The sequence below is a fragment of the Carassius carassius genome, chromosome 43, assembly GCF_963082965.1.
Source record: "Carassius carassius chromosome 43, fCarCar2.1, whole genome shotgun sequence".
Taxonomy (NCBI): Eukaryota; Metazoa; Chordata; class Actinopteri; order Cypriniformes; family Cyprinidae; genus Carassius; species Carassius carassius.
In genome coordinates, this window is record NC_081797.1 from 2,692,367 (window position 1) to 2,829,866 (window position 137,500).

A 137,500-nucleotide genomic window follows, 5' to 3' on the forward strand; every position below is an offset into this window, starting at 1 on the left:
TGTACTGTATTTTATATGCTGGATATTTATCAAACGTATCGATTACACTATGTATTAATCTAAAATTTAAATAAAGTGCTATAATTGTTTTAATTGATAAATCGTGTGCATTTTTAATCAAACTTTGAATTATACTGGTGTCTTGTACCGCAGAATGAGAAAACTAAAAGGGTTCATCAGAAGATGTTAGGAAACATTTCAGATGGCAGTGATTGATTTTCCACACGGTTTCCTCAGCAAGGCCTTCAGGAGATCCCAGCTGCGCTTGGCAAAAATCAGTGTTTTCACCATACATTATGCAAGTCTCATTATTTCAGCATCTTGCAGTCTCATGGATGTTTGTTTTTCTACTTTAAACAAAGTCTCTGCCACGACTACTCTCTGATGTTTCATCAAACACACTTTTCCAAGTTCTTTCTTTTGCAAGATCCCTATATGACTGTAAATGTTTTTGGGACATGCTGTGCATCTAAATTCGTCCCGTTTTCCACTGCTAAAACACTTGCATGTTATTCTTCACTTAATATTGGGATTATGGTTTGGGTTTTTAATAAAGGTCAAAAATGAAAGGTATAGTTCAACGAAACATTAAAATTTGATGAAGATGTCCTCAGCCTCAGGCCATACAAGATGTAGATGAGTTTGATTCTTCACCAGATTTGGGGAAATATAGCATTGTATTACATGCTCTCCAATGGATGTGAATGGGTGCCGTCAGAATGAGAGCCCAAACAGCTGATTAAAGCATCACAATAATCCACAAGTAATCTAAAGCACTTCTGTGCATCAATAAATGTCTTGAAAAGAGAAAATCTACATCTTTGAAAAGAACCAAATTCTTAATTAAGACGTCTTTGAGTTCATAATCTACAGTATAATTATGCTTCCTCCAGTAAAGAAAGTCCATCTCCTTTTGTCGTCTCACATCGAAAACCACCCACATATTTTCCACATGTTTAGAGCTGTTTTTGTTTAGTGCATCTTCTCTCCTTTACTGGAGAAAGCTCGTATTTTACCCAGATGATCTGAAACCCATCTACATCGTGGACGCCCTGTGAGTGAGCACTTTGTTTTTTTTTTTTAGTTTCTACTCCAAAAATTATTGTAGTGTACATTTCTTGACATGTTATTGCTGTGTGAGAAGTGATTCATAGGATGATAAGAATGTTTTATACAGTATGTTTGTATAAATATCCAAATACTTGTACTGCTGTACATAGAGAGTTAATAAGCAAGCCCGTGCTTCAGATATCGGGAGGTGTCCAGTTCTCCAGAGTCCCTGATCAGCCGTCCTGTTCCTGCCCAGCTCTCAGCACTACGTGATGGGCTCCAGTCCCTCGGCTGGCAGGGCTGGCTGAAGCTTGTCCAGAGGAGAGGACCTCACCTTCACTGTCGAAATCTGCCCCATCTCCACCCTCCCACTTACCCCCTGGGCAAAATCAGAGCAAGTCCACAACTTATGTCTGGAAGATTTCACAACATAAGTCCTGTGTCTTTCCTCAGAGTGTTTTTGCAATGGAAAGAGTTTTAATTTGGATGAGAGACACTGCAGTCTGCCAACCTGCCGGCTTGCCTCATCTTAAGATTCATTTTATTAGAAAAAGAGTAAAAATGAAAATAAATGATATCATAAAAACTAGTTTTTTTCCTTCGAGGTAAATGGAGGATACACTTCTTGTACCTGTACAGAGTTTCCAAAAGTCTGAGAAAATGTTTTCATGATATAATTAATAGAGAACATAAAAACAAGAAACTTATGTCAGCCAGGTTATGATTAAACTTGTGGGTGAATCACACAAATAAATACTAATAAAAAAAAGGTTGTATACATATATACACAAAATCTTTTTTCTTAAAAAAGACATTTGTTTCTTATGTGTGTGTGTGTGTGTGTGTGTGTGTGTGTGTGTGGATTTTTTTGTATCGTTTTATTTCATCATGCAATTGTTTTTTTTTTCATTCACGCAACTCACGTGCACACAATGAAGTATTGGGTGAAATGCATGCATTACTGTCATTTAATTACTTTTCCCTTGAAAAAGTAAGGGATTACTCTTATTGTTTCTTTAATTTAATTAGTTACTTCTGCTTTAATTACATTGAATACATAAAACAACAGTGAATTTAACATCAAAATTTAAAATGTTAAAATGTGTTTTCAATGTGTGTGTGTGTGTGTGTGTGTGTGTGTGTGTGTGTGTGTGACCCTGGAGCACAAAAGCAGTCAGAAGTAGCACAGGTTAGAAACAATAGCCAAAAATACATTGAATGGGTCAATTTTTGATATATTTACGGTAGGAAATTTACAAAATATCTTCATGGAACATGATCTTTACTTAATATGATTTTTGGCATAAATGAAAAATCTATATTTTTGACCTTTATATATATGAATATACTCTGTATATACTCTGGATAACCAATAGTTGTGATTTCATCAGAGATTTACCATTTTTTTTGTCGAAATTTTATTGTTTTTACATTTCCTTTTTCTATGTATTAAATATTTGCATTGCATTATAATCATCACTGTTTTGTCTCTGTTCTATAACTGAATTGCATTCTCTTCAGTTCAGCACTGCATCGCATCGCACACTAACTGTCATAGTTTAAGCAGGATGTTGGCGAGATGATGAAGAGTGTACAGTATGTGCACTGCATGCACTCAGTTATTACTGTGTAATGCAGGCCAACCATTCTGACGATCCGTCTTCTTCACGTACTGTCCTGCGCTCTGATTGGCCGAGCGCTGAGGTGTGTCAGGGGGGTGTGTTCGTGCGTCCGCATGATCATCTGTGCGTCGTGACGCCGTTTCCGGTCGTCGCGCGAGAGCTGCGGCTGCAGTTTGACAGCGGCGGAGGTGTGCGACGAGTCTCGGCGGAGGTTATGTGTTTGTAGAAAAGATATAAATGCTCTTTCGCTGCAGAGATCGCGCTGACAGCACCGCCATCGGCTCAGTGACGCCTCGACGCGCGATGTTTGGCGAGCGCTGGCTGCTGCGCTTGAAGGTGACTCGGTGTTTGTGTTTGTCACTGTCAGTGCTGATGTGTGAACTGAAGATCACATGCTGCACTCCCTCATACTGCTCTATTCTATTCTATTCTATTCTATTCTATTCTATTCTATTCTATTCTATTCTATTCTGTACTATTCTATTCTGTACTGTTCTGTTCTTTCTTTTATATTATATCATATTATATTATATTATATTATATTATATTATATTATATTATATTCAGTTCTATTCTATTCTGTACTCTACTGTTCTTCTGTTATATTATATTCTGTTCTGTTCTTTCTATTCTATGATATTATATTCAGTTCTATTCTGTTTTGTTCTTCAGTTCTATTCTATTCTGTTCTATTCTGTTCTATTCTTTCTGTTATATTATATTATATTCATGTTCTGTTCTTGTATTCTATTCTATTCTACTCCACTTTATTCTATTCTCTACCGTTCTGTTCTATTCTATTCTGTTCTGTACTTTTCTTCAGTTCTATTCTATTCAGTTCTTTCTGTTATGTTATGTTATATTATATTATATTAATGTTCTGTTCTGTTCTATTATATTCTACTCCACTCTATACTATTCTCTACTGTTCTGTTATATTCTATTCTGTTCTATTCTATTCTATTAAGTTGTTTTACGTTCCTTTCTGCTTTATGTCCTATTCTAGATTGCTCTTACTCTGTATTTGTGTTGTAATCTATAAAATCTATGCATTTTCTTGCATTTATTCAATTCAATTCCATTTATTGTGGTGTTTTATAATGTTGTTATAATTATAATTGTTTTATTAATATTACACAATAATAATGATAATAATGTGTTTTACTATTTCTTTAGTTATTTTAATAGAATATGTACTATTTTGTAACATTATATGTTTTGTTTTAATATATGCTATATTATGTTTTATGAATAGGCTAGTGTATGTACTGTATACTAATTTAGCTATCTCTTTAGATCTTGATGTAGAACATTTTCTTAATCTAATAGATGCTATTAGATTTTTAGATTTCTTTATTTATTTATTGTTATACATTTTATTAAAAATATTGCTTACATTTATTTGTATATAATTTTTATATTCTAATGCTATATTGCATTTTATTAATATTACATACTATATTTATATGTTTCTTATATTTACTAATTATTGTCATGGAATATTATGTCTTTAGTCTATTAGATGATTTTCGATTTCTATTTATTTTATTTGTATACTATATTCATTCATATTTATTTAATAATGTTTCCGATTTCTGTAGTTCTTTTCATGCAATATTATATTTATGAGCAGGTGTACAGAGAATTAGTGTCTTAACAACATGCAGGATTGAATTAGTGCTAGTGTCTTTCATCTCGCCTGATGGTGTTCTGCCTGTGATATGTAGTTTTAGATCGTGTAGTTATAGATTTACAGAGCTTCACGTGCTGAGCTTGATTTCTCTGTCTGAGTTTTCAAGCACTAACCAGGCTTTTCTGAGCACACCAGATGGTTTTGTTTAAACTATGCCTTCTGGGTTTGAGAGGAGAAGAGATTTTTGCTCCTGTGGTGAAAGAGAGTTACATAATATCACAGGTGTAGTTACTGTGTGTTCATTAGACTGCTGGAGCAGCTCAGTATGACATTGTTTGAGTCTTAATCAGTTTCTGGAAGTACTATTGAGGGCTATAAACTGTGATATGACATTAATGGTAATAGTATTAATAATATAATATATTAATCTGTTAATCTGTGTTTAATTGTAGGTTGATGACAAAAAAGTCACATAATATCACTTAAAAAAAATCTGTAATAATAATACTTTTACATAAAGACTATAAAGACTATTTTGAGTACAATTAAAATTTTATTATTTGTATTTTATTTATATTATTATTTTTATTTTGTAAAAAAAAATTATGTAATAATTTTTGTTCAAAGTTGTAAAAAAACAAACAAACAAAAAAAAAAACACAAAGATTATTGGATTACAGTTTTTTGCTAAAACTAAAACCAGAAACAAAAAAAAATAATAATTTGTTAATTGCTTGAAATAAATTACACTTTAGAATAAAATATATGAAAACCTATTTAAAAAACGATTTTTTTCTCATTTTCATTTAGTTTACCTTAAAGTACTTAAATAAGTAAAACCAAAACTGAATAAATAAATAATAAAATATGAAAAAAAGAAAGAAAAAAGCAATTAACACAACAAGATTACTACACATTTAAGTAGAAATAAAATCATATCAGATTTCCTTTGTAATTTATTGTAAAATGTATTAGCAGTCTCTGAGTGAAAATCATTTCTACTAATTTGTTTTTCACTGTAGTCTTTTTTCCTCGGTTGCTGTTGTTTTCTTTGACTATATAATGTAAATCCCATGATATATGAATCTGGTAATAAGATTCATATTCCCGTGTAATTACCATCACATACCATGATTGTACCATGTTACCACCGCAGCACTTTTTTCTAAAGGTCCCGTTATATCATATCAGACACCATGTGATAATTTAGTATTTAATATTCTCATTTAATCCTGTTTTGCTACAAGTGTCCACTTTTTGGGATAGTTGCTATGATATATCTGAGTCTTTGGTCTCTTGTTCAATGTAAGTGGGATATTTTTGATCCTAACCTAAATTAAGTGATGATTGCTCTACTAATAGTAAGTACTGACCCAAATCAGAGCGTCTTCATTTAGTCGTTCACCTGTTTTTATTGCTTCAAGCTCTACTGTGGCAAGCAAAGTCAGGAATAGATCTGCTGTTCTGTAATAAACTCGAATCCTTAGGCTGTTTTGACAGTGAGACTAGTACTATCAGAGGATAGGGGCACGTCTCTGGACACGAGATCCCTCACACACACGCTGTGCATTACCACGACTCTCTGTAATATGACCCAGATCTTTTATAAATGTTGATGGGGTTTTTCCGTCTCAGTTTGTAATGACTCCGATCATAGAAATCTGGGATGGGTTGCACCAGCAGTTCTTTAGGGTTGAATTAAATTAGGACTCAACAATAGTAGTCTTTTAAACATATGCACTGTATTCTCCTCAGTTTTTGATTGAGAAAACATTATTTGTAGATGCGTGTAATTTTGTCAGCTGAGGTGCATAAGCTCAGATCAACGAGGGCTGTGATGCAAAACCTGTGCGCATAGCAAGAAAGTTCATAAAAAAGCTTAAATCTTGTATTTGGTAATAATACAGCATTCTAAGGATTTTTCTTTTCTTTTTTTTTTGTGGTGAGTACCCAAAAAAAGTAATATTGTTTGGTATATTTAGCAATATAATTTTTTTTTTCAGGTAATCATTACAGGAGCACAACATTAGGATTACATTTTAATAAAAAAGAAAAACACTTGTTTTTTTCCTGCAAATATGGCTTAAATTAGTTTTTTTTCATCATCATTTACTATTTTATACATCATGTACTATTTTTTTTTTTTTTTTGCTGTTTATCAAGATTTTCATCTTATACTTTATTTAAGACAGTTTTCATTTTGCATACCTTATTAGTTCACATGGGATTTACTCGTACTCAGATAGTTTGATTGCTCCGTTTATTCCTTAGGCAAGACCTAGTGAATAAAAAAAGTGTTAAGTTCTTTAAAAACTAAAACTTAGTTGCTTAATACAATGCTTTTTGATTGTTTTTACTTTATGTCACAATGTTCTAATTGAGTTTTACAAAGACGTGAGCAAATCGGAAACTTATAATTGCGCTATTTCCAACATGCTGCATTATTTGTCATTTCTGCTACATCTAGGTTAAGCTGTAACTTGCAATGCATTGCTAATCCAACATGCCCCTGGACACAAACCAGACTGTCCTATTTTAGCTGCGAGACTCATGCTTAAATTACTCACAGCACCAACCCCCCATAAAGTTGCCTAACCGGGTGTTCTGCGAGGGTCTTGAGTTCACCTTGTGTTTTCATAGTTGTGTTGACCTACATGTTGCTGTAGGTCTTCGGCTGTATCTGTCATGAGACGTTTTTTTAGTCTTTATAAACAGTATTTACAGAAAATACTCTGAAAATTCCTTGCAATTTTTAAGCTCTTGCATATGACGTAACTTAACGCAAAGTTTGAATGTGTAAAGACCATCAATAAACCATTGATGTTTTAATGTACATACAAATAACAACGCTGACCCAGGGTTTACCAATGTGCAGTGTGAAACTCCAAACCGACCAACAAGGATTAATTAGTAACTCTGGTTGATAATATATAGAGTCAAGACGGTCTTAAACACTAAATAAACACAAAACCGAAGGGTTATTACCCTGAAGGAGTTTATATTGCGCAAAATGACCAACTGAATGTCAATGATAATGCTTATTGTACATTTGCTTACAAAATAAGTCAGAACATGGATGTGAACTCTTGATTTGAGTTTAGGTTTATTATCAAAATAGAAAGAAAAATCTAAGTTATGTGAAATACACAGTAGGAAATCACTTGTCTAGGTTAGTTTAGCAGTGAATACGCAAAAATATTTGACTCCACAATGTTTGAATCGCGTATTTCAGAAAAGCCATATAATAAGAAACAAGGAAAGCCAAACTGGCCTCCATTAGTACCATTACATATTAGGTTGATTGTCTTTTGAGTATTTATCACATTCTCATGTCAGAACATGTTGTGCTGCTTCTGTCTGCCCCCGTCAATGTTTTCTCACTTTCAAAAGTGTTTCAGGCAGAACATGTACACTACTGTTCAGAGGTTTGGTTCAGTTAGGATGCTTTAAATGGATTAAAAGTGACAGAAAGGACATTTTTTTATGTTACAAATGATTGCTATTTCAAATAAATGCTTGTTATTTTCAACTTTCTATTCATCAAAGAATCCTGAAAAAAGTATCATGGTTTCTACAAAAATATGAAGCAGCGCAACTGTTTCCAACATTGATAATAATCAGAAATGATTCTTGAGCAGCAAATCAGTATATTTGAATGATTTCTGAAGATTATGTGACACTGAAGACTGGAGGAATGATGCTGAAAATACAGCTTTGATCACAGGAATAAATTACATTTTACTTTATATTGAAATATGAAATAAAATAACATTTCACAAATTTACTGTTTTTACTGTATTTGTGATCAAATAAATAAATGCATCCTTGATGAGCAGAAGAGACTTCCTTCAAAAACATCACAAAAATCTTACAGACCCCAAACTTTGTTTCTACATAGAAAGTCATAATATTATCATCGGGATTTCTGAGTTTTCAAAAACCAAAAGATGTTAGATAGAACATACAAGCTTTGGTTTTCCGTACAAAAAAAAAAGTACAGTGATCTGATTAACACGATTTGAAAGGAAGATTTTCCACAAAATTCATATAGTGAGTCACTTTATTTATATTTTGTGGGGGGTGGGGCTGGATTTGTATTGTACAAATCAGTATCCACTTTAATTGTATGGAAAACAGACGCTTGGCCATTCTACCAAACATCATCTTTTTTGTTTTACAGAAGAAAGTCATATGGAACAACATGAGGGTGAGATAATGATAAAATGTAAATTTTTGTCCCTGAAACTGTATAATTCTCATTGTACTGTACCAATGCATTTTTAGCACTTATGAATGCATGAACACATTTTTACATAATGTTTACCGTGAAAAAGTACACAGACTGCTTCTTCCTCGCTAAGAATTGTACTGATTTTATCACTCTGTATAAACATAGCCGTGCATGTATATTTTTTGCATTTACTGCAGCATCAGCACATTGTGTTTGAAGAGACCTGTTGAAAATATAGAAAACCACATTCTGGTTTACTTAGGCATGGCTGGTATCTGTAAACCCATTGACAGACGGAAAGACAGGTTTTCTTAATTGGTCCCTGAGGGGAATTTTACTTTAAGCCAACACAGGCAATTTTAAACGAGTCACTTCTTGCGCTTTTACCTGATCTGCTGTTGTCTCGCTGCAGTTTTCTGTCCTGACAGACAATACTGAAGTTGTATTCACCGCTTAAGTCAATCTCTAAATGTCCATCACACTAAATGACTATGTCAGAGACAGACATCCCATAAGCAGCTCAGGAGAGATTGTGAGTTAATAAGTCTCTGCTGAGGCCTGCAGACGTGTTTCTTCACCCAGCAGAGCATGCTACAACAGCATTGTTGTGTTCACAGAACTTCAACAACTTTCAGTTTTACTCAGTAAATGTGGTTTTGAGTATTGCACAACAATGTTGTCTTGTTTTCTTTATTGACAATGAGGGGGCCACGGTGTTGCTATGCAGTTGCTGGGGTTTTATGTGTGGTTGCTGACCAGTGGCTGGATGGATGCTGGGTGGTTGCTGGGTTGTTGCTGGGTGGTTGTTGGGTTGTTATGAGGGTTTGCTGACCAGTGGCTTGGTGGATGCTGGGTGGTTGTTGGAATGTTATGAGTGGTTGCTGACCAGTGGCTGGATGGATGCTGGGTGGTTGCTGGGGTGTTGCTGGGTGGTTGTTGGGTTGTTATGAGGGTTTGCTGACCAGTGGCTGGATGGATGCTGGGTGGTTGCTGGGTTGTTGCTGGGGGGTTGTTGGGTTGTTATGAGTGGTTGCTGACCAGTGGCTTGGTGGATGCTGGGTGGTTGTTTGGGTTGTTGCTGGGTGGTTGTTGGGTTGTTATGAGGGTTTGCTGACCAGTGGCTTGGTGGATGCTTGGAGTTTGCTGGGTTGTTGCTGGATGGTTGTTGGGGTGTTATAAGTGGTTGCTGATCGGTGGCTGGATGGATGCTTGGAGTTTGCTGGGTGGTTTCTGGGGTGTTATGTGTGGTTGCTGACCAGTGGCTGGATGGATACTTGGAGTTTGCAGGGTTGTTGCTGGGTGGTTGCTGGGGTGTTATGAGTGGTCAGTTATTTTTAAACATAATATTAATCTGCTTTCATAATGCTTTATACATTTTTAATGTGATGTGTTTTTTCAGCACTTTTAAACTGTCTAAGAATGACCGATGTCCTTAATATTACCGTGATAATGTTACCGTGAGAAGTGTGTCATCCTGATGTCACTGGCTTTTGGTGTCTGGTTTTGTTGACAGTGTTGGCCCCTCGTCCACCCCCAACCTGTGTTGGAGGTCACACCGTGTGTTGAATTGCAACTTGTAACAAGACACGGCACGCTTGTGAAGCATTCGCTATTCAACACTTCTGGACGATAAGTACTTTCCATGTTTAAAGACACACAAACTTTAAACCATATCATGTGTATAACTCATAAGAAAGAGGTGTGGCTTTGTTGTTGTTTTGTACATGCTGTTCCGGCTTCAATCCTACTAGGAATGAAGCTCATTTGTTTTGTATTTTTTATTGTTTTGCTGATATATTCACCTAGTGACGTCAAAAGCTCTTTGATTGAAGTTGTGGTATCTTTCATGCATTGATGACTTCTAGGATTCTCATTATTCACACAGATTATAGTATGTTGTTACTGTATGTCCTGGCCTGTAACTCGGGTTTTAATCCGCTCTGTTAATAATGCTGTAGGCAAGAGCTGTCATTGATTCACTAAGCTCGTCCTTGGCCATCCAAGACTCTGTCCTGAAGCTAACAGCTAATCCTTTACTCCTCATATTTGTTGGTCATAGTGCCAGATTCATCATGAACTTTTGTTGTTAAATATTGCATTTAGAGGGATTGTGTCTCTTTTTCCTTGATCTTGTGCAGGGATTACACTAGAGCCCTATGAAATCCGTTAAATTTTTCCCCAAATTCTGTTTTCATTTTTCTTTGTTTTTATTTTTCTCAACTCCTTTTTAATGGTTAAATTAAATTGTATTAATCAAAATGCATGTCTAATTACAATTTATTAAAAAGTTTAACAAATATGACATGTTTAGGGCCCTATAAAATGTTTTTTTTTCTTCAGCATATGTTTTATTGTTACCTATTTCTGTGTTTTAGCATGTCTAATTATTTAAATGCATATAAACAACTTAATTTATTTTCTTAAAATAGCCTTATGAAATGTTTTTTCCCCTCGGAAATTCTGTTGTGTATTAGATTTTCTGGTTATCAAATGAAGGCATAAAACATTCATTTAATTTATCTTTTAGTTATTGAAAATTAATTAAACCGGACTTTTATTTTGACGTGTTACCATGAATACCTTTACAGTTCTGTGTATGTGATGTGATGCTAGTTTTACTCAAATCAAACGGTCAAATACTCATGAAGTGAGTCTCAGTGCAGTTCTGGAGATGTTCTTCATGTGTTCACATCCTCATTCAGAGAGATGACAGACGCTGAAATCACCGCGAACGTAATGCGTGCTTCCATGTGTGTCATAAACGAAGCTGCGCTTCTGCATCATTCATTAACACAGACACGCAAAACATGCAGGATTCATATTTAAATAGACTTTTCCAGCTGAATATTTACAGATATTAGTCCATATCGCGATTTCATGTAAGTGCAATGACCTACTTTTGATTAATTCATTTAAAATTTGACGAATTCCGTGACATTCCGCCTTAAACTGTAAATTCAGTTTTTATGACTGGATTATTATTATTATTATGTTTAATTGTTATTTTAGTACTATTATCATAATCTATGGCTGAGTTTTCTACCATACCTTTATGATTACATATGTATATTATAATTATAATTATTTTATTTTAAATATAATATTATTTATTAATCATTTTTCATTTATTATTATTATTATTATTATTCTCACAGTAGCTGAGGCTGATACTGAAAAGTAGATTTAATTAACACAATTGAATAATATTTTATTATTAACTGTTTTAAACATATTATATAATAATCTATAATTTATTATTTATTTATTTTTATTGACACAAGCAGAAGCTTACACTTCTGTTAATTATCCAAACAGAAACGGTTATCATTGATAGTCTCATAATCGATAAGTGGACATTAGGAAAATATAAACTTAAATGCTAGATGAAAATAAGTGACACAGAAATGTTTTTAGAGCATCCACTGATCAAAAATAGCCCCTGGAGAACTGTACATGCCATATCGTTGCACTGTCCAGCTCGTTGAATACCGTACACATGTACTTCCCACGGCTGCCAGGGCGCATTGGAAATGCCTTGGCGTATCGCCCGCGGTCTGTGACCACTGGCCGACCTCTCTCCGTCTCCTGTCTCAGGGCGAGACTGGTGTGCAGGGAACAGCATGTCCTGGCTAGGGGTGATGCAGCGTGTTCAGTGGCTGGTCATCACAGGACGAGTAGGTGCTAAACATGGAGCGGAACGCATTCAACAAGCTCGCATTACATACAGGACCTTTGTTTATTTGCACAAGGCTTACATAATCATGCAGCGGCCAAGTGTTTATTCTGCTGCAGCTGATTGGTTGGCTGATAAATGCTTTTTTGTTGTTGTTGTAGTTTTTAATGCTTGGAGGCAACTGGTATTCAAGTGCTCTGTGGTATTTGAGTATTAATAGAACAGAACTATAAAATATTTCTTTTTTTAACTTAAGTTCTGCACAATGTTGTTGCACAGCTTTAATAGAAAGCACAGTTTGCATGGTACCATTTTGAAACATTTAGCATTGCATATTGCATGCTTAATTTAAAAAAGTAGTATACTGTATATTTACATTAAATTGTAGTTGTAAAAAAGTAAGTCTAATTAATTGACATCATTAAACTGATACGATTAAATAATTTATGAAAAGTTTTTTAAAAAGTTGTTTTTCAGGGCCCAAATAAATTAATTTTATTTTTTCAAATTCTATCCATTTTCCAAATTTCTTAATTCCATACATTGAATGGTTTATTTAAAAAGCATGTCTAATTAATTGAAATCGTTAAACTAATAAAACATTAAAATTTTAAAGTTTCAAAAATAAAATTTTTTATGGCCCTGAATATCGTTTTATTTTTTCCCAAATTCTATTTTATTTTTGCTAAATTCTGTGTTTTTACCTTTTTTATGGATTCAGTTTTAATAGATTAATTACATTTGATTAATCAAAAACTGTCAAAATGTCCAAACAATTGAATTCATTAAACTTAAAATGCCCCTATTATGGGTATTGAAAGGTTCATATTTTGGTTTTGGTAGTCCCCAACAATAAGCTGACATGCATGCAAGGTCAAAAAACACTTTAATTGTCTTCGAATATGCATTTATTTTTTAAATTTTTGCTCAACGACTCCCACACGATTCGTTTAACGATTTGTTTTTTCCAAACCTCCATATAGATCGAGACCTACAAGCTGTGCAGAGCGAACACAACGCACACAACTAAATGCGTATTTTACATACTACAGTAGGCTACAGAGAACATGATGACAACAGTTTTTAAAATAGTTACTCCACTTTCACTTTGTAAACACTGGGTCGGTGCTTCTGCGGCGATGCTGCATGATTTCGAAGTTGGAGGAGAAAATTAGTTGGGGAGTTTTTCGGTATACCCTAACTGTACCCTAATGGATTTCCCCTCACAGTGCAGAGCACAGTGTTCAAGTTTTCGTGGGCGGGCATAAATATGCAAATGTTTCATTTTGACGTCACCTTGAAACAGCTAAAGATTAATTTTCACTTGTAGTCAACTCTTTCTTTTAAAAGGCACTAGGGCCTTTTGCAGCGCTTTAGTTCCAGATCTAAATGTACAGTACTAAAGTGCTGGGACAATTTTGCGTGAACTATTTCCCAGTACCATTTATAGGGTTGCATTCGCAACAATGGACATTGAATGTCAATGTATTTGTTAAGTGATTGAAAGAACGGAAAGTAGGATTAAGAATCTCCAACGACAACTAGAAGTGCTACATTTGCAACAAGTGTATGCACTTCAGCATACGTATATTTATCGCTGTTCATCATACTTGTAAAATATGTTGACATAATGTTTAAAGTATGTTACACTGCATTTTAAAGCATGGCAGGTGTTTTCGAACGCGTCTTGCCAATCGGTGTCTACTTTTGTCATGGATAGTACCAGTTGTGCTGGTTAGACCCTGCTCCAGAGTAGGAGCTAATTTGGTTCTCGAAAAAGGCCGTGCAAAAATGCCCAAAGGTGGGTAGTTCCACAATTAGTTCTGGTACTTTGAAAAGTTCCTGCAGTGCAAAAGGCCCTCAAATTTTATACACAGTGCACTTTTAGATTTAAAACTTTGTGGGATGTTTTCATGCACTTAGATCTGTGTTACACACTGCATTAAAGGTAATTTAAAAAAAATCCATAGTAGGGGCACCTTAAACAATGTAAAAATGTAAAAGAAAACTTAAAAAAAACTTTTTTTTTACAAAATGAACAGTTTTTGCTGTCTGTTTATAGTTTGTGAATTTATGATTTAATACAAATGTATTATCTAAGATGATGATACTTTTGAGTAATTGATGCAAAAAAGATTTTCTGCATTATACAGTAAAATACATTTCGATTACTAGGCGCAATGATTCTGTCCATATTTTCCCATTAACTTCTTCTGAGTTGGTATGACTATGGTATTTTTGTAACATTTCGGTCCATGTCTGACCTCATTGTAGATCGCTGACCTTGAATGTCTCGGACTGAGATTGCCGTGTCCCACTTTGACCCCTGACAGACACAAAGATCTGCTCTATTTGTCCTCCTCCTCCTCTGGCTCATTGTTTCCCATCTTCAGAGTGTTTCTCCCTCTTTCTTTGTCATCATCACATATGATTGTGTCTGTCAAACATGATTGTTGCTTCCAGATCCTTCAGTCTCAGATTTTTCTGTCTAAATCTCTATATTTAGATTCCAAAATTACCATGGAAATACCATTTATTCTTGGACCTGTACAATAGTAGAAGACCATTGACTTTCAGTATCAACTTCATCTCAGATGTTTCCTAAAATTCCTCAGGAAAGATAAAAACAGACCCAAATGAGTCACTAGTTGTCATGTGGTAAGAGTCTAGAGCTGTAAAATGAATATCTAAAGCAGCTCAGATTTTTTGATTAGAACTGTGTGGGTTCATATTGAGATTTCTGACATGATTCTGTCACAGTGTCTGGGTTGTGTTCCCTGGGGTTCCACTAGGTGTCCTCAGTTCCCACGGTGTTTATCATATTATCACTTCCTGTCTCCTTATTTGGTCACCTACCTCCTTGTTTAGTTAATTGATTGTTCCCCACCTGTCTCCTGTTTCCCCATTATCCTTTTGTGTATATAACCCGGTCTGTCTTAGTATGTGTGACGGAGTCGTTGTTTAATTCATGTCCGTCATCTTGTCGTGCTCTTGCCTTGTGTCCTTGTTTGGTTTGGTTTGGTTTGGTTTGGTTTGGTTTTGTTTGGTATCGACCTCTGCCTGGACTGTTTACCCTTTTGGATTGCCCTTAATAAAAGACTTATTTGCAATTGGTTCTATCTCCGTGCCTCATTGGATCCCTGCCGTGACAGAACGACTCCGTCCTTCTAGGAACCAGCGGTATGTCGTCTTTCCGTTCCCCAGCCAAGATGGCGGAGCGGCGAGCCAAGTATCTTCGGTTGATCGCCCTCCGCCAAGAGGGAAATGAAGTGGGTGCCCTGGCTCAGGTGTTCTGGTCCCTGGCCGAGGGCATGGGCTACAATGATGCAGCCCTCAAGGACTATTTCAATGGCGGGCTGAATGATCCAGTGTCTCAGGAGGAGATGGCGCAGTTAGAGACACTGGAATTCTGGGAATTCGTGCGCTACCTGCAGCATCGGCTTCGGTGGGATGCCCCAGCCACTTCTGTCTCTTCCGGCGGGGTGGTCGTCAGCCCAGCACCACTGCCCAGGATGGCAACCAGCCAAGCGCCACAACCCAAGATGACCGCCAGTCCAGCACCACTGCCCAGGATGGCTACCAGCCAAGCGCCACAGCACAAGATGGCCGCTAACCCAGCGCCAATGCCCAAATTGGCCACCGTTCCAGCGCCACAACCCAAGATGGCCGCCAGTCCAGCACCACTGCCCAGGATGGCTACCAGCCAAGCGCCACCATCCAAGATGGCCGCCAGTCCAGCATCACTGCCCAGGATGGCTACCAGCCAAGCACCACAGCACAAGATGGCCGCTAACCCAGCGCCAATGCCCAGATTGGCCACCGTTCCAGCGCCACAGCCCAAGATGGCCGCCAACCCAGCGCCAATGCCCAAATTGGCCACCAGTCCAGCGCCACAGTACAAGATGGCCACCAGCCCAGCGCCAATGCCCACTTTGGCCAACGGTTCAGTGCCACAGCCCAAGATGGCCGTCAGCCGAGCGCCACAGCACAAGATGGCCGCTAGCCCAGCGCCAATGCCCAAATTGGCCACCGGTCCAGCGCCACAGTACAAGATGGCCGCCAGTCCAGCACCACAACCCCAGATGGCCGCCAGCCCAGCACCACAGTACTAGATGGCCGCCTGTCCAGAGTCATGGCCCAAGATGGCTGCTTGCCCAGCGCCGCTGCACAGGATGAGAGTCTCAGCTGACCCTCCAGAGTCGAGTCAGTTGCCCGTGGACCCTCCAGAGTCGAGTCAGGTGCCCGTGGACCCTCCAGAGTCGAGTCAGGTGCCCGTGGACCCTCCGGAGTCAAGTCAGGTGCCCGTGGACCCTCCGGAGTCGAGTCAGGTGCCCGTGGACCCTCCGGAGTCGAGTCAGGTGCCCGTGGACCCTCCGGAGTCGAGTCAGGTGCCCGTGGACCCTCCGGAGTCGAGTCAGGTGCCCGTGGACCCTCCGGAGTCGAGTCAGGTGCCCGTGGACCCTCCGGAGTCGAGTCAGGTGCCCGTGGACCCTCCGGAGTCGAGTCAGGTGCCAGTCACCGCTGATCCTCCAGAGTCGAGTCGGGTTCCAGATGACCCTCCAGAGTCAAGGCTAGTCACTGTTAACCCTCCAGAGTCAGGGCTAGTCACCGCTGATGCTCCAGAGTCAGGGCTAGTCACCGCTGATGCTCCAGAGTCAGGGCTAGTCACCGTTGACCTTTCAGAGCTGAGTCAAGTCACCGGTGATCTTCAAGGACTGAGTCAAGTCACCGGTGATCTTCAAGGACTGAGTCAAGTCACCGGTGATCTTCAAGGACTGAGTCAAGTCACCTCTGATCTTCATGAACAAAGGCAAGTCACCATTGATCTTCATGAGCAAATGCAAGTCACCAATGATCTTCATGAGCAGTGTCAGGCCAGCACCGATCTTCTGGAGTCCAGTAGAGACACCATGGAATTACCAGAGTCTCGTCCTCCCGTTGATCCGGCCGCACGGAAGTGGTGGGCTTCTGATCCGCCCTGGGGGCTTTGTGCATCGACCACAGGGATGTGGTGGTCTTCTGCTCCGCCCTGGAGGGCTTCCGCTTTGACCACAGGGGGGTGGTGGTCTTCTGCTCCGTCCTGGGGGCCTTCCGCCCTGACCACATGGTGGTGGTGGTCTTCTGCTCCGCCCTGGGGAACTCTGGCCTCGACCACAAGGTTGTGGTGGTCTTCTGCTCCGCCCTGGGGGGCTTCCGCTCTGACCACACGGACATGGTGGTCTTCTGCTCCGCCCTGGGGGGCTTCCGCTCTGACCACACGGACATGGTGGTCTTCCGCTCCGCCCTGGGGGGCGCTTGCCCTGACTACACGGTTGTGGTGGTCTTCCGCTCCGCCCTGGAGGGCTCTGGCCTTGACCACAAGGGTGTGGTGGTCTTCTGCTCCGCCCTGGGGGGCTTCATGTTGTTTTTTCCTTTGGTTTTTGTGTTAATGTCTGTCCCTGTTCCTTTCTGTTAGTCTGGCCCTCCGTCCCTCCCCCTGAACCTCCTCCTGTCCTCCTCCCTCCTGGTCTTTCTGTGTTGTGTTTACATTCTGGTGCCTGTTCCCCATGTTTTTCTTTTCTGGCCCTCCGTCCCTCCCCCTGAGCCTCCACCTGTCCACCTCCCTCCTGGTCTCTGTTTTGTGTCTGTCTTGGAGCGTCTGGGAGCCGCTCCGTAGAAGGGGGGTACTGTCACAGTGTCTGGGTTGTGTTCCCTGGGGTTCCACTAGGTGTCCTCAGTTCCCACGGTGTTTATCATATTATCACTTCCTGTCTCCTTATTTGGTCACCTACCTCCTTGTTTAGTTAATTGATTGTTCCCCACCTGTCTCCTGTTTCCCCATTATCCTTTTGTGTATATAACCCGGTCTGTCTTAGTATGTGTGACGGAGTCGTTGTTTAATTCATGTCCGTCATCTTGTCGTGCTCTTGCCTTGTGTCCTTGTTTGTTTATGTTTGGTTTGGTTTTGTTTGGTATCGACCTCTGCCTGGACTGTTTACCCTTTTGGATTGCCCTTAATAAAAGACTTACTCGCAATTATTTATAAGGACAAGTACTAAAGCTTTTTATTGAGATATACTTATTTTCTATTAAGTATTCTAAGTATAATTGATTTATACTGACAAGTATAAAGAAAAGTCTTAGCATATTTGGCTTGTACTTGTACTTAAACTTTTGATCAAGATTCACTAATATTATTAGTTATTCTAAGTATACTTGGTTAATACTGAGAAGTATAAAGACAAGTATACTTAATAATAATTTTCTTATGTATTGTCAGTATACATGGTTTGTATTGACAATTATACAGAAAAGTCAAAGTATATTTGACCTGTACTTGTACTTAATCTTTTGATCAAGATACACTAGTATTATTAGTTATTCTAAGTATACTTGGTTAATACTGAAAAGTATAAAGAAAAGTATGCTTAAGAAAATTAGTATTAAGTATTCTAAGTATACATGGTTTGTATTGACAATTATACAGAAAGGTCCAAGTATATTTGACCTGTACTTGTACTTAATCTTTTGATCAAGATACACTAGTATTATTAGTTATTCTAAGTATACTTGGTTAATACCGACAAGTATAAAGACATGAATACTTACGAAAAGTATTATTAAGTATTGTAAGTATACATGGTTTGTATTGACAATTATACAGAAAAGTCCAAGTATATTTGACCTGTACTTGTACTTAATATTTTGATCAAGATACACTAGTATTATTAGTTATTCTAAGTATACTTGGTTAATACTGAGAAGTATAAAGACAAGTATACTTAATAATAATTTTCTTAAGTATTGTCAGTATACATGGTTTGTATTAACAATTATACAGAAAAGTCCTAGTATATTTGACCTGTACTTGTACTTAATCTTTTGATCAAGATACACTAGTATTATTAGTTATTCTAAGTATACTTGGTTAATACTGACAAGTATAAAGACATGAATACTTACGAAAAGTATTATTAAGTATTGTAAGTATACATGGTTTGTATTGACAATTATACAGAAAAGTCCAAGTATATTTGACCTGTACTTGTACTTAATCTTTTGATCAAGATACACTAGTATTATTAGTTATTCTAAGTATACTTGGTTAATACTGAGAAGTATACTTATGAAAAATATTATTATGTATTGTAAGTATACATGGTTTGTATTGACAATTATACAGAAAAGTCCATGTATATTTGACCTGTACTTGTACTTAAACTTTTAATCAAGATACACTAGTATCATTAGGTATTCTAAGTATACTTGGTTAATACTGACATGTATAAAGAAAAGTATACTTAAGAAAATTATTATTAAGTATTGTAAGTATACATTGTTTGTATTGACAATTATACAGAAAAGTCCAAGTATATTTGACCTGTACTTGTACTTAATCTTTTGATCAAGATACACTAGTATTATTAGTTATTCTAAGTATACTTGGTTAATACTGACAAGTATAAAGACATGAATACTTACGAAAAGTATTATTAAATATTGTAAGTATTGTACTGACAACTATAAAGAAAGGTCCAAGTATATTTGACTTGTACTTGTACTTAAACTTTTGCTCAAGAAACTCCAATATTATTAGTTATTCTAAGTATACTTGGTTAATACTGACAAGTATACTTACGAAAAATATTATTATGTATTGTAAGTATACATGGTTTGTATTGACAATTATACAGAAAAGTCCATGTGTATTTGACCTGTACTTGTACTTAAACTTTTAATCAAGATACACTAGTATCATTAGGTATTGTAAGTATACTTGGTTAATACTGACATGTATAAAGAAAAGTATACTTAAGAAAATTATTATTAAGTATTGTAAGTATACATTGTTTGTATTGACAATTATACAGAAAAGTCCAAGTATATTTGACCTGTACTTGTACTTAATCTTTTGATCAAGATACACTAGTATTATTAGTTATTCTAAGTATACTTGGTTAATACTGACAAGTATAAAGACATGAATACTTACGAAAAGTATTATTAAATATTGTAAGTATTGTACTGACAACTATAAAGAAAGGTCCAAGTATATTTGACTTGTACTTGTACTTAAACTTTTGCTCAAGAAACTCCAATATTATTAGTTATTCTAAGTATACTTGGTTAATACTGACAAGTATACTTACGAAAAATATTATTATGTATTGTAAGTATACATGGTTTGTATTGACAATTATACAGAAAAGTCCATGTGTATTTGACCTGTACTTGTACTTAAACTTTTAATCAAGATACACTAGTATCATTAGGTATTGTAAGTATACTTGGTTAATACTGACATGTATAAAGAAAAGTATACTTAAGAAAATTATTATTAAGTATTGTAAGTATACATTGTTTGTATTGACAATTATACAGAAAAGTCCAAGTATATTTGACCTGTACTTGTACTTAATCTTTTGATCAAGATACACTAGTATTATTAGTTATTCTAAGTATACTTGGTTAATACTGACAAGTATAAAGACATGAATACTTACGAAAAGTATTATTAAATATTGTAAGTATTGTACTGACAACTATAAAGAAAGGTCCAAGTATATTTGACTTGTACTTGTACTTAAACTTTTGCTCAAGAAACTCCAATATTATTAGTTATTCTAAGTATACTTGGTTAATACTGACAAGTATACTTACGAAAAATATTATTATGTATTGTAAGTATACATGGTTTGTATTGACAATTATACAGAAAAGTCCATGTGTATTTGACCTGTACTTGTACTTAAACTTTTAATCAAGATACACTAGTATCATTAGGTATTGTAAGTATACTTGGTTAATACTGACAAGTATTAAGAACATTTTAGTAAATTTGGCCTATAATATAAAACTATTAAGTATTTTAAGAATGCCTGGTCTGTATACCGACAACAAGTATAACATGTATAGGCCTATTTGGTCTACATGTACTCTTTTGATTGAGATGCACTTAATGCACTTAATGTAATGTAATTGTGTTTACTCTTTTAATATAGATGCCTATGAAATATTTTAGCCAAATATTGTCTTCTTTGAGGTAGTACTCACTCCAGCATATGTTTTACATTCATTTTTATGAAATTACATCTTAAGTAACAAGTTTGCTTTAGTCAGTTCACTTGTATTATAGAAACCATCATTGTAAATGTTTGTGTTTCATTTATGAACTCACTCCGAAGTCATGTGGTCTAGTAACCTTCAGATGAACTCTTTAACACTTGCATTGTGTCATAATTCAGGTAACTCACATGACTTCAAAATACACCTATAGTGGCTTATGAGTAAAAGCTTAACTACGCCTCGTAGGTATTGACTTAGTGTCTGCATAATCTCTCTCTTTAGCTCGCAGATCCTGCAGCCTTGTTTTGCTCACTGATTTTCTCTCAATGTCACACAGACGCAACACAGACGTTAAGATAAGGCTATTTTGAATGACCTCACCCATATTTCCTGCTAATAAAATAATATTGCTATGGTTGGCAGACAACACAAACTTTTAACAGTGCTAGTATCTGACAAGCTGTTATTTATTGTGCCTCAATTAAATTAGACAATACTGTGATTTATTTTGAGTGGTTTTGAAGATCATTGTCATTGTTAACTAACATAATTTTATTAACTGAAGCTGAAATAATTGTAAATATTATATTAAAAACTTGGCAACCAAATGAAATGAAATTTAAGCTAAGATACTACAATTACTCAAACTACATGTAAAATATGTAATAAAAAGTGTGATAGCAAAATAGAAATTAGGTTTATTAATTTGACAAGAATGTATTAAAAAAAGTAAAATACTTAATAAACAAAATACTAAAAGTTTAAGTAAATTAAAAAATGAAATTATAAAAATAAACTCTAATTTAAAATATTAACAAATACTATATAGAATATAAATAATAATAAAATAACAGTAATTATATAAGATTTTGTCTTTAAAATAAGTTTGTTGAGATACTAAAATTACTCAAACTAGAACTGAAATAAAAAATAAAGCAAAAGAGAAATTCGGTTTATTAATTTTACAAAAATATTTCAAAAAGCACATAACCAAAATACTAAGACTAAAACTAAATTGAAAAATAAAATAAAATGAGATAAAAAAAAAGCCAATTTAAAATATTAACAAATAATTTCTAGTATATAAATAATACAAAAAAATGACACTGGTGTGTGACTGCAACTAGTGTATAAAAATAATCAATATTAAAGAGTCATGAAACTCCAGACAGATTTTTACCGTGGTGTTTGTGTTGCACATTATAAAAGGCAATGTTAGCATCTGTTAATTTTAATTGTTGGGATTAAAATCTACATTGTGTTGACGTCACAATTTGTGAAATGGCAAAAGACTATAACACATCGATGACGCTTCAATGTCTATTTAAATTATTAATGTAACTGTTTTTACAGCTCCTGACACAAGCCTTAAAAGGGCTTATATAAACGCTGCAGAGTAAGCCCTAAATGTTATCAGTTCATAGATAAGAGTGCATTAAGAGTGCAAATGACTACTTTTATTTGTGTTTTCAACTCGATGGGTGCGAAATGAGCGCACAATGCCCACGTTTGCAGCTTTTTAAAAAAAAGTGTGACCCGGAGCACAAAAGCAGTCAGAAGTAGCATGATTATATTTGTAGCAATAGCCAAAAATACAAATATGGGTCATAATTATCTATTTTTCTTTTATGCCAAAAATCATTAGGATATCAAGTAAAAATTATGTTCAATGAAGATAGTGGGTAAATTTCCTACCATAAATATATCAAAACTTAATTTTTGATTAACTTCTAAGAATTCATTTGGACAACTTTAAAGATGATTTTCTCAATATTTTGAAATTTTTTTTTTTTTTTTTTTGCACCCTCAGATTCCAGATTTTCAAATAGTTGTATCTCAATCAAATATTGTCTTATCATAACAAACCATACATCAATGGAAATATTATTTATTACCCTTTAATGGCCAATGTGCCAGTGACCAAATGCAACATTTACAGTACGTATATAGAATAAAGATTGTTAATATCTGCATGTGGTTGCTCTCCTCTTCACAGGCCGATGTGTGATTGGCGCTCTGCTACTGTCCGCCAGCATGGTAGACATGGAGAAGCACTACAGCCCCCCGTCGCCGCTGGACGACTCCGTGATGGACAGTCCTCTGTGTCGGGACTTCATCGGGGGAATGCAAGACCTTCAGGACATCTCTCAGTCCATCGAAGAGGACGCTCTCAGCAGCTTCGAGGCGACCGAGAACCAGTCTTCAGGTCTGGGCTCTGGATCCGAGAGCTCCACTGCGTTAGGTACACAAACACTGCCACTCAAATACATGCAGACCTTTAAAGAAAATCCACCTTTCCTCTGTGCATCATTAGAATTAAGAACCTGAGACACCGGCTCCACAACATGCAAACCATACATTACATAGTTTGCATTTTTCAGTATAAAGCCAAAAACATGCTCTACAGATGTGAGCAAATGCAGCTGTGGATGCTTTGCTGACTTGTTGTGATTTTGTTAGATTTATGCTTATGAAAAAAATAAATAAACAACTTGCCAATGTCTCAAAATGTATCGATTCATCTTTTATGAATGTTGATATATGATTAAAAATTATTTAGAACTTTTTTTGCATTCATGTTATTGAATACATTTTTTTATGGACAATTACATTTTATGCTGCATAGTAATTTCATATTTGTCTTCTGTCAGGCAGGAAATGTAAGTTTTTCTTCATTCACAAGATTGATCAGATTTTATGTACGTGAATATGGTCGAGTGTCATTAGACACCTTTCTGTGTTTTTTGGTCATCGGTGGCTTGTGGTTCTGCAATGTCTGACCTAAATACTTTATATCCCTAAACGTGATTATTTCGGAATCTCAACCTGCTGTTTCACCTAATAACAGTCACATAACACACATAACAGTGCTGCTGAACAATAACAAGACATCAGGCAGGCGAAGACAGAAAGGGATTGCTGAGGTTAAAACACTTGAGAAATGAGGAAGTGACATCATGGAAGGTTTCTGAGGCAGTGCGTTGGAATTGAAGTAAACAGGTTTCTAAAGAAGCTTAGGCTTAATAACTTCGCAGAAATGTGAAGACTTTGAAGTATTTTAGTAATTATTAGAAGACTTCAAAGGAACATTTTACACTTGTTATATTTTGAAATGTATACACGTATGCACTATGCATATGTTTATGTATGTGTAGATAGATATAAAGATAGACAGACAGACAGACAGACAGACAGACAGACAGATAGATAGATAGATAGATAGATAGATAGATAGATAGATAGATAGATAGATAGATAGATAGAGACGGACAGATAGATAGATAGATAGATAGATAGATAGAGACGGACAGATAGATAGATAGAGACGGACAGATAGATAGATAGAGACGGACAGATAGATAGATAGATAGATAGATAGAGACGGACAGATAGATAGATAGAGACGGACAGATAGATAGATAGAGACGGACAGATAGATAGATAGATAGATAGATAGATAGATAGATAGATAGAGACGGACAGATAGATAGATAGATAGATAGATAGATAGATAGATAGATAGATAGATAGATAGATAGATAGATAGATAGAGACGGACAGATAGATAGATAGAGACGGACAGATAGATAGATAGATAGATAGATAGATAGATAGATAGAGACGGACAGATAGATAGATAGATAGATAGATAGATAGATAGATAGATAGATAGATAGATAGATAGATAGATAGATAGATAGATAGATAGATAGATAGATAGATAGAGACGGACAGATAGATAGATAGATAGATAGATAGATAGATAGATAGATAGATAGATAGATAGATAGATAGATAGATAGATAGATAGATAGATAGATAGATAGATAGAGACGGACAGATAGATAGATAGATAGATAGATAGATAGAGACGGACAGATAGATAGATAGATAGATAGATAGATAGATAGATAGATAGATAGATAGATAGATAGATAGATAGAGACGGACAGATAGATAGATAGATAGATAGATAGATAGATAGATAGATAGAGACGGACAGATAGATAGATAGATAGATAGATAGATAGATTATGATAGGTTTTCATATATATTAGATTGTTTATGACAGAATTTATTATGCATGATATACAGTACAATCTAACATGCATAACGTCTCTGTTACGTATGTAACCCTCGTTCCCTGATGGAGGGAATGGAGACGTTATGTCGAACGACATATGGGGTCTCACTTGGGAGGCCAATCATGAAATCGGCTCCTGAAGAGCAGTCTCCCACATCTCCGAGTTGCCCGTGTCAGGGCCGCTTAGTCTTCTTCCTAGAGGACTTCGCAGCCGGAAGTGACACGGGAGCGTCGAGAAAGTGCACTTTGTCAACGTCTCTCATACAGACCAGGCTAAACCAGAAACGGCACTACTGGACCGCCAGAGAGGAAATCGCCTTTCCGAGGGACTGCGTCGTGACTTCCATCACCCGGAAGGGTGAGGTCAGTTGCCGTGCGCAGCTCCTGCATCAACCTCGGGTTGGTTCTACCCAGCTTGGCTCTCAGCACTATAAGCCTTGGCAGCGAGAGCGGCCGACAGCTTACAGGCTTTGGGTGAGAGGCGTGGACTATTCCTCCCAGTGGCAGCGTTTTGCGGACACAAGTGCACCGCAATCGCACTTTCCTGCTGGGGAATGTCGACGCACTCTTAGCTGCCCTGCCATCGAGGGTAGTGAGGACGGAGGAACGAAATGAGCTGCTTCCGGCTGTATAAAGGGGCCATCCACGACTACATCACTTCCCCATGCACATCCGGGAAGAAAGGAACCAGAGCAAAACGCGGTTGTGAGCCACGCTCTAAACCGAAAACCAATCGAACAGCCATGAGCACTCAGGGCTGGGCGGTGCATTCACCTCCATCCTGATGCTCACAGCTGCCCGGGCAAGCACAGCTGTCAACTCTGGGTACAATTTGGCAGTGGCGACAACACCGGAGGGGGGCAGCCCCGCCGAATCTTCATCCACAGAGGTCAACAGCCCATCCCAGATGCTGTAATCAACATCTGATCCCCGGCGGCAAACTGAATGACCCGTTGGGACTGCCATAAGGACAAACACTGTAGAAGGGGTAAGAGGTCCGTGGGGCGTGGCCCGGCTGAGAAGCTCTCACTGTCACCTTCAAATCTCCCAGAGCACTAGCCGGCGGTCCTCTGCTCGTGGCAGAGAAAACGGAACGGGTAGTGACAGAGGGGTCTGCTCCTTTCCCTTTAAGAAAGGAGAGACGCGATCACAGCATTTAAAAAGACGCGAATCGTCCGTGATTTGCTCTTTTAAAAAAATCTGCTCTCTTAGTTGAAGCGCCCAGGGGAATCGCTGAAAGGGACACCACTGTTTGCGCCGTACCGCCAACCAGAACAGCTTCCCGACACAGCAGATGAATGGCTTTGTGGAGTATAACAGCTTTCATACAACCACTCGGCTCCGAAGCAAAAATCTAATGAGTGGATGCACCTGTGGCCCTATTTATACCCGTTGGCACGGGGAGGGGCTCAGGTATGTTAAATCCACTAGCCAATTTTCATTGGCGTTTTCTCTTAAGCTCAGAGATGATTGGCCTCCCAAGTGAGACCCCATATGTCGTTCGACATAACTCGTAGTGACCGACAGATAGGGAACTAATATTTTAATATTGTTTTATTATAATGAATCATAAGACAATTTAAATGTAATAAGTACATTATTATTATTATTATAACAGTAATAAAAAAATATATATATATATTCATTTTGTTTTTTATTCAAATTATGTACTAAATATTTTTAATAATCGTTAGACTTTATCAGTTAATCGTGATATTCATTTATTTATTTAAAATCGATGAGAGCACAGTGTTTCCATATACTGTAATATCAGAGTATTTATGATGCAATTTATGATCAATATTTCTGGAGCACAAAAGCAGTCTTACGTCTCTGAGGTATATTTGTAGCAATAACATTGCATGGGTCAAAATTATAAATTTTTCTTTTATGCCAAAAATCATTAGGATATTAAGTAAAGATCATGTTCCATGAAGATATTTTGTAAATTTCCTACTGTAAATATATCAAAACATAATTTTTTATTAGTAAATGCATTGCTAAAAATTAATTTGAACAACTTTAAAGATGATTTTCTCAATATTTAGAAAAATTTTTCTCCCTCAGATTCCAGATTTTCAAATTGTTGCATCTCATCCAAATATTGTCCTCCTAACAAACCACACATCAATGGAAAGATGATTTATTCAGCTTTCAGATGATGCATAAATCTAAATTTATCAACCCTTATGTCTGGTTTCAAGGTCCAGGATCACATCTATGATATAAATATATGATAACTAAGATGCAGAACTAATGTTTTAATGTTGTTTTATGTTAAATAAACATTAGACTACATAAATGAATAATTAATATGTCCAATGTATTGTTGTTATTTTAACAATAACAAATAACACGTTATTTATTTAATTTTATTATAGTGATTTTCGAATTGTGTTCTAGATCATTAACCGTGCCGAGTCTATCATTCTTAATCAACGCTTTCTCACGACCAATTCGTACGTATTTTACGAGGTGGCTTATTCATACGAATTTGTACGACCTCACTCGTACGATTTTATACGATTTGTCTAAACCCCAGTGACGGTTAGGTTTAGGGTCGGGGTTAGGTGTAGGTCATTCGTACTAGGGCTGAAACGATTCCTCGAGTAACTCGATTACAAAAAATGATCGAGGCAAATTCCTCTGCCTCGAAGCCTCTTTTAATTTATTTTAAATCTCATGTCAGGTTCTTTCGCAATGATTTTTTTTAATGTGACACAATGTGTTTACGTCACCCACAAAGCGGAAGGAGACACAAGCGCTGCGTCCGAAGTCACATACTGCAAGGAGTCAGCAGTGTTTTGATTTGAGGCGCGGGCAAACATAAAGAGAACGTCGTGGCGTGTGTCCATTGCAAGATAGAGCTTGCATACCACAACTAGGGCCCTATGATTTCCGCGATGCAGAAAACACGGAGGGAATCGCGGAATCCAGTCATAAAAATTGATTTTACAGTTTAAAACGGAATGGCACGGAATTTGCAAATTTTTTGGAAGAATTAATCAAAAATAGGTCAGTGCACTTACATCAAATCACGATATGGACTAATATCTGTAAATATTATGCCAGAACAGTCTTATTTAAATATGAATCCTGCATGTTCTGTGTGTCTCTGTTAATGAATGGAGCAGAAGCGCGTCTTCCTTTATTACACACACTGAAGCGCACGTGACGCTCCGGTGATTTCAGCATCTGCTGTCTCACTAAATAAGGACGTGAACATGAACATCTCCAGAACTGCTCTGACAGTCACTTCACGAGCATTTGACCATTTGATTTGAGTAAAACTAGCGTCATATCACAAACACAGAACTGTAAAGGTACGTCAACCCATCAAAATAAAAGTCAAACATTATTTTTTTTAAGGTTTAATCACACAAAATTTCTTCCATGTTTTATTTTTAATAGTAAATTCCCTTTGTTTACCAAAAAGTTAAGTTTGCTTAATTTTCAATAATTTAAAGATAAATGTTTTTTGTGTTTACTGTTTAATGTGCATCTCAGAAAACGCTTTATTTAAAACCCCAACTGAAATGGCACTTAAATGCACTTAATTCATCTGTCAACTTTATTGTCATTAAGTACAGACAGAGAAACAATGGGTAATAATAACATTTTTATTTTTGATATATGCATTGCATTCTATGCATTTAAAAAGTAAAAATATATTTTTTTCTAAAAAAGGAAACTTAGTTGTTAATTTTAAGAGACCCAGGAGTCTTATTTTTTTTTCTTGCATAATTAATATTGCACTTTAATTAAGAAAAAACACATTTTATCCGATTACTCGATTAATCTATGGAATTTTTGGTAGAATACTCGATTACTAAAATATGCAATAGCTACAGCCCTAATTCGTACAAATTCATTCGAATTGTGCAACTCGTAAAATACGTACAATTTGGCAAAAATCGTATGAATTTGTACGAGTGTGGTCATACGAATTCGTGCAAATAAGCCACCTCGTGAAAAATGTACGAATTGCCGTGAGATCGGGTTGTCTTAATTGTATTTGTTCTTCTTGAAGGTCATTTGCACTCTATATGTTTGGTGTTGTTTACTCTCTTGGTCAGATGCACTGAGTCCCGCCTCCAGCCCGGCGTCAGGTGTGTACGGTGGCCTGGCGGGACAGGACGAGTTCACCTGCACCTCTCTGAACCTGGAGTGCCGCGTGTGTTTGGACCGCGCCTCAGGATACCACTACGGGGTTCACGCCTGCGAGGGCTGCAAGGTGACCGCTGCAGAGAAACACCCTATTAGAGACACTTCACCCTCACTTTAGCCTACGCTTACAGTAGAGGTTTACAGACAGAACTATAGAGAAAGTAGACTGAAGGGTTTCTGTATATTATCTCTCACACACACTGCTGGCCTGTTAAATCCCCAGCACACACACACACACACATTCCTCATTGAAGTCACTGAGGACGTTTACCCTCACATCTGCGTCTAGAGGAACATCCTGTGACTGCACATTAGTCATAATATTGTTATTAGATGAGCAACAAAAACACTGGCTGCGTTCTTACTGTGTTTGCTTTCGCTTTACTGTCTGTGTGCTTTATGAACTTGAAGACCAGACAGATTTTTATATTGTCTGAGAATTCATGCATTTTAAGTATTTTCTGAAGTTGGTACTTGGTAGTTTTATTTTATGATGGATGCCAAAGCCCATTATTTTAATAACCAATGTGCAGAGCTAATTTTTTAGTAATTTAGTTTTAGATTAATAAATTACAATTAGACTACATCAGTTAAACAATTATATAATAAATGTAATTATAATTATATAATAATTACATTTATAATAATTGTTAGACTAAATCAATCCAACTATATATGCACAGTAATAATGAAAGTAATAGTTGTTGTTTTTATTATTATTATTATTATTAAAAATCAGTTATAGCATAGTGGGATGTTTTAATACATCGTCAGAATATTTAGCTGATGCAGAACTGATGTTTTCATGACGTTTTTATTTATATATTTTGTGTATATTTTTACATCAATCAAAAATGTTATATGTAATATAAAGAAAACAGAAAAGTGCTTAGAATTAAATAAGTAATTAAACAAAAATGGTGTAAAATAAATATTTAAATGTTTTGAAACTATATTTGAAAATGACTTAATTACAAATTAATAATAATTACTGTAATTGTTTTTGCTGAAATGTTCTTGTAATTAAACTAACATATAATTTAATATTTGGCCTATATTTTGAAATTTACCTTAAACAATTACAGTAATTATTATACATTTGTAATTATTTAATAAAGTACATATAATTAAATAAGTAGTCGAAACTTCAGATCCTTAAAACGCTCTAAACATTTTTTGCTTGTAATATGTTTCTTTTTTTTCTTTATTATTTACTTTTTTCTTGTAGCCTGTGTTTAGTAGCTGTATTTAGACAATTTTAATGATCAGAACAATTACAGTAATTATTATTCATTTATAATTATTTTTTTTAAAACCTATAATAAAAAAAGTAATTAAAATGGTAACATAAAATGGTTTAAAATAAAATATTTTATTAAATATTTAATTATTTAGCCTATGTTTTGAAGCTATTTAGAACACCCTTTGCTAATTTAAAACAATTACTGGACTCATTATTAATCAGATTTTTTTTAAGTGCTTATAATTGACCACGTAATTAAATAAAGTAGTTTAAATCAAGAATGGTTTGGGAATCGGATCGTGACTCCAGAATCAGGTGCCTAAATATTCACCTCCGTAATATTAATGTAGTATTCAATTGATGTGCTTTACATCAAAAATAGCTTTTGGACTCAGAGTTTTGTCCATTTCCTAACACCGGACTGGTGTGTTTCTCCATCTGCTCAGTCATGTTTTGGCGTGTCTGTCCTCGACTCGACCTCTCCTCCTCTTCCTCCCGTCCCTGGAGCCTCTCCATCTCCCTCTGTATCTCTCCATCTATTCTCTCTTTCGAAACCAGAGTTTCTAGGGACAAAATGGCTCAATATGAGTGAAGCAAGAGCGATTCCCTTCTTGCCAGCCTGCACTTAAACCTCATCTCTGCTGGCGGACCGCTTGTCGTCTTCAGCACTTCGGCAGATTGTGCAAGACCATCAGTTTAATGCTTTGGATGTATTTATGACCTCAGGAACTGTTTATTCTTTCCAGGGAATAACGCTGTGATATTAAACTGGAGTTTATGGCTTCAAATGGCTTTCAGCAGCGCTTCATCGTCACTTAAGTTTGAATTTAAATGTTGTTGTTGTTTTTGGAACGGTTGGTAAGATAGTTTTTGTTCATAAAGGGTGCATTCAATTGATTAAAAATGCTATAACTTTGAAAAAAAAACAGTGATGTTATGAAATATTCCCCCGGTTTCACAGACAAGGCTTAAGCCTAGTCCCAGATTTAAGTGTAATTCTGAGCTGTTTCAATTTAAAGAAACTTGCCTTTGTTTGGTCTGAAGATGCATACCATTAATGTTTTTTTCTAAGGCATGTTAATAAAAATTACTTAAACGTCCTTCTTGAACTATATGACCTAATCCTTGCTTAGTCTGAGCCCTGTCTGTGAAACCAGGCCATGATTCGAATTAAAATGAACTGTCATCTATTTCAATATGTTGGAATATAAATTCATATAATTTATTCCTTTGATGCGCAGCTGTATTTTCAGCATCATTACTTCAGTGTCACATGATCTTCAGAAATCATTCTAATATGCTGATTTGCTGCTCAAGAAACATTTTTAATTATTATCAATGTTGAAAACAGTTGTGCTACATTTTATTTTTCAGGATTCTTTGATGAATAGAAATTTCAAAAGAATAGCATTTATTTGAGATCTTGTAAAACTTTAAACTTCTTGTATAATATAGTATAATATAATATAATATAATATAATATAATATAATATAATATAGTATAGTATAGTATAATATAATATAATATAATATAATATAATATAATATAATATAATATAATATAGTATAATATAATATAATATAATATAATATAATATAATATAATATAAATGTTGTTTAATTTAAAAGCATATTTTTTATTGATATATTTACATGTAAGAGCATCAGAAAGCACAAAAATACAGAGCAAGGCTTGTCCAAAATGAATAAAGAAAAATTTAATTTAATTTAATTTAATTTAATTTAATTTGCATTCATTTTAATTTAATTTAATTTAATAATTTGGATTCATTTAACTTTAAATTCATTTAAATAAACATTTAATGATTGCATAAGCAATAATGTTTTTAGTACTTTCCATTTGCAGAATATTGTGTAAAAATAGGTTATTTAATATATATATATATATATATATATATATTTCTCCAGCAAAAATGACTGTATATCCATGCATATAACTTCCTTTATATAAGATTTGGATCACTCCTAATGTTAAGGATGGCTCAGATCGTCTGCCTTGTTCCTATTTTCAATTGCTGTGTTTCTAATTGAGGAAACCCTGACAGATCCAAGTACAGATGAGGACAAGCACGGCCTGCGAATGTGCTGCCAAGCTATTTCCAGAAGCGCCTGCTTTAGATAGTGAACATGAATTTCTGGCCCGTTTAATAACGAGATATGAACTTGAACTAGAACGAGCTGTCTTTATGGGGTACAGTACAGAACGAAACCGATATTTAAAGCATACATTGATCTGGTTGGTCTAAAAAAGCTTGTAGGAATGTGTGCTATTCTGGTTTCTCTGAATGAACTCAAACAGAGCTCTGTTTCTCCGTCGTGTAGGGTTTCTTCCGCCGGACCATTCGCCTCAAGCTGGAGTACGATAAATGTGAACGACGCTGTAAGATCCAAAAGAAGAACCGAAACAAGTGCCAATACTGTCGCTTTCAGAAGTGCCTGTCTGTGGGCATGTCCCACAACGGTGAGTGTGACCAGCAGGAGCCCACTTCTGATGCTCATTTCATTCATTTTCATTTCATTTATTTATTTTGGCAAACACTAGGGTCATTTGGTAATTTAATAACTGTCCGAATCCACTTCTCTCAGTTTATGTGAACGGATCTATATCTATATATCTAAAGTTGTTACAGTGTGCAATAACAGTTGCACTACATGGTAATGTGCACATATTTTAAACATGCACACTGTAATTAGTGAAATGCTGGAAACTGTTTACAAGAATAATATAACGATATTAATTAGCAAGTCGTTATGAAGAATTAAAGAGAACAAAATCATCTGAAGTGGGATATTATTATAGTATTAACAAATATTGGATTTTTTTTTTGCATAAAAAATATTGCATTGCATATTTTTTTGCAATTATTTATTTATGGTATTAATAATATTTTTCTATTTATATTTTATATTAAGGTTAGCCCAACTAATCAGTGTTATTGCAGTCACAGTGATATTTTAGTATCACTGAGATACTATTATAATTTTATTGGTATTTATAATTAAATTTTATTTTTATATGTTCAGTCTTCACATTTATTTGAGTCATTTTGTTTTGTGCTTTTGTTGTGTCTATTATTTTTTTTTGTCTAGATTTGTATTAATTTATTTAAGTTTTAGTAATGTATGCATGCAAACGTGTTTTTTCTTGAAACATGCATTTGTGTGTCATGCGGTGGAGGTTTGCAGGCTGGGACTGTAATCTTATTAGCGGTTAGAGATTATGGCGTCTGCATTAAGATTGTAATCAGGTTTTAAAGATGTCTGCATTTGCATGCACCATATACTACTTACAGTAGAGACCTAAGAAACTATTCAAAACACTAACGACCACATAAAATCATTAGGAGCAACCCTTCAGCATCATAAATCAGTTAGTTTTGCATTGGCTCCACTGGCTAAATGTAGTTTCTGATATGTTGTGTATTTATTCTGGTGCAGCTTCACACAACAAAAACAGAAACACTTGTTAAGTGGAAAAAAAATCGAACTATTCAGAGAAACAAGAACAACATTTCTTTGTATTGGCGAAATATTATTTTTATTTAATTCTTAGAATAGTTTGATGTCTCCACTTCACAAGTGTTGCTGGTTTTGTTTTAAATAAATCTAGTTTCTGAAATGCTGAAACAATATTTGATACCATAATACCACTGCTCTGCCTGTCCAATGACACCATGAACACTGCATTTGAACACAGTCCAGATTGAAACTCATGTTACTCAAGTCCTCTGGGCAAGTTCCTAAGGCACTAGACATCCTGATCTGACAAAATCTGTAAATAGTGGCCTTGGATTTCAGCAAATATTAATCATCCATGGTCAGCAGCGCGTGTGCAAGAGAATCCGCAGGGAAGGTTTACATACACAACTTACAGTCCAAATTTATGTTATCCACACTTGCATCAAACTAACAATAGGGGTATTGAACAAAAGCACGTTGAGCGTCATGCCAAGTAAGTCACACAGCAGGTTGTCAGTAATCAGGCAGATTATGTGCAACATTTATGTGATTTGAAATCTTGGAAGGCTGTCGAGAACTAACCACAAATGATCATGTTAAATTTTGTGACATACAGCCAAGTAAGGTGACTCATACTCAGTATTCGTGCTCTGCATTTAACCCATACAAAGTGTACACACACAGCAGTAAACACACACACACACACACACGTGTGTGTGTGTGTGTGTGTGTGTGTGCTCTTGTTTTTGTGACATATCAGGACACAACTCTGTATAATGACATGGGTATGACACAGGTATTACAAGGAGAGGGTGACTTATGAGGACATAACCCATGTCCCCATTTTTCAAAACGCTTATAAATCATACAGAATGAGTTTTTTTGAGAAAGTAAAAATACACAAAGTTTCCTGTGAGGGTTAGGGTTAGGTGTAGGGTTGGTGTAGGGCCAGAGAATATACAGTTTGTACAGTATAAAAACCATTACGCCTATGGGATGAACCCACTTTACACACACACACACACAGCCTCGGTCGTGGTATTGCCAGCCCGAGATTCGAACCCACAACCTTAGTGTTAGGAGTCAAACTCTCTAACCATTAGGCCACGACTTCCACTATCTGGTTGTATTCTCTAAGTCGAGGTTCTTGTTTGTATCCTGCGAACAGCCATTCGCTTTGGGCGAATGCCACAGTCGGAGAAGCTGAGGTTGAAGGCGGAGATCCTAACAGGAGAACGAGAGGTCGCGGACCCTCAGGTGGCCGATCAGAAAACCCTGGCCAAGCAGATCTACGAGGCCTACCTGAAGAACTTCAACATGAACAAATCCAAAGCACGGACCATCCTGACGGGCAAGACAAGCATGCCGGTAAGAGCATCCAGCCATGTGCTTCATGTATTAGAGCTGATGTGTCTTTTTCTGCATCGATTTTGTCTTTAATTGTAGCAACATACTTGCAACAATTTAGCAACATCCTAGCTACAACAAAGAACACCTTAGTAAAGAATTAGCAACCACTCAGGACACCTTAGCAGCATTTAGATTTTTTTAAACACGTAAAGCCAAGATCAGTTTGTTTTGATGAATTTTATTTCAGTTTGAGGACACAGGTTTGAATCCAACCCGACTCAGTGCTTGGTAGATTACTTACAAATTGTAGTCTTTCACTGATTTTAGATTCCATGACATAAATTGTAGTTAGTAACATAATCCATTACATTACACTAAAAAGACTACTTTTGGATTACTTTTAGATTACTTTTGACCTAACTTGTTCATCACATGGAGTTAAATAGGATAAACTTATACCAAGAGAAAGAAAACATATTCAATTCCTTGTAATTAACCGCATGACGTGTATTAAACATTATATTAAATCAAGGTTTGTAAATTAACTAGTGCTGTCAAGCGATTAATCGCGATTAATCACATTCAAAATAAATAAAAAATTATTATTATGTTTACATAATATATGTGTGTGTACTGTGTATATATATTATATATAAAAACACACACATAGAGTATATATTTTGTTCTATTTATATGTGTATATTTATATTCATATAATTTATATATAAATATATTTAATATATAAACATTTTATTTAAATATTAACATGCATGTGTGTGTATTTATATGCACATAATAAATATACACAGTACACACACATTTATTATGTAAGCAAAAACTTTTATTTTGGATGCGATTAATCGCCATTAATAGTTTTACAGCACTAAAATGAACTGCAGGGGGTTTGTGAGTTAAATGAAAAGCTAATAATTAATGCAATCATAAACATTTAAAATTTAAACAAATAATCTTTCAAATAAAAGCAATCAAATCAAAACACTTACTAAAAAAGATTAAATATTTTATTTATCTGTATGTCATGTGACCGACATCAGAGAACCGTGGACATGCAAATGTGTGCAACATGCAAAGTGTAAAGAAATAATATAATTAGTATATAATAGTATGTAATATAATAGTAATTTGTGCTTTTTAATGTGTTTGAAAGAAAAAATCCTTCCGGAGACATAAGAATACATGGTTAAATTAAGTGATAATTGAAATAAAACTAAGTTATAAACATTACAGAGAATCAATACATTTTGAATAATTTATTGCTATTGCGTAAATATGGAATACATAAAAAGTAACTGTATTTTGAAATGTTATCTAATTACAAGTACTTCATTTTTGGAATCTGATTACGTAATCCAGATTACATGTAATCTGTTACTAGTTGCATCATCAGATTACGCTTTTCCGTGTTCTCCATCATGTTCATGACGCTCTACACCTTCTTAGGAAGCACAAAGCCCATCGATAAAGCAGAACTCTTTATTAAAGAAGCTTGATATGACACAGGGCTCATGGGACGGGGCTCTGGAGTTTGGGTGTGGATGAGTGAGTGTCAGTACGGATGGCTTCCATCTCAGACGTGTTTCCCCACACACATCTGTATACACTAGCTCGATTGTTGGCTGTGCTCTTGGGCCTGAGCTCCGCGGGACACGGCCCAGCTGTTGGGAGAGAGAGCAGCTGATTTAAGACGAGGCTTTCATCTCTCACAGTACGCTTGTTCTCTCACGGCCCACAAACCAGCCTCTCGGGGTGTCGTGTTGACCTCTCATACAGGGCGGGGGAGCGTTTTAAAACAAATGCAGTCATCTGAATGGTTCAGGTTGAGGTTTTTGTATCGTATCATCCTTTTGAACCATTTAATTGTCTTGACAAGTTCAAGAAAGCATTGAAACTGGAAGCTGGGGCTGTTACATATACATACTTTCTATTATTTTATATATATATATATATATATATATGTGTGTGTGTGTGTGTGTGTGTGTGTGTGTGTGTGTATATATATATGTATGTATGTGGGTCAAAGACGTTAAGATGTCCGCATCAAAAGAAATGTACAAAAGTGATTTTGTGTCCATAGAAAGCACATTAAATGTAAGTAAAATGTCTACTTTTAAAGTTTCAAATAAGTTTTTGGAGAAAAAAATGTCAAAATTTGGTTGAAATAATGTTACATTGTCATTCAGTGTAACACAATATTTATGCAAAAATTCAAACAACATGCTTATTCTGAAGTGTACATATTAAAATATCTAAAAGAATAATGGAGCATACTAAATTTAATTGTGTTTTAAATTAGTAAAAAATTCTTACTGACAAATGGGCAAAACCTAGGATAGTGGCAAATGTTAAAAATGTCAAATTAAAACTCATTAGTATTTGGGTTGAAAGTAATTAGTCTTTTAATATGTCATAAATTGATTTTTAAATATTGTAAAAATGCCTGACAAGCTTGTTACACTGAATGACATTTTACTGGGTGTCTTCTGTAAATCAGGGGAAAATATCTGATATTTATTTTTTGCTCAGAAAAACAAGGGGAGGGAAACTACGACAGTTTAAAGCAGTATTACACGTTTTATTTTATGCTTAAACACTTTTTCGTCTTTGACCCATGTATTTATTTATGTATATTAGGTCTGTCAGTTTAACACGTTAATAATAAAAAAAAAACAATTTAAATATTTTAACGCAGCTAATTCTTGAAAATAGTCTTGACCTTGTTCTCTTATTATTTTTTTCAGATTATTGAAATGGAATTAATTTAATTTAATTTAATGTAATTTAATGTAATTTAATGTAATTTAATGTAATTTAATGTAATTTAATTTAATTTAATTTAATTTAATTTAATTTAATTTAATTTAATTTAATTTAATTTAATTTAATTTAAAATTGCCATTGAAAAACCTATCGACCCCTACACAGCGGTTTATTCTAAATGTGATCTTCACGCTTCGCTCTCATTGTGTTGTAGCCTTTTGTCATCCACGACATGGAGACGCTGCAGCTGGCAGAACAGACTCTTGTGGCCAAGATGGTGGGCTCTTCTGGGGCTCTGCTGAATAAAGATGCAGAAGTTCGAATATTCCACTGCTGTCAGTGCACTTCGGTCGAGACGGTGACCGAACTGACTGAGTTCGCCAAGTCTGTGCCAGGCTTCTCAAACCTGGATTTAAATGACCAGGTTAGTGCCAAAAACTTCAGATATGCACATATTGCATAAACACCTTCACCGAATGCAGCCTGTTTTCTTCTGACAGGTGACATTATTAAAGTACGGCGTCCATGAGGCGCTCTTCGCCATGTTGGCATCATGCATGAATAAAGACGGTCTGCTGGTGGCGCACGGCAGCGGCTTCATCACCAGAGAGTTCCTGAAGAGCTTACGACAGCCGTTCAGTCAAATGATGGAGCCCAAGTTTCAGTTTGCAATGAAGTTTAACTCCCTCGAGCTGGACGATAGTGACCTCGCACTGTTTGTTGCTGCCATCATCTGCTGTGGAGGTATATTGGTTTAATATTTAATTAAAATAAAATGTTTATATATTGTATTACATTATATTATTAAATAAGAATAAGAATATTATTCTAAATAGTATTATTATATTGTTATTAATAAAATGCTAATATATTTTTATGAAATGTTTTTTTTATTCAATTATATATATCTATATATATAATTCAGTCAATCATTATTTATGTAATATTTATAGATAGATACTTTTACTAATATATATATCTTCATTATATTATTATTTTTAGGTGCTTATTCTATTGTATGATTTTGAAGGTTTCATATACATATATATATATATATATATATATATATATATATATATATATATATATATATATATGATTATTTTATATGATGATTATTATTATTTATATATTTTAAAATAAAAATATAAAACACGTTTTTTGTTTTTATATATTATATAATTAATTATTCTATATTTCTATATATAAAAACGTTTTTCAGCTGTGATATATATATATTTAATTCATCAATTTACACATTTAATATGTATATATATATATATATATATATATATATTTATATTTATTTCTAGTTATTATATAAAAGATTTATGATTGATGTATGAAAAATTTGTATGATTAAATTTGTATAATTTCATATTGGCTTAAAGCGCAACCGCTACATGAAATCTGTGCTGTTTCTTTTTTTTTTTATTCTAATAGACATGTTTTAAAAATACAGGTTGTAGGACCTGCCACTAGAGTGCGCAGTACCAAAACAATAACCATCGCGTGGTTTGATGATGCTAAGAAGGAGCGTGGAATGATGGGATTTGTTGTCTTCTACCCAACCGCTGACGGCCATCAGTCAGACGGAAAGATAAATCACCGATTTAACGCGAGCTCAACGATTTGCGCGAGTAGATTACATACAAAAGTCAATGCAAAGACGCGGTCAGATGATGGGTCAGACACGTCCTCGCGCGGGTCTAGAGATGCGATGCCCTGCGTTTGGCGTGTATGCCCCATAATACTAATCTTGTTGATCGTTATAATAGCATTCGTTTTCTGTAAAGATACGAATCAAAACAACTCACATGTCGAGTAATACACCAGCAAGATCGGCATCTCTTTCTAGTTGAAGTTTGTCGGGAAGCTACTTCCGCATTTGTCCACACACTGTTGTCATCATGTGGTTTCTACGTCAGTAAAGGCGGTAACAAAGGATAAATAACGTCATTGACAGGTGACTGCACTGCCCTGTGTCACTGTTTAGAATGGGAATTTTCTCATGACTTACATGTACAGGTAGTTGAAAAAATTAGAGATATTGTTAGTGATCAGCTGGACAAAATATATAACACTACCCTAGTTGTTTTTGGATATTTTTCTGCAAATATCTTACAAATTGTACCTTTAACAAGAGCAGATCAGCTTTTGCATGCCAGTGTTGTTTATTTTAGACTCATGCTCTTCCCTCTCTCGTCTTCCAGATCGTCCAGGCCTGGTGAACGTCCCACACATCGAGCGAATGCAGGAGAGTATCGTAAACGTGCTTCATCTGCACCTCAAGAGCAACCATCCCGACAACGGGTTCCTCTTCCCCAAACTCCTGCAGAAACTAGTGGACCTTCGGCAGCTGGTGACGGAGCACGCTCAGCTCGTGCAGGAGATCAAGAAGACAGAAGACACTTCGCTGCATCCCTTACTGCAGGAGATTTACAGAGACATGTACTGAGTCGCCTTTGGCTCATTCTTCTGCTTGATTTCTAGAAGTCGACATGCTCGGAGAGGGCCGTTTCTCTCAGGGGCCCTCAAAACAAGTCTCCTCCAACAGCTACACTGTGATCTTTTGTTAAGGGCGTCATGTGAACCACTATTTTTGGGATTACTGAATGAAAACGCCAGGAACATCAGGGCTCTTCATTACCGCTGAGTTAATTAATGCTTTCTACGGTTATTGGTTTAAAGAGAACAGAACAAGACAATGCAAATTAAAATGCATCCTATGCTTACTGGTCCCTTGGGCCAGAAACTGTGAATAGAAACCCTAAAATCCAACTTATTCATACAGCAATATGATTTTTTTATATAGACAAGGTAACTTTTGATAGTGAACGCTTTAAACATGTAGTGTTCACCCAAGTGACTTCGACATAGATCTGCTGTAAATAGTGAAACTGACCGTTTAATAAAGCTTCAGGGATTATGCTTCATGGTTAACGTTATGAACACCGAATTCATTTTTTTTTTTCATGGGAGAACATAAATACGACACCGAATTCTTCATCTTAATCAGTTTCCAGCTGTCATATTTCAACATTTGCCAATGTTTAACGACTTCGTTTTCCTGTTATTGTGAAAAACATTAATTATTTATAGTTTTATCGGCTCTCTCCCAAAATTACGGTTATAAAATTCAGTGCTCAGATACAAAGCAGATCAATACCTCACAACCGATGGCTTCTGACAGAGCACAAGTGCTCCAGGTTGTGCAGTTTTCCAGTAATCTACTGTTTAAAAGGGCTAAAGGAGCGAGGAGACGCTTAATAAGTGAAGCCTGTTACTGCATTTAAACTGCAAGCGTGACACAGCATGAAAAATACAGTGAAATGCACTGTTGCAATTCTGCAATGTTAATGTTCTGCAAGTTGAACACAGATTTGTACTAAATCTCGAGGTTTGAGCTTCATTCTGTGAAGAGTTTGCATGCTCTTCCCATTGTAAATTTTGTTTATTGACAATAACAGTTCTCAGAGAGCCCTTTCTGATAAACATTTTATACTATATATCCGTTTTTAAAGGAAATATTCAGTGCACTGTCCCAGAAATCAATGCACGGAAATGCATTTGCACTGCAGCGATGCACTGCTGTTCACACGCTGCAGATGCAACGCCTAGCTTGCTTTAATTTCCTTCCTTTCTGAAGGAAAAGTTTTTTTTTTCCTATTCTACTGCACTGTGTCTCACATTTATAACTCAAAAACCTACTCAGTGTACCGGCCTTAAGAGTGTAATAATATAGGGGCGTTTGATTGATTAGATTGTGTAAGATTCATGTTGAGATTATCTAAAGAGCCATTCTAAAATTAGGCTAAAAATTGGGTTCCTAGAAATAATATGGAGTCTTTAAAGGGACATGGCAATGAAAAGTAACATGGGATAGGAGAGTAAAAATATGTTTGTAAAAATATTTTTTTTTGTTTGTTAATTATCAGTTAACCTGAGAGATTTTGAGTTTGATTACAAAAAAAATATTTGTTTATAAAAAAAAAAAAAAAAACATTTGTTAATTATTAGTGGTTAACCTGAGATAATTTGAGTTTGATTACAAAAAATATTTGTTTGTAAAAAAAAAAATATTTTCTTAATTATTAGTTAACCTGAGAGATTTTGAGTTTTTTATTTCAAAAAAAATTTGTTTGTAAAAAAAAAAAAAAAAAATTTGTTTGTTAATTATTATTTTTACATTTGCTCATAAAACATTTGAGTATGCTTGCTAAAGTATTGTTTTCTTTCACAAAATATTGCAAAGGGAAATGCAAATATTTAGTGAGAATGCAAATGTTTTTAGATTTTAAATAGTGAATGCAATACTTTTTAGCGAATGCGATACTTTTTTTAATTGAACGCAAATGTTTTGTGAGCAAACGCAAAGTTTCTCTGGGAAACGCAGTACTTTTGCAAGAAAATACACATTTTTTGCGGGTGAATGCAAAGTCTCTTGGGGCAACAATATTTTTGCAAGTGAAAGCAAATATTTTTGGGGGAACACAATACTTTTGCATATGACTTCAGTGACAGTAAAGTTTCCTGATAGAACGCAAATGTTTTGTGGGTGAACGTAAATGTTTTATGCAAATGTTTTGCGAAAGAATGTTCGCAAGAAAGTTTCTCAGGTTTTGCGAGTGACCGCAGAGTTTCTTGAGGGAACATAATAGTTTTGCAAGAGAACAATTTTTTTTCAAAGTGAACGCAAAGCTACTCGGGGATCTCAATATTTTTGCGAGAGAAGGCAAAAGCATTTGTCATCCCATCTAATTTTTTCCACATCACCATGTCCCCCTAGGGGCTTCGTAAACCATCACCTTCAGTTCATTTCTTGTGAATGTTTTGTTTTCCATGTCACCAGCTTTACTGTTCCGAAGTTGTGAACAATTACCAGCAAGAACTTATTATTGTCTATTTTCACTTCAAAACTTTTTTTTTTTTTGCATGGGAAAAAAAAGTGTAATGATTTATAGTAAGTTCTCTGAAAACACATCTTGGATTGAAACCTTGTAAAGCAAGTAATTCATTTTAAAAATGCATGCAATTGGTGCATCTCTTTTGAAAGCTGCTCATCAACAGTCACCAAAAAAATGACGACATATTCAAAACAAATAACTTTAGCTCATATTGCCGCTGCAAATTGTTGATAACCTGAACATCCCGTGTCACATTTATACGATGCAAACCATGTGTACATGTGAACCCACGTTCCTGTAAAGCGATGCACTTAAACAGTAAGGTTATGTTGATCAAGATATTGTTTTGATAAATGCTTTTTAACAGCTAAGACATTGTATGCATCTAGGTATTATGCACTACCGAGATTATGACATTGTTGATTGAAATGTAGCCTTTTTCTACTAAAACAAAGGTATCTTTATTAATATATAGCAGATGTTGTGAAATGAACGTTTCATGCAGTGCAGTGTAAATATGGGGGAAGATTTGTCATGGAACGACATGGGAATTAATTTGTAAATTCCACATTCCTTTTTAATTCAGCGTGAGGACCTGCACATTTCCACCTTGACTGGAAAGATGATTGGAGTGGCTTATAATCCTGAAGATTTCATTTTGTAACATGAGTTTTACTAATGATGAAAAGTATATTTTTACTTCATCCCAACTGTTTTCTCATGACTAGTATGACGTGATCTTTTTATTGAAGCTTGTTTCTGTCATGGAATAAAATAGGGTAATTGCAACAATTCTGAAAGAATTCGTGGGACACTTGGCACATTACATATTTTTGTTATCATCCTTATATATATATATATATAATTAAAAAACTGGAAACCGTATCAAAATCAAGTGAAGTATTTAAGTGTCACTTGGTGACTATTTTTGGTACGATGCTTAAAATCTTTATTTTTGTGATATAAACTTAAAATTTGGTACATAACATAGACATATGTCTTTGACTTTATAGTAATTGTAGATTTCAAAATATTGGTGAAATATTTTTATATCATTTGTTAAGTATAGCACATGTTCTTAAGAGACCACCAACCTTTGGTCTTCAAACTTTGCAGGATATATACTCCGAATTCAGAGACAAACAGCCCAAATTGCGAGATGTAGAGGAAAAAGGAAGTCAGAATTATGACCGAAAAAAAAAAGTTAAAATGTGAGAAAAAATGTATAAATTGCGATTCTTTTTTTGTGTGTGTGTGTGGTGGAAACAAGCTTCCATATTTTTGCCATAAAATAAATTTCCGATCTCGGGGTGTTTGGGATCCTCTCCTATTTACTGTACTGTGCTCCATGAGATCTCAGGTAAAGAACGGAGGGACTGATGATATCGATCATCGACAACTGCCTGTGACACACGTCAAGCCAAATGGTTTGTAAAACCAGCGAGATTTTCTCTCTCCATTGTCGTCTCCATTGTCTCTCCTTCATACAGTCATTTTTAGAAATAAGTAATTTACATTCTTGTTTTTATTTTCACAAGTTCAGATGCTTACATGAATGTGGTTTGATGTATAAATGTGTAGCATTTGTGCTTTTGCTGTACTTTGTACTGAAATCATCCTCCGCCTTGTTCACTTGTTAGTGCACTTGTATGCTACACTGATTTGTCTCTTTTAGTGCCTTAGTTCCGAATTGTAAGAAACTGTATGAAGTGTTATGGCATGGATGAACAAATTTCACTTCAGAGTAAAAATCTGCAATGTTTCAAATCAAATAAAGTGTCGTTATAATCCATGGTCAAGTTCACAATGTTCCCAAGATTATTATTTTTTTGGGTGTCCTGTAATATTTGCTGATTGAGAAACTGTATGCATAAAGTATTGTTTGTTAGTTTTTTTCTGATTAAAATGAAATGTTTGATTGTCTGCAGCTTTGCTTTTCTAACAAGAGAGCTTGGTGTTTTTTATACAGAAGGGATTTTAACAACGTGATATCAGGGAATTGTCTCGGTCACAGTAAAGTCAAGTGCTGTTCTGCCTCTGACAGCTCATTTCTAATAAATGCTTGATTTTAAGAAGCTTGTTGATACAGATCTGTGACTTTATACTAGCTGCTTATTAATATACTGCTGCAGAAAGGCCTCAGTGGAGGTGTTTTTGCTGTACATTGGTTTAAATGTTTGACATCTGTATATCTAGTCCCGTCTCCAAATAAAAGACATCTTTATAAAACTCAAATGCAGAAATGTGTCTCTTATATATACAAAGTCCGAGTAATTTGGAAAAAGACACCAACCAAATACTAATTTCACAAAAGTACTCGTTGTATAGCACCACCAAGTGGTGTACTGTCCAAAATATTCATGCATTGTATTGTATGCATTTATAATTTTGTCATAATTTAGTAAAACAATTTCTTCATTAGATCATACTTTTTAGAATCCATTTAATCATCTAAAATAGTTTACTATAAAGGTATTACTTTTTTTTTAAAGAGGTCATGACCTGCCTTTGTTTTTTTTATTTTGTACTGTTCTCTGACGCCCACTTATAATGTTTTTTATAGCAAAAAAAAAAAAAATATATATATATATATATATACACACACATATATATATATATATATATATATATATTTAGAAGTAATAAGCTATTTTCTGTCCTGTGCATCACAGCACTTGTATACTGTTGCTCTCTCCATGGTCTGACTTTAGTTTCTCTTTGGTTTCTCCTTTAATGACTCCTTTAATAGTTAAATAAGTACTCGGCACAGTTAGAAATAGTTCATCAGCGTTTCGAAGATATAGCGTGAAGTCAGAGGGCACAAGTTACTTTTCTCAGCGCCGGTCAGCGTGAACCGAATCACAGTCGTTTGTTATTACAGAAATAGTTTTTTTTATATCACTGTATATCACTATAACAGATCACTATAATTACAAAAAAATGGAACATATCAAATAAGAACATAAATGCAGTAATCAATAAAAAAAAATTTTTAAAAGAACACTAAGTTTTGTGGCGTGAGTCTACAACTGAGGTAAAATGTTGGTAACTGGAGTAGACTCTGCTGCAAAGTCCTTTTGAGGTCGACATCATTCTCACAGGGCAAAAAGTCTTCTTCTTGTATTTTTTGTGTCCCTGAGTCGGTTGGCTGCACAGAGTGCAAACAGGCAATTTTTGTACACGTGACTTCTTGATTTCAACATTTGTAAGACTGCCTGTATGTTTCCTTTTATACAGTGTAGCCCTGGCCCAGGCTGAACGGCTGGCAATACTCTGTGATACTGGTGTTGAGTTGGTGGACGTAGCTCTTGTGGCAGATGAAGCGATTTTAGCTAGAGGTTTGATGATGATGGAAGTGACTGGCGTTTTCCTTTCAGTCACAGGAGATATGCTGACCGGCAGTAGGAAGTGGGGAATTGGCACAGACTCACTGTGTTGTAATGGCAGCAGAGTCTTTAAAACTGGCATCGCAGTGTCCGTCCCTCCTTTTAAAACCTCTGTCCCTGCTTTGCTTGAAATGTGTTCAAGCTTCATCTGTGGGAGGTCAGGTGGAGAGAGAACGGACGGCTGGCATGCAGCTAGAGGAAGCTCTTTTGAAGAGATTAACATGGTCTTCAGCACGGTAGCAAAGGGCGGTTTAGTCGACCGCAGGTTGACGAGTCTCTCATGACTGCGGATAAAATCACAGAGTGTTCTGGTGTCGATTTTTGCCAAAGGTATTCCCAGTTTGCTCAGAACTGGATCCTCTACTAGTACGCGATGCTGAAGGCTCTCATATGCTTTTGCGATGGTGGTTTTTACAGGGTTTGTTGGAGTACTGTGCGGTGACCCCAACCAGAGAAGTTTCACTAGTGTGTACATCAGCCTGTTCTCTCGCTGGACCAGTGCAAGATCACCTCTCTTTGTGCAACAGTAAAGCGCATTACCCCAGTGTGTTTTGTAGAGCTGGTGAAACTTGTGTGGTTGTTTATCGTGTTCCTCTACAGCACTCCATGCTTCGATGAGTCTGTTCCTCTGTTCTGTTGTTAGGCTCAGCTTGTCCTCAGTCAGACCAGTCTCCACCAGCAGGGAACAGAAGTTTTCCAGCTGTCGGAAGCCAGGAAGCGGCTTGGAACTACAAACATCCTCCTGACGAAGAGTTTCAAAAAATCGTATATTATTAAATTAAGTTAAAATGCTTACTCATAAAGAAAATAAAAATGATAATATTTTCTTCTAGGGCTGTGCAAATTGGCCAACTTTATATGCAATTTTATGCATGCATATTTCTACATATGGCCAGATACCGATAACGTTCCGATAATATCATGCATCACTACTTTTAATAATCAATGTTTGGAGGTTGCGTAAAATAATGTCATCTCATTGTACCCAGCAAGGTTATTTTCGTAAACGAAAACTAAAACTGAGACAAAATAAAAAAAACTAAACAAAACAGTTATTGAAAAGCTAACTGAAATAAAATAATAGTTATCAAAATAAACAATCGTTTCCCCATGGCAGAATTTGTTCTTTTGAGCTTTGTGGCCGAAATACCTGTAAATGGCGCATCATGCGCATAAAGTAATCTGACGAAGAGACGCTAAGCAGTTTAAAAATCAATCACGGTCACAATATTTTCCGCAGCAATACTGTATCGATACAAGGTCAAATATCAATCTTTTATTCTACTATTTGGTCTGGGTCTGGGTCACCTTAAGCATGCAAGTAAGTTAGTACAATAAAGATGGCGGCATCACGGAAACTTATCAGGAAAACCCTCTCCGCAAATTAAATTGGATGTAAGACTATGTTTTTAATTTATTTTAAATTTAACAGTAATTGACTTTCAAATGCCCCAATCGTTGAAGGGTCTGCACAACTTTTTTGTACAAGTTGCATTGTTCAAAACACCTATAGTATCACAGCAGTGCATACTAGTTTACATTTAATTAAGGTGGACTAGACTGTAATAGAAATAGTTGAGTCTGCCAGGTGCATGCAACATTTTTATGACAGGCTTTCATGAAAGTGTTGGTCAGTTTGTCTGCTTGACAATCCCATTTTGCACTGCAGCAATAACATTTAACTGAGAAATTGTATTTTTTGTTTAAACAGATGTTGCCAAAGTTTTCATTTTGGAACATAATTAGAAGTTGGAAAAAGGTAACTAAATTTATTTAGTATCTACATAAATGTAAAATTTTATCGTGACACAAGTATCGTGATAATATTGTATTGTGGGGCCTCTGGTGATTTCCCCCCCTTGCTAATTTTAAAATGATATTAAAGTAAAAAAAAATAATAAATAAAATAAAAAATGCAAAACTACAGTAACTTTGGTACCCAATTTTTGCTAATTCTTGCTGATTGTTTACAGTGTAAATGAAAGATACTCCTCAAATGTGCACAAAGCGTCATTGAGCTTAGGGAAAAAGTTGAGTAAACTATACTATATCTTATGATATCATCTATATCTTAAGTCTTTAAAGCCCTTCATATAATGTTTGTCACATTTAGAACAAACATTTTTCAGATGCATTTTTCAGATCGATATTTTATACAAACTCGATTTACCGCATAACCCAATTTCACTCTAAACACTAGGGGTGCAATGGTTCAAATTTTTCACGGTTCGGTTTGTACCATGGTTTTAAGAGTCACTATTTGTGTTTAGGGGGGGGAAAATAAAACTGTCAAATAAAAATGAGAACAAATAATCTAACTACAAGCTACAGCATTGTATTTTTAGATACAGAAATCAAATGTAAAATAACATTGCATATTTAACCATGAATTAAAGGTTATTTCCTAATTAAAGTAACTATTCAATCAAGAGCAGTGAGTGATTTCCTTGTCTTTTGTTGTTTAATATTCAAAAAGTGCTGTCACTTTAAGATAATGCACTCATACTGTGTTCAACCAACTATGTCTGCTAGGATACTCACAAAGACATAATTTTTGTGTGAATTTGTCTATTCAAGCTAAACACTTGAAAACTAACACATTATCTGCACGCATTCTGAAACACGCCTTTCCCTCTTTACAGGAGCGCACACACAAATCTTCTCACTATGCACATGAGTTGTCAGTCACGTCTTCTTGTTCTTGAATGTTTAAAATGGAAAGGATTACACGAGTTTAGTTTAAACACAGATAGCAATGTGCTGTTCGGGTCTCACCTGTGCATGCACGCTATAATGACGGCATAAATCATATTCCAGCATATGGCACACACGTTGAACAAAGAGTGACTGTTCCATGTTTTTTGTTTTATGTTAATGTATTGGGAAGCCAGAATTCATTTACATCAATTAGTCGAACTCTGTTTTACGTGTTGCTATTTTTATCAAACCATATTAAAGACGCATTGTCAGAACTAAGTTCCTTAAGTTACACCCCTAGTAAACAGTAAGTTACTTACAAAGGCTGGAGAGTGAGCAGCAGTGGTCTCGTCAGTAGTAAGGATGATGTGGGCTGGGATGACAGGCACTCCGTCATTATCTGGTTCTGGGTCACTCTGGTACGCCTCATCGTCCTCATCTGGGTCAGACTGACCAGGCTGGATCACCTCTTCCTCTGGACTCGGTCCATCCTTGGAGAGGTCACTGAGGGAGAAAGGACCAGATTCTCCCGTGGTTTGGCTGAAGAGGTATTCCAAACCAAGCAACTCATTGGACATCACATTAGCAGGTGCGTGGATAATCTCCTCTACAATCTCTCCAAACAGCTGCTGACATCGTGTGTTGAGGCGCTCGATCAGAGAGGCCGAGTACGCTCTGTGGCGTCGACCTTTGCCACCGAACACAGCATGAGAACTGCAACCTGAATTCCAGCGAGCGATTCCTCTAATCAAGTAAACCCAACAGGGACGTGCTGCGCAGTTGGAACCTTCAAAAATAAATAAATGAGAGTTCATAATAAAAAAAATATGTCAATTCTGTCGTTCCGAACTCATAAGACCCATGTTCATCTTCTGAACACAAATTAAGATATTTTTGATGAAATCCGAGAGCTCTCTGACCCTCCATAGACAGCAAGGGAACTACCACAATCAACGCACAGAAACGTAGCAAGGATATTGGTAAAATAGTTAATATGACATCATTTACAAAGCTACGAGAATACTTTTTGTACGCAAAGAAAACTATAATAACAATTTATTCAACAATTATTCTCCCCAAGTTATTGTCTTTTTGAGAATATGCCAAAACCTAATGAGTGCATGCTGAACGTAAACAATGCTGATTCTGTTTGGGGTACTCTCCAAAAAACTAAAAGACGGTAACTCGGGGAGAAGAATTGCTTCTCCGAAAATTTCAGGTTCCGTCAAAAATATCTTAACTTGTGTTCTGAAGAAGAACGAACGTCATACAGGTTTGGAACGACATGAGAGTGAAAAAAATGTATGACTGAATATAATTTTTTCAACTAACCCTTTAACTAACTAAATAATTGATTATTTAATTGATCACTTATTTATGATTACAATAACTGAATTCACTCATATAGTAAAAATATACATGATGTACAGCATTTATGAGCAATATGCAGATGATGGAAACACATTTATTTATTAACTTGCTGCAACTGAACTTGTACCTGGAATCATTTTGGGCAATGCTTTGTGGAATCCCTCCAGGCTGTTGCTTCCACGGAGACATTTGTAATAAGGGACGTTGATGCCATTGATGGTAGTGGTTCCAGCCAATATGTACATATTCATATCCGGAGGATCCTGAATGCACTCCAAGTGTCGCTGCTGGCTTTCCCACACATTGTCTATGGCCTCTGTAAATAAACCATAATGAACAAATATATATATAGACCTCTTCAGTGGTCTTGTGTATTCAGGCTACCCTTGCTCAAACAGCAAAGCTATCTGACAATAGCGGTGTTCCTACTTGGGTGGGATGTTCCCCTTGATTTATTTGGGTTCCCCCATTTCCGCCAATTTGCATGAGCAGCCCATGGCGTCAGTAGCATTGCCCCTTTCTGAGGAAAGGCTTGGTGTATGTAGGTCACTTCCTTGGTGCTCTCCCACCAGGTGGACAGACATGTGCTTTGGCACGGCTTGGTTGGATTTTGTTCTCCAAAGTGCCCCCTAGGGGGCGCAGCGTTTAGTTCCCTAGAAGGGGAACGTCTCGGGTAACGCATGTAACCATGGTTCCCTGAGAGGGAATGAGACGCTGCGCCCCCTTGCCATGCATTCTTTCTGCCTCTTTATGTCTCCTTCAGACAGCTAAGTGGATGACATATTCTGCAGGTGTCCTTTTATACTTCAGGCACCGTGAATATGACATCATGGTTCCATGTGTACCAATAGATCGACATTGTTTCACACGTGCTTTAGACACTGGTCATGCAGGCTGCATTCTCCAATGTGCCCTATGTCTCGTTCCTTCTCAGGGAACCATGGTTTTTTTCGCTTGTTTATTTTCATATAAAAATTTTGCATGTTGTTTCTTTAAACAATGGTATAAACATCATTCAATATAAATTGTGATAATCGTAATTAAAAATTGCAATTTAAAATTTATTTTCTATTTTAATATACTTACAAACTATACTAACTATACAAAGATGAATTTTCAGTATCGTTTCTCCAGTCTTCAGTGTCACATGATCATTCAGAAATCATTCTAATATGTTGATTTATTATCAGTGTTGGAAACAGTTGTGCTGCTTAATATTTTTTGGGACCGGTGATACTTTTTTCAGGATTCTTTGATAAATAAAAAGTTAAAAAAGACAGTTTATTCAAAATATTGTGTTACAATATACACTACATTAGGGCTGCACGATCAGTCGTATCAGATTATCATGCATGTCTCTTCAGTAAAGTCGGTTCTGTGATTAGTCCCAAATGCACATTACCTGCTTTCAAATGGAGTGGCATTTACTACACAGAGCCGTAGTTCACTGACAAGCTACGCAATATCGCTTCATAATCGCAGATGAATCGCATTCGGTTATGAACGCGATATTGCATAGCTTGTCAATGAACTATAGTTCTGTGTAGTAAGTGCCGCTCCATTTGAAAGCATGTGATGGACATTTACTGCTAAATCACAGAACCGGCTTTATTGACAAGACATGCATGACAATCGCATGTAGTTAAACTTGCAGCCCTACACTACAGTACATACAGTACATATTAAATTAAAGTAGGAAACCAATATTACAAAATTAAAATAAAAGCCTATTTCACAATAGTATGTGTTTTTATAACATTTTCTGTTTACATCACATTATATACCTGGTGACTTGAAAAGGCTGACTCCGCTTTCATCTAGCCCAGCAGGACCTTTGAGTTCATCGATGGCTATCTGGACTAGCCGGAAGGTCTCCTGAGCCCCAAGTGTAACTCTGCGGATGTGGTGCTTCAGTTGTTCTTTTGACAAATAGAGTCGCACAATATCTTCATCAGTGACCGAGTTAAAATCTTCTGGGTCCTTTGCTTTGACGGCTTTGATGAGGAGCTCTAAGTCAGTGTGATTGTATGCCAGCACAGCTGCTGCTAGGGCAGACTTGAACACAGCATACTTAGAATGGCTGTTAGTACAAATGGCCGCATCAAAACAATGGATCCAATGAAATAGGTCCAGACGCACGACCATACCATTTGCTACCCAATCTAGGAACAAGGTCTCTATGGCAGCTCGGCCTTGTGCACTGCAACACCCACGGTCAACGTACAGGATTTTAGGAACTGGTTGATTGGCCTGCTGGAACCGGTCCATTACTCCACGACACATGGGCTCCAGGCACTCGATGGACTCCTCACACGTGAGAACAAATGAGACAATATGGGAATTCTCATTGCCTATACTGGTAAACCACTCAGCTGAGCCTTTATCCTCCCCAGACAGCTTCTTCACCACCTGCAAAATGGAAAAATTCTGAGACTCGGATATTTCCAGACTAAGATTTAGATTGGGGATGGCCATGTCGATTAAACTTATATTAAAAAGACAAATTGGTTTGCCCATCCAAAAAAATAAAATTCATTATCACATTTGTAATTATTGCAGATGATATATGTACAGTTGTGGCGAAAAGTTTTGAGAATTACATAAATATTGGAAATTGGAAAAGTTGCTGCTTAAGTTTTTATAATAGCAATTTGCATATACTCCAGAATGTTATGAAGAGTGATCAGATGAATTGCATAGTACTTCTTTGCCATGAAAATTAACTTAATCCCAAAAAAACTTTCCACTGCATTTCATTGCTGTGATTAAAGGACCTGCTGAGATCATTTCAGTAATCGTCTTGTTACCTCAGGTGAGAATGTTGACGAGCACAAGGCTGGAGATCATTATCAGGCTGATTGGGTTAGAATGGCAGACTTTACATGTTAAAAGGAGGGTGATGCTTGAAATCATTGTTCTTCCATTGTTAACCATGGTGACCTGCAAAGAAACGCGTGCAGCCATCATTGCGTTGCATAAAAATGGCTTCACAGGCAAGGATATTGTGGCTACTAAGATTGCACCTAAATCAACCATTTATAGGATCATCAAGAACTTCAAGGAAAGAGGTTCAATTCTTGTAAAGAAGGCTTCAGGGCGTCCAAGAAAGTCCAGCAAGCGCCAGGATCGTCTCCTAAAGAGGATTCAGCTGCAGGATCGGAGTGCCACCAGTGCAGAGCTTGCTCAGGAATGGCAGCAGGCAGGTGTGAGCGCATCTGCACGCACAGTGAGGCCAAGACTTTTGGAAGATGGCCTGGTGTCAAGAAGGGCAGCAAAGAAGTCACTTCTCTCCAAAAAAAACATCAGGTACAGATTGATCTTCTGCAGAAAGTATAGTGAATGGACTGCTGAGGACTGGGGCAAAGTCATATTCTCCGATGAAGCCCCTTTCCGATTGTTTGGGGCATCTGGAAAAAGGCTTGTCAGGAGAAGAAAAGGTGAGCGCTACCATCAGTCCTGTGTCATGCCAACAGTAAAGCATCCTGACACCATTCATGTGTGGGGTTGCTTCTCATCCAAGGGAGTGGGCTCACTCACAATTCTGCCCAAAAACACAGCCATGAATAAAGAATGGTACCAAAACACCCTCCAACAGCAACTTCTTCCAACAATCCAACAACAGTTTGGTGAAGAACAATGCATTTTCCAGCACGATGGAGCACCGTGCCATAAGGCAAAAGTGATAACTAAGTGGCTTGGGGACCAGAATGTTGAAATTTTGGGTCCATGGCCTGGAAACTCCCCAGATCTTCATCCCATTGAGAACTTGTGGTCAATCCTCAAGAGGCGGGTGGACAAACAAAAACCCACTAATTCTGACAAACTCCAAGAAGTGATTATGAAAGAATGGGTTGCTATCAGTCAGGATTTGGCCCAGAAGTTGATTGAGAGCATGCCCAGTCGAATTGCAGAGGTCCTGAAAAAGAAGGGCCAACACTGCAAATACTGACTCTTTGCATAAATGTCATGTAATTGTCGATAAAAGCCTTTGAAACGTATGAAGTTCTTGTAATTATATTTCAGTACATCACAGAAACAACTGAAACAAAGATCTAAAAGCAGTTTAGCAGCAAACTTTTTTAAAACTAATATTTATGTAATTCTCAAAACTTTTGGCCAAGACGTATATACTGTATATCTCTCACACCCCAACTTAATATTACCTAATATTATTTCAAACTTGTATGACTTTCTGGTCACTCTTTTTTTCCCCACAGTGTTCATGTTACAGAGTACTACTAATACACTCTATCTACTTCTTTTCTGTTCATTTGATAAAAACAGTGTAAGTCATACAGGTCTGAAATAACATGAAAGTATAAATATAAATGGTATTTATCATGCTTTATGCTGTTTTGTACGAACCCTTTTAGTGGTGTCCATTTTTAGCACTGTGCCAAAAGTGGAGAGAATCTGGTTCCTGTAGCCCTGTATGTTGTTGGCCTCTGCCAGCAGGGAGGCATGACGAAGAAAACGAGAAGAGGGCAGCTCTCTTGGAGGAGGTGGAGCCTCAAACTTGTGTCTTAAGCCTGACACGATCTCCCCAGGCTTTGTAATAGTCATGAGGAGTGTGGTGTACAGGTCTTTCCTGAGGAGATACTCCTCAAAGTGATTCTCCTGTATTTGTCGCCACACCTTCACCATGGTGTTTCCTTCAGTCCAGTCCCGCAGAAGGCACACCACTTTTTTGTCCACACCACGCCTGTAAAGTGTTATGATTAATAAGCCGGCAGTACGGAGGCCAATAAAGCAAATAGAAAAAGCATCATCAAATTAAGACAGCATCTTCATCAGTTTGACAGGACGTGCTGCAAATACTCGAAACACAACCAAAAACATGCAGCAAAAACAGAAACATGATAGAAATACAACACAACCAAATATGAAAGAATGCTGCAAATACTCACAGCACAACCAAATACAAAAATCATGCTGCAAAGACAGAAATGCATGGCAAATACTCACAATACAACCAAATATAGAAATGCGCTGCAAAAACAGAAAGGCGCTGCAAGTACTTGCAACACAACCAAATACAGGAATGCACTGCAAATACACACAGCCCACAACAGAACCCTTACAGGTTTTTCCTACAAAAATGTACTATAGTTAAACCATGATAACCACAAATAAATTTGTAGTAAAACTGAAGTTATACAAATGGTAGTAAATAAGCAAATAAATAAATATTTTTATAGTAAAACCATGGTTAATTTTTGTAAGAGAAGTTGTAAATGTAAGTTAGCCAGCTTACATAATGTTCACTAGTTTGTTTCACAGTTACAGTAATTGTGTATACTATCAGCTTATTTAGGCATATATATTATCCAAAAAAGGATATCATACAATCAGATCTCACCTTTTAGAGTAGACATTGATAAGCATGTGCCAGGATCATCACTTGTTGCAGCTCCCTTAAACTTTTCCGTTGTGGTCTGTGCGTATTTGCAGCGTTTCTGTATTTGGTTGTGTTGTGAGTATTTGCAGAACGTCTCTGTATTTGTTTGTTTTGTGAGTATTTGCAGTGCATTTTTGTATTTGGTTGTGAGTTTTTGCAGCGTGTTTCAGTATTTGGTTGTGTTGTGAGTATTTGCAGCGTGTTTCTGTACTTAATTGTGTTGTGAGTACTTGCAGCGTGTTTCAGTATTTGGTTGTGTTGTGAGTATTTGCAGTGGTTCTGAATTTGGTTGGGTTGTGAGTATTTCTGGCACCTCTCTGTATTTGGTTGTGAGCATTTGCAGCACGTCTCTGTATTTGGTTGTGTTGTGAGTATTTGCAGTGTGTTTCTGTATTTGGTTGTGAGTATTTGCAGCACGTCTCTGTATTTGGTTGTGTTGTGAGTATTTGCAGCACATTTCTGTATTTGGTTGTGTTGAAGCGTGTTTCTGTATCTAGTTGTGTTGTGAGAATTTGCAGCACGTGTTGTCAAAATGATGATGTTTTCTTAATTTGCATGTAGTTTTTATTTTATTTGCAGTGCACTGAGCTCTCTCGGCCACCGTACTAATTTAAAGCATGTTAGATTAACACCAATGTTGAATGTACTCACGTTTCTGTGAGGACAACAGGGAACATGGCTTGGTGAGCCTCACTGAGCTGGCACAGGATAGCAGGATCCCATGCCAACCAATGCCCCACCTTGCCACTGCCATGACCCCTGGCTGCTTTGGTGCAATGGCCACAGCACAGGACCTCCGTCAGCATACAATACCAGCTGGATACATCACAAACATGACAAACCTGCAATATCAAAAAACAAACAAAAAAGTTTAATATGCTATTTAAAAACAGCAGTGCATTGTTTGATTGAATCTGTAGGTGTATTTGCATAAAAACAGATCATTAAATTTTTGCATTGCAAGGAAATGTACTATCAACTAATCTAATAAAAAAATATATAATACCCTGGTGTGGTAGCCCGACTTGTAGAGGTACACAGCCTTTCCTTGACCCACACATTCTGCATCCCGAGGACACTTCAGTAAGTATTTCCATACTCCAACAGGCTGCCACACAAAGACACGACTTCGAAAAAAGAGATACGGATTTGGCAGAGGACCACTTATGTAGCCTGGAGGTTCTGGAGGGTAAAACCACATCCGGTCAGATTTTGGTACTCGACACCACTTCAATACACCGGTGTTGTCACGATACTCCTGAATCGGGCCAAAGAGTCCTCGCTCTGTGTCGTCCTTCAACCAGGAGAGGTCAGCTGGTGGGATACCATCAGGATTTTCCCACTGTTGCACCCAACCCTCCAGCTCGACCTGAAACAGAAAACGTAATTACAAAATAATACATAGGCATAATGTAATTCCAATTGTAATTATTTATGGTTAATACATTTGCATATTTAAATATTACTCACTGTGAAATCACATGGTTCTGCAGATGAATTGTGATCTATGGCTGTGGATGAGGACTTCTTTGATGCCTGTGTGTATGTGGCTGATGCTGTTTGCGTGTTGATGGCCGTGGATGAAGATGTTAGGGTGTATATGGCCGTGGATGAGGATGTTGGCGTGTATATGGCCATGGATGAGGATGCTGGTGTGTTGATGGCCGCAGATGAGGATGTTGGTGTGTCGACTGCAGTGGATGAAGACGCTGGTGTGTAGATGGCTGTGGTTGAAGACGCAGGTGTGCATATGGTTGTCGAAAAGGACTCTGGTGTATAGATGGCCGTGGATGAGGATGCTAGCATGTAGATGTCCATGAATGAAGACGTTGGCATGTAGATGTCCATGGATGAGGATGCTAGCGTGTTGATGGTCGTGGATGAAGATGCTGGCGTGTACATGGCCGGGGATGTAGACGCTGGGGTGTAGATGGCCGTGGATGTAGACGCTGGGGTGTAGATGGCTGTGGATGTAGACGCTGGGGTGTAGATGGCCGTGGATGTAGACGCTGGGGTGTAGATGGCTGTGAATGTAGACGCTGGGGTGTAGATGGCCGTGGATGTAGACGCTGGGGTGTAGATGGCTGTGGATGAAGACGCTGGGGTGTAGATGGCTGTGGATGTAGACGCTGGGGTGTAGATGGCCGTGGATGTAGACGCTGGGGTGTAGATGGCTGTGAATGTAGAAGCTGGGGTGTAGATGGCTGTGGATGTAGACGCTGGGGTGTAGATGGCCGTGGATGTAGACGCTGGGGTGTAGATGGCTGTGGATGTAGACGCTGGGGTGTAGATGGCTGTGGATGTAGATACTGGGGTGTAGATGGCCGTGGATGAGGACGCTGGCATATATAGGTCCATGGATGAGGACGCTAGCGTATCGATGGCCATCGATGAAGACGTAGGCGTGTAGATGGCCGTTGATGAGGACACTGGCGTGTAGATGGACGTGGATGAGGACACTGGCGTGTAGATGGACGTGGATGAGGACACTGGCGTGTAGATGGACGTGGATGAGGACACTGGCGTGTAGATGGACGTGGATGAGGACACTGGCGTGTAGATGGCCTTGGATGATGCTGTGGGCTCTGGATTGATCACTTCTAATAAGTGAGTGTCATCCTGCCACGAGGAGTCATTGATGGAAGAGCTTGAAATCTTTGTAACAAACATAATTCATAACATTCTGATCAACAATTTTGTTTTATCATCAAAGAAGTAATACTGAAATGGTAATAACTTGTAAACATTCAGTTAAAGTTGTGGTAAGACGGTTTGTGGGTCACACAACTCACTTGATCTTTCTTGTCATAAATGTACTTCCTAAACCTTTTCATCTGCATGCAGGCAATATGGGTCACAGGCGTATGTAGCCACTGGCTTACAGAGCTGTATGCTTTTTGGATCATACTAGAATCATCTTGCCAGTCCTTCTGGGCAGAATACTGGCTGTAGAGCTCCCACATCTCCTGAAAGGTATGGTACTTGAACCCTTTCTGTCCATAGATCCATTGGTGGACATTGGCCTCCAGGACAATTGAGACTTGTGGAAAGCTCTCTGCATACTCTGCCAGGTAGTCTTTTACCCAGTGATGTTGGATCTTCCCCTTTCCAGGTTTGTTAGAGAGTTCTTCTCTGTTCTTGTCAACCAAACTGCAATTACATGCATCAATTGCAAAATTAAGATTGAAACTTTGAAAAGACAAACGGGTAACAGGCTACACAGTGATCACAGGCAGAGATTATTTGCTATCAGCATCTTTTTAAGCATAAATAAAAACATTGTTAGTTGAATATGCTTACTACTTCATGTAGCCCACATCGTTTGCCACAAGCCAATGAAACGGAGCATAGAGATACTGGCCAAATGGCAGGACCAGCTTCCCCAGGCACTGCTGTCGTGACGGCGTAGAGACCCCTTCAGCATGAAGTGCTCTTTCAGCATGGGCTAGGACAGTGGACTCATTCAGCAGCTGAGCAGGGGGGAGAGGAAACGTCTTCTGTCTGTCTCTGTAGGCACAGGCCTCATTCGTCGCCACCAATAGGGCCTGTTGACGATCCTCTGGAGCAGTGGGGTTTTGAAGACGGATGATGGGCCTTGCCATATCAAAGTGCACTGAAATAAAGATACCACCTTGAAGGTAACTGTATTAATTGATTTTTAGCTGCTGAAGCACAATCAGCAGTGAAAGAGAACTAATTTAGCTATATGTGTGTGCTCTCTGAGAGACTGTTTCTAAACGCTTTCAGAAAGGTGAGCACACATTAAGACAGTGCTCATAGAATGCGGGGAAATTCGTGGCCTATTGGTTAGAGAGTTTGACTCCTAACCCTAAGGTTGTGGGTTTGAGTCTCGGGCTGGCAATACCACGACTTAGGTGCCCTTGAGCAAGACACCGAACTCCCAACTGCTCCCCGGGCACTGCAGCATAAATGGCTGCCCACTGCTCCAGGTGTGTGTTCACGGTGTGTGTGTGCACTTTGGATGGGTTAAATGCAGAGCACAAATTCTGAGTAGGTCACCATACTTGGTTGTATGTCACGTCACTTCATTTCCTATGAACGAGTATTGAGTTATTTTTGCAGTTTTATAGAACAATTAACCACACTTTTGTGTGACAAAATGTCTATCTTTGCAAGTATCCTCGTAAACGCATTAAATTCAGGTTTTAAGTAAAAGCAAACAGCCGAGAAAGAAAACACAAGTGCAACCGTTTATTGAATCTGGGCAGCTCTTAAAGTGACAGCAGTCTTATATTCCTGCTGTTTGATGATCATATTAATCAAACAACAATCTCTCACTGCTCTTGTCTAAATATCATTTGTAACTTTAATAAGAAGAAATATATAATTTTCACAGTGAATAGTTTTATATATATATATATGTAACATTTCTCACATTATTACAGTTTTGCTATATATCAAAAATTATATCTGGTGTCTTTTTGGTTTGACTGTTAAAACTACAAAGTAATTTAGTCAAGAGCAGTGAGTGATTTTCATTTTCATTTTCTTGGATTAACATTACAGCAGCTAGTAGCTAAATTAGGCGCGGTCACTTTAAGAGACGATGAACGCATCCAATATAACACACATCCCATGTTTTTCCTCAACTGTTTACTTTCACTTAAGAAATAACTGACAGTTTTTTTCGAGCATAATTTCCAAGGTGGATATTTTGACATATTTTGTATGTATCAGTCGGCACAAGAGCAAAAATAAGCAAATTCGATGTTCAAGTGTTTTGAGACGCCTTTCTCTGCGTGAGCCCTGAACACCAGAACACCGCGAGTACTGAATTGGGCTCTTTCACATCTTTTTGTTTGTTCAAACTGCGATTTGTATTTGTTGGTTCAGGTGCAGGAGGGACTTCGAGGAGTGTCGCTGTCCATGATACACGGCTCTCTCTCTCTCGTGCGCACCGAACACAGCGCGATACTCTGTTCATGGTCTTGTGTTCTGGTCTTGTTTTTGGATGCTTTAATGTTTAAATCGACAAGCGGTAAGGCTTAAAAACACGTGAAAAAGATAAGCTTTCGTGACGATGCGCAGCAGTGGCCCGTCAACTGTCCTGAGCATCTTTTTAGGCTGGCCTCAGCCAGTCGGTTATATAAAATATCAAGGTGAAAGTCATCATCACCCTGTTTTTATGCGCATTTTTAAGTATTGCATCAGAATCGAGTGATGGAAACGCTTGCATGAGGAGGTTTTTGACTTGTTTTGACTTGAAAAAGGGTTGATGCGAATAATGGGAGATGGAAAGCGCATCAAAAAAAGTAATGTGACTTTGCGGAAATGTGACTTTGTAATGTGACGGCAAAACCTGTGAGACAGACTGATGAAGATCAGATCAGATCAGATCTCTGTGCGCAGCACTGGCTGCTGTCTGCTGTCAGACTAAAAACGGCATTATTACAATACAATTAATGGCAAAATTAGACCCCAGGTCGAATTTAGCATAATAAAAGCTCTACTGCTTTCGAGCCATGTTGAAGGTCCCGATATACTTCAAACGAAATTGAAGAACGAACTGACATGACGTAATTTCGAACAAAATCACGCCGGAAAAAAAAGTGTGTTTTGAGTTTGTTTTGTCAGTTCAATACAGCTCACCAAAGCGAACTTTCGGGGGAGTTCGTTTTGGCTCCAATACAATGTTGAGACACCATTGGTCCGTGGTGGGTGTGTTCTGAGACTCCGCCTTCTTTGACGTGCACTTTTTCCCCGGTTCATTCATTTCTCAGCAGAGGTCAGGCAGGAGAACAACATCTCCTAGTCACTAGCAACATAAACACACTCAATCTGAGCTGCCACAGATATATCCAACTATACGATTGCTCGTGAAGAGACTTTAAAGATTCAGAGAAAGAATTTAATTCCTAAAAATAAATTGCAACGAAGCTTGGTGCAGACAACATGGAGTTATGCAAAAAGTGATGTAGAGAAACATCCAAGACAAGTTTTTCCAAATCCATGAAAAGAATAGAAGGAAAGATTAAAGATATAAGGTAGCAAGTAACAAATACATGTGTTTCAAATAAATGATACACCATACTGCTATAATTGTTCTTTCAATAAGCGAATTTAAAAAGGTACAATAAATGAAATGCCAAAAGATAACATGCAATACTAAACCTTTGTTTTTATCAAATCATGACACCACATAATATATAAAAGGGTGTATTAATTTATCCAGTTGCATAAAGTAACAAACAGGTTTGAGATGACGCCAATATTTTTTCCACATCACATGCTAAAGTTTTCAGACTATGAGCAATTCACATTAAAAGACAAACAAGATTACAAAGTATTACAAACAAGATACTTGAATCTGAGCTGCTGCTAATCATTATTCTTAAGTCTACAATATTCTGACTATTGGTACCCGTCTCACACCTGGATACATGACCTTTAAACACATTTTTACCTGGTGAAAATATAGAGTTCTAATCATTTTGGCCACCACTGTATTTAGTTTTTGAATTCAGCTTTTAAGTGCCTTTTGCACGCGTATCCCTTTCTAATATAGCATCATTACAATATGTAAAAAACTAATCTTTAACAGTTAACTGCCATTGAATCTACAATTGTATATTTCTACACTCCCACATCTGTCCACTAGCAGGCGGAAGTATCAATTAAAGCTTCCGTTCAAACATGGCTGCGTCCATTGCGCGGTCATGCTGTCGAGTTCATTCAGGAGTCATATTAAGAAAAACATCTTACCTAAAAAATTCATTCCATTGTTCTCCATCTAGCAGAAGCGGGCTGCTTTTATCCCTGCATAACCGAGGCCTCCTGAAAGAGTCGTTCCCTGAGCACGCGGCGCAAGCGGAACTCCCGGAGCTGCTCCGGTCTGCTCCGCAGACCGTCTACTGCGGCTTCGACCCGACCGCGGACAGCCTGCACGCCGGGAACCTGCTCGCCATCATCGGCCTGCTGCACTTCAGAGCCGCGGGGCACGACGTCATCGCGCTGCTCGGCGGAGCCACGGTGCAGATCGGGGATCCGAGCGGGAGGTCTGCCGAGAGAGAGCGCCTCTCCCCGGCCGCAGTGGAGCAGAACTCCCGCGGGATTCTAGAGAGCCTCCACCGGATCTTCACCCACCACGAGCTGTACTTCTGCCCGGATTCGAGCAGGCTAGGCCGGCTCACGGTGCTCAATAACCGCAGCTGGTACAAGGACTGGAAGGTGCTGGAGTTCTTCTCGGAGGTCGGCAGGAGTTTTCGGATGGGAACGATGCTCAGCCGCCACAGCGTTCAGTCTCGGCTCAAGGGCGCGGAGGGCATGAGCTTCACCGAGTTCTCCTACCAGATCTTCCAGGCCTTTGACTTCTACCGTCTGCATCAGCTGCACGGCTGCAGGATCCAGCTGGGCGGAGCCGATCAGCTGGGGAACATCATGAGCGGACACGAGCTCATACACAGGTCCGTTATTACTTTATCAGTCGATAATCACATAAAAACATCGATTCTAAATGTCTAATCTAAAGTGCATTTCCAACCAGTTATTGTATTTATTTTGCAAGATATCCGGTGCATAAAATAAGCTTCTAAGTAAAAAAATAAATAAAAAATAAACCGTGTTAGTGAATAATTGAGTCGGTTAGAACTATTTCTCCTGATCATAACACACGCAAATGCTGAAAGACGGAACCAATCGATCACAGAGAGCGTGCACTGCTCAAATAGGACTCCTTTATTCCTCTGTTTACATAAATGTGATAAACGAGTTAGGTCAAAAGTAAACTAAAAGTAATCAACAAATTGTCCAATTATATCATCTGAAATTACTACTGAACATTTTTGACATGTAATTTGGAAACTATATAATGAGTGTTAAATATTAAAGTAACATCACATGTGTTAATGTAGGCTACTGTAATATTAAAAAAGTGAAATATTGTTAATCAAATTCTGAAAAATTTATCACAGTTTCCACACATATTTTTTGGCTGCTAATCTGTTTTCAACATTGATTATGATCAGAAATGTATCAACTCATTATATTAGAAAGATTTCTGAAGATCATCCAAAGCTGCGCATCACAGGAATAAATTACATATTAAAATATATTCAAAGAGAAAAGTTTTATTTAAATCTTAATAATATTTCACATTTATACTTTGTTTACTGTATTTTTGATCAAATAAATGCAGCCTTGCTGAGCAATAGAGACTACTTAAAAAGTATTAAAAAAATCGCACTGATCCCAAACTTTTGAACAGTAGTGTATGTACATAAAGTGTCATAGTTTAAGACAAGAGCAACGAAAACACAGTGAAGGACTGGATGTATATACAGTTAAAAAAAAATTCTGTTTATAAGCATGGCACTATAGTGAAAATGTTTTCTTTTGGATATGTATCTCCATAGGATTATCACAAAAAATTAAATATAGCTCAAATGAGCCCTGAAATTTATATGATTTCAGTATTGACACTAAATCATTCAACTTAAAATGCTAATAAAGGAGTTTAGTGGCACGTTTGGGATTTATAATAAATATAATTTAATTTTATGACAAATAAATCAGTGCGGCATATAATAAATAGTTACTTTTATTTGTGCAAACAATATTTCAGAATCATGAATCTATTATAGCTCCATATGTGTGTGTGTGTGTGTGTGTGTGTGTGTCTATATAGGAGTGTGATCTTATGTTATTCTTGTGCTACTGTCATTATAATAATACTAAGATAATAGTATTTATGAATATTTCGATTTTTGTACTTTTATGCACTTTTTCCATATTATTAGTATTTGTTTAACCTTATTTTTCTTTCAGTTTTAGTTTGTCATTTTAATATTCCAACTTAAACCTTGTATTTCCAATAGTTGCCAAACCAACATTTTTAATTAAATGTTTATATATATAATATATATATATATATATATATATATATTATATGTATGTGTTCATGTTTTTCCACCTAATATTTATATTTCAGTTTAATTTTAATGAATGGAAGGGATTTTAGTGGTTGTAGTTAACGATGAGGGCTCTTGCGATGCAGAAAGACGGGAGAGGAAGTGTACGGCCTGACGGTTCCTCTCGTCACCACCTCGATGGGAGATAAACTGGGGAAGACGGCCGGCAACGCTGTGTGGCTGAACAGAGATAAAACCTCACCCTTCGACTTCTACCAGTACTTCCTCCGCTTGCCTGATAACAGCGTAGAGGGGTGAGTTCAGTTCCCAGCCTCAGAGCAGGACCTCATACTTAACACGAGCTTTCAAAAATACTGTAAAAAATTGAAATATTATTACAATTCAAAATACCTGTTTTGTATTTGAATATATTTTAAGATGTAATTTATTCCTGTGATCAAAGCTGTATTTCCAGCATCATTCCTCCAGTCTTCAGAGTCACATGTTCTTCAGAAATCATTCTAAAATACTGATTCACTGCTCAAGAAACATTTCTGATTATCATCAGTGTTGGAAATAGTTGTGCTGCTTTATATTTTAGTGGAAACCTTGATACAAAAAAAACAAAACGAATTTATTTGAAATGGAACTCTTTTATAACATTATGAATATATGTGTATTGTCACATTTGATACATACTTGTGGATTAAAAGTTAATCTTCTTGATCCCAAACTTAGTGGTTAAAAATAATTCTTGTTCTTATTCAGAAAGCCCTTTCTCCCTGCAGGTACCTGAAGCTCTTCACCTTCCTGTCTCTGGCCGAGGTGGAGAAGGTGATGGAGCAGCAGAAGCAGGATCCGGGCAAACGCATCGCCCACAAACGCCTGGCTGCTGAAGTCACCAAGCTGGTCCACGGGAAAGAGGGCTTAGAAAGCGCTAAAAGGCAAGATACTCAGTTTCTGATTTTCGTCCTGTCAAGTCAGCAGTATGAAATCAAGATCGAGCCTAGTATTCATACCTTTAACTCAGGACTAAACTTACTTGAAGCACCTTTGGCAGTGATTACAGCCTCAAGTCTTTTTGGGTATGATGCGACAAGGTTTGCACATATGCATTTGGGGATTTTCTGCCATTCTTACAACCCGAATTCCGGAAAAGTTGGGACGTTTTTTAAATTTTAATAAAATGAAAACTAAAGGAATTTCAAATCACATGAGCCAATATTTTATTCACAATAGAACATAGATAACGTAGCAAATGTTTAAACTGAGAAATTTTACACTTTTATCCACTTAATTAGCTCATTTAAAATTTAATGCCTGCTACAGGTCTCAAAAAAGTTGGCACGGGGGCAACAATTGGCTAAAAAAGCAAGCAGTTTTGAAAAGATTCAGCTGGGAGAACATCTAGTGATTAATTAAGTTAATTGATATCAGGTCTGTAACATGATTAGCTATAAAAGCTTTGTCTTAGAGAAGCAGAGTCTCTCAGAAGTAAAGATGGGCAGAGGCTCTCCAATCTGTGAAAGACTGCGTAAAAAAATTGTGGAAAACTTTAAAAACAATGTTCCTCAACGTCAAATTGCAAAGGCTTTGCAAATCTCATCATCTACAGTGCATAACATCATCAAAAGATTCAGAGAAACTGGAGAAATCTCTGTGCGTAAGGGACAAGGCCGGAGACCTTTATTGGATGCCCGTGGTCTTCGGGCTCTCAGACGACACTGCATCACTCATCGGCATGATTGTGTCAATGACATTACTAAATGGGCCCAGGAATACTTTCAGAAACCACTGTCGGTAAACACAATCCGCCGTGCCATCAGCAGATGCCAACTAAAGCTCTATCATGCAAAAAGGAAGCCATATGTGAACATGGTCCAGAAGCGCCGTCGTGTCCTGTCGGCCAAGGCTCATTTAAAATGGACTATTTCAAAGTGGAATAGTGTTTTATGGTCAGACGAGTCCAAATTTGACATTCTTGTTGGAAATCACGGACGCCGTGTCCTCTGGGCTAAAGAGGAGGGAGACCTTCCAGCATGTTATCAGCGTTCAGTTCAAAAGCCAGCATCTCTGATGGTATGGGGGTGCATAAGTGCATACGGTATGGGCAGCTTGCATGTTTTGGAAGGCTCTGTGAATGCTGAAAGGTATATAAAGGTTTTAGAGCAACATATGCTTCCCTCCAAACAACGTCTATTTCAGGGAAGGCCTTGTTTATTTCAGCAGGACAATGCAAAACCACATACTGCAGCTATAACAACAGCATGGCTTCGTCGTAGAAGAGTCCGGGTGCTAACCTGGCCTGCCTGCAGTCCAGATCTTTCACCTATAGAGAACATTTGGCGCATCATTAAACGAAAAATACGTCAAAGACGACCACGAACTCTTCAGCAGCTGGAAATCTATATAAGGCAAGAATGGGACCAAATTCCAACAGCAAAACTCCAGCAACTCATAGCCTCAATGCCCAGACGTCTTCAAACTGTTTTGAAAAGAAAAGGAGATGCTACACCATGGTAAACATGCCCCGTCCCAACTATTTTGAGACCTGTAGCAGAAATCAAAATTGAAATGAGCTCATTTTGTGCATAAAATTGTAAACTTTCTCAGTTTAAACATTTGCTATGTTATCTATGTTCTATTGTGAATAAAATATTGGCTCATGTGATTTGAAAGTCTTTTAGTTTTCATTTTATTAAAATTTAAAAAACGTCCCAACTTTTCCGGAATTCGGGTTGTATTTACTGATATGTATATGGAGCATAATATAAACACTCACCAAGTGCCAGGTGTGAGGCAAAATCAGTGTTGGCGAGTATATGAAATTCTAGCAACTTTACTATTAATTGTAGTTTGGTGCAGTTATCTAATAAAATACTTTAGAGTTTAATAGTTTAGTGATATTAAATTGTATTTAATATTTGATTAAATATTAAAAATAACAACAAATTGTTTTTCCCAATTTGTTTTGCCGTTTTTTTTTTTTTTTTCCTTACATTTAATTAAAATGTTATTTTAATTATTTTTGATAGTAATAATAATTAATAACAATTATTATTATTATTATTTTATATAAGTATTATTTAAATATTTAAGTGATTTATTATTATTATAATTATATCAATTAAAATGATTATTATTAAATATTTTAGGTTTTAATAGTATTATTAAATAGTATTATTTAATTTAATAATAATAAAAATAATACAATTACAAATAATAAATAAAATGTAAACTTATATTAATATTATGTTAAAATCATAACATAAAATGTGGAAAAAGTGAAGCGCTGTGAATATTTTCCGGATGCACTGTATGTACCATTAAATCTTAATCCATAATAATACTCATAAATCATAATTAAATCCAGATCTGTCCCACAGGTGCACCAATGCTCTGTTCCACAGTAATATTGGGGCTCTGGAGCAGATGAGTGACACTGAACTCCAGGAGCTTTTCCGCGAGGCTCCGTTCCACGAGGTTTTCCTGGATCCAGGAACGACAGTGTTGGACGCCTGCAGGAGAGCACAAGCCATCCCCGAGGGACCACGTGGGTGAGACACCCCTCTGATGTCATCACACTGGGAATCTCAGTAGTGTTTTGGAATGTTCGATTTAAATGTAACACACTCTCCACACATTTTGTTACATTGTTACTTTTTACTCAGCCTTTCTGTTACTTTGTATCACTTTCGAGTGACTTGCTTTTTGAAACAGGCTCAGGTCTTAAACTATTAGGAAACACAAATGAAGGGGTGGTTTTTGATGCCTTTTTTTCATTTTAAAATGCATTGCCGCCTTTGTTATTTCCTAGTTTATCTTCATTGTTCCTTTCTGAGCAGGTATCAGATGATCAAGGACGGGGGCGTTTGGATCAACCACCAGAGGGTAGCAAACCCCGAGCAAGTTCTGGTTGTGGGTCAGCACATTCTCTCTAACGGACTCAGCCTGATCCGAGTGGGAAAGAGGAACTTTTACATCCTAAAGTGGCTGAGCATATGAATTATACACACTTTTTTCCCCATCCCAGACTCTTTAGGATTTGTTAAGACATTTTAAAATCCATAATTGCATTCAAAACAAACCGTGGAGAATCCAAGCGCTCGCCAGCAGTGGTCAGCAGAGGTCTGTTTCACTTCAGGACAGTAACCTGTGCTCTGTCTGCTTGAGCTCATCAGAGACTTTGAAATATGTTGAATTGTGCTGTTGTGAATGTCTGTGGATTATATCAGAGACGTGAGAACAGACTTTGCCTTGTTTGTGCCTGTTTTATTTGGTCAAATGACACGGTTTGATGTGTGAATACGCTCCTGGTTTAGAGAATTGTTTCACACAATTCTCAAAAAAAAAAAGCCAGAATTGTGCGACATTAACACAGAATTGCGAGATATAATTTCTGGGGGTTTTTTTTGTATCTTGTAATTCTGTTATTTTGTTCTTGTTGTTTTTTGTTTTTATACCACGGGATAATATATATATATATATATATATATATATATATATATATATATATATATATATTATCACAATTCAGATTTTTTTTCTCATCAGAACTTCTAGAAATAGTCAGAATTACAAGTTATAAAATTGCTGTGGTTTTGTGGGGGAAAAATAGAAATTGCAATTAATTTTTTTTTTTTTTTTTTTCGTTGTGGAATCAAAAAATACATAATTATGCGGAGGAGGGGCGGGTTAGAATTCTGAGTTCATACCTTGCAATTCTGTGTTTATATCACAAAATTTAGAATTTTGGAAAAACAGACTCCAAATTCTGAGATATGTTTTTTTGTTTTAAGTGGCAGAAAAAGGCTTCCACAGTAAGGTGATCTGTGGTACAAACAATCTTTATTGAACAGGCTTTGAATGCCTTAATAAAAAAAAACTCAAATGTTTATGACCTTAAGTTTAGGTAGAAATCATTAAGTTTGTTTTGAGCTTCCCTAAACTGGCAGAGGTTTGGTGTGTTGACAGGAGAAGAGATGCTGTCATCATCATCAGCCGTGTGTAAACAGTCGTCACAGTAGCTGAAGACTCTTCTGAAAGCAGTTCTTGTCAGGACTATTGCGTGGTCTGATCGGGGCAGTGCTGTTCCTGGAAATGTTCTGGCAACTGCAGCTTCTCACTTCTAGGAACAAATAAAACTTTTAGTGAATCTCTTTTGTACTTCCACATTTTGTGATTTTAGTGTCTCAGAAATGAAACCAAACCATCTTACATGCATATCTTAGTTTACGAATCATTTGTTTCATCACATAAGAATTGTTAAGATATATATATATATAACTTTTGGATATACTAAGTTTTGAACAGATTTATACTAAAAATTTCAAAACCAATATTGAGGAGCCATCAATATTCAGTTGTTAAGCCATGACCACTCTTTAAAACTCTCCTAAGTCTAGTCTTATACTATTTTAGTCAAGGAACTAGAATTAAGTTCTGTCTTTTCTTAAGTAATCATTAATTTCATTAATCATTGGTCATTGTTTTTGCATAGGTTTTAACGCAGAGAATTATGTGTTCTCGTGATTTATTGCACAATATTTAGAAGTCATACATTTCCTGATAAAGTTGTTCTACGCTTTTAGTTTTGGTTTCACGGCGAACATTTGTTCAAGATTCCATTGTTCTTGTTTCAGAACTTGACATTCAACGTCACGTTACCGTGAGTGGATCATTTAGTGAACCGATTCGAAAATGATCCACTCGAACGAAACGACTCGTTCAAGTCGGAACTCGGAGGCTCGTCGAGGGCGTATTTGTTGATTTTCTTTCTGGTTAATTCTCGTGTGATTTATTGCACAGTATTTAGAATAATCATACATTTCATGATAAAGTTGTTATACAAGCTTTTAGTTTCGGTTTCACATGGGATTTTTCGCATTTGCACAAGTTTCCATTGTTCTTTTTCTACTGTTTCAGAACTTGACATTCAACGTCACGAAGCGTTCGACTGTGAAACGAGAATAAATCGTTCATCTGAAGTGAATCTTATAAATGAATCAGTCGAACCGGTGTGAATCACTCACTTGTGTACAAAACCCTTATAAGTGTAAATCAAGTGTTTTGAGCCAGAAGGAAAAAAACATTGTCAACATGGAGCATATACATATAAAGTAAACACAACAATAGCAGCGTTAAACAAATAAACACCTTTTGTGGTCACTAATGTTCAGCTACATATATATCTGTGAATAAATGTCATATTTCATATTGTGTTAAAGTTTTTTTTTTTTTTGATGCTGAAGAAATATAAGACTTAATGTGCTCCGATATATATATATATATCTTTTTTTTACTAATTAAACCATAAATAAAACCAAGACATGATTTTTATAACACTGAATAGGCGTCCATACGAATCATTTCCTTGCCACCAATTACTTTGAGCGAAACGAATCAACGGGTCATTTGCTGAGCCGATTCACAGGTGAATCGACTCGTTCGAGTCAGAACTCGGAGGCTCGTCGAGGTTGTTTTTGTTGTTTTTCTTCCTCTGGTCTGTGAGTGGGGGGATGTGCGCTGAGAGAAGGCGGATCTCCGAAGCACCAATCCGCTGCGCTCCTCTCGTCGTTTAAAGAGCTCTTTGTGTCAATCACGCGTTTTTTCATCGCCATATTGGGTGCCGTGAAGCCTCGCCTTGTTATTCTCTTCCCCTTTTTTACTACGACGCGCAGTTGACAGGAGCGGACCGTCGAGAACGCAGCTTGTGTTTTGATGATCGTCGCGCGTCTGTGTTTTCGCGCATGCGGCGAGTTTGACTTCACTCCCGTGGGTTTGGATCGCGTTAACGCAGGAGGAGACGCTCTGTAACAGCTGCTCGGTTTGTGTTTTCGACTCGAACGCCTTAAAATGTCCAACGTGCGCTTGTCTAACGGGAGCCCGACGCTGGAGCGGATGGAGGCGAGACTGTCAGAGCAGCCCAAGCCGTCGGCGTGTCGGAACCTGTTCGGTCCGGTTGATCACGAAGAGCTGAAGAAGGACTTCCAGCGGCAGCTGAAGGCGATGGAGGACGCGTCGTGTGACGCGTGGAACTTCGATTTCTCCGCGCACACGCCGCGCACCGGCGGCAGATACCGGTGGGAAGCGCTGGACGTCCGCTCGGTGCCCGGTTTCTACAGCAGGTCCGAGCGGGCCAAGGGCTCCGATCTTCACATGTGCTCCTCTGGGAATAATAGCGACAATAACGTGGATGTTAACGGCAATCTCGACTGTCGGGTAACCGAGCAGAGCCCGGAGACGCCCGAAAAAGACCGAGAACAGAGGAAAAGAAGCTCCTGTCTCGGTATGTGCGCAATTATCTCATTAATCTATCACGCATTTCAGTTTACTGAAATATATATATAGATATATATATATAAATAAATAAATTCTAAAGTCGTACAAATGACGTTCTTAGCAATGCATTATTACTAATAAAAAATTACGTTTTGATATATTTACGGTAAGAAACTTACAAAATATCTAACGTTAAATGGAAAATGATCTTTACTTAATATCCTAATGATTTTTGGCATAAAAGAAAATTTGATAATTATGACACGTACCATGTATTTTTGGCTACAAATATACCCCAGAGGCTTTTGTGCTCCAGGGTCACATATATGCTTAGATATTACTAAATGTGAAATATACAGGCTATCTATCTATCTGCATGCAATTGCATTTTTTTTAAACCTTGTTAAGCCCAGAGTTTGATGGATGTAATAAATGTTGCAAATGCATTTTTATAAACTCTTATGCATTTTGATGTGCAAAATGTGTACTTTTCAAATAAAAGAAGCATCACGACATGCTCTAAACTATAATAAACCATTCAGATTGGTAGATAGATGAGATTTTCAAGTGATGTTTAACCCATGTGGGATGATAAATGTGTGTTTTGTTTGTGTCAGACTCGTCGTGTCAAAGCAAACGCTCACACATCTGCGTGGCTGAAGTGACCCGGACGCCCAGAAAGTCCAAAAAACCTAGAAAACACCCCAGCCCGACTCCCACATAAACCCTATGAGGTGAGCACAACTGTTTGTTTTACTCTTTAACATTTGCATTCATTTACGCAGAAGAAATACTGTTTCCAGTTTGCACATGAAATGCAGAACAGCATGTTAAGTTCAGTTTAATTATATTGCATTAGTGTGTATATATATTTATATATATTGATGTTAAACATGGGTGTTTTATGTGAAGTACACTGTAACAAAAAAACATTTTACAAGAGAGTATTATAGGTTTTCGAAATCAAAGTTCGCTTAATATAATGCACTACTTCTGCTTATTTATAAAAGCTACTTTTGTAACTCATTTTGTATCAGTGTGTAATTGAAGAGCAGTCCTAGAGTCCGTTAAAGGGTTAATATGGTGGGTTTACTACGAGAGCTCGTGTTTCCTTCAGAGTGAAAAACATCTTACACGTCAGCAGCGTGTTCTCTCATTTTCTGCTGTATTTACAGAGGCGACCCTAGTTCATCATACGTGCTCATTTCCACACACGTGAAAGCGTGCCGATTTGCTCAGTGCATTGAAATGCAACTCCTCAGAATTGCATTGAAGACGTTCTATTTAAATGCCGTTTTTTTGTGTCTAAGTCGATTGATTATAGACTGAATCCACAAATCTGATGTAACTGCATGTTAGTGTTACCTCAGTTAGTCATGTGAGGAAACGTCCTGCCAAATCAATATGTCACCGGGCTGCTAGTCAATGAGCAAATAACAGCCTGCACGGCACATTTGTAAAAACATAACATTAGTAATGAAGACTGTTTTGCTTCGGTGGGACTCAAAATGTTTCATGATCTCATTTTCCAGCGTGTTTTCATTTTTTGTGTTTTTAGTTCATTCAGTTTTTTGGTTCTGCTGCTGGTCTGTTTTGTGGTGTGCTGTGACTCACGCACAGGGACTCATCTCTGCGTCAGAGTCAACATGATTGTTCACGTTTACAATATGGCGCATAAAAGTATTTATAGGGTGGAAAATAAACAAGGTGAATAATCGCACGAAAATGTGCAAGCTTGTTGGGATAAAAAAATTTATGCGCGAATTGCAACTTTATCACCATTTCACAATTCTGAGACGATATCTGTCCATTCAGACTTTCTTGCAATTGTGAGGAAAAAAAATTAAAATTCAAAGTCCGAATTGTGAGATTAAAATACATTTTTATTTGTAACAAAAACAAAAACAGAAAGCGAGATGTAAACAGAAAAAAGTCAGAATTGTTGTTAGCAAGTTACTGTTACAATTGTTTAAATTTTTTTATGTGTCGGAAACAACAACAACAACAAAACTCATTTGCGAGAAAAAGTCAAAATTGCAAGATATAAACTCTTGAGAAATCTGAATTTTTAATATAAAAACTTGAAACTGCGAAAAAACAAAAGTCCGAATTGTGTGATTAAAACATTTGCCATACCTTTTCTCGCAGTTACCCCCCAAAAATTGTATTTAGTGTGTCAAAAATGCAAAAATGCCAGATATAAACTCTTAATTTGTGTCATTTTATAAAGTCGCAATAACCTTTTTTTTATTTATTGTGTGTTGGGGAGAAAAACGTAACTAAATTAATTCATAGGAAAAAAGTAAAACTCACAATTTCTAAATCTCTTTATTTTTCATGTGATTCTAAGAAGAGCATTGGAACACTTTTCCTCCAAAATTGCATGAAAAAACGTCTGAATTGTGAGATTTAAATTCGCAATTACTTTTTTATTCCATGGCTTACACTCAAAAGTAGTTAAACGGGAGTTTATTGCTGTCACGATAGCATCAATACCAATGCAATTATGCTGTGAAATGTGTGATAAAGATGTTATTTTCTGGTGCAGAAAGGTCTAATTCTCTCATATCTCCTGACAGGGCTGACGTTGTGGGTTTGATGACCTCAGTGCTTGCTGAACGAAAGATTTTTGGGGGAAAAACGGACGAGCGAATGGAGGAACGAGTGGAAAATAAAACATATCAACTCTACGAGAGTGTTCAAGCACTGAAACAAACACTAAAGTTCTGGCACTCAAAGCAACTGCCTCGTAAAGCAGTGTATGTAGCAGTGTGCAATTAGGTTGAACTTCCTTTTTTGCTCATTTTTGTTTTTCTTACTACCTGTGTATATAAATATATATGTTCCTTTTCGTATGTAGCACATAATTAGTATTATGTTGGAAAATTTCTTTTTTTTTTTTTCTTTAGGAGGTGTATGGTTTGGTTTGACTTGAAGAGCCACCTTTGCCGTGTGTAGATTATTTCCCAAATGCTGTTCATGTTTATTTCACGTTTTGAAGGCCTGTTTTAATATTGGCTGGGTAAAACAATATATATATATATATATATATATATATGTATATTTTTCTTCAGTTGAGGTACACACAATAACAGTTCTATGAATGGATCAGGTTGGATCTGAACATCTCGGCCTCTTTTGTTTTTGAAGGTGATGTAAAAGTTGAAACTCTGAGGTCAAACCTTGTAGCATCGACCAGTATTACCAGTATCAGGCACTTCCCTGGAGGAGACACGTCTCACACCCTCTTAAATTATTCTCTTGCTCACCTGTAATTTGCGCGAAAATTTCTACTGATAATATTTTTCGTTTCAGTTTTGTTTGACTCGGTCACCCTTGATTTAGCCTTATTTTCTTGCGCAAGCGGGCGTTTTGCTCCACCAAGCGTATGCATCTTAAACACTCGACGAATAGATTCTGTGGTGAAACCTGATGCATAGCTGTATTTATAAAGTAAATATTGATATTTGAACAATTTTCACTGCCTGTGTATTTGTGTACATAACTTTGTAAAAACACTGAGAAATTAAAACTAACTTATTTATGTCAAGGCTTTTTTTATTTTATTTTTTTGGGGTGGGGTGGGGAATTAACAATTTTTATTTTTTGTTTTGGTAGTTTCTTTTTTCAGATTTTTTTTTTTTTTTTTAATATTATTTTAACATTTTGTAAGAGGTTGCAAACTGAGCCTGATTAAACTTTTTGAAAAGTGATTTTTTTTCCATGTGTGGTTATACAACGTGCTGAGATCAATTAAAAGATTATTAAATTATTTCAACCCACATCTGTCTTATTTGAACATTATATATTGACATTTCAGACCTTCAAATATGCAACCTGTGCAAGACATTAAAGCATTAGTAATTAATGCATCTAATGCACATTTACTCATTTTTAACCATCAATTTTTGAAAAGTGAATTAAAGGCTAAATTGCATCCAAATTGTTAGGAAAAAGTCAATTTTAAATGCTTTAAAAAATATATATTACATTTGTAATGTATATAAAAAAAATAAATCTATAAAAATCTATTGCTAAAATATGAAAAATGAAAAGTCCAAACTGATATTTGCATACAAATTTTAAGAAGAAAAAAAGCTAGGGTAAAATATGTATTTTAAATGCTTTTAATATATATATATATATATATATATATATATATATATATATATATAAATATATATATATAAAAAATGGCCTAAAACAAACTTTTTTTTATTATTTGTATATTTTGATATACATTTAAAATATATTTGAAAAATAAAACTTATGCTAAAGAAAGTTTAAATCACTTTATGATAAAAAAAGATTAAAAGGCCAAACCAATATTTGCATCCAAATTCTAAGAAAGAAAGAGAAAATATACGGGGCAGAAAATAGAAATACTTTTTTAAAAAATCTACAAAAAATTGCTGGCGCACACATATATATTTTGAAATCTATTTTAGATTTTTTTTTATTTTATTATAATTCTTTTTTGGCCTGGATGTATTTTTTGTTTTAATATATTAAAATATATCTGGAAAAAAAATAATGTTAAAAGATTCATGTACAATTTTTGAGTGATTTAAAGGCCAAAATGACATTTGCATACTCACCTGCACATTAAGCGGTTCCAAAAAAAAAAACTTTTAAAACAAACCAGGATTACATTTGCATAAATTATTTCAATGCAAATTGTTTAAATAAATAAATTGACAAAGCAAGCTTTCAAAAATGCAACCTGTGCAAGACATCACGATCCCTATAATAGATTCCAGTGACTAAAACAATCTTTGGCTTTTGCAAGAAAACAACGTGGACACTGACTTCACATCCTTGGACTGCATGACCTTTCTTGACCAGCTTTGGCAAGCAGCCGTTTGAGTAAAGCATGCATACCAGCGGTTATTCACAGCGGTGACTCAAACACAAACTGACAGTGGGTGTGGTGATCCGGCACAGGTGCTGGTTTGTCATCCTACTTGTGTTCTGTACCGCATTAACCTGCAAAACATTTAACATTTTGACTTCATCTAACCAAAAATGCTTTACGCTTGCTGTCAAGTAGGAAATACAGAAATGCAATTCATTTGATTTAAAGGAATGTTTCATCAAAAAAGAAAAATTTGCTGAAAATATACTCATCTTCAGGTGAGATCAGATTTGGAGAAATACAGCATTCCATCACTTGCTCACCAATGGAAGTGAATGGGTGCCGTCAGAATGAGAGCTATATCACGATAATCCACACCATTATTGATGGATTTGTTTCTTACAAACACATCTTTTCACTTCACAAGACATTAACTGATGGACTGGAATGGTGTGGATTACTTGTGATGTTTTAATCAGATGTATGGACTCTCATTCTGACGGCACCCATTCATATACATTGGTGAGCAAGTGATGGAATGCTGTATTTCTCCAAATCTGATCTCACCTGAAGATGAGTATATTTTCAGCAATTTTTTTTTTTTTTGATGAAACTTTCCTTTAAATCAAATGAATTGCATTTCTGTATTTCCTACTTGACAGCAAGCGTAAAGCATTTTTGGTTAGATGAAGTCAAAATGTTAAACGTTTTGCAGGTTAATGCAACTGATGTAATGCTGCATCTCTCAAAATATGGATAATTTCACATCAAATCTGGAATGACAGTTGCCAAATGTTACATTTTATTTGCACTACAATCGCCCTTCATCGTCTCTTTCTCATCCATGACATTGTTCTGCTTTTCTCCTTAAGGAGTGAGAATAAAGCCGAGGTGATATTTTAATTGCTGGTTTGAATGTGCCAGCCATAGCAGGCCGTGTGTTTATTCACGTGGTATCAGTCGATCTGCCCGAGAGCGTCTTAACCACACACAGATCAGGGACAAGCAACAAACACAGCTCTTTTGGAAAGACAGGGAATTTCATGGGTTTCCAACCCGATTATGGATGTTACATTTTGACCTTTACCTTTTACATTTTTACCATTATTAATCTTACAGCTCTACAGTCCTACTATGTATTTATTTATTTTATTTACAATTTGCAGCTTGTTCTATTTTTACGGGAGAAATATTTGAGAAAATGTGTCACTTAAATGCAACATAAACACTATTTCATCTCATCTATGGAAAAGCAGCATTTAAGCAATCCCATGCAGCAAAAAATAAAATATTTTAAATATATACTAAATATGTGTTGTAAACAGTGAAGTTCAATAAAGATATATATTCTGAATTACTAAAGCAGTTTTTTTAATGTAGTGCTTTATATCAACTTTTCGATGTCAAAGTCCAATATATGTCATGATTTCTACGTATCTCATAATTACAACATTTTATCTCATAATTATGACTTAATATCTAAAACATTTGTCATTTTGTGTCATAAGTATGAATTACAGATTTCTTTCTTGTTTTCAAGATCTAAGCAATCCCATTTGTTTTGTTTTTTGGCTAAAATATAAGTTGTAACAGTGAACCTCAATGAAAACATATTTAATTAAATTATAAATATATTGAGATAAACATACATATGCCTAATAATATTTAATTGTGACATGTGTAAAGGCATTTTCTTGGATTAAAATATATGACAAAAATATTTGTAAATATAAATGTAATATATGTTTTGCCATATGGGCTAAAATATTTTTGTAATCTTATTTTAAAGTTTATGTAAAAATGATTTGGAGGGCAAAATATATTCTTGAATGCTTTTAAAAATGACATTTTTTAAATATACATTCAAAATATATATAGAAAAAAGGCCAGAAGTAAATTTTTAGAAAATACATTTATGTATATATTCTAAAATACATAAAAAATATATATATAGTTTTTGAGTAATTTGAAACAAATCAAAAAAACTTTTTTATATATATATAAATAAAAAAGTGCCATTTTTAAAAGGCCAAGCCAATATTTACATGTGAACTGGTTCCACCAAAATGAAGGCATATACCAGACTGATACAATCAGACATTTCAAAACAACAAAAGCAAACAGGGATTAAATGCACATAATAAAAACAGGAAGACACCTGGGCAGATGCTTTGAGGTCTCGTGAGGCGCAGGTGTGTGACCTCAGCTGTCTTTGTGCTGTGCTCTTCGTTGTCGAGAGGTTAAAACGCTGTTCTGTTGTGTCTGGGACTCTCACTTGGACAAAAACACAGAGAAGGGACGTTAGTCATGAAGGCTTTTGACTGTCCTGACCTCATCCAGTCAGCTGCAGGGAAAGTCAACACCACAGAGCATAAAAACACTCCAGCCTTGTTCAATGGGCTTTAATGGGTAAAACGTAAATTTCCTCTTCATTGTTCCATGGACAGGACTCAAACCGCAGGGAGTCCATTGAGTCACGAGCCAAACTGGGAGGAAACAGTCAGAAAGAGAAAATAAAATGTCTGTGCTTCTCCATTCATTTCAGTTTCAGTGGTTTTGGAGTCGATCATTATGAAACGTGAAGAGCTGAAAAGTAAAATAATAGTGCAAGCGTGTGACATTAAACAACGAAACGTTCTTTAAAGGTTGATGGGGAATTAGCACACAATGACACATTGTCTTTCTTTGTAAAGTAAACACTACTATTATGTATAACTATATAACTAGTATAATTTCCTTATTACAAAGTAAGAAAAACATATATTTTATTAGATATGAGCAGTAATATACAATAAATTCAACTGAACAGTAACAATCAAATCTAATATAATTACATAAAAACTCATCGTTTGAAATGCAGCCAATACTGACTGTTGCTTGTTTTGGGGAGTTTCTATCTTTAGTCTCTTCTTCAGCCGGTGAAATTCATGTTCAATCGGATTTAAATCTGGAGATTGATTTGGGCAATCCAAGACTTTCCATTTCTTTGCCCTGACAAAGTCCCTGACTGAACTGGCAGGGTGTTTTGGGTCATTGTCCTGACTCCTGATGCAATGTGAAGTGCTTTCTGATGAGTCTGATGGCATATTCTTGAACACTGGTAGCCAAGATGTTTCTGTACACTTCTGTATTCATTCTGCTGCTGTCATCATACATTAAGTCATCATTACAGCTGATAGGGCCTGTTCTAGAGACAGCCATGCATGTCCATACCATTACACCACTTCCTCCATGCTTTACAGATCATTTGCAGTTCCCTTTTTGCTTTCCCATCAATTAGATAAAGGTTAGTCTTTGTCTCAGCTGTCCATAAAACTCCGTTCCAAAAATCTCCTGGCTAACCTTTATGCTTGTTTTGCAAACTCTAATCTTGACTTTCTATTTTTTGGGTTGTCAGAGGTTTGTATCTTGTTGTATAGCAGATATGATACATTCCCTGTTTTTAATATCTGAAGAATGAATGCAACAGGATACATCTGATCACTTAGAAAGATCTGTGAGCCAATTATCTCAATACTTATGCTCACATCATATACTGCCTTCCTAGTTTAAATTAAACTTAGTTTAAAATGTAATTCATCATCATTTACTCACTCTCGTGTTTAATTTCTTCTATGAAACTATGTTTTGATATTTTTTTCAGAATTTCTGAGCAGATCTTACAGTGAATGCAAGCTCCAAAAATAACAAGAATGCACCATTATATTTTGTGTGATGCTTTGTTCATTCTGCCATTTAACTAACATTTAAGCAAATTTCAGCCACATAAAAAAATGGATTAGTAAATCATAATTATGGCTTTATCAAAATTATGAGTTAACAAAATTATGACATGAAAAATTAATTACTACAAAAAAATAAACTTTTGATGCTAAAATTACAAATGACTTGCTTTATGCGTCATATCAAGGCTGCATCTCATTGCTAGTTTTAACTTGATCTTAGTGCTGCGTTCGACACCAGATCATGACATGCTCATAGATCGATTACAAAACTATACAGGTATTCAAGGACAGGCTTTAAGATGGTTTAGATCCTACCTGTCCGATCGCTACAACTTTGTTTATTTAAATGGGGAGTCATCATAATTATCACCAGTAAAATATGGAGTGCCACAAGGATCTGTCCTGGGTCCTCTGCTATTTTCAATATACAAACCCGATTCCAAAAAAGTAGGGACACTGTACAAATTGTGAATAAAAACAGAATGAAATGATGTGGAGTGAAGTTTCAAATTTCAACATTTTATTCAGAATACAACATACATGACATTATATGTTTAAACTGGGAAAATGTATAATTTTAAGGGAAAAATAAGTTGATTTTAAATTTCATGGCATCAACACATCTCAAAAAAGTTGGGACAAGGCCATGTTTACCACTGTGTGGCATCCCCTCTTCTTTTTATAACAGTCTGCAAACGTCTGGGGACTGAGGAGACAAGTTGCTCAAGTTTAGGAAAAGAAATGTTGTCTCATTCTTGTCTAATACAGGCTTCTAGTTGCTCAGCTGTCTTAGGTCTTCTTTGTCGCATCTTCCTCTTTATGATGCACCAAATGTTTCTATGGGTGAAAGATCTGGACTGCAGGCTGGCCATTTCAGTACCCGGATCCTTCTTCTACGCAGCCATGATGTTGTAATTGATGCAGTATGTCGTCTGGCATTGTCATGTTGGAAAATACAAGGTCTTCCCTGAAAGAGACGACGTCTTCAATAAACAAGCTACAGTACAGGTAGTCTAAAATGCAGCGGCTAGAGTTCTTACCAGGTAAATATAATCATATTACCCCAATTCTACAGTCTCTGAACTGGCTCCCTATTAAGTTCTGTATCAGTTACAAATTATTATTACTTACCTATAAGGCCCTAAATGGTTTAGCTCCTGCGTACCTAGCTAGTCTTCTACCACGTTACAATTCATCACGCTCCCTAAGGTCACAAAATGTCTCCCAAATTCTGGAATAGCCTTCCTGATAATGTTCGGAGTTCAGACACACTCTTTCTGTTGAAATCTACAGTAGAATAAAAATGCATATCTTTCGCCAAGCATTTGAATAATGCATCTCATAATTTGTGACTGTAGTTGTATCTGATCAAATGCGCATTATTATTCTTTAGCTTGGGTTAAACTAATTAATTTTCCTTTGTTGGAACAGCAGCTACGCTAATGATGTCTCTATTTGTTTCTCTGTTTGGGTAACTAGGATTACCTGAGAAGAGATGATGCTGACCCTCAGAGGACCCCAGATGATGCCAACCCTGAAACAACATACAGAACTAACAAATATTGCTACAAGTGTGACTGCATCATATAATAATTGCTGTTAATAGTCTTCATCGTCTGGTTGACTACGTCTTTAATACATTTTTCTGAAATTTTCTGCCATATGCACATAAACTGACAGTCACCACTGATGAGCTACTACTAAATATTGTAGAAACTTAATTTTCTGTAAAGTTGCTTTGCAATGATTTGTATCTTAAAAACGCTATACAAATAAACTTGAATTGAATTTAATTTATCACAATTATGATATCATAACACATCAACAGTCAAAATAGTTGTTAAAATTACGATTTTTGTCGTTAATTACATCTAATGTTGTTGGGCTTCAAAATTAAATTTATATTTTATTAAATTTATGCATTTTAATTTAGATTAAATTTATAATTAAAACAATGATTTGTTTTATTTATAATTTTCACATCATAATAATGGCTTCATCTCATAAGCTTCTCTCCTAAGTCCAACTTTCTACTATTAATTTCTACTTTTTTGAATCCCATAATTATGACTTAATATATTTTATTTTACAATAATGACTTACTATCTCAAAATGTTTGACATTTTATCTCATGTTTTTCTCAATTGGTTGTGCATAACAATTTTGGTTTTGATATGTGGAAAAGTCAAAATTTCTGTAATAAATTGTGACTTTTCATGTCATAATTATGACTTTATCTCATAAATTCAACTTGTGTCATAATTTCTATCTTTTAGTTTTATCTCATAACACTGACTTACTATAAACATTTTTGACATTTTATGTCATAGTTATTACTAAAGTATTTTTGTTTTACCTGCATGGCAGAAATGTACTTCCTTATTTAACCTCAATGAAAGCTTCACTTGAACCTAAACAGGTCTTTAAATCAGTTGTTCAACTTCCCTAAAATGATCTGCTACTATGTTATAAATGGGACTGTTTAGTAAAAATTTGATAATTTAAACAATTTAAGGTTATGATAATCTAACTGTACTTTCAAAACAGCTCACAAAGTTGGATAAAGGGATTAAAAAACACATTATGTAGATTTGACTATTGGTTTATATACAATAAAAGAACATCATTTACATATTTACATGACCTTATAAGATGCATTAAACTCTCAGTGTTTGTACTTGATAAAAGCATCATTCAATGACATTTTACAGCACTTCAGAAAACCAACCAAGAACTCTGAGAATAATCCGTTCTTCCTTTAATTCATGCAGGTGAACAAGCTTTCAGGTCCATCCACACAAACTACAGGAAATACTAGGGTATATTATCTGATTTCCTATTAAAGCCCTCTGCGTTTCAGTTTAAAGACAGGAAACACCAAACATTAACCTAGTCTCAGTTCATTCCACCGTCAGGCCCTTTGGCAATGACTGAAAATCACTTTCTATATGTAGCATTCAGACTACAACAAATACAGTCTAATCAAACCCTTTGAGATTTAAAGAGAAAAATACACTCATGAACTAGATTTTTTTTCATATTCAAGCAAACCACAGGTCTCGTACCCTTTCCTGTAAACAAGGGCTTGTGCAGTTCATTGAAATCTCTGAGCTTCCCCGTTTGGTTTCCTCCCATGACCGCAATGTACGTCATTAGATGAAATTCTCAATAAATGACTTGCGTGTGACCTCAGACGGCTGGCGGATTAGAGAGACGGGCAGTCTTGAAGAGGACTAAGGCCAAAGCGATGCAGTGGCTCTGCTGATACACGTCGATTTCGGTTATGAGAATGACGTAGGTGCTGTCACACATGAGTCTCACAGGTTGCACTTTGAGGAAGTAATGCAGTGAAGACTGATGGATAGCAGTTTGGTGTGAATTATGGCCACATCGAGGAGGCACCAAAGCCCTACAGGTGGCAGTCGTGAGGACGGGACCTGCACAAGTAAAGGCCACAAGATGGCAAGTCCACATCAAAAGTACCAGACATGTACTCTAACTGCACAAAGAAAACCATTATTTCATTCATTATACGTAGAACAATATAATTCCACAACAAGCTTTAAAAATGCATCCAAGATTACTGTTTTTGCATTGAAAAATAAGTTTTTGTGTCATGCATTTTAATGCTCAAAAGCATGTTGCAATACGTTTACATTAAACTTCATTGAAATTAATAGAGAGTCAAGCCTCCACTGCACTTTGCTCTACATTGGCAACAACGTTGAGCCATAGAAAGTCACTTAGAAGTGAATATATCTTAGCATACTGGTTTAGGGGTAATTCACAGATAGAATGTGCTTTTATTCTGAAAAAAATAATGAGATGTAGGCCGTGGAATGAGGAAAAAAGGTATCATAAGATGAACTTGAGTACCACGTGTTTAAAATAAACAATGGGAAAGCACTGCAGGACAGAACACGATTTTGCGATTAATAACACAAGACCAGTGTTATAATCGTCAACTAAAAAATCTAATACAAAATATTAAAAGTAGGATAAGTGTTTTCGGATAGCAATAGCAAGCTAATTAGCTTTGAAAGCATAAGATCCCACTCTCCCTGCAAATTACTCTCCAAAGCCACACCTCCTCCAAAACACATAAACGCGCACAGGATGACCAGAAGAAACCAGCGACACAATCAGAGATGACATCGGGGGAAGGTTGAATGCCAAGTTGTGAGAAAACATTACAGTACAAATTGCATATTATTACAAAATAATAACACCCTTCATTCTTGCTTGGTCTTCAATAGTGTATTGAATGCAATGATGACGTATCATGTCTGCGCGAACGGGGTGCACGGAGGTATGCAAATGTAAAAAATGCAAGGTCCAGAGACAAGATTTTAAAAAGCTGTGCGTCATGTTTTTTAAAACGCTGAAATGCAGGATGCACATTCAACAGTCAAATACATCCATCTAGCAAAATGACAAAAGGAAATTATGAACTTTTCTTTTTTAATTCCACACGAATTCGTACAGATTAGCCACCTCATAAAATATATATGAATGTATGGAAGCATATGGGTAGCATTATTCAATTTGGGATGTAATATGCAAAATGACAATGCAATATGTAAAATGGCAATGCATTTCTGTATTTACATTTACATTTTCCAATACATTTGTGCAACGTATGGTGCAAAATGAAAATGAAAAATAAATTACATAATTTTCATTTGCCATTTCACTCACTAGTTTTAATCTGTAAAATGAATACTTATTTTAACGCTTTATAAGTTAAAATGAAAATGTATTACAGTGTGGCAAAATTATCATTCAAATGCTATTTTTCTTAATTGCATTAAAACTCACAGTCAAGACACTTACGATTGCATTTTCATTCAATGTCCCGCAATGAATGTAGCAAAATTCAATGTGCACATTGAAAATGCATTCAGAGCCGATCACGTGTCCGCCCCCTCGCGCCATGTCAATCACTGCGTGAACAAGGCGGGGCTTGCAGAAGGTCAAGAGACTCAAATCTCAAGAAGAGGATTCAAGTGAGAGAACATGGACAAGACAGTTGGTCCGTGTACATTTTGATCATTTCGGTTTATGGCTTCAATATTTCATTCGCACTTGTGGGCGGAGCTGAAACGCTGCTTTCATCTGATTGGTCGAATCGCTCCACCTTCAGCTCGGTCTTTTCATTCTTTCAGGCAGAATAAGAGTCAGTGCGAGTGAAGCACTGTAATGTCTGAAACTACACTCACTGTTAATTAGCATAATATTTGAATCAGATGTAGCTGGGCACATAATTGGTGTTTTTGCATTTAAAAGCTGAGATGCATGCCAGCAGAAAAAAAAGGCTGAACTATTTTTCTGCTTGACACTGTGTTCTGGTGCGCAGGCGCGTGACCCTGCAAGAGAAGCAAAACACAAATGCAAAGACATCCATCTTGCGCATGTTTACACAGGAAAACGAAAAAAAAAAACAAGATAGATTTTTTTTGGCATTTAAAACACGATACAGTGGATACAATGCTTTTAAAACCCCTTTTTTTTTAACACAAATGTAACTAGCCTACTTTTAATTTGTGCATGGACTTTTATTACCCCCGAGGTCACAAGTGAAATGCTACAAAAGATTCTAGTGCATTTTAGAAAAACAACAGAAAAGTATCACAAACGTGTTTGTGTAAACGGATCCTTAGAAGGCAGTTCCCGATACAGGAAACAGATAGAAAGATGACAGTTTGCAAGACAATATCTGTCTCTGATTGCATGCAAACAATATTCGAATATTAAACATATACACATATTTCCATTTAAGGTTTTAGTGGCTAAAACTGTGTTTAACCTCACGTAGAAGTTATAATATCGACGAAAACAGAATCAAGAGCCAAGTAATCACACATATGTCATCTCTACAGACAGCAGGGCACAGATGTTTCAGTGTTCATTAGACGAGCACCTGCAGCCAGTCAGAGGCTTTTATCAGCTCACGCTCCTGAAGCGTGCAGCCCAAACCCGGAGCACGAGCTCAGCTCTGAACGACCTTCATTATCTTTCCCGCGCTAATCTGCTCAGCTATGCGTGAGGACCGCGGATTCCTCCAAAACCTCATTACGCCCAGATGACATGTTAATGAAGACTTTTAACATCTAGCATGACTGACATTTTATAAAACTTCTGACACATGTTCGCAAAAAATAATTAATTAAAAGTTTACACATGGACACATATTTAATTAAGGTCACTATAAGTAACATATAATATATATAATATGACTATCTAGTGTAACCTACATTTAATGCTATATTCTAATATTTTTAATACATTTATTGGATGCTTTTCACAGACTGTGATGACATTTAACACCAACAATTAATTATAAATAAAATTTATTTAATAAAAGTAATCAGAAGTAAATTTATTTATACAATTTGTAATTACATATTTATCATTAAACAATAGTTATTCACCGATTAAACTATTTACTATTAAACAATATTTATCATATATATATATATATATATATATATATATATATATATATATATATATATATATATATATATATATATATATATATATATATATATATATAGTACAGACCAAAAGTTTGGAAACATTACTATTTTTAATGTTTTTTTTAATGTCTTCTGCTCATCAAGCCTGCATTTATTTGATCAAAAATACAGAAAAAACATTAATATTGTGAAATATTATTACAACTTAAAATAATAGTTTTCTATTTGAATATACTTTTAAAAAATAATTTATTCCTGTGATGCAAAGCTGAATTTTCAGCATCATTACTCCAGCCTTCAGTGTCACATGTAACATCAGTCTATCACATGATCATTTAGAAATCATTCTAATATTCTGATTTATTATGAGTGTTGGAAACAGTTCTGCTGTCTAATATATTTGATCAATAAAAGGTTAAAAACTGCATTTATTAAAAAAAAATTGTTTTCTAATAATATATATTCTAATAATATATTTTGTTTACTATCACTTTATATCAATTTAACACATCCTTGCTGAATAAAAGTATTGATTTTATTTAAAAAGGAGAAAAAAAAAATTACTGGCCCCAAATGATAATTTAAAGTATAATACATTTAAAAACAATTATTTTCAATTGCAATAATATATCACAATATTACATTTTTTTCTGTATTTTTGATCAAATAAATGCAGGCTTGATGAGCAGAAGAAACTTCTTTCAAAAACATTAAAAATAGTAATGTTTCCAAACTTTTGGTCTGTACTGTATACATATACACTACATATTTTACTATTACCATTTTTAATAATATAGTTTTAAATGACTTTTTTTACATTTATATATATATGTACATTTATAATTTGTATGAGAAATACATAATTAAATAAATGAATATTTTTCTAACACACAAACATAGCAACTTTTTTAAAAATCTAAAAATATATTAAATGAAACTCATGTATTATAAATATATGATCAGTGTTGGGGAGTAACTTACATGTAACGGCGTTACGTAATTTAATTACAAAATAAATGTAACAGTAATCAGTTACAGTTACTAAGAAAAAATGAGTAATTAAATTACAGTTACTTATGAAAATTGTAACGATTACAAAGAGGATTACATTTGAATATTTACACACATCCACATACAGCTTATTTCTTTCCCAAATTGCACTAAGACATATGGCCCATAATCTCCAAGACGCGGAAAACACATTCGTAGAATCCAGTCATAAAAATGGAATTCAGCCAAACGCGGAAGCAATATGCCACATTTTGGACGAATAAATCAAAAGTAGGTCAGTACACTTGAATCAAAACCCGATATGGACTGATGTCTGTGAATATTAAGCCGCAAAAAGACTGAATATGAATCCTGCACGTTCTGCGTGTCTGTGGAAATCAGGCGCTGACTGGACATCGGGAGAACCGGGACTATTCCCGGTGGCCTGGCAGACGATTTGGCCCTCTACTTTAATATTGTTATTGTATAATTGCAGGCCGAATATACTAAAGCGATTATTTCCGAATCCGCGATTCGATAATTAAATCTCTAATAAATCATGAATCGGTTAGTCGTGACTGGCAATGGTTGGGCTCGCGCGCTCTCCGCGCCTCCGCCGAACGGTTTGGATCAGACTCCGAGTAATCAATGCGAGAGAGAGAGACCGGAGTGAACTGTGTAAGCGCACAGCTGGAGCAGAGAAGCGACACTTGTGTTCAGGTGCAGGTCAGTTTCATCTGTAAATATGCTAATGTAGTTTTGTCTTTGTTTACTTAGTCAAGCAGCAGCAGCACATTGCTCGCAATCACTCAAAATACTGTATAAACGACGTCTTTATTATCTATTGTAATGTTACAGTAGTAAGTTAGCAGACAAATCATCATATTTTATCATAGGTTTAGTGGGAGCTAGTGCATACAAAAACACAACCCTGAGGAAAATTTATATAGCCCATGGTATGGCACTAACCGTGGTTTAACTATGGAATTTGTAGTAAAAATAAATACAAGTGGTAATTCATTTGCCAAAAAACAAAAAACAAAATTGCACTTACAAAAGGTAAAAGTCAAATAAAAATCTTCAGTATTAAAGTCATGAGAGAGATGGATGGATAATGGAAGTGAAGGTGCAGTTCAGGAGAGAACTCTTAATTATGTTGCATGTCCCCAACCTAAGGATTCAAATCTTTTTTATGTCAGGTCCAAAAAAACATAGGGTTGTCCATGTTTCAGAATGGGTTGTGGGTGTATGAGTGTGAGATTTCCCAGCCTATTTTTTTCCCCATTTCTCATGGAAATTAATCTCTAGAACAGTCACTTCATGAGCATTTTTTACTTATTTTGAGAAACTATCATCATATCATATACAAAGAGACAGCAGTGTTTCAAAAAGACACCAATGTTTCAGGAGTTTAGTACACAAAATAGGACACATGCTTATTAGATAACCGTATTTGAGTTGATGTATATGCTTTTATTTTTTTATTAACTATTTTTCCCCAAACCATTGTTAGATGCAGTTAGATGCCTGTAGTTATGCAAAGATTTGGTTTCGAAAACAGTATCTATAAACTGTTTCTTTTGATTTTAAATCTGCTTTGAACTTCAGATCAATCTCTAAGTAAAAGGCAGTACTAAAGTCTGATTGTGTGGTGGATGTGTTCAAATGTGATCATCTTAATTCAGGTGATGAAGAATGATGAAAGTCTGACAGTATTGAGCTCTACTGTAAGGTTAAACCTGCATGACGTAAAATGGTTGAAGATGATTAACAGTTGCAAATTAACATTCATTAGAAATTTATAAAAGTAATCAAAATGTACTCAAAAGTAATTAGTTACATTACTTTATTAAAGTAATTAAAAAAGTTACACTACTATTACATTTTAAATAGGGTAACTTGTAATCTGTAACCTATTACATTTCCAAAGTAACCTTCCCAACACTGTATATGATACAAAAAATAAAATATATTAGTTTCAATAAATACATTAATATTTATAAAATAAATAAACCATATATAGATTTATTTATTGTTTCTATGACTTTCAAAAGCAGTAAAAACAGCAATGGATAGCAACCAGTTGTTGATTCCCATCCCTAATGTAATCCCTGTTTGACTTTTTAGCTGCTCTGATCTGTGATGTTAAGGACAGACATCAAGTCCTCCAGAAGCTGATGATTGGCCTTTTCACTGAGATTTAAAGGGCTTTAACAGCAGCAGCTGGACATGCACATGCACGCTCTGGTGTGTGTGTGTGTGTGTGCGCGGACCGAGCCCAGATGTTTGCTCAATAACAACATAATGCGCTTCAATCCGCATTCCCTCGGCTGGCAGAACTACAGCAGATCTGGCATGAGGACAGACACGCTCAGCAGACAGCAGACAGTCGCTCGGGCTGGTCGTCGCTGCTGCCATATTTTAGGCCATTCTTACTAATGCAGAAAATATGCAATGTTTTATATAGCCAAGAGAGTGTCAAGAAAACTTCAGAGAAATTTAGTAAATGGTAAATGGACTGCATTTATATAGCGCTTTCAATAGACCACATGGCCATCCAAAGCGCTTTACAAGTTGCCTCACGTTGACCCATTCACACACTCATTCACACACCGACTGCGGTGTATTATTTATCTATTTATCTAGTCTTTATTAGTGCAAGCAGAAATGTAAATGGAAGTTGTAGTTATATATAATAATAATAATCAATGCTGATCATCAGTCACATGACTTTTTTGATGCAGATCTTGGTATTTATTAATGTGCTTTTCACGTGTAGTATAGTCTAGTCTATTCATATAGCACATTTAAAAACAACAGACTTTCAACTTGTTTATATTCTTGCAAAAAAACACACACACAAAAAAACAATGAATGAACATTACTCCACCTAAAATGAGGATGTACATATTTTATGAGCATTGTGGAAAATTGACTTTATATGCAAATATGCCTACAGCAAAATTGGTTAAAAAAAAATAATATATATATATATAATATATATAAATATATATATTTACCCACACATACAGTATATTTACATTGTACATGTATATACAATTTGTATAAAATTGTATCATTTATATATTACATATATTCTATCTTTTAATTTTTTTATTTAGAGATGTATACAATTGCATACCTTTTTAAAATGTATATATAATTTCTTTTTAAGGCTTTGAATTTGGTTGTTTAAAATTCGCCTTTATCTTTCAAGAAAAGGGACAGCAACTCTGAAACATTGTATTTTGAGCACTTCTTGTGTTTGTTTGCCTCTTTATGATGAATCTGTTGAATTCCTCGTTTGTAAGTTGCTTTAAATAAAAGCGTCTGCTAAATGAGTAAATATAAATGTAAACTCTGGACTGATGGAGGGGTCACCGCTGCCCCTCGGTCAAACACAACAGCCGACGATGCAACTGTTTGCTGCTCGCTGCTATTTCTAGAAGCCACGAGGCGCAGCTGCCCCCGTCCCCCACCACACACCTGTTCATCCCAATATCTGCTTTCATAGGGCACCACAGCTCCTCACGGGCCCTGGGGCCACAGGTGGCCCCCCAGTAATGGGCACACGGCTCAGGCCTGTCATCAGGTCAAACAGACCCCGTTATGGAGGAGGTGGCTGGGCTTTTGGCGAACTTCTGTTTTAACACTCAACCTACAGGAGTGGAAAACCTGACATAGCAGCAGCGTTATCATCGTTAGCTAAAACAAAAATTCAAACAAAAGATGAAAGATAAATTGTGTCCCTGAAGCACAAAAGCAGTCTGATGTCTCTGGGGTATATTTGTAGCAATAGCCAAAAATACATTGTATGGGTTAAAATTATGGATTTTTCTTTTGTGACAACAATCAGTAGTATATTAAGTAAAGATCATTTTCCATGAAGATATTTTGTAAATTTCCTACTGTAAATATATCAAAACATAATTTTTGCATTGCATAAAATATGCATTGCTAAGAATTCATTTGGACAACTTCAAAGCTGATTTTCTTAATATTTAGATTTATTTGCACGCTCAGATTCCAGATTGTCAAATAGTTGTATCCTCAACAAACCATACATCAATAAAAATATTATTTAATTGTAAAAAAAAATGTTATGTGGTCCAGGCTCACAAATACATTATAAAATAAAAAATTTAAATATTATTCTAAATATATTATAAAATTATATATTGTTTAAAAATTTATAAAAAATAAAGTATAAAAATACTAAAACCATGGTACTAAAATAAACGTTCACTAAAAATATATATAAAAAATATTAAAATGATTTGATTTCAGCTAGCCATCATTAACCAGTTTAATTTAATTTGAACTTGATGCACTAAAATAACTAAAACAGAAACTAATAAGAGACATTTAAAAGAAAATAGTAAAAAGATGAAACAACAAAATTTCCAAAACTTACTAAAATTATATATATTATATTAGATCAAAATAAAAATATTAAATATATTATAAAACAACCCTTTATATCCTTTATTTCAAATTCCAGTTTTAGTAATAAAATGAGTGAGGTTAAAAGAGATAAAATATCTTGATTCTTAGCCTATTCCCACCTAAATTTCATTACTGCCAAACTTTTAGTCATGTTTTACTGTTTTTCTCTAAAATACCCCTTTTTATATAATGATTGCTTCTTGTATGACTATTTTCAACTCCTTTTAGTCTGTATCTATCTGAACTGACCTGTGACCCTTTTTTAAAAAAATTTAATTTTTTTTTTTAATATATATATATATAATTTCAGAATTTTTAAATGTTTTTTTTTTCCTTTGTCGTTTATTTTATTGTTATTATATAAAAAGAGATCTAACAATTTAATTGTATTATATTGTTGTAATATATTGCCATAATTTGTTACATCTCAATAAACAAATTGTTCAAAAAAAAAAAAAATTATAAAAACACATTATTAAAAAAAGTTGTAAAAATTAAAAAAAAAAAAAAAAAAAAAAAAAAATATATATATATATATAAAAAAAACATAAAAGATGCCTGAAATAAAGGTAAACTGACAATGAAACATAAAAATCTGCTGGTTTAGCTTCATAAATGAACATACACTAGTTGTCTATATAAATAAAGATTACTGAACAAACTACTATTTCAGTACAATTTTGCATTTAATTCAAAGCTACTTCCTGTTCCTTTATGAAATGTACAAGCAATTCCTGAATGAAGAAGAAAATCCTACACCGAACGCTCGCAGGAATGCAATAATCACAGTATATTCTTAGACCTTTGAGCGCGAAAGAAGGAAATATGAGAATATAAATATGATGTTTTAGCCTTGAAAGATCAATCATCAGCCGGGCCCATGTGCTTCGTGCTGGTTTGCTCGCCGTGTGCATCCCTAATGCTTTTCCAACAGCGGACGCTCGAGCTCTCCGACATCAAACGGCTTCTCAAAGCACACAGACTGTCAGATGAAAGCCTGTAGACGACTCGCTTCTCTTTCAAGGTCCCGTCAGCGAGACAAAAGCAAACGTACAGATCTTTACGGCCTGTAACCAGACTGTATACTTTGGCCTTCGAATGAGGAGAAGGTGCGGAGAACTGAAGAGAAGGAAGCCAATGGAAACATGTCATCTTCACTGTCTCCACCTCGCTTGAGTCGTTAACACTTGACATGTGACAGGTACTCTCACGTGGTGCCAGAATGCAATTTTATTTACACCACAGTTCTCTGGAGCGGATGATGACAACAGATCACAGTTTATCATTCCAGCACAATATGAATCCAAACCATCAGCACTACATGGACATAAATATAAGGCATTGCTACAATATTTACATGGCGTTTTCATTATAAAACTGTACAGTTGTGTCAGCAGCAGGAGTAAAACTCATTTCCAAGACAAAAATACAAGCTTATCTAGCCGTAAAACTCTATTTTCTTCAGGTTTCAGCTCCTGATGTGTAGATAAATTAAGGGTAAGTGTTAAAATATATTTTAATAATTAAATAGACACCCATGAATGCATATATATATATATCTTTTTTTTTGGCGGAATTTTTATTATATATAATATTTATACAGTAATGTTACATTCAAATTTTAAAAATGTTTTTTATAATATATAAATATTATGTTGATTACACTTCCGTTCAAAATCCTGGGTCAGTACGACTTGCTTTTGTTTCAAGAAATGAATATTTTTATTCAGCAAGGGCGTATTGAATTGATCAAATTGTTTTCTAATGTTGCAAAAGAGGCATATTTCAAATAAACGCTGTTCGTTTAAACATTCTAATCACCAAAGAAATCTGGCAAACAAAGAAAATATATAATCCAATTCCCACAAAAAGTCTAACTGTTTTCAACACTGATAATAATCAGAAATGTTTCTTGAGCAGCAAATCAAATCAGACTGCTTTCTGAAGATCATGTGACACTGAAGACTAACGTAATGATGCTGAAAATCCAGTTGCACATCACAGGAATAAATTACAGTTTTAAATATATTCAAACAGTTCTTTTATATTGTAATAACATTTAAAAAACCTTACTGACTGAATAAATGCAGCCATGCTGAGCAAAAAAAGACTTTCAAAACATTTTAAAAATCCTGCAAGCTTTGGAATTGTAGTGTACATGAAAATGGTTATTCTGTTCTTTATCAACTATTATTGAGCATTTCCATATTTTTTCCCCATATTGCTGTCATCGGCATTTCATTAAAGCAATAACCAAGCTGCAGTGATTTCACAATGGTTTTAGGAGTAAAAACACCCATCACTGTGACATACTCTGTGGCTTTTTGCTTTACAAAACCCCTCTATGTTAATTCAGCACTAGGCAAACGGCCAACAGACGAACATGTTTGGTGGATAAACGGATTCACGCCAGATCCTTCCTTAAAACGGCTTTGCGGTTTCTGAAAATGAACCGCTTTTCCCCTCTTTCGACGTTTAATTTTCAGAGATTCTCTCAAGCGAACAGAGGGAAAAAGCGCTGACAGATCGGCTGTTGGGAATCCTGGCTCTCGTCTGAGCACCAGCAACCGTCTCAGCGCACTATTACACTTCATTAGGATCTATCATGGGTGTTTTGCTATTTTGATAAGCCCTACAAGAAACATACATCAACGTGTTCATGTTCCTGCGGGCTCTGGATGGTGTTGTGGTTGGAAATGAGATTTATGATTTCAACCTTTGTTCTGGGTTTGCGAAGAAAACCGTCCGAAACGGGTCCCACAGACTCCAAACACCAGCGCTCGAGTCCCTCGGGGACCATAAAACCCATCGAATGACTAGAGACGGACAGTTGAGGAGATTCTGAGGGACATCCAGGTCTTCTTCGTCGCCTGTTCACTTCCTAGACAGAAACAGGAAATGCACGTTCTTCCTCTCGGACCGTGCTTCCCACAATGCACGAGTTCTGTTGGTAGCGGGTCACTGGCTCTCGTCCAAGCTGACGCCCAGCCGCTTCATGACGGTGACTCGAGAGCTGTACTCGCAGGGTTTCTGCAGCAGCTCTGGTTTGGGCTGGAAATGCTCCGTCAGGATCTTCAGGACGTTCTCCAACTTCACGTCCATCTGAAGCACCTACAAACAAAGAGACATTGAGCTGAGAAAGGAAGCTGTTTTGCTGGGTTTTGGGTGGTGCGCTGTAACGGGCTACTGACTAAAAAAACTGTGCAAGGGGTTAATCCACGAACAATCACCATTGTGCTCCAGTAATGCACTTAACCTCAGATTGTTTAACCCTTAAAGAAAGAAAATCAGGCTAAAGTGCACTCAGAGATGTGCGTTTCTCAGAAGATTATTTCTAACAAAACATTATTGTTTACACTGAAGGCACGTATTGCTCAATGAAAAAGAATTAAAAAGACCTTTTGAAGTACATTAAGCGAATCTTGTGGTCGTAATTCTATCATAGAAAATAAATAATAATAATAATAAATCATTTATTTAATTAATTTTGCATTGACATTTGCCATTACTTTTTCATTATTGTAATATTTTTGTTTTAATTTAAATTAGAATGCAACGATTACTATATTGATGTTTACACTTTATAATATATCTTTTTGAATTAAATAAATAATATTTTCTGTTTTCATTTTAATTTTACTTAAATATTTATTCTTAAATTTATATATATATACTTATATTAATAATTTTGTTGTTATTTAATAATTGTATATGTTTAAAAATACACACACACACAAACTTATAACTGAAATAAAATGTTTATTTTGTTTTTATTAATTTTTCTTTCAGTTTTAGTTTTAGTTATTTTAATGCATCAAGTTAAACTAAATGAAAATGTGAAATGTTGCTCTGGTAACTTGCTGGAATAAAATAAGTAACATTTTTACATCAGTTAAAGTTTATTTTATTTCAAGTAAGGACATTTCAGTTTTACATTTTTAATTCAATTTATTCTTAAATGGTTTTAGTTAACTATAATAATTGCATTAAAATGCAAATTGTTTTAATGGTCTTAATGCAAAATAATTTCTTATGAGATACATTGTATTTGCACCATATTGGTTATTCATTCATTCATTCTTATATTGGATACTTCATATGATTTTCATTACTTTCATATTATTTCTTACTTCTTTTTCATTTTCTATCTTCAAGACTTTGACTTTTACAATCATGTAACACTAATTTAAAGGCCTGGACGTGACCTGTGATCTATGACCTGGACGTGCTTCGTAAAATTCACCCAGTCAGGATGCTTTTAAGTATATTTAAATAAATACTTGTATATCCCAAATCAAATGCATTTTGCGAAAAGGTCAGAACATAGGTGACAAGAATAGCACACATCAAACAATATTGTGACATTAATACAAATTCTCAGAAACAACTCTTCATGCATGTGTTTTTCTTTCAGAATGGGTCATTCATTTCAGATGGCTACTTAAAATACCCAGTTTATGAGCCCTCGCTAGTCATCATTTAACTGTCTAGCACACACACAAAACAAAAGCAGGCCGTCAGTAACCTGAAACGCCAACACAAGCCACGTGAAGGTCTGTGCTCAACAGAAACACCGTTTCACTGCGAGCCCACATAAATATAGTTTCATAAAGAAAAGGAGCATTCACTGCCTGTTAGAGGGGAAATATAAATCTGAACCATAAACATGTCATTGATAATCTACGGCATTATCTGCATTCCCAAGCGAGGCGCTGCGCTCAGATTAGGAATTCCTCTGGTCTGTGGAGCCGGAGCACGTTGACCCGTGGAGACCCCAGGAAAAACAACTCTAAAACAGCCACAGAAATTGTGCTTGGACTGCAAATTCACCTCGCAAACTTTAGTGTTTGATAAACTGCTCTGAGAACAGGCCGTGGGCTTGACGTTTTACAGCCAAATCACCACCAATGGAAGCAAGAACAAAAAGCAAAGGTGCTTGTTTTCTCCCGCAAAACTGACGTTTCAAGTGCAGAAAAACCAGTCGTGCGTGTCATCTAACCTATTAATTAGTTATTAAAGGAATAGTTCACCCAAAAAATTAGAATTTGCTGACAATGTGCTGAAAATCAGATTTGGAGAAATGTAGGATTCCATGACTTGCTCAGCAATGGAAGTGAATGGGTGCCGTCAGAATGAGAGTCCAAACAGCTGATAAAACACCACAATAATCCACACCACTCCAGTCAATCAGTAAAGAAACTACTTCATCAAGACGTTTTTAACTTCAAACTATTGCTTCTGGACAAAATATGAATCTGTAATCTGTAATATGCTTCCTCGGGGGAAAAAGTTGTCTTATCTGAATCAGGAGAAAAATATGAACAGATCAAGCACTGTTTACAAGCCAAGAGGGTATAAAGCTCTCTAAACAAGTACACTACCAGTCAAAAGATTTTGAACACTAAGATATTTAACGTATCTTAAAGAAGTCTCTTCTGCTCACCAAGCCTGCATTTATTTGATCCAAAATACAGCAAAAGTAGTAATATTTTGAAATATTTTTACTATTTAAAATAGCTGCTTTCTATTTGAATATATTTTAAGATGTAATTTATTTCTGTGATGCGCAGCTGTATTTTCAGCATCATTCCTCCAGTCTTCAGTGTCACATGATCTTCAGAAATCATTCTAATATGATGATTTTCTGCTCATGAAAAGATCAAAAGATCACCATTTATCTTTAAAAAAAAAAAGCTTTAGTAACATTATTAGCCAGGATAATTTTTTTTGTGGGGGGGGGGGGGGGGGTAAGAATTAATATAAATTAATACTTTTATTTAGCAAGGATGCTTTAAATGGTTCAAAAGTGATGATAAAGACATTTATAATGTTACCAAAGATTTTTTTTTTAGATAAATGCTGTTCTTCTGAACTTTCTATTCATCAAGAAATCTGAAAAAAAAAATTCTACAAAAATTCTTTTTGCAACTTAATAATAATAATGAAAGATTTTTGAGCAGCAAATCAGAATATTATAATGATTTCTGAACGATCATTAATGATGGACATAATGGCTGAAATAATGATGCTAAAATCAGTTTTGAAATCACAGGAATAAATTACATTTGAAAATATATTCAAATAGAAAGCATATATTTTAAATAGTACAAATATTTCAGAATTTTGATGCTTTTGTGTACTTTGGATCAAATAAATGCAGATTTTGTGAGCAGAAGAGACTTCTTTATAAGACATTAAACGTCTGACTGTTCAAAAACCTTTGACTGGTAGTGTATGTGGGAGGATTTTGACGTTGAAAAGGCAACAAGAGATGGACTTTTTTCACTGGAGGAAGTGTTATTATGGATTATGGATTCATATTTTGACCAGAAGCAATGGTTTGAAGTTTAAAACATCTTGATTGATCTGTTTCTTACAAACATGCAGCTTTTCACTTCACGTCATTAACTGGAGTGGTGTGGATTATTGTGATGTTTTTATCAGCTGTTTGGACTCTCATTCTGACGGCACCCATTCACTGCAGAGGATCCACTGTTGCAATGCTACATTGCATTTTCCTCAGCTAAATAGCAGACATGGGGACTTGTGACTTGGTGACTTGGACTCGAGTCGACTCGAGTCGCTATTTTTATGACTTGTGACTTGACTTGACAAAAAATAAAATACTTGAGACTTGACTCGGACTTGGAAGTTAAAGACTCGGGACTTGACTTGACTTGAGACAGGATGACTTGAATGACTTGAGTGTTAATCACATCATGTTTTCAGTTTGAATATAAAATATATACATTATTTTTAAAAATAAAATTGATTACTCAGCTGATTATTCATCGCTTTTGTCGTCAATAATTCGCGCCTAAAAACGAGTGGAAATCGCTAGGCGCGCCGCTTTCTCCTTGTTTTCAAAGCGCTCGGGCAGTTGCGCCCCTGAGGCGTCTGCCGTTGCTAAGCAACCATGACGCGCTCTCTCCATGAAGAGCAAAGGATAAATGGATTTGCAGCACTAAAAATCGCTTGCAGTAGTTCTGCTACTAAATTTATTTCAAAATGGCAATCCATATACAGCTATGATCAGCTGTTCCTTCATCTTGTCTGAGCTTTCAACGTTGTTACAGGAAAGGATGAAGCTGATTGATTGGTTCTTGTCACATGACCTGCGGTGCGCTTGCGGCTCTCTGAAAAGTTGACCGCGTTGCTTCCATTATGAGCGCGCATACCGGTGGCGCATACATGGTGGGATAGGCCACATCGTGCTCGGCTTGCAGACAAGACTCTCTCGAATCTTATATTTTGCAAGTGCAATACCTTGTAATAGAGGTAATGACTTACGGATATACTCTGAGAGAGAGAGAGAGAGTGTGTGTGTGTGTGTGTGTGTGTGAGAGAGAGAGAGAGAGAGAGAGAAACACACTCGTGCTTCACCTGATGAAGGAAACCCAAACTGAGTCTAACTCCAATCACAACCCCAACATTCAGAAACTAATTGACAAAAATCTGAAGTATAATTATGATGAAAAATGAAAAAATGAATTTGAGCTCCAAACCAAACTCCAATGTTATTCGGCCCTAAACAGAACCACAAAACTGGCAAATTACTTATCACTCAAGCAATTAAAAGAAAGACAAATCCTTTTAAAATACCGACTCAGTGATCATGATTTGGAAATAGAGATTGGTAGACATTAAAGATCCTGGCTACCGAGAGAAGAGAGACAAACACTGTGAGCTGAATCAAACAGAGGATGAGAAACACTTCCTTCTTGTCTGTCCCAAATACAGCACTACAAGAGAAACATTCTTCCCACAGTTTGAAGCTTTGAATCCTTCATTCTTGTCTCTAAATGACTCGGAGAAACTACTCTATATACTTGGAGAGAATGAGACGGCAGTCACAATAGCTGCTAAATATTTATACACCATACACACCATACGAAAGGGATAATTTATTGTATTCAACTGTTTTATTTGATATTCTTAATTGTATATAATTACTATTATTAATATTAGAAATATTATCTGCTGCTGCTATTTTTATTGTATTGTATTTTATTGTTATCATATTTTAGATTTTATTCTGTATCTAAATGTTTTGGCAATACTGTAACTCAAATGTCATGCCAATAAAGCAACTTGAACTTGAGGGGAAGTTGTGGCCTAATGGTTAGAGAGTCGGACTCCCAATCGAAAGGTTGTGAGTTCGAGTCCCGGGCCGGCAGGAATTGTGGGTGGGGGGAGTGCATGTACAGTTCTCTCTCCACCTTCAATACCACGACTTAGGTGCCCTTGAGCAAGGCACCGAACCCCCAACTGCTCCCCGGGCGCCGCAGCATAAATGGCTGCCCACTGCTCCGGGTGTGTGCTTACAGTGTGTGTGTGTGTTCACTGCTCCGTGTGTGTGCACTTCGGATGGGTTAAATGCAGAGCATGAATTCTGAGTATGGGTTGGCTGAATGCTTGGCTGAAGGCTGAATGCTTAAATACTTGGCTGAATGTCACGTCACGTCGTGTTAGAAAGAGAGAGAGAGGTGTTCAGAGAGGAGTCTGTTGGATGTTTAGCTGTTATTTGTTTTATGGACTCAATGTTGAAAATGTAAAACATTTCAAACACTGTTGGCAGAAGTGAAAAATAAATAATTTTGTGAAGTTACAATTTTGTTTGATTTAATTTTTACTGAACATAAGTATTTACAATGCAAATCCAAATTATTTTAATTTACTGACAGTTACTTATATCTTGTCTTTTAACTTTATTAAGATCAGATTCTGCAGGTAATATTACAATAATAAGGTGACTTGACTTGGACTTGACTTGACTTACTACAGGACTTGACTTGACTTGACATAACTTGTGACTTGACTTGACTTGACTTACTACAGGACTTGACTTGACTTGACTTGACTTGACTTACTACAGGACTTGACTTGACTTGACATAACTTGTGACTTGACTTGACTTGACTTGACTTGACTTGGACTTGACTTACTACAGGACTTGACTTGACTTGACATAACTTGTGACTTGACTTGACTTGACTTGACTTACTACAGGACTTGACTTGACTTGACATAACTTGTGACTTGACTTGACTTGACTTACTACAGGACTTGACTTGACTTGACTTGACTTACTACAGGACTTGACTTGACTTGACATAACTTGTGACTTGACTTGACTTGACTTACTACAGGACTTGACTTGACTTGACATAACTTGTGACTTGACTTGGACTTGACTTGACTTGACTTACTACAGGACTTGACTTGACTTGACATAACTTGTGACTTGACTTGACTTGACTTGACTTGACTTGACTTGGACTTGACTTACTACAGGACTTGACTTGACTTGACATAACTTGTGACTTGACTTGACTTGACTTACTACAGGACTTGACTTGACTTGACATAACTTGTGACTTGACTTGGACTTGACTTGACTTACTACAGGACTTGACTTGACTTGACATAACTTGTGACTTGACTTGACTTGACTTGCCCAAAAAAAAAATACTTGGGACTTACTTGAGACTTGAAGGTTAAGAGTTGAGACTTACTTGAGACTTGCACATGTGTGACTTGGTCCCATCTCTGCTAAATAGTAGTTAATAGTTTTGCCAACTGGATTTTCTTCTCCTGCAGATGAAATGATAAAATAATAATAATGAAAATAATCATCTCCCCAAAAAGAAGAATTGAATCTCTATGAGCTATGTTCATTCATTGTGCTGATAAGAGCTCTGGGGTTGAGCCGCTGATGAAGCGTTGGCTTGTTTCTGCCGTGTCTTCACATGTCAGCCTGGAGGCTGGAGTGTAGCCCGAGCTTAATATTGCAAAAATGCCTGAAGAAACTGTTAGCGACCAAGAGAAACTTGGTTGGAGCCTCAAAGCAGCTGGTTTATTCACAAGACACTAAAAACACACTAAAGACTGCAGATGTCTGTTACATGCCTGGACTGAGGTCATTCATGACAAGATTTCTGAGGCGTCTTGCACCTGATGTCCATTTTTAGCTGGTAATCTATCTATCTATCTATCTATCTATCTATCTATCTATCTATCTATCTATCTATCTATCTATCTATCTATCTATCTATCTATCTATCTATTCATTTTCTTTCTTTCTCTTTCTTTCTTTCTTTCTTTCTTTCTTTCTTTCTTTTCTACCCACTTTCATTGTTGATTTAACCAAATCCCTGTGCTTTACTTGTTTCATTTATCTTTTTTCACTTCTTTCACTGCCTTCAACTATCCTACAACATTACTCTCTATCTCTGTCTCTCTCTCTCTCTCTCTGTCTCTCTCTCTCTCCCCCTCTCTGTCTGTCTCTCTCTCTCTCTCCCTCTCCCTCTCTCTCCCTCTGTCTCTCTCTCTCTCTCTCTCTCTCTCCCTCTCACTCTCTCTCTACAGTCTGTGTTTTTTTTTTCTTCCTTTTTCAAGCACAAAGAACATACTGTATGTGCCAAGCTTAAACAGACTCATTCATCTTGGGTAAAGGGCGTTTCTGTGCACTCGCTCAGGTCACTAAAACTCACATTCAGCACTTCACACGAGTCAACCTGTGCTGGACGGATGTTAAATGTGTGCAGAAAGATTGTGTGCTTAACTACACTTTAGGTTTTACATTTTTATAAAGCTGAATTTCCATCACGATGACAGACTCCAGGCCGATGCACACACTGAACTTTACTACTAACTGTTACAAGCCAGTTCAGATGAAGTATTTTCAATGCTGGATGTGTGTAACTTTGAGCTTTTGACGGCTGCTCAGACATGGACATGTTTTCTGCCTGTATGGAGGGCTGTGAAGACATGTGATACGAGGACAGCTGTCCCCAACACATGCAGGGACCCCAGACTACACACCTGACATCACTAAACACCCCCGAGTGCATGCACTTCATCTGTCCTTTGAGCATATTCAGCATATTCATACACATATTCATTGGGTTTATTGAGAACAATATAATGAATAGCTTAAAACAAACCACACACATAATGGCCAGCGGGGTTGTGCATCATTCAGAGCTGAGAATCAAGCATTCTGTTCAAATTACAGGTAGAATTAAAAATATTTAACATTTTGAGAATTAAATTTAAATGTCATTTTCAAAGAAAGACTAAATGTTCTTGATAGATAGACCTATAAACCAGGGCACCATGACACCCTCACTAATAAATGTGGCAAATTTCATACGTTTTTGACCTTGTCCCTGAACGAAAGAAGGTCAAAGAATGAGAGAATGAAGAAAGGAGGGAGGCCTGTTTTCTAGAGCAGGAAGTGTGTCAGCAGCACCTGACGCACATGATAAGTATCAAGGTCTTTGCCACGTGCCGCTACACGGCGTCCAGAAGCGTTCCTGGGGGCCGCGGCGCAGCTTAATCTCTCAAAGCTGCTTTTGTTTCTCCGTTTCACTCATGAGGAGTGACAGTCTCATGCAGAACACACACCTCTCACTCACACACTCACCGCTCGCTCTACCGTACATCAGACGCCCGGCTGCACAATGGACAGACAGAGTGAAAACAATCAGACGAGAGGACAGAAGATGGGAGGGCAACCGTAACTTCCAGACCTACAATATACAGATCAGTTGTCAAAGGAAGAGATCACCTAAAAAAAAAAATTATAATAATTCCAACACAATTTGTTTGAATAAAAAAATTAAAATGAGCAAAACAGACCATTATATTATAATCATATAATATACTGACTATTAGGGGTGTAACGGTACGTGTATTCGTACCGGACCGTTTCGGTACAGGGCTTTCGGTACGGTGCACGTGTGTACCGAATGACCGAATGCAATATTTTGTGTGCAGAACATAGGTACATTTTCGTGTTTCCAAAAGAACATATTAAGTGGTGGAAGTCTCCGCGTTCAGCGCAAATCCCGCCCTGCAGCTGATTCTAAGCCGGTGACACACTGACTGCGTGGCGTGAGCGTGGCGTTTCTGCTGCAGGTCAGTTGCGTGACGGCTGCTTCGCGTTTTCTGTGTCTTTACACACCAGAATCGTGCCTGACGCGGCGCTGGCACGCTGCTGCTACTGTAGGTGACATAGAGGGAGACCGCCGACAGACCAGGATCTTGTCTTCACGACTACAATATCTATACTTCATGTTGAACATAAATATAAAGCCTACTGATAAAGGACACCGTCAACAGTATTGACGGTGTTTGACAGGTGCAATATGCCAGTGTGTCACCGGCCTAAGGTTTTCAAAAGGCATCATGCGAGTGTGAACATCACTACAACTAGGAAAAAAACGATTGTAATTCAAACGCAGTTCCCGTCGGCATTTAAACAGACCTTTGCTCTTAATTCAGATCAGTCCAACGCAATAACGAAATCTGAGCAGGTCTAAAAACTGAAACTCTTCATGCTGCACTTTACACTTTGGAAAAGTTATATATATTTTTTTAAATATGAACAGGCCTACACGCTGGGATTGGTAATGCTGCACTGTAATCATAGTTATTTATTTATATTTTTCATTATATTTTATTATATGATATTGGTTTGAGACAGAGTATTTTATTTAGTGGAGAACTTTGCAGCAGTATTTTATTTCTTATTCTTTTTTTATTTTATATATATTTTATTAAAAAGTATTTAAAAAAAGTTTATAGTAATAAACAACCTGCAGTTTAATGTTTGCATTTCTTTCCCTTACTGTACCGAAAATGAACCGAACCGTGACTTTAAAACCGAGGTACGTACCGAACCGTGATTTTTGCGTACCGTTACACCCCTACTGACTATATATATATGGTTATATGATTTATGTGAAGTACAGACTAAAATTTTATTCAGTTTTAACCAAAAATACAATATTGCACAAACAAAAACTAAATTAATTTTAGCATTAGATTAGACAAAATAAAAATTTGAAGACTGAAAAAAAAATTGCATCACATTCGTTTACAAAACACAAGAATCAATGTTTGCTGTGATTTTCAGTAATAACAACTCTTAATTTTTTTTTCAGTATTATTTATTTATTTTTTAATTTCATCATAGCACAGAATTCTATTTATTGTGGTTATCATCCTTTTATTTATTTTTCATTTTGGCACTCATTGGTAACCATTTATATGGAAAAGAGCAGCATGAACATTCTGCACAATATCTTCATTAGTGTCTCATGGATGCACGACGGTCATACAGCTTTACAATTTAATTGCTAATAAATTTCATAAATAATTATAAAGAAACATCAAAATGTTTAAGTAAAATTGAACAAAGAAGTATTTCCTTATCCAAAATTCATTTCATAGTCCCCCTCATGTTGTTCCAAATATGAACTGAAAAAATTATTTTCCAATTTGTAAAGTGAAACAAAGCTCATTGAATTTTCTTTTACGTTTCATTAAAAACAACAAATTTATATATTTCATTATGATTGAAGCACCAATAGTCATACTACAAGAAAAACACAAAGTCTTTAAAAACCACAATAAATATTTGAATATAGTTAACCGCAAACTGAACCTAAAAGCGCAGCATAGAAATAAAGTGCTTATATCAGGCAGAATATATTCACTTGAAGTTTTATAGCAGTGACCTGCAATAAAAATGGTTCAAAATGACGAGAGTAAATTGAACTTGGCCTGATTCTCAAGTCACATTTGGCTGAATGTTTCTCCACGCTCTCCGTCCCACAAAAAGATTTTCGATGGCAACAAAACAGAGCTGCTTCTCCTGGTATAAAATATTCACCAGTAAATCCTCCTTCTCTGTTGACATATTTCAGTCTTTAGATTCTTCTCAGTTTGTAGTTGATTAACGTCATCTGAAAGGATCTTAGGGTCTGTTTAAAGGGGCCAGTAAACATGGGGCCAGTTGGCCCTTTAAACATTTGTGCAGACAGACAGCTGAGCGTCTCTTTAATGGTCCCAGATGGAGGCCGAGGGCAGGCGTGGTCACAGACCCCCTTTCACACACTCTGTATGGGGCGAAGGTGTGTGTGTGTGTTTCTGGCCTCTGAAACTGCTTTATTTACACAGTCACCTCTGAAATGTGTCCACATGGCGAGATAAAGATGAAGCCAGATCTGCACACTATTGTGCGCATGCAAGCTTTCAACTGGAAAGATGGGAATCCCGTGAAAATTAAATATTTTGTATGAAATTATATTTATTGTAGAAAATGTAAATATCTAACTATTTTGCATCCTGTTTAAGGAACTTTTTTTTTTTTTTTTGCAATACTTGTTCATGACAATTAAGCACATATTCACCATCAATCTTATCTATAAAAATAATATTTTCTAAAATATTAAATGTTATATACTTTATATGAAGATGAATAAGAAAAAAAATGAATATGAACATGATGTATATTTATATATTTATATTGAAACAGTGTTATTATAATTTGGGGGCAAACATGCAAAACCTCTTACTAAAAATCTTTTTTATTATGTTATCATTAATTTATTGTGTTAGCTGTATTTTTTTAGCTATTTATACTTTATCAAATATAAATATATATATTTTTTCTTCTTGTGAAGTACTAATTTCTGAAGCTTTGTGAGACTGATTCATTCACTAAAGGCCAAAAAAAGCATTTTCCTCGCTTCAACTCTCTCTCTCTGTCTCACACACACACAAATACACACACACACGCATGAGCACAAGTGTCACATAAACGTGAGTGTGTGTGGACAGATGCAGTATTTTCTTCCTGTGGGGGCTTGTTGACTGAACACTTGTTTCTTTATGGAGTGACAGCTGTTAAACCACACCCACACACTCGACTCCGCCTTCCACCCACCCAGCTACTCAATTAAACCTTCTGTGAAGTCTTTATTAAAGCAACACTCTCTAATTACAACAACTGTCAAACAAAGAGCCAGCAGCACCTCCATACACGTCAAGGGCAGCAGTGATGATCATCAAATACAGTTCCCTGACACCACAGTCCCACAGACTCATCAACTACAAGACCCAGACAGAGCAAAAGGAAACTCAATTACTGTAGGGCCCTGTTTGTGCAGCTGAGAAACGGCTGGCAGAAGTCGCGCCGCGTGTGAGAAGGTTCCCATCATCATGTGAAAGGAAAATCGAATGCGTACGAATGCAGTATTTCAGCATTCCAGTCATGACCAACGTGAACCTCATCCAATCTTTTCTCAAGATGTCAAACTGAGTAGCTAACATGAGCTAACAATAGCATTAAGTCAGCTTAATGTACATTTTAATAAATGCTGACACAAAACTTTATCATTTAACTCAGCAAAGATGCATTTGATTGATCAAAAATGACAATAGAGACATTTATAATGCTGCAAACAATTTCTATTTCAAGTAAATGCGGTTCTTTAGAACTTTCTGTTCACCAAAGAATCCTGAGAAATAAAATGTATCACCCTTTCCAAAAAAGATATTCGGCAGCACAACTGTTTTCAACCCTGATAATAACCGGAAATGTTTCTTGAGCAGCAAATCAGTATATTAGAATGACATCTGAAGGATCGTGTGACCCTGAAGACTGGAGGAATGATGCTGAAAATACAGCTGCGCATCACAGAAATAAATTATGTTTTAAAACATTCATATAGTAAACTAGGGAAGCCTGTTTCTGCCACAGAATTAAATAATAATAATAATAATAAAAAGGCAACTGGGACTTCTTAATCTCAGAATTTGGAACTTATCTCTCGCAAAGTTTATTTTTTTTCTTAGAATTCTGGGTTCATATTTCAAAATTCTAAAGCATTTTCTCAGAATTCCACTTTTACATTTCAAAATTCTGACAATTTTTTCCCTCAGAACTGATTTTATATTTGATATTTTTGACTATATTTCGTAATTCTGAGTATATATTTCAAAATTCAATTTTTGTCTCAGAATTTTATTTATATTACAAAAGTCTGTCTTTTTTCCCATCTGAACTGAGTTTATATTTAAAATTTTAGCATTTCCCCCCAAAATTATGGTTTTATATTTCAAAAATGTTCATAATTCTGATTACAAAATTCTGACATTTATATTTGAAACTTTTGAAATGTTTTTCTCAGAATTCTGGGTTTATGTTTAAAAATTCTAAAACTTTTTTTTACAATTCTGACTTTTTTCCCTCAGAACTGAGTTTTCGTTTTATATTTCGGGCTGTTTCAGAATTCTGAGTTTATATTTCAAAATTCTATTTTTTTCTCAGAATTCTGTTTATATCACAAAATTCAGAGTTTTTTTTCCCATTCTGAACTGTTTATATTTCAAATTTTAGATTTTTTTCCCCACTCAGAATTGGAGTTTACATCTCACAATTATTTTTTTTGTCTGTCACATAATAATAATAATAATAATAATAATAATAAGTAATTATGGCTTATTATCTTACAATCCTGAATCATCTGAGTTTATTTATTGCAAAAAACATTCAAAATGATAAATTAGTCAGAATTTTTTGAAAATTCACATTAAGCTTGATTTTGTTAATTCTCTGTCAGAAATGGGCTTATTCTGGGCTACTTTTAAATTCTAATAATATTTCACAGTATTATTGTTTTTGCTGGATTTTGGATCAAACAGATCCAGCCTTGGTGAGCAGAAGAGAATGTGAAGTTAGTGCTTAAAAACCAATACAACTTGTATGATATGAATGAACCCATCAAGGTCAGCATAATGGTAAACCTTTCTATATGATACTATCGTGATGTATAAGTCACAAAGCTGGAATTCAGATTCCTGCGGTCGATGTCACCTTTCTTTGAATGTAGGGAACTTCCCTGCCGATAACTGTCAGAAACATGAAACTATTTCATCTTTAGATCACAAACAGTCCCCTGAATGCTGCGTTTACTTTCATTCACACTGTACTTCACTCTGAGATCCCTCCAGGTGGAAATGACCCACTAGCCTCTGTCAGGCTCTGTGATGCCACTCTGGGAGCGGATTATTTAAATATGTCATGGGAAAAGATGAAGATGAGCTACCATACTGTAAGTGTGGATAGTGTGGCATGAGAACAGAATGCAGATGAATGAAACCTGACCAGAGGTGATTGAGTTTCACATTTCAGCGCTGCTTTCTCTAACGGGTTCATCCTTTCTTCTTATTTATTTACATCCTGACGCCTTCCTGTTAGCTTCTCTCAATGAACTGCATTGAGGCCATTCACACGAGTCCATAAACATCGAATGAATTAATCTAGAAACACCTCAGTCTTAATATCTGTTTTTATATTTTTGTTAATATTTAGATTTTTATTTAGACTTTTCTACTCTCATTTGAATCTAAGTTAAAGTTTTATTCATTTTGTTGTTTTGTTATTTTTTATTATTATTATTTTTCTTTTTCTTTTTTTTTCTTTTTCATTAAAATTTGAGTTGTTTTACTAAGTTTATGTAAGTTTAATGAAAAGTTTAGAGCTGTTTTGGCAAACAAGCTTAAATAAAATATGTTAAAGTTTTTAATATTTTAAATTTATTCAAATTAATGTTTATTTGTTTCATGTAAATCAAATTAAACAGGTAAAAAAACATAGGGCAGGACAAATTATGTATTTTTTTTATTAAAGATTGTGAATCAAGCAAATAAAAAAAAACAGTTTTTTCAGAATAATCAAATTAACATATATTAGAAAAAAATAGGATTTATTTGTATTTCATCACAACTTTAATCTGCCTTAAGAAAATAGTTATTAACATACATGCAAAAAATTATTCATCATTCTGGCAATAATTGTAACTCATAACCATAAACTGTTGATTTGGGGGTAAGTATTTTGTGATTACTTTTTGGGGAGAAATCAATATGTTTATCCAGCAAAGATGCATTAAATTACTAAAGTGACAGTAAAGACATTTATAATGTTACCAAAGATTTCTAATTCGAATAAACGCTGCACTTTTGAACTTTCTACTCACCAAAGAATCCTGGAAAATAAAATGCATCACAATGCAGACATGTTTCCTGATCAGCAAATCAGCATATTATAATGATTTATAAAGATCATGTGACACTGAAGACTGGCGTAATGATGCTGAAAATTCAGTTTTGACCACAGAAATCAATTGCATTTTAAAATATAATGCAAGAGAAAACAGTTATTTTGAATTGTAATAGTATTTCACAATTTTTACAATTTTTAATCAAATAAATGCAGCCTTCGGTGAGCAGAAGAGACTTCTCTAAAAACATTATAAAGACTTACCGCAGTGTATATGTTTTTATGCACATTTTATTCCACTGATTATTCTCAATAAATGCATTTTTTATTGAGCATTGCCATATTTTTAATGGTACTGTAATTATTTAAAGACAATGGATTCATAATAATGCAGATTCTATACTTGAGTCCTACTGAATATTCTTTTTTTTTTTCTTTTCGGAAATGTGTTACATTACGGAAGTTAATAAAATAATAAAGGCAGTTTAAAAGATTGTAAACTTCAACATGAGCTCTGTCACGTTCCTCTCAGCGAATGCACTGACAGGGCAACACAGGTGACATTAAACCTACTAACAAAGCCTTCCTGCTCAGCATGACACTCCCTTCTTCCGTCCCTCTTTGTCCATTTCCAATCTAGGTCCAGCCTGGTATTTTTAGATTGTGGGTAAACACTAACCTTCCCTCGCCTTCAGCACTGAAAGAACACAGTCAGAGGCAAATCACAGGCCTCTTTTAGCACCGGTGCCTGTTGACTCACTGCGACAGAAATAGAGTCATGAGGAAATAAATACAGGTACCGCATTCAAGGGAGAATTCAGAGGTTTCTATTTTGGATGGCTGTGGAAGAGCGGGACGCTCCGGTGGGTCTCAGAGACGGGCGTATGTCGGATGGGACGTCCCATGGCGAACTGGAATCTCATGATGGAGAATAAAATAACAAGATATAAAATGAAGATCTTGTTCGTGCGGCTAGGGTTTGGTGATTTAAGATGGTCTAGATATAAATACCTGGAAAATATCAGGAAAATGGTCATTAGCTGCTAAATTTGTTTTGAGTGCACAAACCATGGTGGGAAAATAAATGATAAAATAAATATGACATTGAACAGTAGAAATACAGTTATAGTACACTAGGTTTGGGTCAGTATGATTTTTTTTTACGACAAGGCTGTATTTATTTAAAAAATACAGTAAAAGCAGTAATATTGTTTAATATTATTACAATACAATTTAAAAGAACAGTTTTCTACTGTAATATTTTTTTAATGCAATTTAGTTCTATGATGCGCAGCTGAATTTTCAACATATTTACTCTAGTCTCCAGTGTCACATGATCTTCAGAAATCATTGTAATATGCTGATTTGCAGATTATATCAATGTTTAAAAAAAAAACTGTTGTGCTGCTTCGTATTTTTGTGAAAACCTTGATACATTATTATTATTTTTTTTTCAGGATTCTTTGATGAACAGAAAGTATAAAAGAACAGTATTTATTTGAAACAGGAATCTTTTGTAACATTATAAAACTCTTTATTGTCAATCAATCAATTTAACGCACCACTGCTAACTAAAAAGCATTAATTTGATTAATAATAAACAATAACTGTATATATGCGTCCAAACTCTGAGACAACTAGTGAAAAAGGCTTTAAAATAATGCATTATTTTCTCATTTAAAACAACAATTTTCACAATCTGTGATGTAGACATGAACTTAATCCATTCTTCAGTATGATTAGGGATGATCTAAAAGGCAATTTTTCTACAAAGAGACTTATTATTTGCTTGGTCACTTAGATATAGTGAGCATCTATTATTCATTTTGTATCAACTTTTTGTTAGACATTATTTACAATTCCAAAACATTCCATTTTCAAGTTGAAAATAAAAACAAATCCAGATTTTCAATGTGGTCTCAGACATTTGGGGCCATGTGTATATACAACAGGAGTGTTTATGGACGGGTGGCACCGTCTAATGTCTCCGGAGGTTTATTGTGCAAACAAAGTTCTCTTTTGTGGGGTTTCAAAACAGCCAAGTCTGTGAGACAACACTCCGTCCAATCACAGCACAGCAGGGCCATTTTCAACCAATCAAAACTCAATAATCAATGAGAACCATGAATCGATGCGGCAAGATTCCGTCCAATCACAGCACAGGAGTGTCTTTTTTTTTTACAGAATTAAAACTCGCATAGCTTGAAATAAATAAGATAAACTGTAATGAAACTGATGAGAATGGAATTTTTGAAATTGAATGGAAATGAATATAACAGAATTATAGAATAGACTGAATTGGAGTGGACTAGATAAATAGCAAAGAAATGGAATGGAATAAAATGGAATCCAACTGAATAAAAAGGCATAAAAATGGAAATGAATTGCCTGTTTGACCCCACATCTTGTGTTGAGGTCCTGGAATGCCAAAAAAGGATACTCAAGCGTCTAAACAAGAAGTGCCTAAAAATGGACATTTATTCCGGTCTGAGAATAGAAGTCAAACAGAAGGGAGTTGTGTAAATAGATCTGACAGCATCACATGGAGACAAGCAAACATATGGAAGAACAACTATGAGCCCGGAGAGATCACAATCCAAACACAAAAACAAACAGAGCCTGACTGAACGGATCTCAACACGGCAGAGCTGCCATCTGATATTTAGAGTGGCATATCTACACAGGAATTTCCTTGCCAATGATGCTTACCATTTAATATCAAGGCACAAGCGTATTAAGCTACATAAATGTATCATTATCTGATGTCTTATGATGGATTAACATGCATAATTGCCACATGTATTTTATTTGAAACACTTGGACGGTACAATCTAGAATCACTCAAACCAGCTCGGGCAAGACTGGTAAAAAAAGAAAGAAAAAAAAAACCAAGCACAAAAAGAGCTTTCAGAATTAACAAGCACTCAGTTACATACAGGGAGAGCACAACAGATGGTACCTAAAGGGATAGTTCATTAAAAATGAAATACTTTCATTTATTCCTTGTCCTGTTGTTTTAAATTAAAGAGATCGTGAAAGTAGAATGTAGGTGATATTTCCTTCATAGAGGCATGCTATAAATTATTAAATATTAACATGTTTTAAACAAAAATCATCATGACAGCATGAAAGTATCATATTAATAAGATTATAGGTGATAGTCCGATCATAAATTATTAGGAAAGACCTTGGAAATGTTTTTTACAGTGCTTTTTAAAGTGCTGTTTTATTTTAAATGATAGACATGAACACGTTTCGCTCATAAATTCCATATTTTAAACAAAACCATACTAAAGTACAATAAAGGTATCATATAGGTAGTTCATAGTATGATTATACTGTAGGTGATAGTCCTGTCATAAATACATAGACAAAACTTGAAAACGGACATTAACGTCTAAATTGTGACTGTTTTAAATGATAAACAACAGTATGTTTCAGTCATAAATCCATATGATTTTAAACAAAAACCATTACGAAGTACCATAAATTAGTTTATATGACTACATGTGCTGCTCCAGTCATAAATATATGGAGAAAAATGATGACTGTTTTAAAGGCTGTTTTATTTATGATGGTTTTAAATGAAAAACATGGAAATGTTTTACTCATAAATCTATATAGTAAACAAAACCATCATAAAGTACCATTAATGTATCCTATAGGTAGTTCATAGTATGATTATAGATGATAGTCCAGTCATAAAAACAATGAAAATGGATATTACGTCTAAATTAGAACCAGTTTCAGGTGCTGTTTTATTTATTTATGACTGTTTTAAATGATAAACAAGAACATGTTTTAGCCGTAAACCCATATTATTTTAAACAAAACATAATAAACTACCACAAAAGTAGTTTATATGACTAAATGTGATGCTCCAATCAATAATGTCAAAATTATGACTCTTTTAACTGCTGTTTTATTTATGACCGTTATAAATGCTAAACATGAACACGCTTCACTCATAAACCCATTTGATTTTAAACAAGTACCATAAAAGCAGCCGCGGCGCTACCATTGGGCCCGGATTTGCCTGGGCCCACCCATTTTAGGTCCAGGCCCATCCATTTTAGGTCCCGGCCCACCCATTTTAGGTCCAGGCCCATCCATTTTAGGTCCAGGCCCACCCATTTTAGGTCCAGGCCCATCCATTTTAGGTCCAGGCCCACCCATTTTAGGTCCAGGCCCATCCATTTTAGGTCCAGGCCCACCCATTTTAGGTCCAGGCCCATCCATTTTAGGTCCAGGCCCACCCATTTTAGGTCCAGGCCCACCCATTTTAGGTCCAGGCCCATCCATTTTAGGTCCAGGCCCATCCATTTTAGGTCCAGGCCCATCCATTTTAGGTCCAGGCCCATCCATTTTAGGTCCAGGCCCACCCATTTTAGGTCCAGGCCCATCCATTTTAGGTCCAGGCCCATCCATTTTAGGTCCAGGCCCACCCATTTTAGGTCCAGGCCCACACATTTTTAGGTCCAGGCCCATCCATTTTAGGTCCAGGCCCATCCATTTTAGGTCCAGGCCCATCCATTTTAGGTCCAGGTCCACCCATTTTAGGTCCAGGCCCATCCACTTTAGGTCCAGGCCCATCCATTTTAGCTCCAGGCCCACCCATTTTAGGTCCAGGCCCACCCATTTTGGCCTAGGCCTATGAGTAGTGAGTGATTTTCATTCAAGCGGTTCATCCAATAGCCAGCCCAAGGAAAGCTTTGAGTGAATTCATTTATAAGAAACAGTTAAATAATTTTGTATCGTTTTCCTGCTGTTTGTGTTGAGCAGCTATATGTCATGTCGATACAGTTCTTCTTGTCATTCTAAATTTATAATAAACAGTTAAATAATTGTGGACAGTTCCCTGCATGCCATGTTGGGTAAATAAATGGAGAGAGAAACAGAACCTCCAAAGATATAATTCAGTTTCAGTCTTTTTGTGTATTGAACGTTCAAAAGAGATAAATGAAGTTAGCTTATTGCCAATAATTAAAGCGTTAGTTCACCCAATAATCAAAATTATGTAATTAATAACTCACCCTCATGTCATTCCAAACCCGTAAGACCTCTGTTTATTTTCAGAACACAGTTTAAGATATTTTAGATTTAGTCCGAGAGCTCTCAGTCCCTCCATTGAAGCTGTGTGAACGGTATACTGTCCATGTCCAGAAAGGTAAGAAAAACATCATCAAAGTAGTCCATGTGACATCAGATGGTCAGTAAGAATTTGTTGAAGGATCGAAAATACATTTTGGTCCAAATATAGCAAAAACCAACTGGCCCATCCAGTTATATATAATAAAGGTGTGAATAAATATAGATTTAAACTCAAAGAGACAGGATAGCCTGCGCATGATCTGGTGTTTTATTCGGACCCAGAATAAGGCGAGATGAACATTACGGAGCGCTAAACTCTCATGCAGTGTGCGTTTCATTCATACTCAAAGCTAGAGGGCGCTCTCGCGCAGAAAGTCATTCCAGGAAATTCCTAATATGGACAAAAGCGTCCAGCTATCGCTGTATGAAAACAGTTGTTTTCAAAGAAAAACAGAATCTTTTGGAAACACGAAAACATTAATATATGATTACGACAATATATGGTTTTTCAAGTAATCTCCAGCTGGTGATAAATACAGGTGTGAATGAGCATTGACAAATGGCGCCGATACAGGATGGCTGCCTCCGTGACGTGCTCTGCAGTTGTTTTTGTGTTTTTGTTAGCTTGTCCTGTCTTTAGTTATATTCCTGCAATCAGTTTCACCAGGGACGAATTGCTGGATATTCGGCAACACACATCTCCCGATATTTCACCAGTTTTCGACTATTCTGATGTTTTGCTGGACATTCTTGTCGGCGGAGCGGCTGCGCTGATCACACGCTTCAAGAGGACGTGCAGACGGGGAAAAAGAGCTGGCGCGCTCGTGAGACTCAGAAAACGCGGATTTCGAACGCCGTTGCCTAGCATCCATCTGGCAAATCTCCGCTCTCTACCCAACAAAACGGACGAACTGCTTCTGCTCTCTCGGACAAATAAAGATTTCTCTCACTCTGCTGCTCTGTGTTTCACGGAAACTTGGCTGAATGACACCATACCGGACAGCGCGCTCCATCTGCCGGACTTTCAGCTGTTTAGAGCGGATCGCGACGCAGAATCAACGGGGAAATCGCGCGGCGGCGGGACATGCTTTTACATCAATGAACGGTGGTGTACAGATGTAACTGTGTTAAAGAAGACGTGCTGCTCAAATCTCGAAACGCTCTTCATTAACTGCAAGCCGTTCTATTCGCCGCGGGAGATTCATTCGTTCATTCTGGTTAGTGTTTACATCCCTCCTCAAGCGCACGTGAGCTCAGCTTTACAGAAACTCGCTGAGCAGATCACAGAGACAGAACAACAACACCCAGACTCTGTTTTAATCATTCTTGGGGACTTTAATAAAGCCAATTTCTCCCGTGAACTGCCAAAATACAGACAGCATGTTACTTGTCCCACAAGAGACAGTAATATATTGGATCACTGTTACACAACAATAAAGGATGCATTTCACTCTGTTCCACGAGCAGCTTTGGGACGTTCTGATCACCTTCTGGTTCATCTTATACCGACCTACAGGCAGAAACTAAAATCAGCTAAACCTGTATTAAGGACTGTAAAAAGATGGACTAATGAAGCAGAGCAGGATTTACAATCTTGTTTTGACCTCACTGATTGGAGTGTTTTTGAAGCTGCTTCCACCGATCTGGACGAACTCACAGAGACCGTAACATCATATATCAGTTTCTGTGAGGATATGTGTATTCCTACCAAGACTCAACTAAATTACAACAATGACAAACCGTGGTTCACTGCAAAACTCAGACAGCTCCGTCAGGCCAAAGAAGATGCTTACAGGAAGGGGGACAATGTCTTGTATAAACAGGCTAAATACACACTGGAAAAGGAGATTAAAGTTGCAAAGAGGAATTATTCTGAAAAAATAAGGACTCAGTTCACTTTGAACGACTCCGCATCAGTGTGGAAAAGCCTAAAGAAGATCACCAATTACAAGACACCACCCCCCAGCACTGTGGAGAATCAACGACTGGCAGACGATCTGAACGAGTTTTACTGCAGGTTTGAAAGAACACCCATCACCTGCCCTGAACACCTCCCCACACAACCATTCACACCATTCACAACTCCTGCAACCAACCCTGAATGCCTCTCCACACAACCGTTCACACCATTCACAGCTCCTGCAACCCATCCTGATCACCTCTCCAATCAACCGCTCTCACCATTCACAACTCCTGCAACCAACCCTGAATGCCTCTCCAAACAACTGTTCACACCACTCACAACTCCTGCAACCCACCCTGAACACCTCTCCAATCAAGCGCTCTCACCATTCACACCTCCTGCATCCCCCCTCTCCCCCACACCTGCAATACAGATCAGCGAGGATGCGGTGCGCCAGGTCTTCCGGAAGCAGAAAAGGAAAAAAGCACCAGGCCCAGATTGCGTTACCCCAGCCTGTCTGAAATCCTGTGCTGACCAGCTGGCCCCCATCTTCACACAGATCTTCAACAGATCGCTGGAACTGTGCGAAGTCCCTTCATGTTTCAAACACTCCACCATCATCCCTATCCCAAAGAAATCCAAAATTACAGGACTAAATGACTACAGGCCTGTGGCTCTAACGTCTGTAGTCATGAAGTCATTTGAAAAACTGGTGCTGGCCCACCTGAAAGACATCACTGGACCCTTGCTAGATCCTCTTCAGTTTGCCTACAGAGCAAACAGGTCTGTGGACGATGCAGTAAACATCGGACTGCATTATGTTCTGCAACACCTAGACAGACCGGGGACCTATGTGAGGATCCTGTTTGTGGACTTCAGCTCTGCCTTCAACTCGATCATCCCAAACCTCCTCTTGCCCAAACTAACTCAGCTCTCCATGCCCACCTCCGTCTGTCAGTGGATCAACAGCTTCCTGACAGACAGGCAGTAGCTAGTGAGACTAGGAAAATACACATCCAGCACCCGTACAATCAGCACCGGAGCTCCCCAGGGCTGTGTTCTCTCCCCACTGCTCTTCTCCCTGTACACTAACGATTTACATCTAAGGACCCCTCTGTCAAGCTCCTGAAGTTTGCAGATGACACCACACTCATCAGCCTCATTCAGGACGGTGACGAGTCTGCTTACAGACAGGAGGTTAAAGAGCTGGCTGTCTGGTGCACTCTCAACAACCTGGAGCTTAACAAGCTCAAAACAGTGGAGATGATCGTGGACTTCAGGAGAAACCCCCCTGCACTCCCCCCACTCACCATCATGAACAGCACTGTGACTGCAGTGGAGTCATTCAGGTTCCTGGGCACCACTATCTCTCAGGACCTGAAGTGGGACATTCATAATTGACTCCATTGTGAAAAAGGCCCAGCAGAGGTTGTACTTCCTTCGCCAGCTGAGGAAGTTTATCCTGCCACAGGAGCTGCTGAAACAGTTCTACTCCACCATCATCGAATCCATCCTCTGCACTTCAGTAACTGTCTGGTTCAGCTCAGCTTCTAAATCTGACCTCAGAAGACTACAGAGGGTAGTCCGGACTGCTGAGCGAATTATCGGTACAACCCTCCCATCTATTCAAGAACTGTACTTATCCAGAGTGAGCAAAAGGGCTGTTAAAATCACTCTGGACCCCTCACATCCAGCACACTCCCTCTTTGAACTGTTGCCATCTGGTCGACGCTACAGAGCACTGAGCACCAGAACGACCAGACACAGGAACAGTTTCTTCCCTCAGGCAATCCATCTTATGAACAGCTGATAATAACTGTGGGACACACTACACTATTTATATTTATATACACTACACTTTTTATCCAACACACATACTTAGCGTACACTTAAATCTTTTGCACATAATATACATGTACATACATGGAACACACTACACTACTTATATTTATATTTATATACACATACACTTATTTATCCAACACACATACTTAGCGTACAGTTAAAATTTTTCCACATAATATACATGTGCATACATAAATGCTCATTTTAATATACCTGCCATACATTGTCAATTTGTATATTGTCAATCCTTACCCACCTATTTGTATTTTTTTGTATTTTTTATTCCTTATTGTGTTTTTTGTTCTGTCGCTGTTATGTTGCACTGCGGAGCTCTGTCACGAAAACAAATTCCTCGTATGTGTGAACATACCTGGCAATAAAGCTCATTCTGAAATACAGTATATGAGCAATGCAGTGCTGATTCACAGCATTTATTACAGTATAGAAACTACTCTGCCTTATTATGTGATAAATAGTGTTTGTAGTATATAAACAATTCATTATTATTTGTTATCGTCCAGCAGTTATAGATTTCTAAGCCAATTAAAAGCTAGAAATTAGAGAAAAATGAAAATTGCCTATTCTACCAGTCAGAAGTTTTTGAACAGTAAGCTTGTTAATGTTGTTTAGGGAAGTCGTGGCCTAATGGTTAGAGAGTCGGACTCCCAATCGAAAGGTTGTGAGTTCGAGTCCCGGGCCGGCAGGAATTGTGGGTGGGGGGAGTGCATGTACAGTTCTCTCTTCACCCTCAATACCACGACTTAGGTGCCCTTGAGCAAGGCATCGAACCCCCAACTGCTCCCCGGGCGCCGCAGCATAACTGCTCTGGGTGTGTGCTCACAGTGTGTGTGTGTTCACTGCTCTGTGTGTGTGCATTTCGGATGGGTTAAATGCAGAGCACAAATTCTGAGTATGAAGCTGAATGTCACTTCACTTTCACTTTTTCACTTTCACAAGAAGTTTCTTCTGTTCACCAAGCCTGCATTCATTTGATCCAAAGTACAGCAAAACAGTAAAATTGTGAACTATTTTTACTAGCCTATTTAAAATAGCTGTTTTCTATTTGAATATATTTTTAAAATGTAATTTATTGAACATCCTGGATCTGTTTTTTCGCTCTTTATTCTTTTTTTTAATGTATTATAGAAGTATCGGATCGGGACTCGGTATCGGTAAATACTCAAAATCAAATGACTCGGACTCGAGGGCAAAAAAACCTGATCGGGACATCCCTAAAAAAATGGTATAAATTATGGCAGAATTTTCTTTTTCAGGCGAGCTACTACTTTAAGAGGCACATTTCCATCTCCCGCTCTTCCCTGTTATTTACATGTTCCTGTATGAAATTAACAGAAGGGGATAACAGCGTTGTTTTGTTATTATGTGTGCATCCATCACCTGGTCTGTGTGAAGTACATATATGAATACTGAGTTTATGAGTGTGTTTTTTCATGTGGGGTTTTCCACGAGCCTTTAACATCAGGGGTTTAATTAAAGAGAGTCAGGGCAGACTGGAGCCACGTCAAAGTCTGACTTTGCCATCAACAGCTTCATAATAAACTGCAATGTGGAGCAGAATTTATGCCGTAAGTCAGACGTCTGGCTAAGAATAGTGTCTCAAAAAAACTCTATAAAGACAAAAGACAAATGACGAGAACATCTGAGATGAAGTCCACTGAAATCATACAGGTCTGCCGAGTCCCTGAGGAACCGCACACCTGGGAAACCCATAGACAGAACCACTTTCCTTCTTCCAGGCGTTCACATCTTGCAAAGTCATCAGTGCTGCTTGCAAAATGCTAAGTATGCATCTTATGTGGCACAATATAGTGGACTTGCACATCTGGTGAGCGCTGGCAGACAATAACGAGCTCGAAAAGAAAAAAGGAAAAGAGAGAGAGAGAGAGTTGCCCTCTTCCTATTGGTTTCACACACTGATAATCCGTTTCACAGTTGCTGCACCGTTTGGAAGCACGAAAACCAGTGTAGTGCATTCAAAACAGCCTGGAAAAGTTAAATAGTACCATATAACGTGTGTATGTTTATATTATATACACACACACACACATATGTATATATATATATATATATATATATATATATATATATATATATATATATATTGTTTGATGATTTTAAATAATAATTATTTTGAAAATTATATTATGTAAAATAATGTAGACATAATAAATGATAGAACAAACGCACACATATAATACCTAGTATTACAATCTAAATGATTAAGATTAAATAATTACATTTGATCAATTATATTTAAAATAGTTTCAATTAAAATATATTGTTATTACAATTATATTACTTAGTATGCTGTCATTTAAGTGCACATGATTAAAACGAATACTATTCAAATTCAAGTTTTATGTAGTTGCATTACATAGTTTTACAAGTCAGTACAGTTCAGAAATGCACTAATGACTAAATGAAATTTAAGTTTAATTTAGAGTGTAATTTTAAGTTTAATTTATACTATCTTAACAATACTATAGTTCATAAGAGCATTAGATTCAGAAACAGTAATGCCCCCTGCCCCCTTTTATAGTCTGAATTACACAGTAAAACTACAGTACAACTGCATAGTGCATATGTGATTGCTATCAGACAACCTAAATAAACTAAAACAAAAATATAATAATATTTTAACGTAAATATTGTGTGTATATATATATGCAGTACAGGCCAAAAGTTTGTAAACATTACTATTTTTAATGTTTTTTGAAAGAAGTTTCTTCTGCTCATCAAGCCTGCATTTATTTGATCAAAAATACAGAAAAAAACTATGGAAGCAGATCAGTCTCAAATATAATTCACGCAAAAAACATGATTCACACATGCGTAGACAATTTTACATGCATGAAACCTAATTCACGTACACACAAAAAATATCCACGTGCGTGAAAAAAAAATATATTCACAAAAAGCAATTCACATGCGCAAAATAAAATTATATACTCGTAAAATACATTTCACAAATGCAAAACACAATTCGTAGATATACAACTGTGCACAAAAACCTTTGAATGTTTAAAATGTATGAGTGTATCCTTGCATTTGAATGTGCAAATCGTCATTCACGTACGAATCGCCTTAGATATGTGTGTGTGTGTTTTTGAGACTTTCCTGGCAGCATAACACTCGTAACACAGAGCAGTCGTACTCTTTAGCCAATCAGATTTAAGCTTATCAATCGACCAATCAGTATCACGTGAGGGCGGGCCTACCTGCATGTTACGTCATCAGCTTTCGACCAGTTCATGGCTGAGCAGAGGTAAGTGCAGTTAATCGTTCATTTCTGTTTAGAAGTTAGAGATCAGTTGAAGCAATAGTTTATTAACTGCTGTTTAGTCCACATGTGAATATAAACATTTATTTTTAGTACTGATGGATTTTCATGTCCTGTCCACCACACATTCAACTGATGATAATGTATGTAATGAAGTGCATATAGGAGACATGTTTTGATCTGCATATATTATGTAGTTTTATTGTTTCAGATTTCCAAGACAGATGATATATGAAGATGCAGACAACCAGTACTGTGATCTTACCATTTCTACTGTAATTCTTTATAAAAAGTCATGTTGCAAGCAATCCATTTTGACAGTTGTTTCAACAAGTGGTTGAAAGTGATGCATTGTTACTGTATTAATTTGTCTCCTGTGGACTATATGTACACGCTTTAGGAATAAAGCCTTGCTATGCATGCATTAGTAAATGTTCTTGTAAGAATTAAAAGATTCAGACATAGTTCAATTTGTACACATTTTATTAATTTGAAAGTTTCCGAATCATTTGGGAATAAAATATATAAAATGACTTGATCACGATTAATGTTCCTGTTACATATGATCATGAACTGACAGTCTAAACTGTGAAGCACAATATTCAGTACAGAGAAATAAACGTCTCTTCAGGAGTTGTGAGATCCATTCAGAGTGTACTTTGCTTTTAAAGTATATAAATATAATTGCAATACATCAAGTGAAAAGTTAAAAAATGAATTGTGTTCAGTCCGGTCATCAGTAGACCTCTCTGTTAGGACATATAAGATTTTGTCCTGATATTTAAAGTACTAAAACCCTATAGTACAAGAGGTGCAGACAGAGGATGTGGGAAATTAAGTGATGGTATTTGAATAGAGTTTACTGAGTAATCTTAGTCGCATAATCTTAATTGCCTCTCTATGATAAGTAGCTTTGTCTTATCAGCATAAAATCAGATTTGCCTATTTTACTAGGCAAAGTAAAATGAATGCTTCACAATATTGTCCTGTGAGACCTTAAGATGACAATAAAAACCTTATTTAAAAACCTTGACATTACAATACAGCATAAGGAAATTAATGTTGAATATATTGGTAACAGTCTACAATAAGGTACAATAACTTGTTAACATTACTTCATGTATTAAATAACCATGAGCAATACATTTGTTGCTGTGTTTGTTAATCTTTGTTAACGTTAGGTAAAAATACAGCTGTTCAGTGTTGGTTTACAGTGCATTTACTAATGTTAACAAGATTTTAATGAAGTATTAGTAAATGTTAACATTAACAATAAATAATAAAGGCTGTTCACGTGCAGTTCATTGTTAGTTCATGTTAACTAATGAAACTTTTTAATAAAGTGTTACCAATTAAGACATAAATACAAAAAAAGTATAAAAGAGAATATAAAGAAACAACATGAATTAAGATGTTCGTGACTGCTATCCAGATGTCACACCAAAGGTGAGTAATCCTGAAAAATGCAGGGAAACAAGTGTTAATAATAATTTAACATAATACACGAATGGCAAAAAAACACTGGCTGCTCATTAAAATAGGTCTATTCACTATTTAAAGAACAATCTCGATGGGTATTGACCACAGATGATTGTTTTGCAATCATTAGCGTGATTGTAGCTGTGAGAGCTGTCAGACCTTCAGCTAAAATACAACAAAACAAGCATCATTCTTCTTCATTTTTGACACGATATGGGACATCTGATTACAACAACACTTGCTTACATCAGTTAATAGTTCATAAACTATTGCTTCAACTGATCTCGAACTCTTTAACTTCAGTTAACACAGAAATGAACGATTAACTGCACTTACCTCTGCTCAGCCATGAACTGGTCGAAAGCTGATGACGTAACATGCAGGTAGGCCCGCCCTCACGTGATACTGATTGGTCGATTGATAAGCTTAAATCTGATTGGCTAAAGAGTACGACTGCTCTGTGTTACGAGTGTTATGCTGCCAGGAAAGTCTCAAAAACACACACACACATATCTAAGGCGATTCGTACGTGAATGACGATTTGCACATTCAAATGCAAGGATACACTCATACATTTTAAACTTTCAAAGGTTTTTGTGCACAGTTGTATATCTACGAATTGTGTTTTGCATTTGTGAAATGTATTTTACGAGTATATAATTTTATTTTGCGCATGTGAATTGCTTTTTGTGAATATATTTTTTTTTCACGCACGTGGATATTTTTTGTGTGTACGTGAATTAGGTTTCATGCATGTAAAATTGTCTGCGCATGTGTGAATCATGTTTTTTGCTTGAATCTTGAATGTTTGAGACTGATCTGCTTTCATAAAAAACAGTAATATTGTGAAATATTATTACAACTTAAAATAATAGTTTTTTATTTGAATATACTTTAAAAAATGAATAAAAGGTTAAAAAGAACTGCATTTATTAAAAAAAAAAATTATAATAATATATATTCTAATAATATATTTTCTTTACTATCACTTTTTATCAATTTAACACATCCTTGCTGAATAAAAGTATTGATTTTATTTAAAAAGAAGAAAGAAAAAAAAATTACTGACCCCAAATTACTGACCAGTAGTGTATATTGTTATTACAAAATATTTCTATTTTAAAAACATAGCTTTTTTTTTTTTTTTTTTTTTTACTTTTTATTCATCAAAGTATCCTAAAAAAGTATCACATGTTCTGAAAAAATATTAAGCAGCAGAACTGTTTCCAACTTTGATAATGAATCATCATATTAGAATGATTTCTAAAGGATCATGTGATAATGATCCTAAAAACTCAGCTTTGCATCACAGAAATAAATGATAATTTAAAGTATAATAAATTTTAAAACAATTATTTTAAAGTGTAATAATATTTCACAATATAATATTTTTTTCTGTATTTTTGATCAAATAAATGCAGGCTTGATGAGCAGAAGAAACTTCTTTCAAAAACATAAAAAATAGTAATTTTCCAAACTTTTGGTCTGTACTGTATATATATATATATATAATTGTAATAATTTAAAATAATTACAAATTAATAAAAGTAATAATTATTAAATTAATTATTCTAAATTATTTAAAATAAAATTAAAATAAACGAAAAAAAAAATAAAAAAAAAATATTAATTACTATTCTATAGAATAATTAAGTATAAATAAGACAAATTAAAAATAAAGTCAAATAATAAAACAATTAAAATAAAAATAAAAATTAAATTTGAACTTTACACTTTAAAACTCAAACCTAAACTTAATCACATAGTGCTCTAACTACCTCCCACTGTGTCACGTTGGCAGTGAGTTTTGCACTCATGTTTTTCTCAGAAAGAGTGCAAACTTCAGTTTGGGAATATTGTAAACCAGAGGGGATTTGTTCAAACAGCATGATGGATGTCTGCTGATGGCTGGTTAGTCCTCATTTTGGCAAACAACACGAAGCCAGACCATCCCCAGCTGCCTCTCTGAGAGAAAACCTGCACATTTGCTGCAGAGGAGGCCAGCGCTACAACAGTAGCTGTGCAGACCCTCCACCCGCTTCAGAGAGACATAAATAACATCTCTATCAGCTGAACGAAATAAATATGGCGCATCAGAAGGCCTGGCTTTCAAGTCTGTTTTCTCAGGGCATCAGGACAGATGGACAGTGGCAGTGACTCTCTCTTCTTCTGTAATGTTTGGAGCCAGTTTCTGAGGGCCAACGAGACCGCCAGGCTCACCGGGGAGGGATCACTTCCCACAGCTGTGCAAACCTTCCCCAGGAAAACAGCAGCACTATTCCCGCCGGCTCCAGATCCATCCGATTCTGCCCCGACCAGGCTCCGACACAGAGGGCGTCCAAAAGCAACAGCTGCCTCCAGAGGCACGTGCCTCACCGCTTCCCGTGCCACAAAACGGCCTTTGGTTTTCCGTTGGAGTTTTGCTCATGTTCTTGGTAGGGGTGTGTGATATTATTGTCTACGATTAATAAAGTAATTGTTGATTTAACAATAATGTGTGAGCTGACATTATGGAGAAGGTCACTCACATTGCAAAAAACAACCAATAACACATCTTGCATTCACTGTGTGATGAAGTCCATATATTTCAAGTTATGAAAGCAAAATAAAAATCTCTGTATTATTCATGAGAAATGATATATTTAAATAAGAGTGCTGTTTTCCCGAACATTGGCGCAACTGTGTTTATGGAGTGGAATTATTTTCGATCGCAAATGTTGTATTTTATACAACAATTCAACAAACAAGTTAACATTGAGAGTGTTACATTTTTAGAAAAAAAAATTCTGGTTTTTTTTTACTATTTCACCAACGAAAATAGATCCAAACAACAAAAAAAAACATTTGCGCGTCACAGAGCAACACTGCTGTCAGAATGAATCTGTTTTTGAATGAATCACTTGAGTAAATGATTCATTCATAAAGACTTACTTGATTTGTTTCAAAACTTTTGAACATATAGTTTGAACGAATTATTAAATGAATCACTCATTAAGACTTGCTGCCACATTTTAGACAATATTGTCTGTTTTTTTTTGTTTTTTTTCGCCAGTGAAAATAGATCCAAACAAAGCCAGAGCAGTGTTTAATTCCTTTAATTTAATTTAATTCATCGGTTTGATTATTCATCTATTGAATTAATGATTTAATGAATCACTGATTAAGATAAAACTTGACGCCACCTACTGGCAGTTTAAGTGTCATTTATTTATCAATGACAGGCCTAAATCAGCTAATGTTCAGCATGAAGACACACACAGCAATATATCACTTAGTTATCATTAGCACAAAAAAATATAGAGATACCTTTCTTTGTTGATATTGCACACCCCTACTTCGTGGATGAACTCAGAGATGGTTTTGTCAAATTAAATGGTAGCGAAGGTCAAATCTTCGAGGAGGGAGAGCGGGAGCGAGAGCGAGGGCCTGTTGATGTATATGAAGCAGGTTTATTTTCATAGCGATAAGCGTCAGGCTGCTTTTTAAACAAAACAACAAACTGTTGAAAATACAGCACAAATGGGATGGTGGGGGGAGTCAGGACCTCCTTCAGACCATTATCTGACAGACGAATGTGGGTCCAGGCCGAAGCCTCCCACTCTGGACCGCTGTCACCGTAAATTCAATTGAACACAATTGAAGCGTACTGCAGACGGTCATGACGGTTAACCATAACTTATGCTTAGAGCTGGGGGTTTGGACAACAATTGGTAGAGTTGGGTCTATCAACCACCTAGCAACTACCAAGAACACCCTAGCAACAAACTATAAAAACCCTATCAACCACTCAAACTCTTTTGCAACCAGCTGGAACACCCACGCAACTACCCATAATTCCTAACAACCACCCAACAACCTAGAAACTAACCAAAACACCTAAAGAACACAGCATCACCACATTAACCACCCACGAATTCTAGCGAGTATCCAGAACAAACTCACAAGCACCTAAATCACCCTAACAACTACCCAAAACCCTAACAGCCACCTAAACTCCCTAGCAACCACCCAACACCCTAACAAGTGCCTAGAACACCCTAGTAATCATCCAAACAATCCTAAAACCATCCATAACACTGTAGCAACCACCTAGAAAATGCTAACAACCACCCAAAAGCCTAAAAGCCAATGGAACACCCCAACAACCACCCCAATAGTCCTTAAAACCACCCAACACCCTGACAAGTGCCCAGATCACCATAGAAACCATCTAAACAACCCTAAAAAGACCCATAACACTGTAGCATCCTCCTAGAAAATGCTAGCAACCACCCAATACCCTAACAGCCAATGGAACAGCCCTAAAAAACACCCATCACCCTAACAAGTGCCTAGATAACCCTAGCAACCACCCAAACAACCCTAAAACACCCATAACACTGTAGCAACCACCTAGATAACCCTAACAACCAGCCAAACTCCTAAGCAGCCACCCGAAACACCCTAGCAACTACATAGAACACCCTAACAACTACCCATTCTACCTAGCAACCACCTAACACCCTAGCAACTACTCAAAACACCTAGCAACCACAGCACCACCGTAAAACCACCCAAACCATTGCAACTACACAGAACACACTCACAAGCACTTAGAACACCCTAACAACCACCCACAACACTCTAGCAGCCAACCAAACTCCCTAGAAACTGGCCGCTAAACTCAATAGAAACCAACCTACACCATAACAACAAGCAAGAACACCATAGCAACCACCCACAACAAAACTTGACAATCAAGTAGTGTTTAAAAGAGCTAAACTTTTAATTTGTGGTTGTCAGGGTGTTGCTATGCATTTGCCATGCTGATTTGAAACTTTCCTCCGTTGCTGAAACTTGTAAATCGCAGCATGTGACAGGTATGTGATGCCGTTGAATTGTCGTTCAGTCGTTGGGACATACAGTACAATAATAATAACCGGTTGGATCAGTGACAAAGGTGAGGTGGAGATTCATTTGTGATGAACAATGGCCTCATTAACTGTAGTTAAAAGCACACAGACCATAAGATCTCAAGCAACGGCTGTAATGATGAGTTGCTTTGTATATTCTATGTGCGTGGATGTTTCCTTGGATGTGTTTAAAGCAACAAGGAAATTTGCACAAGCAAACGGCACTTAACTGAAAGTTAAATGTACAGATTCTCATCATAAATAGTGAAACTGGTTTAAATACATTCAAAACCAGTATGTATAATATCACTATACCATCATGAGGAAGTGAAAGAGAGAAAGTAAAATCCTGTGAAAAACTATTTTAATCTCTAATGTCATATTTTGAAAACTCGGATGTTATATGCTATTTTTAAACAGCACTGAAAGAGGAAGAAGTATTCAGCACACGTTATTGCTTTTACTTCTTTATCTGCTTCAACTCATACATTTTTTAATAAATAATAAAACAAATTATTAATATTTGTAAAGAAATTGATATGTAGAAATATAACACCACAATCTTTCCTTCTTTCTCTCATACTAATATCAACCATCCACACAGGACGTCTATATTTAATAATAATAATAATAATAATAATAATATAGATTCATTATAAAATAATACACGACTAAATAAATCATATATAAAGTAAATTATTATTGTTATAATTATAATTGTTGATAATGTTGTTAATATTATAGAATCATACAATTATAAAAGTTATAAAGATGAATAGATAAATACATGATTATTATTATTACTGTTTTTATATTTGTATCATTATGGATTTATTATAAAAGTAAGTTAACGCATTAATTGATTAACGCAGACATTTATTTTATTGTGTGTTAACGCAGTTTTTTTTAGTCTGTTGCTCTGAATATACATACAGACAAACCATGGGTCACAGGAGGGGATGTCCCTGATCAAATTATTCGGGCTAGGCATCAACATTCACAAACCACTATCCACTTTATTATTTTTGACGTTATTTTTGCCAGAAAAGAATGGAACAAGCTCGTAATCACAGCTTCATAAGTGGGAAATAGGCAGAGAAGCATCTCACTCATCACAGTGGAGTGCATCGTTTTGTTAACTTTGTGGTTTATTATTTTGAGGCGTATGGGACGCGGGGCTCTCTCATAATATATTGCTTTACAGATCTATCACTTTTGTCGCTCAGAAATATTCTCGCAATCATGCAGCACGTATCAGCTGAAGCAAGTTTCCATAGTTTGTTATGCAAAATGGTTCAAGGTCAACTTTTGAAGTTCTTTAACAAGAAGAGAACAGAAGATATGATTTTTCCTTGATTCGAATTTAAAGACATTCCCGACAATGTAATTGTGCTGTATGTGTGACTGTGAGGGACTGACAGATCGATTGGAGAGCTGACGAGTGTCATAGAGTCTGACTTAGCAAAAAAAACAAAAACAAAAAAACACATCTTGAGAGTCTAGAAGCATTCACTGCGCGATGAAGCTCATTATAATGCAGTTAGAATGGCCTTATAATTCAAGCAATGAAAGAAAAAATACCCAATGTATTTATGTCTTTATATTCATTACACAAGCAATGTACTTTCCCGAATATCAGCACATAAATATGCTAATAATTGTATACAACAGTGTCAAACAATGTGGTGTTCAATTCGTTTAATTAATCTGTTTTTGAAATGAATCATGTGAGCCAGTGATTCAATGGTCCATTCACTTGTTTCATTTCTAACTGAATCAGCCGTTTTGAATTAATCGTTTTGTTTGAATGATTTGCTGCCACCTACGTGAGGTTTTACAGTCAATTTTATTCATCCATGACAGTCCTAAACCAGCCAAGGTGCCAGCACAAAAACACATTCTGCTAAATATTGTTTAATTAGCAGTATTGACTCAAATTCCCCATTCAGGTCCCAGAACGGGAAAAAGCTTAAAACTAATAGATTAATAAGGCAAAATTTTCATTAAATAAATTTTTTTTATTTTTATTATAAAGCACAGTTAAAGGCAGATTCTCTAGGTACTTTACAGAGTAAATGTTAAATAACAAATCATATTAGTATAGAAACAATAGCAAAAAAAAAAAAAAAATGTATAAACTGTATATAATAAGTATATACACTGACCATGAAAAGTCTGGACACAAAATGATTTTGTTTCCCTTTTGATCTAAAGACTTCTACTCAAATGTTTTATCAAAATTTTTAAAAAAGCACAATAAACCATGCCTACATGTAGAGCGAAGGAAAAGCACCATCAAGTGTTCATCACACACAATCTTCCTTTAGTAATTCTTAATAAAAGCATCCCAGGATACATCTCGTGAAAATTTTAGAGTGAGCAGATCTATAATTGTTTTTCTAATGAAATACGACTATAGATTGAAAGTGCATCAAAACAGTGAGACCAAATTGGCGGGAAGTGGCTTTGATGGACATACTGCTGTAACACTATCTGGCTCTACTTAGTGCGCTCGCCATGGGGGCCCACTGACAGCTCCTGCGCCCCAGTGCTTGATGGGATAGAGATAGAGTGCCTGCGGCAAGCCACAGAGAAATGTGACCCCAGCCGCCTCAGAGACCCGGACAGCATGAGGACCTCCAATGGCCCCCGGCGCTGCGGTGCGTGATAGCATTGTGCTACTGAGAGGAATCCAGTTTCCACAGCTAACATTAGCATGCAGAAATGGGCGCTCGGCGATCAGTTAGCGTTTATCTGATGTGCGATGCAGGGTCCAGCTGTCAGCTGCTGGAGCGCCCGCACTGGACTCACTCAGCTGAGGAGATAAGACGCCAGCCGGCTCGTGTTTGGTCGGATAATAACCTGCGTTTAGGGCCGATATTAGCAGACTTTCCCCTGCGGAGGGGCCACGGACGTTCGTTCTCTCATGCACACACAATCACTTGAGAAATGTTTTTATGCAGCTTATATATCAGGTATGCCTTGGGTTTGGCTTTCTCTTACAATCAGATTGCTGTTAGGCTTTGTGCTGACAGAAACAGGGACAAATGCTTCACCGCCTGATGCAGTCAAAGCGCATCTCCATCAATAATGTCCGAAACAACACTGAAAAATAAAATCTGTGAAATTTACAGAAAATAAAAACAGTAGCTGTACTTGCCAGAAATGTACTGTAAATAAAAATAAAGCTAAATAAATAAATACAAAATAATACAGTAGCAACATTTTAAGTTTTACAGATTGAACTTAAATTCTTTTGTAAAACATATATTTATGAATACATAGTTTTCAATAATATTTTGCGATTTTGGGTTATTTGGCTTTAAGTGTTCATTTTATTGCAATCTATGCATTTATGTCTGTAGGTTTAAAAACACAATACATATCTTTAAAGGAAGTTTTATCAAAACAAGTTTTTTCTTCACTTCAGCAGCACTTACATACACCACATTTTAGAGATTTATTCATATCTATATTCTGAAGATTTTTATGGGAGGGTTTGTTTATTTATAATTCACCTGATTTTTTTTATTTTATTGCACTCTATCTATTTCTATATGAGTTTCTCCACTTCAGCAGCACTTACATACACCAAAATCTTCATATATTTTTATTTTTAGATTTATATTCTGAATGTTCTTGTTTGAAGTGTTTGTCAGTATATCATTCATCTGTTTTTTACATCTATAGATTTTAATTATAGTACATATCTTTAAAGGCCATTTTTGCAAAATGAGTTTGTTTCTTCACTTTAGCAGCACTTACATACACCAAAATGTACAGTTTTATTAATATTTATATTCTGAAGATTTTTTATACAGGGATTTTTTTCCATATATCATTCGCCTGATTTTATGCAGCTTTTTTTGTGATTTTTTTTTCTGTCTGTTGACTGTATTTTCAGATTTATGAAGTGATAAAATGAGACATCAAAAATCCCCATTATAAAAATATTTAACTAATTTGTCATCAAAATGAAGCAAGAATTTGAATATGGCTTTATGATCAGATTTATGTTTTGGAAATGTATGCAAATTAGTGCATATTCCATTACATAATGCAACATTAAATATAACATTTAAATATGCACTAAGAGGAAATTATTATTTCAGTGAAAGCCCATCAAATGTGAGATGTCACAAAGAATTTCGGGAATGTCAATTTACATTTAGATGGGTTACATGCAGAACACAAATTCTGACTATGGGTAACCATACTTGGCTGAATGTCACTTCACTTCACCTCCTCACTTCATTTTTTTAATTGTTAATTATAAGACTAGACTAGGTCTTTTCACTTCGAAAAACTATATTTAACAGTATAAATATAAGAATAAATTTACTGAAAATTACATGAAATGTCCCATTTAGACGGTTAGGTTTTTCATTCTATTAAGGGAACTTACCGTTAACCAGATAACAGCATTTTTGACAGAATTCTGCCATTGAAATTATGATTTTTTTTTTTACAGTGATGATTCACCCAAGTATGCCCTGAATACTTAGCCAATGCATTGCAAGTGCACTGTTAAACAAACTTAACAGGCATTCTTGTATTGCTCTAGCAATAAAAGTAATCAATAATTAAGTGCCGAAAATGTATTAATAATTTCTGTGCTAAATTAATCAGGTAGCAGCTATAAACAAGCCAATAACTAAACTAACATAAACTAACCTATTCAGATGTTTATGACATTAGATGATCTGAAAAAGAAAACTGTAGAAGAAGAGTCTATGCTAAAGTTCGCTATAGTGCCTCTTGTGGCGATGTGGTTGCATTTGGATCCACATACAAATACTGGACAAAGCAGGTTTGGTGAGTGTCCCTTTCTCACGGACCATCATAACTAATAGTGGCCATGGGCCATAGATGGAGAACTTCCCCAACAAGCTTCTCTTTGTCTGTTTGCCACAAACTGATGAAGGAATGTGACTGAAAAAAACAACCGCGGGATGGGAAAACTGCGCATCCATGTAAAATGCACCACATTAATTAAGACAATTAGGGGACGAGGGCAATTTGACAAAGGACATAAAACAAGGTGATGGTAATTCAGTGGAGAAAGAAATAGAGAGACAAAGAGATAGAATGAGTCTCAGGCAGGACTATTTCAGGATTGTGAGCTGTGGGAAAAGTGGGGATGAGATCACATGACAATATTCAACACATCTTTAGGTTTAAAGGTAAAGATTTTAAGATATTTGTAGTACAATATCCAAAAACCACTAGGCTAGTGTTACTAACAATATCTCTAATGTTTTCAACTACTTGTAAATCATGAGAAAATTCCCATTCTAAACAGTGACACGGGGCAGTGCAGTCACCTGTCAATGACGTTAGTTCTTCTTCTTCTTAGTTTTATGGCAGATTGCAACCATGGCTTATCAGGTGCATACCGCCACCTACTGTATCGGACGTAGAAACCAAATGATGGCAACAGTGTTGTGGACAAATGCGGAAGTAGCTTCCCGACAAACTTCAACTAGAAAGAGATGCCGATCTCGCTGGTGTATTACTCGACATGTGAGTTGTTTTGATTCGTATCTTTACAGAAAACATATGCTATTATAACGATCAACAAGATTAGTATTATGGGGCATACACGCCAAACGCAGGGCATCGCATCTCTAGACCCGCGCGAGGACGTGTCTGACCCATCATCTGACCGCGTCTTTGCATTGACTTTGTATGTAATCTACTTGCACAAATCGTTGAACTCGTGTTAAATCCATAATTTATGTTTCCGTCAGATTTGATGGCCGTCAGCGGTTGGGTAGAAGACAACAAATCCCATCATTCCACGCTCCTTCTTAGCATCATCAAACCAAGCGATTGTAATTGTTTTGATAGTGCGCCCTCTAGTGGCAGGTCCTACAAACTGTACCTTTAAACTACTACAAAAAGGGCATTTATTCAGTCGCAGAACAATGTTTCAGACACACGCTCCACTTAAAAATCGCACGCACAATGGTGACAGCGTGTGGTGTAGTCTGTATCCTTTCATATAAAATCACGAAATAAACTACGTGCATGCAATGTCGTGTTCAGTTAAGTCATGAAGTTACCAAAAGGCGATTAAAGCTGCTGTAAAACTGTGCATGGATGAAATATATTTTATATAACTAACATTTAAGAACATGTCCTTGAAATGGTTTTCAAAATTGTCCTGGAGCAGCCCAGAACTGTCTCCTTCATCTAACACACTCGATTCAACTCGTCAGCTCATTAATAGAAACTTTAAAACCTGAAGTGGGTCCGAAAATGTAAAAATAGTTGAGAGAAAATATGATGCGTGCAGCCAAAACAACATAATAACCAGCTGCTGTGATGTCTATTAATTAGAGAAAAAAAATCATTTTTTTCAACAGAATTTTCAACAGAATCAACAGAATTTCATTCTGATGGCACCCATTCACTGCAGAGGATCCATTGGTGAGCAAGTGACGTAATGCTACTTTAATCCAAATCTGATGAAGAAACAAACTCACCTACATCATAGTTGGTTTAACTATTCAACAGTCTACTATTCAACGGTTAACTAACAACAGTCCCTGGTGAATTAGATCACAAAAACAACTTTGTATGTTGCATATAATACAAACACACACTACAACAAACAAGTCTGTCTTGGCTCATCTTAGTCAAAAATCCCAACTAACAAAGGATCAGGTGTGTGTTGGTTAAGCATGACGAAGTGTGGATTCAATCATTTGGCCCCGTGGAAGGGAAACAGCCATTAGGCCATTATGTTCTATAATTACCTTTTACAGTCGAGTCGTATAAGTGTCTGGTACAGGCTGCATTGATGTTTCCACCAGTGTGCAGTAATGTGCTGTTTTTGCGTGCCACTGAGGAACTCGGACAAACAAACCTATTGTGCCTGTTGTGTCAAGACTTTGGCAATCATAATATGCATGTCATTATCTGCATTAGGAACATGCTGACCAGGACAAAACCACAACGGGAATATTATTTCCAAGAACATTCTGCCAAACAATGCGCTCAAACTTAGGAATTAACGTCAATGGCGTAAATTTCTTAACGACCTGTTCATTACTTTGCATTCAACAGAAATGTACGAGGATGAGATGATCAAACGCATTTCAAATTGGAAATCAGGGGAATAAGAAATCATTGGCATTACATGAGGCATGTAGCTAAATCTTCAGGGCTCTGGCGGAAAAGATGCGATTCCAGGCATTCCTGATCACCCGAAATGAGCTTCCCATCCTGAGAAAGGGCTGACTGGAGCTCTAAACGCATTAGCTATTGACACATATAATGACAGATCACGAACGATTTAAAGGATGATCTAATCATCAGGGTATTTAAAGCTCTTGAAGAGTGGGATTATAATTCATTTGACATAAGAAGTGCACATTACGCTTAACTTTATCTGAAAATAGGCATTTATCACAAAAAGATGAAGAGATATATGCAAAATTATACATGTTCATACATACAAGAATTATGAACTTGAATAATAATGTGAGTATTATTTATGCAATATAAAAAATATTATATGCAATAGTGTGCAAATATAATATTAAACATTATTATACATTTCTTAATTTTTAAGAGTACAATAACAGTCTTAATTTTCTAAACATTTTTTATTTGATTCCTAGATCTATAATTACCCAAATATAACTGTTATTAAAAACTTTTTTTTTTTTTTTTTTTTTTTTTTTTTTTTTTTTTTTTTTTTTTTATTAAATTAAAAGACAAGAAAAGGAAAAGTGCTAGTGTTAGTTGGTTAAGTGCAGGCGAAAAAGATGAGTCTTTAGCTGTTTCTTGAAAATGAGTAAAGACTCAGCTGTACGAATTGAGATTGGGAGGTCATTCCACCAGCTGGGGACAGTCCAGGAAAAGGTCCTTGAGAGTGATTTTGAACTTCTTTGGGATGGTACCACAAGGCGTCGATCACTTGCAGAGCGCAAACTTCTGGAGGGCACATAAGATTTAACCAATGAGTTTAGGTAAGTTGGTGCCGTGCCAGTGGTCGTCTTGTAGGCTAGCATCAGTACCTTGAATTTGATGCGAGCAGCTACTGGTAGCCAGTGTAACCTGATGAGGAGCGGAGTAACGTGAGCTTTCTTTGGCTCATTGAAGACAACCCTCGCTGCTGCATTCTGAATCAATTGCAGAGGCTTGACAGTACATGCAGGAAGGCCCGCCAGGAGAGCATTACAATAGTCCAGTCTGGAGAGAACAAGAGCTTGGACAAGAAGTTGGGTTGCTTGCTCTGACAGGAAGGGTCTAATCTTCCTAATGTTGTATAAGGCAAACCTGCAGGACCGGGTAGTTGTAGCAATGTGGTCTGTGAAGCTTAACTGATGATCCATCACAACTCCTAGGTTTCTAGCTGTCCTCG

At 36.3% G+C, this 137,500-nt stretch overlaps 5 protein-coding genes across 6 annotated transcripts in view; 3 read left to right on the plus strand and 2 right to left on the minus strand.

The window, feature by feature from the left end:
• Positions 1 to 2,793: 2,793 nt before the first annotated feature.
• On the plus strand, positions 2,794 to 40,830 carry pparab (peroxisome proliferator-activated receptor alpha b). 2 transcript variants are annotated; one of them, XM_059536099.1, is made up of 8 exons: positions 2,794 to 3,034; positions 23,251 to 23,496; positions 29,415 to 29,572; positions 33,092 to 33,230; positions 35,397 to 35,596; positions 38,571 to 38,780; positions 38,857 to 39,100; positions 40,570 to 40,830. In XM_059536099.1, the coding sequence occupies exons 2-8, from the start codon at positions 23,289 to 23,291 to the stop codon at positions 40,812 to 40,814; spliced, it is 1,404 nt and encodes a 467-aa protein (XP_059392082.1). In that variant the 5' UTR covers positions 2,794 to 3,034; positions 23,251 to 23,288; the 3' UTR covers positions 40,815 to 40,830. The 2 variants fall into 2 exon arrangements, with proteins under 2 accessions (XP_059392082.1, XP_059392081.1); XM_059536098.1 differs by having other exon boundaries at positions 2,795 to 3,008.
• A 5,032-nt stretch (positions 40,831 to 45,862) lies between these two features.
• LOC132124989 (uncharacterized) lies at positions 45,863 to 62,977 on the minus strand. Its single transcript, XM_059536183.1, has 2 exons — positions 62,839 to 62,977; positions 45,863 to 47,391 (listed from the first exon to the last, which is right to left on the minus strand). The coding sequence occupies exon 2, from the start codon at positions 47,122 to 47,124 to the stop codon at positions 46,267 to 46,269; it is 858 nt and encodes a 285-aa protein (XP_059392166.1). The 5' UTR covers positions 47,125 to 47,391; positions 62,839 to 62,977; the 3' UTR covers positions 45,863 to 46,266.
• Positions 62,727 to 69,232, plus strand: yars2 (tyrosyl-tRNA synthetase 2, mitochondrial). The gene is made up of 5 exons (XM_059536184.1): positions 62,727 to 63,539; positions 65,129 to 65,296; positions 65,771 to 65,926; positions 68,369 to 68,539; positions 68,828 to 69,232. Exons 1-5 carry the CDS (start codon positions 62,770 to 62,772, stop codon positions 68,985 to 68,987), a joined length of 1,425 nt encoding a protein of 474 aa, XP_059392167.1. The 5' UTR covers positions 62,727 to 62,769; the 3' UTR covers positions 68,988 to 69,232.
• Positions 69,233 to 71,493: 2,261 nt separating this feature from the next.
• On the plus strand, positions 71,494 to 75,813 carry cdkn1bb (cyclin dependent kinase inhibitor 1Bb). Its single transcript, XM_059535986.1, has 3 exons — positions 71,494 to 72,270; positions 72,881 to 72,997; positions 74,843 to 75,813. Exons 1-2 carry the CDS (start codon positions 71,838 to 71,840, stop codon positions 72,985 to 72,987), a joined length of 540 nt encoding a protein of 179 aa, XP_059391969.1. The 5' UTR covers positions 71,494 to 71,837; the 3' UTR covers positions 72,988 to 72,997; positions 74,843 to 75,813.
• Positions 75,814 to 94,899: 19,086 nt separating this feature from the next.
• The window catches only part of kcnq1.2 (potassium voltage-gated channel, KQT-like subfamily, member 1.2), a 148,109-nt gene continuing 105,508 nt past the window's right edge, over positions 94,900 to 137,500 (minus strand). Inside the window, exon 20 of the mRNA XM_059536641.1 lies at positions 94,900 to 95,869. Within this exon, the coding sequence (XP_059392624.1) occupies positions 95,717 to 95,869 (153 nt within the window). The 3' untranslated portion in view covers positions 94,900 to 95,716. The remainder of the gene's footprint in view (positions 95,870 to 137,500) is intronic.

Bases quoted from the DNA above. Each gene is read 5' to 3' on its own strand.
- pparab (XM_059536099.1), top strand. From the start codon at position 23,289: ATGGTAGACATGGAGAAGCACTACAGCCCCCCGTCGCCGCTGGACGAC. The intron at 29,573-33,091 runs GTGACCGCTGCA...TCCGTCGTGTAG, and splicing joins ACGCCTGCGAGGGCTGCAAG to GGTTTCTTCCGCCGGACCAT. The intron at 35,597-38,570 runs GTAAGAGCATCC...ATTGTGTTGTAG, and splicing joins CGGGCAAGACAAGCATGCCG to CCTTTTGTCATCCACGACAT.
- cdkn1bb (XM_059535986.1), top strand. From the start codon at position 71,838: ATGTCCAACGTGCGCTTGTCTAACGGGAGCCCGACGCTGGAGCGGATG. The intron at 72,271-72,880 runs GTATGTGCGCAA...TGTTTGTGTCAG, and splicing joins GAAAAGAAGCTCCTGTCTCG to ACTCGTCGTGTCAAAGCAAA.
- LOC132124989 (XM_059536183.1), bottom strand. From the start codon at position 47,124: ATGTACACACTAGTGAAACTTCTCTGGTTGGGGTCACCGCACAGTACT.
- yars2 (XM_059536184.1), top strand. From the start codon at position 62,770: ATGGCTGCGTCCATTGCGCGGTCATGCTGTCGAGTTCATTCAGGAGTC. The intron at 65,297-65,770 runs GTGAGTTCAGTT...TTCTCCCTGCAG, and splicing joins CCTGATAACAGCGTAGAGGG to GTACCTGAAGCTCTTCACCT. The intron at 68,540-68,827 runs GTGAGACACCCC...CTTTCTGAGCAG, and splicing joins ATCCCCGAGGGACCACGTGG to GTATCAGATGATCAAGGACG.